At 48.8% G+C, this 127,371-nt stretch overlaps 2 protein-coding genes, 1 long non-coding RNA gene, 2 other non-coding genes and 1 pseudogene across 10 annotated transcripts; 2 read left to right on the top strand and 4 right to left on the bottom strand.

Annotated features, from left to right (window-relative positions):
• Positions 1–6,001: 6,001 nt before the first annotated feature.
• RNF212 (ring finger protein 212) lies at positions 6,002–63,927 on the bottom strand. 3 transcript variants are annotated; one of them, XM_030925672.1, is made up of 12 exons: positions 63,692–63,915; positions 58,808–58,869; positions 47,444–47,518; positions 42,048–42,104; positions 37,457–37,515; positions 32,827–32,879; positions 32,679–32,727; positions 30,888–30,933; positions 24,626–24,689; positions 7,997–8,069; positions 6,584–6,750; positions 6,002–6,253 (listed from the first exon to the last, which is right to left on the bottom strand). In XM_030925672.1, the coding sequence occupies exons 1-12, from the start codon at positions 63,798–63,800 to the stop codon at positions 6,249–6,251; spliced, it is 819 nt and encodes a 272-aa protein (XP_030781532.1). In that variant the 5' UTR covers positions 63,801–63,915; the 3' UTR covers positions 6,002–6,248. The 3 variants fall into 3 exon arrangements, with proteins under 3 accessions (XP_030781532.1, XP_030781538.1, XP_030781543.1); XM_030925678.1 differs by lacking the exons at positions 32,679–32,727; positions 32,827–32,879; XM_030925683.1 differs by lacking the exons at positions 6,002–6,253; positions 6,584–6,750; positions 7,997–8,069 and adding an exon at positions 23,467–23,849 and having other exon boundaries at positions 63,692–63,927.
• LOC115894763 lies at positions 51,102–56,125 on the bottom strand (annotated as a pseudogene).
• Positions 63,928–63,963: 36 nt separating the features above from the next.
• LOC115895317 lies at positions 63,964–83,199 on the top strand. The gene is made up of 3 exons (XR_004055530.1): positions 63,964–64,077; positions 82,556–82,668; positions 82,933–83,199. It is a non-coding gene; the product is annotated as an uncharacterized LOC115895317 (long non-coding RNA).
• Positions 65,830–101,454, bottom strand: LOC104671728. Of its 4 annotated transcripts, none has more exons than XR_004055525.1 (5): positions 101,279–101,454; positions 74,083–74,183; positions 67,790–67,915; positions 66,898–67,044; positions 65,830–66,042 (listed from the first exon to the last, which is right to left on the bottom strand). It is a non-coding gene; the product is annotated as an uncharacterized LOC104671728 (transcript). The 4 variants fall into 4 exon arrangements; XR_004055528.1 differs by having other exon boundaries at positions 74,088–74,183; XR_004055526.1 differs by lacking the exon at positions 101,279–101,454 and adding an exon at positions 86,557–86,693.
• LOC115896261 lies at positions 69,876–70,010 on the top strand. The gene has a single exon (XR_004056163.1). It is a non-coding gene; the product is annotated as a small nucleolar RNA SNORA48 (small nucleolar RNA).
• Positions 101,455–115,194: 13,740 nt separating the features above from the next.
• Positions 115,195–121,601, bottom strand: SPON2 (spondin 2). Its single transcript, XM_010375332.2, has 6 exons — positions 121,254–121,601; positions 120,559–120,781; positions 119,966–120,189; positions 119,702–119,893; positions 119,102–119,276; positions 115,195–115,931 (listed from the first exon to the last, which is right to left on the bottom strand). Exons 2-6 carry the CDS (start codon positions 120,776–120,778, stop codon positions 115,747–115,749), a joined length of 996 nt encoding a protein of 331 aa, XP_010373634.2. The 5' UTR covers positions 120,779–120,781; positions 121,254–121,601; the 3' UTR covers positions 115,195–115,746.
• Positions 121,602–127,371: the final 5,770 nt, after the last annotated feature.

Raw genomic sequence — 127,371 nt, 5'->3', positions numbered from 1 at the left:
GAGCATGGCTGAGGAGGCCTCAGGAAACTTACAATCACGGTGGAAGGCAAAGGAGAAGCAGGCACCTTCTTCACAGGGCGGCAGGACGGACTGAGTGCGAGCAGGGGAAGTGCCAGACGCTGATAAAACCATCAGATCTCATGAGACTCACTCAGTACCGCAAGAACAGCACGGAGAAGCCACTCCCATGATCCAGTCACCTCCATCTGATCCCGCCCTTGATGCGTGGGGACTATGGGGAGTACAATTCGAGGTGAGATTTGTGTGGGGACACAGCCAAACCCTGTCACTCAGCTTCCCTCAGGTGTCCTGCCCTCCTCTCCAGCATGGCCCCCGAGTGCAGCCAGCAGCTCCTGCCCAGGGTCCTGGGGCCCTGGCCTCCCCTGTGGCCACAGAACCTGGCTCTCTGTCCCACCACTCAGGCAGGCGATGCTCAAATCCATCTCCTCACTGACGCCCTCCTATGTGGCAGCTCTGAGCCCTGCTCCCCAGCCCTGTTCTATCAGGGCTATCAGAACTCATCAGGGGAATTGTTGGAACCCTAGTCACCCTTGCCCCTCCAGACCTCCCAACCTCTCCCCACCCCTCCAGCCCCAGCACCCCCTCACCACAGGCTGCCTGGGTCTTACCCAGTCCCCAGAACTGAGGCCAGCCTTTTGTTCCCCTCCCTCAGCCTTGCTCACCTCCTGGCTGTCCTGGGACAGGGTCTTTAGGGTGCTGCCTGCTCATGACTTGCTCAGGGTCTCAGCCCCCTGCCTCCCACTGCGCCCATGTCCTCGGTCACATGTTCCATCAGGGTGCTGGGCATGGCACCGACATGGAAGCCCTGCCTGTCTGCTCCTCAGTGTGTCCCTTGCAGCTTGGCTGGCGAGTGCCAAAGGGGTGGAGGAGCCTGGTGCCCAGCAGGAGATGCAGCCCAGGAAGACCCCTGGGCTTGGCTCGTTGCTGAGGACAATGAAGTGGTGCTCACAGCTGCGCTGTCTGTGACAGGGAAGAGGGGAAGCCATGGTGCCTCTCAGAGCGGAACATGCAGTCGTGGTTCACTTCTGTGATTGAGCTACAAGAGCTCACACTAAACAAAGGGGCCAGTCCATGGAACAACCTCAAGTGTGACTCCAATTTTTTTTTTTTTTTTTTGAGACAGAGTCTCACTCTGTTACCCAGGCTGGAGTGCAGTGGTGCAGTCTTGGCTCACTGCAACCTCCGTCTCTCAGGTTCAAGTGATTCTCCCACCTCAGCCTCTCAAGTAGCTGGGATTCCAGGTGTGTGCCACCCACGCCTGGCTAAATTTTGTATTTTCAGTAGAGACGGGGTTTTGCCATGTTGGTCAGGCTAAGTGTGACCCCATTTTTATTAAAATCAAAACAGAGGACTTCAGTCCAACAAAACAGGAATTCTGAAAGACCAGAAACAGGTCTAGAAGGTGCTATGAGTGGGGGAGCCTACAAAGGTGGAAGCTGGGCCCAGCATCTGGGGAGAGGCCTGGGGACGCCCCTCAGCCACTCCATCTCCAGTTGTCTGCCACAGTTGGGGCCATGAGGAATCGGGAGCCATGATGGTGGAGAAATAGTCAAATATTGATTTAGTACCTACTGGAGTAAAATGCTGATTACACATCAATGGATTAGGTAGAAGAAGGTGCAAATCACATCACTGGGCACATTTGAATAGAATGCATTGTAAGACACAGCCCAGGCTGTGAAGCCGCCCTGAGAAGTTCATAGTTGGTCTCATCGTTTTATGTACATGCTGTGCATTTCCTTCTGAAGGACCACTGTGGGGTCTGCACTACTTGTAAAAGCAAGAATCCAGTCTGAAGACTTACCCTGTGGCTACGTGTGATCTCTAAATACGGCCGTTTTTTTTTTTTTTTTTTTTTTTTTTTTTTTTTTTTTGAGACAGAGTCTCACTTTGTCGCCCAGGCTGGAGTGCAGTGGCGGGATCTCAGCTCACTGCAAGCTCTGCCTCCCGGGTTCCCGCCATTCTCCTGCCTCAGCCTCCCGAGTAGCTGGGACTACAGGCGCCGGCCACCTCGCCCGGCTAGTTTTTTGTATTTTTAGTAGACACGGGGTTTCACCAGGTTAGCCAGGATGGTCTCGATCTCCTGATCTCGTGATCCGCCCGTCTCGGTCTCCCAAAGTGCTGGGATTACAGGCGTGAGCCACCGTGCCCGGCCTACATATGGCAGTTTCTGAGGGCCACGGCCTGCGCTTCTACGTTCTTTCCTCGAATGCTGAGTGCCTAACCTCGGCTGCTGGGTTTGCTGCTGCTGTTTCACAGACAGCACCCCACACAGAGCAGCCTGAGGATGCCCCGCTGCTTCCCTGGCCGTAGACAAGCCGGGCAGCTGTCCGGATGGCACAGCAAAAGCGCTGGTTGTGCCTGCTGGGCACTGCCTTCACGCACAGCAAATGGAGCCTCCGAATCCTGCCTCATCAGCCCAGGTCGTTGCTTTGCTGAGGTGCTCAAGGCTTTTACACTCGGCGGGCGGCACTACCCAGACGCTTTCCTGGGGAACAAACCCAGCCAGGCGCCGGCGCTGCTCAGGCTGCCTTGGTCTAGTGCCCTCTAGTGGTGCCGGCCAGCACTGCCGCAGAGGCCGCGCGTCGCTCGGATGGGAACGGATGGAAACGTGGCTGAGGCCACTGTTAACCCGGAAGTATTCTGCCTCTGTTTCTTAGGAACTAGCTATGAAACTAAACATTCTCACGCTGCCAGCAAAATGACCGTTTTTCACTTAATTTGCAGACAACAGCATTATCAATGACAAACTAAGTGTGGTCAAGTTGAGCAAATGAGAAACTAAGTGTGGTCAAGTTGAGCAAATGAGAAACTAAGTGTGGTCAAGTTGAGCAAACATCACATTATTTTCCCGAAGAATGCTGCGTGAACTCATGGAGTCCGTCTGCAGTAATTCATACAGTGAACGGCTTCCTTCTTCCTGGCCGAGTTCCTTCTCCAGCATTTCCTCCAAATCCCACCCAGCATTAGTGACATCTTTCTATAAACATTTGTTTTAGTTTCAATTTTTTTTCCCTCAAAACTCAGAAGCTTAGCAAGAAAATAAAAATCACAACAAGAAATGTGTCCACTCCCCTGGCACTTTTGGACTTCCCGTAACACATAGAGAGCTCGAACCACATGCTCTTGTTGGCAACTGCCTCCCTATGCCGTCACCGCGAGGGCCTTGCTGTGCTGGTTGATGAGATGGACGTGGTGCTCAGATGGGCAGGTGATGTGGTTTGGTTGTGTCCCCACCCAATCTCATCTCGAACTGTGGCTCCCATAATTCCCACGTTGTGGGAGGGACCCCGTGGGAGGTAACTGAATCATGTGGGTGGGTCTTTCCCATGCTGGTCTCATGATCTCATGAGAGTGAATAAGTCTCGTGAGATCTGATGATTTTATAGGAGCAGTTCCCTGCACACACTCTGTGCCTGCCGCCATGTAAGATGTGCCTTTGCTCCTTCTTCACCTTCTGCCATGACTGTGAGGCCTCCCCAGCCATGTGGGGCTGTGAGTCCATTCGACCCTTTTCCTTTATAAACTATCCTGTCTCGGTTGGGTATGTCTTTAATATAATAGCAGTGTGAGAACAGACTAATACAGCAGGGAACCATCTTTTTTCACCAAAAAAGAAAAAATTTAGTAAAACATCCGGACAGTGGCACAAAGCTATTCTGTGGATAGACCCGATGGATTGCACTGCCGAGGCAGAACTCCCACCTGTCCTTGCAGCAGCACGGGGCCTGAGGGATGATGTGTGAGGCTGCACAGCAGTGGGGGACTCAGCCCAAGGTTAAGTCTTGGCCCTGAATCACAGCTGCACCATGAGTGGTGGACGCAGCCCCCCTACTGCCTGCAGCCCAGCCCACGAGACACCACTGGGCAGGACAACTCACTGAGGGCGGTGGGGGGTGGGGGGAAAGGCTTGGCTGCTGTACACCCACACGTGGGTGTGGCGGAGCCCGCAGAAAAGGTGCTGCCCACTTCTAGCCCAGGACGCATGAAGAGCTGACGGCACTGCCCCTCCGTGTTCCTGCCCCCCTGCCAGCCTCTGCTGCTCCATCACGACCCCATGGCTCGCCCTGGGCTTTCACAGTCTTGTTTCACACAGCTGGTGCCTTCACACATCATCCCTCAGGCCCTGTGCTACTGTTCCTGGGCTGAACGTGGGCTTTCACACACTGCGTGAGGATAGACGGCAGTTCCGCCTTGACAGTACTGTCTGTCGCCCCCATCCACGGAGTAGGCTTGTGCCACTGTCTGGATGTTTTACTAAATTGTGCCTTTTCCAGTGACAACCACTGGAAAGGGAAGAAAGGTGTGCCGACGTGGGCCAGTGGCAAATCAAGGCACAAGGGCTGCCCCTGGCAAACGTCTGTACAGAACCAGGTGCTGCGGGGTGGACCCTGGCCAAAAGCAGGCTCAACTGTGAAAAACAACAACAATAAAGAACAGGAAATTCTATAAGTGTGGCCTCAAGTTTATGTCTAGAAAGGTGAAGTGATGGAAGAAACTAAGATTTTAAAATCAGAGACGAGTCATCAGCCCCCAGACAGAAGGGCCTGGCGCTGCCTGGAGAGTGGCTGAGGCAGCACTGCAGCCCCGGGGGAATATTTCTTGGCAAAGTTTTCAAAGAAGTCCCTTAAGGAACACTGCAGGCATGAGGACGGCCCCCGCCACGTTCCTTTGCAGGATCAGCTCCAGCAAGTCCACCTGCCAGAACCAAGGCGGCCGCTGCAGACTGAGCGGAGCCTTGCAAGGTAAACCGTGAGAACGGCAGCTGCAGGAAGAGAAGCGATTCCTTGCGCTTGTATTTCTCATGTAGCCTGCAGCTGGACGTGTGAAGCCCTCATGCACATAGCACACAGCACACACAGGGAAGGAAACATCAGCGCCATCATTCGATTCATGATTTTACGTTTTGAAATTTCTGGGAATAAAACCGACTTAGAACATGCACATTTCTAAAGGATTTCTGCATATCTGATTTTAGCATGAGTTTTTGGAGCACAGTAAGCTCCCGGAGGGGACAGTCAGCTCCCAGAAGAGAGAGTCAGCTCCTGGAGGGGACAGTCAGCTCCCAGAGGGGACAGTCAGTTCCCGGCAGAGGGGTCAGCCAGCTCCCGGAGGGGACAGTCAGCTCCCAGCAGAGGGGACAGTCAGTTCCTGGAGGGGACAGTCAGCTCCTAGAGAGGACAGTCAGCTCCCGGAGGGGACAGTCAAGTCACAGAGGGGACAGTCAGCCCCCAGAGGGGACAGCCATGAATGCCATGACTTCCAGAAGGACGTGGGCACTCTCTGTCCAGTGGCCCAGGCATTCTGGCATCTGGAGGGCCTAGAGCAGGCGGCTGGGACGCCTCACCTGAAATAAAGTCTCTGTGTGCAGCCTGGCAGTGCCTCAGCTCCACCTGCAGTGAAGGTGAGGATTCTCCTGCCTCACGTGGTGCTTGGCTGCTGTTAACTCGGTTAACTTGAGTGAGATAAAGCTGACACTTTTTAGGTAAATGCAAACTAAAAGATTAGAACTAACCCCATAAGCCTCTTTTCCAACCCTGTGTGGTCCCAGGTGGTGGGAGAGACGTGGGGTCTGAGCCTCTCTGGGAGCCCCGTGCACAGGGGTGTCCCCTGCAGGAGACCCCACCCTCCTGACGGAGGAGGAGGCTCCACGCACACAGGCCGCACCTGCAGGGTGAGCTCAGGCCTAGAATTCATCTCCGGACCTGACAGAGAATCATCCGCTGAAGCCGGCATCACAGGCCAGCTGTGAGTACTGTGTGAACAGAACGCGTGGTCATCACCTAACACAGGATGCGGCTGAGCGGACGCACGCGGCGTGCGCACCCCACAGCAGACCTGTCTCCCCCAGGAGCTGCAGCCAGAACCTTCTCACAGTAAATCAACAGGCAGGTGTTCATTTTGCCTCCAGCATCAACATTTTAAGGAAGTTTCAAGTTGTTAAGAGTGAAGTTTCAAACGTATCACATATACGCTACCCTTGATAATCAGAAAAATACTTTATTCGACTGCGTTACTTATTTCATCAAGTGAGAAAGTGTAGTCGCATTGGCTGTCTAATGTACACATGCTAGTGGGCAGAAGGCTGGAGGACTGGAAGGGGCAGCGCGGGTGGCTGGGTGTTCATCTTTCACGTGTCACTGCCCCAAGGTGAGCAGGTCCCGCAGGAAGCATCGAGAGTCGCAATAAAAACACATCAACTTTGTCTTTGAAATGACTTCAAAACTTCACACTGTTGAGGAAAATGAGGGTGCACATGTTACACACAAAAAATAAGGTGGTGAGAAGAGTTTATTCACTAAAATGTGTACTTTTAAAAATTCAGATGTCATCTTAGTATTTTCAGATTATTATCAATATGTTTTAAGTTGTAATTTTGGAAATTCACAATGAATATAAAAGTGAACATTGCTGCGTTTCTAACGACTAAGGCAAAGCTCAGAAACACAACTCTTAGGAACGTTTAGAGCTCCGTGTCTGTCCTTGGCGCATGCTTCAAGAGCTTCTTTACATATGCACTTTCCCAAGAGCGTTTTCCTTCTGAGGCTGGCTGAGTACTTGCCTAAACACTGTCTCTGCAGCAGGCTGGCGATGCTGATGGGCGGCCTGGGGGGCGGCCCGGCCGGGGAGCTCCCGAAGCTTGGAGAGTCCCCTCTTCCTGCTCTCCCTGGTAACTGTGGTGTTGGCGTTAGCGGTGGTCCCTTGTGGGGGAGTTGCAGAGGCGGAATCCTAATAAATTCAAGAAACACAAAATTATTAATGCTCCAAGCATCTCTGGTGACATGACAGTTAGAGCACTGACGGTTTTGTGGTTTTAAAGGCCTGGATTCACAAGCATCTCTGAGTACCTCGGACCAGCACGCACACCCCGCCAGGTAGTCAGCAGAAGACGTGGACAGACGCTGCAGGGCCCGTGGGCACCCAGGAGGGTCAACAGCCCAGGCCAGTGGGGATGGGAGGTGGGGGCGTGAGAGAACACTGAGGCCTGCAGGCAGCCAGGGGTGGACTGGACCACAGGCATCAAAAGCCATTCAGGGACTCTGGGGGGCTGACATGGGAGGGTCTGCCTTTTAGAGAGAGCACCAGACCTTTGAACACTTGAGTTCAGTTGACAGAGACATCGGTGTGTACTTAAATATGCAGCAGACAGAGTGGGAGGCCACCCAGAGGTCTGAGAAGAAGAGCATGGGGAGGTGAACTGTGGTCTGTTCTGGGGCTGGGGCCGAGTCCAGCCTGCCACCTGCTTTTGTAAATAAAGTTTTACTGGAACCCAGCCACACCCATTAATTTACACACTGTCTGCCCCAGCCTTCTCAATACAGAGGCAGAGCTGAGCAGCTGCCCAAAAAGTCAAACATATTTACTACCTGACCTTTACAGAAGACGCCTGCTGACCCACGGCCTATTCTTGTGGTAAAATAGCATGCAGTCATCACGTGGTTCTTTTGAAGATTTTAGCAACAGGGCAAATGCCTACGTTATATCTTAGCTTCAAAAAAGCAAACTCCTGGCTGGGCACGGTGGCTCATGCCTGTAATCCCAGCATTTCGGGAGGCCGAGGTGGGCAGATCACCTGAGGTCGGGAGTTCGAGACCAGCCTGACCAACATGGAGAAACCCCATCTCCACTAAAAATACAAAATTAGCCGGGCTTGGTGGCGCATGCCTGTAATCCCAGCTACTCGGGAGGCTGAGGCAGGAGAATCACTTGAACCCGGGAGGTGGAGGTTGCGGTGAGCCAAGATCGTGCCATTACACTCCAGTCTGGGCAACAAAGAGTGAAACTCTGGCTTAAAAAAAAAAGCAAACTCTAAAGTGGCATATGCAATAAAACCTCGCTCAAAGCATGTAAAAAAAGGGATGAAAAGCAACATATTAAACTTTTAGCAGTAATTCTGTGGGTGAGATGATGAGCAGTTTTATTTTGCTGACAATTTCCTTTAAAATGCTGTGAAGGTGCTTGCAGGGGACACTACCTGAGAGGCTTTCCCACGCTCCTCTGACTCGGCGTCAGGCCAGGATGCTCAGGGGCCCGGGAGGAGACACTGCCTGTGGTAGAACAAGAATAAAACACGAGTCGTTCGCGGTAACACATCACAGTGCTTTGAGGACGACGACCAGGCCAGCCTACTGCGCTTCTTGGTAGCTGTCACTGCCTCTCTGCCACGAGGGCAGAGGCAGGCAGAGCCACACAGGCGTGCGGGTTCCTCTTCGGTCACACGCAGCCCTGGTGCCAGCACATCCTGAGCAGCCCTGGGTCTTCCACATGAGGGCGTAAATATCCTACATTTTAATCTTTCTACCTTTATGCACCTCTGCAGCTTAGAGAATATGTAAGCCATATTCTGAATCATCAGCAGCTGGAAAGCGAGACCTGGAAATGAACTGGCCAGTCCCAGCTGAGCTTCAGCCTCACTCAGAGGCCCTCGGCCCGTGGGCTCTGCGAGGGGGCCTGCCCATCACGGGGGCAGCCGTGGGCATGCAGACTGTGCCTGGCATACACAGGTGCTCAATGAGCATCTGGAGCACAAGCTTCCTCCCCTGCCTCTCCCGAGCCTTGGCTCCTGCTCCCGAGAACTGCCGGAAGGGCAAAAGCACGTCCAGAAGTTCTTTCAGTACCCCACCCGTGTTTGCTTTCTCCAGGCGCCTTGTAACATGAAAGGGGAGATGTGATGACTGAGTTCTCAAGCAGCACCTGCTCGTGGACCCCAGGCTGGGAAAAGCCACCTGTGAGGGAGCCCGAGCATTAGGCTTCCCCAGCACAGTGACTGGTGACTGCCCAGTGCCTGCCTGCTGCAGCATGTCGGGGGGTCGCAGGCCTGTGGGGCACAAGGCAGTCTCCGTACCCGCAATGGGGGTCTTGTCTTTGCCCTGGGGCTGTGCGGACCTTGTGAGGATGCTGCCTGCAGGAGGTATCATAACTCCTGAGTCTGCAGGTGACCCTGAGAAGGCTCCAAAGAACAGCTAAGAGCAAGAAGGAAAGCTGTCCTACTAGGCTGTGTGAGTGCTGCCTTCACTTCTGTCTTTTATCATGGTTTGGCATCTGGCGGCTTGTGGACCCTGCAGAGACTGCCCTCCTAGGGACAGCCAGTTCCTAGAGGCAGGAGGCCATGGTGAGCACACTTCTGATATGAAAGCCAACAAATCCAGAGCCCATGTTCAGAGCCAACCCCAAGCCTGGGTGGCCTGTTCTGCTCACCCTGCCTGATCCTCCCATGAGAACCACAACCAAGGTGCTAGGTCTCCCCTCACTCCCTCCCTGGGGGTCTCTGGGGAACCATGAGTGGAAACTCCTTTCCTCACAGCCGTTGCCTCCTCATCCTTCGGCCTCACACCACCTGATTAAAACAAAACCCTGTACATTGAACACACAGAACCACAAATAATAACGATGGCAGGCATCTTTTGTTAAGTAACTTATGCTCAATACTATATGGTTAGTTGAAATTGTTGGCTGGGCGCGGTGGCTCATACCTGTAATCCCAGCACTTTGGGAGGTTGAGGCGGGCGGATCACCTGACGTCAGGAGTTCAATACCAGCCTGACCAACAGTGGAGAAACCCTGTCTCTACTAAAAATACAAAATTAGCTGGGTGTGGTGGTGCATGCCTGTAATCCCAGCTACTAGGGAGGCCAAGGCAGGAGAATCACTTGAACCTGGGAGGCTGAGGTTAGGGTGCAGTAAGCTGAGATCACGCCATTGCACTCCCGCCTGGGCAACAAGAGTGAAATTCTGTCTCAGAAAAAAAAAAAAAAAAGAAATTGTTTCCTATTTACTCAATGGAAATTTTTCGAGATAACTATTATCAACAGAGATGAAGAGACTGAGGACCCAAGAGGCCAACAACTCACCCAGGGTCTGGCAAGCAGTGCTCAGACAGCCAAGTGTGGGCCATGGGATCTCGGACCCAAAAGACCCCTGCTGCTCAGCCCCCTGCGTGTCCCACAGGGCTCAGGGAATCCTAAGGAGTCCTTTAGGTTCTGCTGGGAATCAAGTTACACCAGGAATCATCCTGAAGAGCAGTGACTTGGAGAAAGGGGTTGCCAGGGAGTGCTAGAGGAAGGCCCGAAAGCCACCCGGAGCCAGGCCAGCTCTCAACAGCACAGCAGCCCTGACGGGGGAGGAGCTCCTCAGGGTGCCAAGGGGGCCCCGTGTTTCAGCCTCACTAAGAAGCAGGTGACCAGAGGGATAACCCATTCCTAAGATACCTTCCAGCGCAGCGGTCTCTGTTCAGGGGAGTAATGCTGTTTAACGTGTTTCACAAAGATGTCCATTTGAAAAATTTAACGAAAACATGCTGACATTTGAAGAGGGTAAATTTCACCATCTGGATGCCCAACAGCCTGTTTCCTGTGGTGCCAGATCCACTGTGTTGTGTTCCGGAGGGGACCACATACTGCAGAGCGAGCGCCCTGCGCCCCTGCCGACAGCTCAGACAGCCCGACGCACTGCTCAGGGAGTCTGCAGGGCAGACAATGGACAGACTGCCCGCCTGCCACTCTGACATGAGAGGGTCCGGGACCTGCCATTCACCAACTCATTTAGTGAGTGCTTCTTGAGGAGGACCGCTGGCTACAGTTAAGTAGAAATCAGTGAATTATCTCTTCGAAGCCAAGTACGAAACTGGACAAAATGGTAGAAACAACGGTTCAGGTCTCTGAAAATCAACTTGAGGCAGACAACAAATCAGAACACACTGGCTCCTGAAATCAGAACACACTGATCCTGAAATCAGAACACACTGACTCCTGAAATCAGAACACACTTACTCCTGAAATCAGAACACACTGGCTCCTGAAATCCCGCTGCAGCTTTGGGAGGAGCGGGATGTGGCTTCCCGGCCTGAGGGTGAATACAGACACAAAATTCCTCAACAAAATACCGCAAACCAAATCCAGCAGTATATAAGCAGCTGCTCCACCTCCCGCTACCCCACTCTACCCAGTAACAGCACAGCTGCACCAGGGTAGGTGGCTGAGGACCAGCAGCTTTGCTTCCAGAGGGGGTGGGCTCAAGGTGGGAGGGGAACACTTTCATCAGCCACGGGGGGTCCATCTGCAGGACCTGGAGAGGCCCACAGCCCTGGCTGGGGAGGGGTCAGGAGAGCAGAGACCAGTCAGAAAAATAACGGGGAGATGCTGAGAACAAGACAGCCAGATGGAGCCGGCTTCCCCGGAACCCTGGCCGACAGAAGCAGCACGGGCATGTGCAGGGGATCCAGCGCACCCACAGAAGTGATGCCACAGGGGACCGGGAACCGACTGGACGTCGGCTCCCCATATGCGTGTATCGTTGGCCGTGGGGAGCCTCCGGGATGTGTGGTGTTGGAGCACAACCACAGACGGAGCAGCAGCCCACCGCTGAGCTGTAGAGACAGGCGGACACCCCGGGACAGCCTGGCTCAACAAGAAGAGCAGAAACCACAAGCGGACAGATCTGCGGCTGCCACGGACACAGGTTCTCCAGGTCCCGGTGAAATACCCAAGCAAACAAAAACCAATCAAACAACCTCCGATAGAAATACAAGAATCCAGACTTGCTCAAATACAGTACCCAGGTTGTCCAGATGGCAGCCCCCAGTCATGGGACAAGCAAAGAAACAGAAGTGTGACGACACTCAGGGAAAAGGGCAGATGGCAGAGGCCCGCGCTGCGTGGCCAGATCGCATTTCCTAAGGACTCCAGAGCGGCTACTGTAAATGAGCCAAATAATTAAAGGAAAATATGATCATAGTGACTCAACACACAGGGCTTCCAGCACAAAAACAGAAACGCTAAAAAAAAGAACCAAGGACGGAACCTTTTCTAACGCATTGTACAAGGACAGAATGAGGTCCTGACACCAAAAGCAGACAGAGACGTTACAAGGAAAGAAGTGTGCTGACCAGTATCTCTTATGAATAAAGACACAAAATTCCTCAACAAAATACCAGCAAACCAAATCCAGCAGCATGTAAGAAAGATCATACACCATGACCAACTGGGATTCGCCTCAGGAATGCATGGTTCCTTCAACACACAGAAATCAACACCATATTAATATATTCTATCAATAGAAGTAATTACATCTATGAACACATCACGGTAACAGAACAAAACCCAATGATCATCTCAAAATATAAAGAGAAAGCACTTGAAAAATTTAACCCTTCTTCATGACAAAGGACTAGAAGGGCACTTCTCAACCCTACAAAAGGCGCCTCCAGGAAACCCTTGGTGAACACCATCCTTCATGGTGAAAGGCTGAAAGCTTCCTCCTAAGATCAGGAACAGAACAAAGACAACGATGTCTGTTCTTGCCACTTGTATTCAACGCTGTATTGAAAGTTCTAGAGAGGGCAGTTAGGCGAGAAAAATAAATGAAAGTCCTGCAGTGGGATGGGAAGCGAAAAAATAAAAATAAAAGTAAAATATAAATAAAAGGCACCGTGGTTGAAAAGGAAAAAGAAAAACAACCTCTACTTGCAGATGACATGATTTGCCATATACAGAAAACCCTGGAGAATCCACAAAACATTCCCCAGAGCTCATAAATGAACTCAGTAGATTGCAGGATACAAGATCCATCTATAAAAATCAGTTGTATTTCTGTGTACTGGCAATGAAAATCTGAAAATAAAAGTTAGAAAACAATTCTATTTACAGTAGCACCAAAACAACAAAATACTTAGGATTAACTTTTACCAATGAAGTGCAAGATTTCTTCACTGAAAACTACAAAATACCGTTGAAAGAAATCAAAGACCTAAATAAAGGGAAAGCTATGTCCAATATTCATGGATTGGAAGACGCAGTGTTAGTATTAGATGGCAATACTCCCTACATTGATGTACGAGGTGAATTAAAACTCTACCAAGATTTCAACCTGCTTTGTCAGCAGAAATGGGAAAGTTGATCCTAAAATTCATATGGAAATGCAAGGAACTCAACATAGGCAAAACCACCTCAAAAAAGAACAAGGTTGGAAAACTCACACTTCATAATTTCAAAAGTTACTATAAAGCTAGAGTAAGTGAAAGACAAAAAGAAAAATACTTAAAGCAGCAAGAGAAGAGCAGCTCATCACCTACAGGACAATATAATTAACGGCTGACTTCTCCTCAGAAATAATGGAACTGGCTGGGTACGGTGGCTCATGCCTGGAATTCCAGCACTTTGGGAAGCCAAGGCTGGTGAATGGCTTGAGATCAGGAATGCCTAGCCTTAGGCAACATGACGAAACCCTGTCTCTACGAAAAATTGAAAAATTACGCCAGGTGTGGCAGTGGCTCATGCCTGTAATCCCAGCACTTTGGGAGGCCGAGGTGGGCAGATCACCTGAGGTCAGAAGTTCGAGACCAGCCTGGCCAACATGGTGAAACCCAGTCTCTACTAAAAATACAAAAATTAGCCAGGTGTGGTGGCAGGCACCTGTAATCCCAGCTATTCAGGAGGCTGAGGCAGGAGAATCACTTGAACCCAGAGGTGGAGGTTGCAGTGAGATCACGCCATTGTACTCCAGCTTGGGCAACAGAGTCTCAGGAAAAAAAAAAAAAAAAAATTAGCCAGGTGTGGTGGTGCATGCCTATAGTCCCAGATAATCAGGAGGCCGAGGTGGGAGGATTGATTGAGCCCAGGAGATCCAGGCTTCAGTGAGCTGTGTGGTCAAGCCACTGCACTCTAGCCTGGGTGTCAGTCAGACCCAGTCTCAAAAACAAACAAACAAAAAAAAACCCCAATAATAATAATAATAATGGAAGCCAGAAGACAGAGGAATGACATATATACCAAGTGCTAAAAAGTCAACTGAGAAAATGTATATTCAGTGAAATTATCCTTCAAAATGAAGACAAAGACATTCAAATATGGAAAAAAACCCAAAAAACAATGAAGAGAATTCACTTCTAGCCAATCTTCCCTGCAAGAAAAAACTGGAAATGGTTAATATGTTGTGAATGATGTAATAAAATTTTTTTTTATCTAAAGGACTTTAAGAAACATAAATTTAATTCAGGAAATAACACCATATTGTTCATTTATAACACATAGATCCCATACATATGTATATAAATAAATACGACAAAGTAGGTGGGAGGAAGTGGGGCTATATGGGGGCAATGTGGTTGCATTCCACTGGAATTCAGTCAGTGTTCACCTCAAGTATTCTGTGATGAGTTCAGGATGCATGTTGTAATCTCTAGAGGAATCACTAAGCAAATAATAAAGCACACAGATAAAGTATCAACAGAAGAACTAAAATGTGTATCAGTCTGCTTGGGCTTCTATAATAAAATACCACAGACTGGGTGGCTTACACAACAGAAATTTATATCTTGTAGTTCTGGAAACTGGCAAGTCCATCAAGATGCTGGCTGATGTGGGTCCTGGCTTGCAAACAGCAGCCTTCTCACTCTGTCTTCACACAGCCTCTTTTGTGTGTCTGTGCAGAGAGTTAGTGAGCAAGCTCCCTGGTGTCTCTTGGTTTTTGAAAATTTATTAGGATACAATTTCCGACCTTAACCATTTTCAGTGTACAGCTCACCGGTATTAAATACATTCCTAATGCTGTGCAACCATCACACCATCCATCTCTGTAACTGTTTTCATTTTGTGAAACTGAACCTCTGTTCCCATTAAACAAGAGCTTCCCACTCCTCCATCCTACAGCCCCTGGCAGCCACCATCCTCCTTTCCGTCTCTACGATTCTGACTACCTCACACGCGAGGACTCACACAGCTTTTGTCTTTCTGTGACTGGCTTATGCACTTAGCGTAACGTCCTCAACGTTCATCCACACGGTAGTGTGTGTTGGAGTTCCCTTCCATTTTAAGGCTGAATCACAGTCCATTGCACAGAGACACACATTTTATCTATCCATATTCATCTGGTGACACTTAGGCGGCTCCCATGTTTTAGCCACTGTGAAGAATACTGCTATGATCTTGGGTATACAAGCATCTGTTAGAAACCCTGCTTTCAATTCTTTTGAGCACCGAATTGAAATGCAGGATCATCTGGGAATTGCGTTTTTAATTTTTGGAGGAACGGCCACCCTGTTTTCCACAGCGGCCACACCGTTTCACATTCCCACCAACAGTGCACACGCTTCCAATTCCTCCGCATCCTTTTTTTTTTTTTTGAGACAGAGTCTCGCTCTGTCGCCCAGGCTGGAGTGCAGTGGCCAGATCTCAGCTCACTGCAAGCTCCGCCTCCCGGGCTCACGCCATTCTCCTGCCTCAGCCTCCCGAGTAGCTGGGACTACAGGCACCCGCCACCACGTCCGGCTAGTTTTTTTTGTATTTTTAGTAGAGACGGGGTTTCACCGTGTTCGCCAGGATGGTCTCGATCTCCTGACCTCGTGATCCGCCCGTCTCGGCCTCCCAAAGTGCTGGGATGACAGGCTTGAGCCACCGCGCCCGGCCCTCCTCCGCATCCTTAACAACACTTGTTATTTTGCGTTTTAAAAAATGATTACAATAAATATTTATTTAAAGAAAACATCTGCAGACCAAATAATTCTGAAGTTTGTTTCAGGTTTAACCATCTTCATGAGAATACTTGGAGGCAGCCGCATCCACAGACTTCAACTATGTGACTGCTTCTTTGTCCATTCTTCTCTCTCGTTTCTCTTTATTTTTTTTGAGACAGGGTCTCACTCTGTCACCCAGGCTGGGGTGCAGTGGTGTGATCACTGCTCACTGCAGCCTTGACCTGCCAGGCTCAGGCAATTCTCCCACCTCAGCCTCCCAAGAAGCTGGGACCACAGGTCCCACCAGCCTGGATCATTTTTTGTAGAGGGGATAATTTTTTGCTCAGGCTGGTCTAGAACTCCTGGGCTCAAGCTCCACCTCAGCCTCTCAAGCCTCCCGAGTAGCTTGGACTACAGGTGTGTGCCACCACACCTGGCTGGTTTGGGTATTTTTAGTAGAAACAGGTTTCACCATGTTGCCCAGGCTGGTCTTGAACTCCTGACCTCAGGTGATCTATCCGCTTCGGCTTCCCAAAGTGCTCAGATTACAGGCGTCCGTGCCAGGCCTGTTTTTGTTTTAAGAGACAGGATCTTCCTCTGTCGTCCAGGCTGGAGTGTGGTGATACAGTCATAGTTCACTGCAGCCTTGACCTCCTGAGCTCAAGCAATCCTCCCTCAGTGTCCTAAGTAGCTAGGACGGCAGGTGCGATTTTTAAAACATATAGTAGCCATCCTAATGGGTGTGAGATAGTATCTTGCTGTTTTTCTTTTTTTTCTCTTGGAGATGAGGTCTTGCTGTGTTGCCCAGGCTGGACTCCATCTCCTTGGCTTGAGCAATCCTCCCACCTCAGCCTCCTGAATAGCTGGGACTACAGGCATGAGCCACCATACCCAGCTCTTGCTATAGTTTTGATTTGCATTTCTCTAATGATGAATGATGAGCATCTTTTCATGGCTTATTGACCATTTGTGTACTTTGCCCATTCAAGTCATTTGCCGCCCCACCCCCCAACTTTTCTTTTTTCTGAGACAGAGTCTCACTCTCACCCAGGCTGGAGTGCAGTGGCGCAATCTTGACTTATGCAACCTTTGCCCTCCAGGCTCAAGCAATCCGCCCACCTCAGCTTCCCGAGTAGCCGGGACTACAGGTGTGTGCCACTATGCCTAACTAATTTTTAAGTTTTTTGTAGAGATGGTGGTTTCACCATGTTGTCCAGGCTGGTCTCGAACTCCTGAGCTCAAGCGATCCTCTTGCCTCGATCTCTCAAAGTGATGGGATGACAAGTGTGTGCCACTGCGCCCGGCCTTTGCCCATTTTTCAATCAGGTTGCTTGTTGTTAAGTTTTAGTTCTTTATGTATTCTGGATTGTGATCCCTTATTAGATACGTATGATTTGCAAATATTTTCTCTGATTTTGCAAGTTGCCTTTTTACTCTATTGACAGTATCTTCTGATGTGGAAAAATTTAAAATTTTCTGAGGTCAATTTGTTTAATTTTTTTGTTGTTGTTGCGTGTGCTTTGGTATCATATCCAGGAAATCACTGCCAAATCCAACATTGGGAAGCTTTTGCTCTATGCTTTCTTCAGAGTTTCATATTTTATAGTTTTAGGTCCTTGATCCATTTTGAATTAATTTTTGTACATAGTGTTAGGTAGAAGTCCAAATTCATTATTCTGGAGGTGGATATACAGTTTTCCCAACACCATTTCTCGAAAAAACTGTCCTTTCCCCCACTGAATAGCGTCTCTCTCCACTGACTAGTGTCTCTCCCCACTGAATAGTCTCTCCCCCTGAATAGTGTCTCTCCCCACTGATTGGTATCTCTCCCCACTGACTAGTTTCTCTCTCCACTGAGTAGCGTCTCTCCCTACTGACTAGTTTCTCTCTCCACTGAGTAGCGTCTCTCCCCACTGACTAGTTTCTCTCTCCACTGAATACTCTCCCTCCCCACTGACTAGTGTCTCTCCTCACTGAACAGCGTCTCTTCCCACTGAACAGCGTCTCTTCCCACTGACTAGTGTCTCTCCCCACTGAAAAGCATCTCTCTCCACTGACTAGTCTCTCCCCACTGACTAGTCTCTCCCCACTGACTAGTGTCTCTCTCTACCGAGTAGCGTCTCTCCCCACTGAGTAGTGTCTCTCTCCACTGGAGTGTCTCTCCCCACTTAGTGTCTTTCCCCACTGAGTAGCGTCTCTTTCCACTGAGTAGCATCTCTTTCCACTGAGTAGCGTCTCTCCCCACTGAGTAGCGTCTCTCCCCACTGAGTAGTGTCTCTCCCGAGTAGTGTCTCTCTCCACTGACTAATGTCTCTCCCCGCTGAGTAGTGTCTCTCTCCACTGAATAGTGTCTCTCCCTACTGGAGTGTCTCTCCCCTGAAGAATGTCTCTCCCCACTGAAGAGTGTCTCTCCACTGAAGTGTCTCTCCCCGCTGAGTAGCGGCTCTCTCCACTGACTAGTGTCTCTCCCCACTGAAGGGTGTCTCTCCACTGAAGAGTGTCTCTCCCCAGTTAGTGTCTCTCCCCACTGAATAGCGTCTCTCCCCACTGAGTAGCGTCTCTCCCCACTAAGTAGCGTCTCTCTCCACTGAAGAGTGTCTCTCCCCACTGAGTAGCGCCTCTCCCCACTGACTAGCGTCTCTCCCCAATGAGTAGCGTCTCTCCCCACTGAGTAGCATCTCTCCCCACTGACTAGTGTCTCTCCCCACTGAGTAGCGTCTCTCCCCACTGAGTAGCGTCTCTCCCCACTGAGTAGCGTCTCTCCCCACTGAGTAGTGTCTGTCCCCACTGAGTAGTGTCTCTCCCCACTGACTAGTGTCTCTATCCACTGAGTAGTGTCTCTCCCCACTGAGTAGTGTCTCTATCCACTGGGTAGTGTCTGTCCCCACTGAATAGTGTCTGTTTCTCCACTGAATGGTGTCTTTTGTTTTCAGGACATGAATCTTACTGGATTAGGGATCCATGCTTATGACCTAATTTAACTTTACCTCCTAAAGGTTCTAACTCAAAATATAGTGACATTGGGGGTCAGGGCTTCAACATACGAATTTTGGGGGAACTCAAATCAGTCTATAGCAAAATGGTACGATAAAAATATTTATTGTAAACAAAGGCAGTTAAGGAGATACCAATAAATTAAGAATCCTGTCATACATAAAACAAAACCCAGCAAGACAGCAAACACAAATCCAACCACAAAAATTAATAATTACATTAAATATCAATGGACTAAACAATCAAATCAGAAGGTATAGATTATAACAGATCAAAAAACAAGATCTAACCATATGTTGTCTATCAGAGGCACATCATGGATTGAAAGACACAGACAGGCTGAAAACCAAAGGATGGGAAAAGATACACCATATGAATGATAACCAATATAAAAATCGAATGAAGAAAATCCCACCATAAAAAATAATGAAATACCTAGGGCCGGGCGTGATGGCTCGTCCCTGTAATCCCAGCACTTTGGAAGGCTGAGGTGGATGGATGGCTCGAGGCCAGGAGATCGAGACCAGCCTGGTCAACATGGTGAACCCCGTCTCTACTAAAATTACACAAATTAGCCGGGTGTGGTGGTGCACCCCTGTAATTAATCCCAGCTACTCGGGAGGCTGAAGCACAAGAACTGTTTGAACCCAGGAGGCAGAGATTGCAGTGAGCTTAGATGGCACCACTGCACTCCAGCCTGGGTCAGAGTAAGACTCTGTCTCAAAAAAAAAAAAAAAAACCAAAAACAACCTACATGTAAGTTTATCAAGAAAGTACAAGTCCTGCAGAGTGAAAATTACTGAGGATTCTTGAGAGAAACTAAGGAAACTCTAATCAATGGAGAGACACAGCACATCTATGGACTGAGACTGTTAAAACTGTGAAGATGGCAGTTCTCCCCACACTGATGTAGAGATTCAATCAAAATCAAAATCCCGGCAGACTTTCTTTGTAGAATTTGACATTATCCTAAAATTTATATGGAAATGAAGAGAACCTGGAATAGGCAAAATTATGTTGAAAAATTAAGAAAAAGGTTAGAGGGCTATGCCATCTAATTCCAAAACTTACTGTACAGTAAAAGTAACCAAGATACTGTGGTATTTGTGAAAGGAGATAAGATACTGATCGACAGGGTCCAGAAGAAAGCCCTCACCGGCCATTCTGCTATTTATTCTCCAGTGTCTCTGTCTCCTTTGTCCTTCTATTGTCTTGATTGTCTTTGTGTTTAACACATGCTTTACAACGTCATTTAACAATCCCTCTTGATTTTTCAGCTGTGTTTTTTAGAGTTATGTATGCTGTGGCTCCATCTCCTCGCTCTTCCTTTGTGCTTATTATCCTCTATGTTACATCTATTTTTTGTAACTCCAACAATACAACGGTACAATTGTTGCTTCAATTTTATGTTTTGTAAAGTAATGAGAAGATAAAAGAAATTAACAATGCAGCCTCTTATTCTCATCCCATAATCACCATTCCCCATGCTCTTCATTCCTTCTAACAGACTGAAGTTACTGTGTGGCATCAGCCTAAATGCCTTCTAGGGCAGGTCTGTTAGCAATGAATTCTGCTTCTGTTACTCCGTGAATGTATTTAGTCTTCATTTTAAAATGTTAATTTCACTGGGTACAGAATTCCTGGTTGACGTTTTAAAAATGCATTTTGAACATGACCATATCTGGGAGGAGTTTAGCAGAAAATACAAACCTCTGAACAAAATAGAAATCTATGAATCTGGCTGGACGCAGTGGCTCACGCCTGTAATCTTAGCACTTTGGGAGGCCGAGGCAGGTGGATTGCCTAAGCTCAGGAATTTGAGACCATCCTGGGCAACATGGCAAAACTACATCTCTAGTAAAAATACAAAAAAAAAAAAAAAAAAAAAATTAGCTGGGTATGGTGGCACACGCCTATAGTCCCAGCTACTTGGGACGCTGAGGCACAAGAATGGCTTGCACCCAGGAGACGGAGGTTGCAGTGAGCTGAGATTGCACCATTGCACACCACCCTAGGCGACAAAGCAAGACTCTGTCTCAAAAAAAAAAAAAAAAAAAAAAAAAAAAACAAAGGAATCTATCAATTCATATTGTTATAAATTAGTGAATACATAGATACCTGAATTGGGTAAAATAAAAAGCTCTTCTTTATAGTAGAATGACAATTAATACATATAGAAGGAACTGTGGAAATGGAAAAATTGCTATGAGGCAGTCATCAGAGTGGTGGCTGATTGGGGGGCGGGGGGCGTGAGGCCGGATGAGGAAAAAGGTATCAGTGTCATTTGGACTATCTCTCCACAAGACACTCATCCATATGGGGGACATAATGACTGCAGTAAGAAAGCCTGATAGATGCCTGTGTGGTCAGGCGACCAAGGTGAACACCCTCCTGGAGGAATCAGGCAACCAAGGTGAACATCCTCCTGGAGGAATCAGGCAACCACTGTTAACATCCTCCTGGAGGGATCAGGCGACCAAAGTGAACATCCTCCTGGAGGGCTCGGGAAACCAAGATGAACATCCTCCTGGAGGAATCGGGAGACCAAGGTGAACATCCTCCTGGAGGAATCGGGAGACCAAGGTGAACGTCCTCTTGGAGGAATCAATCTGGTGACTAAGGTTAATGTCCCTGTGGCAGAATGGGTCAACTCTGTGCTCTGATGTGCGAAGCAGAGCAGTAGCATTTCTGGGGCATTCCTGCCAATAGAGGATGGTCTGGATTCCTGAGGAAATACCAGACAACCCAGGTTATGGGTCACCCTTCAGAATGTGAGGCCTAATTATTCTTCAAAACTATTGAGGACAAGAAACAGAACTATGAGGAAATGTTCCAGTCCAGAGGAGACAGAAGAGATGTTATAGCTGGATGTAGCTCATCTTTCCATGAGATTCTTGACCAGAGGAGAAGAGAAACTCTTGGCAACAGCTGATGGGATGGTAGAGCTGTGTCAGCGTGGACGCCTGGCCTTTGTTAGGACTGTGCTTGTCAGTGTGGACACCTGGCCTGAGCTGCGGGCGGTTTTGTAGGACTGTGCTGTGTCAGTATGAACATGTGGGTTGAGTTGCGGGTGGTTTTGTAGGACTGTGTTCTTGGTTTTTAGCAGTGCTAGGGCACCACATTGGTAACATGCTCAGTGGTTCAGAGAAATACCAATGATGACAGGGAGCAAATTAAGAAAATGTTAACATTTGGGGAAATCTGGGAGGGGAGATATTGGAGTTTTTTTTTTTTTTTTAATACTGTTCTTACAATTTTTTCTGTGTGCTTAAATTATCTTCAAAATAAATTATTTAAAAAACTCATCTTACAACATACCTCAAGATAAACTTCAAAGAATTTGGAAGAAGGTAAACATTAAAAACTACAAGAATTCTATTCTGTGAAAGATAATGTCAAGAGAACAAAAGGACAAGCCACAAAATGGAAGAAAATATTTTCAAGATACTTATTTATCTGATAAAGAAACGTCATCAAAAAAAAGACACACAGAAAAGAACTGTTGGCCGGGCGCGGTGGCTCAAGCCTATAATCCCAGCACTTTGGGAGGCCGAGGCAGGCAGATCACGAGGTCAGGAGATCGAGACCATTCTGGCTAACATGGTGAAACCCCGACTCTACTAAAAAATATAAAAAACTAGCCAGGTGAGGTGGTGGGCGCCTGTAGTCCCAGCTACTCAGGAGGCTGAGGCAGGAGAATGGCGTAAACCCGGGAGGTGGAGCTTGCAGTGAGCTGAGATTCGGCCACTGCACTTCAGCCTGGGCGACAGAGCGAGACTCCGTCTCAAAAAAATAAAAAAATAAAAAAATAAAAGAACTGTCATCCAAAGTATACACAAGACTCTTAAAACTCAACAATAAGAAAACAATCCAATTAAAAAATGGGCCAAAAGCCTAACAGACACTTCAGCAAAGAAGATATGCAGATGAAAAATCAGCATAAGATGCTCCTAGTTATGTTATCAAAAAACGTAAAATAAAACAGCAAGATACCACTACATACCTATCAGCTGGCTGAAATCCGGAACACTGACATCATTGAATGTGAGGACATGGAGCAACAGGAACTCTCATTCGTTGCTGGTGGGAATGCGAAAAGCTGTTGCCACTTTGGAAGGTAGTTTGGCAATTTCTTTCAAAACTAAACACCCTCTCACCATCTGATCCAGCATTCACATTCCTTAGTATTTACCCAAAGGAGCTGAAAACATGTCCACACAAAACTCTGGCACATGGACATCTATAGCAGCTTAACTCCTAATTGCCAAAACCTGGAAGCAACCAAGATGCCCTTCAGTAGGTGAATGATAAACTGTGATACATCCAGATAATGGAATATTATTCAGTGACTAAAGAAAATGAGCTAGCAAACCATGAGAAGAGATGGAGGAACCGTAAGTGTGTGTTGCTAAGTGAAAGGAGTCAATCTGAGGAGCCACATACTGTATAATTCCAACTCTAAGATAGTCTGAAAAAGGGACCATAGAAAGATCAGTGGCTTTCAAGGGTTGGTGGGAGGTGGGGGAGGGATGAACAGGTGGCGCACAGAGGATTTTTAGGGCAGTGGCACCATTCCATATGCCGCTACGATGGTGGATACACATCACTGTGTATTTGTTCAAACCCATAGAACATACAACGCCTAGAGTGAACCTTGATGTAAACCATGGACTCCGGGTGATAATGGTGTGTCCATGCAGCATCATCAGTTTTAACACATCGGCTGGTCTGGTGGAGGATGTGGATGGGGGAGCTGTGTATGTGTGGAGTCATGGGATATATGGGAAATCTGTACCTTCCTTTCAATTTTTCTGTGAACCTAAAACTGCTCTAAGAAGAAGTTTAAAAATCCATCCAATTAGAAGAAAATGATTTAGGTATCTGAAAAAAACTCCCCAAGCATGAGACCCTATGAATAGATTTGAGTACAGAAAAATATTAAGTCTCTCAAATTCAAAGGTCAAATATAAAATTACAAAGCAAATTGAGTAAAAGGTTAATATCCTGCACACTGAGGGGTCTACATAAACGACAAAGGAATAAAGCAGATAATTCATAGAAAAAACACAGAGGAATAAATTTAAAACACTCAGAATCATTAATAGTCACATAAATGCAAATCAAAATTACTATTTCCTTTCAGTCTGGCAAAGAGGAAACACAACAGACACAGTGAGTGTTCTGAGCGTGTCCAGGGTGCCTTCAGCCTGCTGGGACAGAAACGCGGCGGCCCTTTGTACCTCAGCATATACTGGAAGCGCTTAGAGAGTTGGTGTTCCCTGTGCCTTCCAGAACTGAATGCTAGGAGGAGCAGCCAGTGAGGACGGACGTCTATGCAGAAACATGGTGAACCTCTGCAAACGACACACACTCTGGGAACAGGGGGCTTAGACAAGGTCAACCATGGGATGAAACAGAAAGAAGCTGTTAGATGTGGCCCCGTGGAGATGCAGGAGACAGTGTGCGGGGAGATGGCCTGTGTGGGCTGAGGCCGATGTGCGCTGAGGGTTGAGGGAAGGATTCACTTTGAAAACGGACCAGCAATTCAAAGCCAATTCCCAGGAAGCAAACACAGTGACACTACTTTTGTTAAAAACCAGAAGGACATAGAATGCAAAGGAGCCAGTTTTCTCCTGTGACTTGTTACACGGTCATCAGGAGCTTCTCCCTGGGACTCAAAAGCTGCACCATTTTGGTAAATACGTAGCCTCCTACACTGGGTGGAAGGACAACACCCCCTTGGGTAGGTTCTGACAACTTTGATTAAACATGACCTTTCAGGAATATTTATATATAGTTTGTTTGTTTGTTTTTTGAGACGGAGTCTTGTTCTGTCGCCCAGGCTGGAGTACAGCGGCACAATCTCGGCTCATTGCAAGCTCCGCCTCTCAGGTTCATGCCATTCTCCTGCCTCAGCCCCCTGAGTAGCTGGGACTACAGGTGCCCGCCACCACATCTGGCTAATTTTTCGTATTTTTAGTAGAGACAGGGTTTCACGGAATTAGCCAGGATGGTCTAGATCTCCTGACCTCGTGATCTGCCTGCCTCTGCCTCCCAAAGTGCTGGGATTACAGGCGTGAGCCACCGCACCCGGCCTCAGGGAATATATTTTAATTGACATGTGTATCGATTTGAGGCAAGGTTACAGGAAATTTTACTTACCCATGCGTCCATCTTGAGGTGGACTAATCACGGAGATTCTCGCAGGTCCGGCTGCTATCTCCGACTAAGAATGCAACAAGAAAACAATGGATAAAATTCCAATATTGCCACTTACGAGATGTGGACTCCCAGTGGTTGTTAGGAACCCATTTCCTGGAACCCCATCTCCCTCATCTTTATCACCCTCTGACAAGTTCCTGTCTAACTTGATTCTGTGTCCATCTCCCGACTCTGCCTGCTGGTGGTAGAAGGGGTGTGGGTGGGTCTTATCGATTTGATCCCCTCTGTTCCACCAGGGCCTATGATGGTGAATAGATAAAAGGCTCTACTAGCAATTTTAGGTGAAAAAAACAAAGTCTGCAGCTGATGTTAGAGAATGTGAAGTCCTGAGTAAATCATTCTTGGGTGCATAATTTTGTCACCTTGAAGTCCAGATGCTGACGGACAGGGTGGAGCTAACACTGCTCGGAGCTGTGCGTGCTGGGCCCTGCTCTGTGCCCACCCTTCACCCTACCCAGCAACCACGAGGCCGCTGCTGCCACCCTCCCTCCTCAACCCACAGGAACCTGTGAACCCAGAGCTGCCAGCCCAGGTTCTGAGACTGGTGAGGGAGGCTGCTCCGCTCTGAGCCCCTCCTGCCTCTTAGTGCGACCTGCGGCATGGCAAAGTGCTATTTCTAGTCGCTGCCCCTTCCTGGGCTCGTTCCTCTGGCTCCCTACTCACTGCTGGCATCTCCTGTTCCCAGGCTCCTTGTCTCACCCCCGCTGGTCCTCAGGTTCTGCCGTCATCAACTGTGCCCCACCAAGACCTCTGCTGCCCACCTTCCTGGCTTGTGCCCCTGGCACAGCCATCCCACAGATCCTTTAATCCACAGGCCCTTCCAGTACTCCATGGAAGCCCCTCTGTGTCCTCGTGGCCTCTCGAGCAGCACAGGAGCGCCCTGCTCCGGGGACACTCTCTGCCATACCCTTGGCCCTACTCTGCCAGTCCTCTGCTCCTGCTTGCTGGCAAGACTGTAACCTTGGAAGGATGGAACCCCCCACTTGGCATGGCCCTCTGAGCTGCCTGCAGGCCAGCGGTCTCATGGAGCTATCCACTGGGTGCATTCCCCATCCACCCAAAGCTCATGACCTCACTCCCACCCCCAACAAGGCAGAATCTTGTGAAACCGGGAGCTTTTGTCTCTGTACCTTCAGCCTCTGCCTGCCATCCTGTGGACACCAGACGTATTCCTGCCTCATCAGGACAGGCTCCAGGTATTTCCTCTCACCTGCCTGGAGTGCTGCTATGCCATCATTTCTGATCCTTCTCATCCGCTAGGATGTCTTCAGTATCAAGTTCATCCTAAGAATCCCCTTGACATCACCGCCCCTTTGAACTACGTTCCATTTGCTGCTTCGTTCAAAGAAAATCTCCATAGAGATTCGAGTGCTCGTGTCTTTCCCCGTCCTGGTGCTGTCTGATAGCTGTGAGTTACAGAAGAGAGTGGTGCAAATCTTTCTTGTCCATGGGCCATGGCAGACTTGGCTGGGCAAGACACTGGTTCCTGCCATGTGGGAGGGGCTGTGTACCCATTGGTGTGTTCACATCTGCATTCCTGGCTGCCTACACACATATTTGCTCTTTGGATTCTCCTTTAAACCAGTTTTCACATTTAACTGGTGGTGTATTAGGCCATCCTTGCACTGCGATAAATACCAGAAATTGTGTAATTCATAAAGAAAAGATGTTTAACTGGCTCATGGTTCTGAGGGCTGTACAGGAAGTATGGCAGCAGCCGCTTCTGGGGAGGCCTTGGGAGGCTACAATCAGGACGGGAGGCCAAAGGGGAGCAGGCGCATTGCAGGGCAAGCGGGCAAGAGACTGGGGGACAGTGCCACGTGCTTTTAACCAGCCAGATCTCATGAGAATTCGCCCACCACAGCAAAGACAGTACCAGCCATCAGGGATCTGCCCCCATGACCCAAACATCTGCTACCAGGCCCCACCTCCAGCACTGAGGATTATAATTCAACATGAGATGCCGGCAGGGACGAATACCTAAACTATATCAGCTGGTTTCCCTCATTAACTCAAAACTTCTTTTTTTTTTTTGAGACAGGGTTTCACTCTGTCGTCCAGGCTGGAGTGCACTGGGGCTGTAGTCACAGCTCACTGCAGCCTCAGCCTCCTAGTGGTGATCCTCCCACCTCAGCTTCTCAGTAGCTGGGACTACAGGTGTGCACCACCATGCCCAGCTAATTTTTTTGTAGAGATGGGCTCTTGTCATGTTACCCAGGCTGGTCTCAAACTCTTGGGCTCAAGGGATCTGCCTGACTCAGTTCCCAAAGTGTTAGGATTACAGGCGTGAGCTACTGTGACTGGCCAATTCGTAAGTTGAAGGAAGTATGTGAATGGCATTCATTTTGTATTTGTGAGTCATTATTTTACCTTTTCAAAAAGATACGTTAACCCTGGTTAATTTTACATAATAGAAAATTCCATGCTCATTTAAGGTGAACAGACTTATCTTAGAAATTATCCAGCCAAGCCCCACACCGTAGTCAACACTTCCATCTCCGTGTGAAAGCAGACTCTCCCTCGCCTTCTCAGGTACCTTGTCCAGGAGGGTGGGGGCCTTAGGCTCTGCTTCTCCTCCTCACCAGTGCCAGCAGCCTGAGGTCCCCAGGCCTGGAGCGGCAAGGGTGGAGGAGGAAGGAAAAGAACCAAGGCCCTCTGGGCAGGCCCAGCTGTGTCCCAGGCGCTCTCACGGGATGGCACTGGCTTTGCTTCTCCAGGTCCACCTAATGACAGACACTTGCACTGTGGCCCTCCCTCTGACGAGCCTTTGGGGCAGGAACCCCAGCAAGAGCACCCCCGATAATGCTCTTTCCTATGCAGCCCTGAAGAGTGTGGGAGGTTCACCTCGAGAGGCCTGCACACTGCTCTCTGCAGGCCAGAGAAGACCTCAGTCTGCACAGGCAACAGGTGGTGTCCCCAGAACCTCTGCTCGGGCTGAGGGTTACCAGGAGCACCTCTCACTCTACGCAATCATGTGGGGCAGGGAGGATGCGAGCTCTTTCCAAAGGAACTGCTACACACATCCACTCCAAGGTGACAAGGCGTTTCAGGAGGTGAAAAACTGGTTTTAGACACTTTCCTTGAAATTTGCATTCTGGTGTGGCACAGGGGTTGGCAAACTATGGCCCGCAGCCTGTTTTTGTTAATGTTTTATTAGAACAGTCATGGTCATGCCATTAGCTTCTGTACTTTCTATGGTTGCTTTTGCAATTCCACGACAGAGTTGAGTAGTTGTGATAGATTGTCTGGTCTGCAAAGTCCAGATGTTTTACTATCTGGCCCTTTACAGAATATGTGTGCCGGTCGGGCGCGGTGGCTCATGCCTGTAATCCCAGCACTTTGGGAGGCTGAGGTGGGCGGATCACGAAGTCAGGAGTTTGAGACCAGCCTGACCAATATGGTGAAACCCTGTATCTACTAAAAATACAAAACTTAGCTGGGCATGGTGGTGCGCACCTGTAGTCCCGGCTACTCAGGAGGCTGAGGCAGGATAATTACTTAAACCCGGGAGGCGGAGGTTGTAGTGAGCCGAGATCTCACCACTGCACTCCAGCCTAGGTGATAGAGTGAGACTCTGTCTCAAAAACAAACAAACAAACAAACAAAAACCACAAAAACCCGCCCCCCCCCCCCAAAAAAAAAAAAAAAAAAGAAAATGTGTGCCCCTGTCTGGTCTTTGCCCCTCACTTAGGAACTTTGATTCATTACATTCTGGTTCCTCAGCAATAATTTCCAACAGTAGCACCCAGTGAAATGTCAATCAATTTAGCCTGCCAGTCTTTTCTTTCTTTTAGAGATAGGGTCTCACTATGTTGCCCAGGTTGGTCTTAAACTCCTGGGCTCAAGTGATCCACCTGTCTTGGCCTCCCAAAGTGCTGAGCTTACAGGCGTGAGCCCGACATGCCTGCTGCCTGCCAGTCTTGAGTATTCTCTATTCTCGTCAATTACTCAGATCCTAAGGAAAGGTAGAAAGCTGACCTGACAGAACCAAGTTCTTCCCCCTTAAGCTGTGGGGACTTGGAGGCTGTGAGTTCATCCATGAAACAAGGTCCTAGTGCACCAAAGGACAGCTGGAAGCAGGTGTCCAGCCTTGGGGGAGCCAAGGCAGGTGGTAGGGACCTACAGGGACCCGGGGGAGGGTTCCCTAAGAGCTTCCAGCAGGGCCTGAGGGGGCAGGTGGGGTGCTCGGTGTGGGCCAGTTGCCTCGGGACACGGGCACCCACGAGGCAGTGTGTCCCTCTGGAAGCAGGCTCCAGTGTTGCCAGTGGGTATGGGTGTGGCCATGAGGACAGAGGAGGTGAGCTGGGCAGGGAGAGGACGTGTGTGCCTGACCCAACTGCCAAGGAACTGGCGTTTCTCTTTCACCAAAGCTGTGGCGGCTCTTCATTCCCTACGGAATCCAGTTCCGCCTTCTTATCCTGACTCCAGGTTCCTCCATCATCTGGCTCTGGGTGGGATTACTCATGTCACAGGGCTGCCAGGATGACAGAGTTCGTATCTATAAAGGCTCGGAACAGTGCTTGCCAACGAGCCACACTGTGTCGCACAACACGAAGCAACACCTAAATCCAATAAGCCAATCACTGGCACCATGGAACACAGGCATTCACCGCTGCCAGAACCCACTCAGTTTTCTGCCTTTGCTCCTTGGCGCCCTCCTGCCCCACATGCTTCTTAAGTCCTGATCCCTCCCATGGGGTGCAGTTCACTCTGTACTGAGTCCTTCCCAAACTGCCTCCTCTCTCCTGTTTCCGAGCCACCTGGTGTGTGGCCGCTGTGCACCTGGCACTGAGCTCTGCCGACCCAGGCAGACGACGGGAGAGCGGGGCCTGGAGTCTCCCTGAGTTCCGGGCAGGTTTCCTCTGGTCTTGCTTCTCTCCAGCTTGAAATTGGTGCTTCCTGTTTCCCAGAATCCTTAGCTTTTCTGACCCATTTCTTTTCCTGGGCTGACAAAGTTTACTGTTGTCTTCTTTGGCACTGTTTGGCACTTCATGAGACAGCAACTGAAGGCAGGTAAAGCACAGGGCCACCAGCTTTGCTGCCATTTCTCTTTGACACCAACAGGGACCAAGAGGGACCAGCACGGGACCAACATGGGAACAGCAGAGGATCAACGCAGGATCAACCCAGAACCAACATGGGACCAACACAGGGTCAACACAAGACCAACATGGGACCAACACAATGTCAACACAGGACCTACACAGGACCAACACAGGGTCAACACAGGACCAACACAGGATCAACACAGGACCAACATGGGACCAACACAAGACCAACACGGGACCAACACAAGACCAACACGGGACCAACACAGGCTCAACACAGGACCAACACAGGATCAACACAAGACCAACACGGGACCAACACAAGGTCAACACGGGATCAACACAAGACCAATACGGGACCAACACAGGGTCAACACGGGACCAACACAGGATCAACACAAGACCAACACGAGACCAACACAAGGTCAACACGGGACCAACACAGGGTCAACACAAGACCAACACGGGACCAACACAAGGTCAACACGGGACCAACACAGGGTCAACACAGGACCAACACGGGATCAACACAAGACCAACACGGGACCAACACAGGGTCAACGCAGGACCAACACAGGATCAACACAAGGTCAACACGGGACCAACACAAGGTCAACACGGGACCAACACAATGTCAACACGGGACCAACATAGGACCAACACAGGGTCAACGCAGGACCAACATGGGACCTGCATGGGAACAACACAGGACCAACACAGGGTTAACACAGGATCAACACAAGATCAACACAGGACCAACACAGGACAAACAAAAGATCAACACAGGACCAACATAGGACCAACACAGGGTCAACACAGGACCAACATGGGACTGGCACGGGAACAACACAGGACCTGCGTGGGACCCTGCCACACTCCGTCTGCATTTGCTTTTGTTTCTCCAGATGCAACTGCAGTCCCGGCCATTCAGGCAGAACAGGAGTGTTCTCATGACCCAGGTTACAGCCACAGCCACCCCTCTCACCCATGGGGCCAGCACATGATGCAGGAGCCAGCACATTGACGCAGGGGCGCTGTGCAAAGTCTGTCTACTGTTGCATGAGCAGTTATATTTTTCAGTACGGAGGAAAATGGGAAATGCCACATGTCTGGTATATGGGAAATGAGGAACTCGGCAGGAGAGATGCACTTACTTTTCTAATCGGAGAAGGAGAGATATCAACTTCCATTGACTCCAGTCTGTTAAACACACAGTGAAAGGCTTTGAGTGAGCCCAGGACTTACCCATAACGTCAGTTGAAATACACACAAGACGAGACCATGCATAAATGTCTAAATCTTCCTCTAGCTTTGTGCTGCAGCCAGAGTTTAGCCACTTAGGCATCTGATCACTGCCATTTCCCTCCCTCTTTAGGGCCACCCGCCGTCTGTACCGGGATGTAGCCTCTCCAGGACACAGAGGTCGCTGGCCGACCCGCCCTGGCTGGGCTCTCCCTGACATGCCTCTCTTGCCTCTCTTGCACACTTGGCTTCTCCCTCCAGACCACCCCTTCTCTTCTCTCTGCCAACGCCTGCCTGGAGCCTGCTAGACTAGGACGTCCTGAGAGTGGGATCCCGAACTGACTTCTGTTATCAATCGCTGCCTGGCCACACATACCACACCGTGCATGCTCACTACACACTAGTTCCTTCATTTGTCAAAGGGAGACAGGAAAACATTGCATTCTTTTTGCATTGGCCCCCTCCTAGCCCTGCCATCCTTATGGCTCGTGATCTCTGCAGAAAGAGGCTCATTCTTTTCCAACAGCTCCAGCAAGAGTCCCATGGATGACTCCCATTAGTCCAGCCTGGCTGGAGTGAATTTTTCTAATTTTAGGTGGCCTCAGCAACCATTTTGAAGACAGGTTTAACTTTCTCATACCAGAGGCAGGGCTCAGTCACCTTGAACAGTTTCCAGTTCTCCACCAGCTCCCACTGCCTCAGTGTGGTCCATCCGGACACTTGCCTCCCAGTGGCCGCCTCCCTGTGGGAGGGTGGACAAAACCCACTTGGCTGGCCCCGCTGACCCCTCACCCTGCATGGACCGTGCAGATGTGCCACAGTGATGCCCTCAGTCACAGTGGGACCCGTGGAGCTCGTGCCTGCCTGCTCTAAACCCACCAATTAAAACTCCCCACGAGAAACTTGCCTGGATGATGCCCTGAGCCTCAATAAAGGTGCTGGCCCACGGGGCCCCCCTCTCTGCCTGACCCTTCTTTCCTGCCTCTTGCTACCTGTGGACAGAGCACTGTCCTCCCCACGCATGGCACTCTCCCCATCCAGGACCTATAAGTAATAAATCTGAATGTGTTTCCTTTCACAGGAGTGGACTGAATTTGTGCCTTGCATCTGAAGAGCCAGGAGCTACCCCAGGCCGGGTTTTCTCTGGGATGCTGGAGGGAATATGAGGTTGGGCTCCCTTTGCCAGAGTGATGGCCCAGCAGGCATAGCCTGGAGACGGGGCAGATACAAGCCACAGGGCATCTGCCAGTACGAACGTTTCCTGTGTGAGGGACCCCCAGCCATGGGTTGGGTAATGGGTTCAGGCCATCCACCAGGTGAAAGAAGGATTCCATGAAAGGCACCAGGTCAGCCCCTTAATTTCCTGTTAGGGCAGGGCTGTCAGCTGCCGGGCACTGGATCCCCAGTTTAGTGGGTGGGGGGCGGGGGACACGCAGAACACTGGGTCACATGATGATTCCCAGACCAATCACTGTGGCTGCAGGGATGGAGTGCTCTGATTGGCCAGCCTGGATCACACACTTAGTTTGGGACCTGAGCCTCACAGGGATATGAAGTAAGTACCAAAATGAATTGATGTCCAGTCAATTGTCTGGACTAGCAAAACCTGGGGGCTTGGAGAGGGGATGGGGTTGGGATTGGGAGGGAGGTGCGGAAGCGGAAAGACCTGCGGGCCCTGTGATTTCTGTGAGCGACCCACACACCTGTCGGGGGTTGATGAGTGAGGTGGCAGTAGGCATCCGTATGGCTTTGCTGGAAGAGCGATGATAAAAATGCCAACGTCAGTGCACACAGTGTGATTCAGCAACATGCATCTCTATTTTGTTCTCTTTCTGGCATGATTTTACTTACTTGAAACTGAACTTTTTATTGTGCTGAAAGCTGTTTGTTGTGATGATCTCATACTAAATAGATGGAGAAAAGGTACTGAATTAAACCATAAAAACTGATGTTCCCCCAGGTCATTCCAACTGAAAGTGTAAGAAGGCTCTGAATCAGTGAAATGTTCTTACTGGGTTTGCAAAGGGCATTTCACAGGAATTCAGCGGTTCCTAAAGTGTCCTGTGAGTCCCACGGCCCTGCTCCTCCCTAGCGCGGAAACCAAGTGAACTCAACACTCACTGCCATTTACATCACTGGCTCTTGCAACTACAACTGTCACTCAGCACACGGCCACCGCTGGTGTTAAAGCTGTGAAATGAACACCTGGCAACAGCAGCCACTAACGCACCAGCTTTGAAGGGCCACCAAGAGGCCAGCCATGGTGCCTCCTGTCCGTCATCCCCACACTCTGGGAGGCAGGGGTGCAAGGACTGCTTGAGCCCAGGAGTTGGAGGCTGCAGTGAGCTGTGATTGTACTACTGCACTCCTGCTTAGGCGACAGAGCAAGAACTCATCTCAAAAAAGGAAAAGAAAGGGGAAAGGAAAGGGAAAGAAAAAAGACAAGAAAGAAAAACAGGCCAGCAAGAGAAATATGGACAAGTTACTTGGTCACGTTTTCCAGTCTAGCAACCCTGGACTGATCTCCATGACGGCCAGCAGCAGAGACCGCCTGCTGTGTCCCACGACTCCCGGCCACAGAAGGCTGCTGCACCTGGGTCCTCTCTGCCTCACGGGGCCTGGTGGACTGCTGAGACGCACGTGTAAGACTGGGGGAGTGTGTCTGTTTCCACAAACACACAGTTTCTGTGGACACACTGAGGTGCATGACTGCAGATGAGGGTGGGGCTGTCTCCTGGCACCGAGTGCCCGTCTATGCTGGCAGGGGTTTTGAGATGCGAACAGTCTGCCCTCAGCAATTTCAGTTTGGGACCAAGCTAGCTAGGAACAGGCAGTTGTGCAACAGCTCAACCACTCGGACCTCCACTGTGCAGTCACCTGCTAGAGCCCACCCTGGCACTGCCCCTCAACCTCCTCACCCAGAGTCACTTATCCTGACAGCCTGTGTCCCAGCCTGACATACAAATTCACTTTCTGCCTCTTCTCCCCCAACACAGAAGCTCCCAGAGGACAGGCACTTGGCTCGCTTGGCTTACTCCGAATTGCCAGACCCCAGAACAGCGCTGAGAATGCACCTGGTGCTCAGTAAACACTGGCTGTTGCGTGGCTGACTGTAGTGGGTGGAAGTACCTGACCTTCTGTGTCTGGCAGGGCTGTGGCCTGGCTCCTCTGCAGGGCACTTGCTCCTGCTTCCAAACCACTCTAAAACGCACTTTGTTTCATGGGAGCAAGAGGACGATGACAAAAACAACGACGACAACAAAAGTGGGTAGCATGAACGCCACCACAGTGAGGCTGGGCAAGACGGGGTCAGGGGCAGTGGTCTGGGCGGGTCAGCTGGGCTTGCAGAGCACACGGGAATCCTCTCTGGAGGAAAATGCAGGCGATACCAGGTATGTAGGGAGTGGGACCGACCTATGCAACCTCACCAGAGATCAGCAGAAACACACCTCCTCCAGCAAGAGTGGAAGAAAAGAAGGTAGATTTGGATTCCTGAGGGTATCAGGTAAGGAAAACAAAAAGGCTGCCTGTGAGATGACGACATAAAAGACGAAGATGCAACAATGAGCAAAGATTATTTTCCAAATGGTGAAATGAGCAGGGATGTTCTAGAAATGTTAACTGTAATGGACAGAACAAAAACTCAATGGGGCCGGGGGCGGTGGCTCACTCCTGTAATCCCAGCACTTTGGGAGGCCCAGGTGGGCGCATCACCTGAGGTCAGGAGTTCAAGACCAGCCTGGTCAACATGGTGAAGCCCCGTCTCTACTAAAAATACAAAAATTAGCCAAGCATGGTGGTGGGCACCTGTAGTCCCAGCTACTCCAGAGGCTGAGGCAGGAGAATTGCTTGGACCGGGAGGTGGAGCTTGCAGTGAGCTGAGACTGTGCCACTGCACTCCAGCCTAGGTGACAGAGTGAGACTCTGTCTCAAAAACAAACTCTCAGTGGGGTTCACTGGCTTAACTTAAAAATCAGGGAGCTGGAAGAAGCAACCAGCATGTGACCAGGTGGCCTAAGACGACGGAGATCACAGCAGAGGCTGATGTGGAGGGCGGGGAGCTGCAGGCCGTGGCCGGGGATGCAGAGGGTACTACTTGAAAAGATAATGGGCAGGAATTTTACAGAATTGATGCAAAACACGAATCCACGGAATGAAAGAAAATTATACACCAAGAAGGAAAAAAATGAAAATAATTCCACACTTTGATGCATTTTTTTTTTTTTTTTTGAGAGACAGAGTTTTGCTCTTGTTACCCAGGCTGGAGTGCAATGGCATGATCTTGGCTCACTGCAACCTCTGCCTCCCGAGTTCAAGAGATTCTCCTGCCTCAGCCTCCTGAGTAGCTGGGATTACAGATATGCACCACCACACTTGGCTAATTGTGTATTTTTTTAGTAGAGATGGGGTTTCTCCATGTTGGTCAGGCTGGTCTCGAACTCCCGACCTCAGATGATCCACCCACCTTGGCCTCCCAAAGTGCTGGGATTACCAGCGTGAGCCACTGCGCCCGGCCCCTTTGGTGCATTTTAAGTATCTGCCTTTCCTCTTGTGATGCTTTAAAGGAGGAATTTGCAAATGGGGCTAGCTAGTAAATGTAGGAGGCTTTGCTGTCCACATAAAGTCTCTGTTGCAATGCATTTACTATCTTCTAAAAATGTAAAAGCCATGCTCAGTTTGGAGGCTACATGAAAATACGCTGTGGCCAGGTGCAGTGGCTCACGTCGGCCATTGCAGCACTTTGGGATGCTGAGGTGGGAGGATCACTTGAGCTCAGGAGTCCAAGAATAGCCTGGGTAACATAGTGAGACCCCATCTCCCCAAAGCATAAAAAAATTAGCTGGGTGTGGTGGTGCATGCCTGTGGTCCCAGCTACTTGGGAGGCAGAGGCAGCAGAATCACCTGAGCCTTGGGAGGTTGAGGCGTGAGCTGAGATCACACCACTGCACTCCAGCCTGGGTGACAAAGGAAGACCCTGTCTCAAAAAAAAAAAAAAAAAAAAAAAAAAAGAAGCGAAGGAAAGGAAGGAGGAGAGAATACACTGCAAGCTGGATTTGGCCTGGAGTTTCCTTGCTGACACCTGGAACACACCCTTCACAAGACAAGCCTGTGGTAACTCTTAGAACCCAAAACAATGACAGGGGAAAGAAGCCCTTTTCACCAGAGGCCATCAGAACCTCGTGTCAGGAGCAGGGCCACCAGCCAGTGTGACTGGCATCCCCAGCTTCCCTCAGGCCCCACGGCCCCAGTGAGGCCATGCCATGCTCAGCTGCCTGACACAGCAGGGAGGCGGGCACCTACACACACGCTGGAGGCTCACCCACTCCTACACACACGGCCAATGGGAGGCAGACAGGGCTCCTGACTCCTCGACCTTCACGTTAGTGTGCAGCCACCAAACAGGGACTTGTGACTATTCAACATATCGCATAAAATGTAAGGCATCGGCCGGGCGCGGTGGCTCAAGCCTGTAATCCCAGCACTTTGGGAGGCCGAGGCGGGCGGATCACAAGGTCAGGAGATCGAGACCATCCTGGCTGACACGGTGAAACCCAGTCTCTACTAAAAAATACAAAAAACTAGCCGGGCGAGGTGGCGGGCGCCTGTAGTCCCAGCTACTCGGGAGGCTGAGGCAGGAGAATGGCGTAAACACAGGAAGCAGAGCTTGCAGTGAGCCGAGATCGTGCCACTGCACTCCAGCCTGGGCGACAGAGCGAGACTCCGTCTCAAAAAAAAAAAAAAAAAAAAAAAAAAAAAAAAAAAATGTAAGGCATCGCCGAGTGTAAAATGCGCAGCATCTGTGTATCACTGTGGTAACTGAACTCTGGCTGGTATTGATTCCAAATTCCAGAAACACTGACTGCAGTAAAAGTGCATTCAGCGCAGAGGCAATATGGCAAAGTCACAGGTGAGCTAAAATGTACAAGAAAGGAGGCTTTCAAATGGCTAGATTTTCCAGATACTGAAACGTAATGCTTCAAGTCCCCATTTTGGTTAATCCTAGCAACTCTGGACGTTTCTCCCTAAGATGCATCACCCATTCACAGCAATGCCTTTAGACACAGAACTTGCCACATATATGCACCTTCCGCAAACGGCTACAACTCCTGGCAGAAAGCAGGCCGCCAGGCTGCAGGTGGAGTCACGCAGTCCCTGGCTGCAGGGCCACCCTGCCTGTGCTGGGTCACTCTGGAGAGGCCAAGGGCGCCTGCTGTTCTCCCAGACCCTCCCACACTCAGGAATCACTGGGGCAGCTGCCCCAAGGAGAACCATTCATCTCTTTTTCACTTTTTCTTTTTCGTCTCCCTTCTTCCCTTCGGTTTTCCCACAGCATTTTTGCTCTGACAAAAGTTTCTGGTAAATCAACGAGCTCTTCCCTCTGCATCTGAGGTCATCTTTCTTTCTTCATCTTGGAGAGCCAGACCAATGCACGTGGCGGTGGCTGCCTCCACTGCACTCACGGGGGTCGAGGGGGGCTTACCTTTGCAGCTGTTCTATCTGCAGCACTAACTTCCTAAGGGATTCTTCCAACCTAGAAATCTAAACATAATTGCACAACCTCTGTTATTAGACAGGCTATGCTGAGTGACACTGTGACCCTCTAAATTTCTTAAACCATGAATCAGAATGTGGGTTACTCTGCATGGAGTTGCCCTCATGCTGCTCATGAGTAAATCTGCCTGGAGTCCGGTCCATCAGATACTTAGGAAATTGGCCTTGGGGGCCATGCAGAGCTAAGTCAAACCGAAGCCCCAGGAGACAAATTTCAGCGCAGCACCCTCCACAAGCCAACATGATGTGAATTCAGTGTCAGCCCTTCCAGGGCAGCACCCAGCCTCAAAGTCAGACACAAGCACCTTTTCCACACACGGTCACTGCCAGGTCATCTCACAGCACAGCCTCTGCTGTCAGGCTGGAACCCCGCCCTGTGTGTGGGAGCTGCCAGACCCTGAGGGAGTGACTAGAGTCTAGGATCCCACTGTCCAGTCTGTAATCATGGCTCATGCCCATCCTCGAGGTTTGCTGGGAGGATGTGGAGACAACAGACACAAAATAGAACAAAAGCTAAGCCCAGCCTGGCTCCTGCAAGAAGCTTCCAGGCAGGGTTTTGGGTGGTGGGCCTGGGAGGGGTAGGGGAAAGAGGATGGCATGGGGGTGGCAGGACAGGGGTGGGGGTGAGAGGATGGTGTGGGGGAGAAAGCATGGGGTAGGGGTGAGAGGATTGTGTGGGGGTGAGAGGATGGGGTGGGGGTGACAGGAAGGGGTGGGGTGAGAGAGGATGGGGTGGGGCTGGAAGGACGAGGTGGGGGTGAGAGGATGGAGTGGGGTGACAGGATGGGGTCGGAGAGAAAGGATGGGATGGGGTGAGAGGATGGCATGGGGTGGAAGGACAGGGGTGGGGTAAGAGGATGGGGTGGGGGTGAGAATGGCATGGGGGAGAGAGGAGAGGATGGGGTGGGGGAGAGAGAATGGGGTGGGGGTGAGAGGAAGGGGTGGGGGAGAGAGGATGGGATGGGGCAGAGAGGATGGGGTGGGGGAGGAGAGAGGATAGGGTCAGGAAGAGACAATGGCATGGGGGTGGCAGGACAGGAGTTGGGAGAGTGGATGGGGTGAGGGAGAGAGAATGGGGTGGGGTGAGAGGATGGGTGGGGGTGAGAGGATAGGGTGGGGGAGAGACAATGGCATTGGGGGTGGCAAGAGATAAGTGGGGGTGAGAGGATGGGGTGGGGGTGACAGGATAGGTGGGGGTGCCAGAATGGGGTGAGGGTGATAGGGTGGGGTGACAGGGTGGGTGAGGGAGACAGGATGGGGTGAGGGTGACAGAACCAAGGTGGGGAGTGACAGGATGAGGTGTGGGTGACACGACAGGGGAGAGGCTGACAGGATGGGTGTGGCAGAAGCAGGAGGGAGTAATAGGATGGGGTAAGGGGGTGACAGAATGGGGCTGAGAGGTGACAGAATGTGGTGGGGGTATGATATGGTTTGGCTGTGTCCCCACCCAAGTCTCATCTCAAATTGTAATCCCATGTGTCAAGGGAAGAATCTGGGGGAGGTGATTGGCTCATGGGGGTGGCTTCCCCCATGCTGTCCTTATGACATTGAGTTCTCACGAGATCTGAAGATTTAAAAGTGTTTGGCAGCTCCCCTCCACTCCCTCTCCTGCCGCTAAGTAAGATGTGCCTTGCTTCCCCTTTGCCTTCTGCCATGATTCTAAGTTTCCTGAGGGCTTCCCAGCCACGCAGAATTGTGAGTCAATTAAATCCCCTTCCTTTATAAATCAAGCAGTCTCAGGTAGTTCTTTATAGCAGTGTGACAATGGACTAATATAGAAAATTGGTACCGGTAGAGTGGGGCACTACTATAAATATATCTAAAAATGTGGAAGTAACTTTGGGACTGGGTAATGGACAGAAGTTGGGACAATCTGGAGGGCTCAGAAGAAGACAGAAAGGTGTGAGAAAGTTTGGAACTTCCTAGAGATTTGTTGAATGGTTTTGACCAAATGCTGACAGTGATATGGATGGTGAAGTTCTGGCTGAGGAGGTCTCAGGTGGAGATGAGGAATTTACTGGGAACTGGAGCAAAGGCCACTCTTGCTTTAGCAAAGAGACTGGAGGCATTTTGCTCCTGCCCTCGAGATCCGTGGAACTTTGAACTTGAAAGAGATGACTTAGGGTATCTGGCAAAAGAAATTTCTAAGCAGCAAAGCGTTCAAGATGTGACCTGGCTTCTTCTGAAAGCATACAGTCATGTAAGTGTTCACAAAGAAATGATATGAAATTGACACTTATGTTTAAAAGACAAGCAGAACACAGAAGTCCAAAAAAATTGCAGCATGACCATGCAGTAGAAAAGAAAAACCCATTTTCTGGGGAGAAATTCAAGCTGGCTGCAGAAATGTGCTTGTAAGTAACGAGGAGCCAAGATGGTGGAGAATATGCCTCCAGGGCATGTGAGAGATCTTCACAGCAGCCCCTCTCATCATAGGCCCAGAGAGAAAAAAGTAGTTTGATGGGCCAGGCCATGGTCCCCTGCCCAACTCTTGTGCAGCCTCAGGACATGGCGCCCTGCATCCCAGTCACTCTAGCTCCAGCCATGACTAAAAGGGTCCAAGGTACAATTTGGGCTGCTGCTTCAGACGGTGCAAACCCCAAGCAATGGCGGCTTCCATATGGTGTTGGACCTGCATGTGTGCAGAAGACAAGAGTTGAGATTTGGGAACCTCCACCTAGATTTCAGAAGATGTATGGAAATGTCTGGATATCCAGGCAGAAGTCTGCTGCAGAGGCAGAGCCCTCACAGAGAATCTCTGCTAGGGCAGTGCAAAAGGGAAATGTGGGGTGGTTGCTCCCACACAGAGTCCCAACTGGGGCGCTGCCTAGTGAAGCCGTGAGGGCCACTGTCCTCCAGACCCCAGAATGGTAGATCCACTGACAGCTTGCACTGTATACCCAGAAAAGCTACAGGCACTCAACCCCAGCCCAGAAAGTAGCCACTGGGGCTGTACCCAGCAGAGCCAGAGCAGTGGAGCTGCCCAAGGCCTTGGGAGCTCCCTGACCCTTACATCACCATGTCCTGGATGTGAGACATCAGATAAGAGGAGAAATTTAAGATTTAATGGCTGCCCTGCTGGGTTTTGGACTTGCATGGGGCCTGCAGCCCCTTTGTTTTGGTCAATTTCTCCCACTTGGAATGGGAACATTTACCCAATGCCTGTACCCCCATGGTATCTTGGAAGTAACTAACTTGTTTTTGATTCTACAGGCTCACAGGTGAAAGGAACTTGCTTTGTCTCAGATAAGACTTTGGGCTTGGACTTCTGAGTTTATGCTGGAATGAGTTAAAACTTTGGGGGACTGCTGGGAAGGTATGATTGTGTTTTGAAATGCGAGAAGGATATGAGATTTGGGAGGGGCCAGGGGTGGAACGATGTGGTTTGGCTCTGTGTCCCCACCCAAATCTCACTTTGAATTGCAATCTCCATGTGTCAAGGGAGGGACCTGGTGGGAAGTGACTGGATCATAGGGGCTGTTTTTGTGATAGTGAGTTCTCATGAGATCTGATGGTTTAAAAGTGTTTGGCAGTTCCCCCTGCCCTCTCTCTTGCTGGTATGTAAGACGTGCCTTGCTTCTCCTTTGCTTTCTGCTATGACTGTAAGTTTCCTGAGGCCTTCCCAGCCATGTGGAACTGTGAATCAATACAACCTCTTTCCTTTATAAATTACTGAATCTCAGGTAGTTCTTTATAGCAGTGTGAAGACAGACTGATACGGGGTGACAGGACAGGGCAGGCGTGAGGGGTGACAGGATGGGATGAGGGGTGACAGGATGGGATGGGGTGACGGGACAGGGTGGGGGTAGCAACATGGTGTGAATGGTGACAGGATGGCGTAAGGGATTAGAGGTGACAGGACAGGGATGGGGTAACAGGATGAGGTGACAGGATGGGGTGGGGGTGAGATGGGGGTGACAGGACAGGGCAAGGTGACAAGACAGGGTGGGGGTAACAGGATAGAAGGGGTAAGGAGGGGGTGACTGGCTGGCAAGCAGGGCCAAAGGTGATCTGTCTGCTCCAGGTCTGGATGTACATAAAATGTTCATGCACAGACAGGAGGCAGCAGGGTCACACACTGGCTTCCGTACTCAGGGAATGGCCCCAGGGTCCCTTGTCTTTAAAGCTGGGTTCCTGACTTTACCGACTACATAACCTTCAAAGTTTTTCAAAAAGGACTTGTTTTTTAAAATGGGATGGTTGAGCAGAGAAGCCTTCAAGCTGCCTCCAAGCTCCCAAGACCCTGATGTTGACCCCAGTGGCTGAGGGGATAAACGTGGCTGGGCAGGGAGGCCCATGTGGCGCTGCACCCAATGGGCTACTTAGTAACTACAGACAAGGGTTGGGCCAATAGGCTAGTCAGAAGGGGACAGTGACAATGTCCCCATAGCTGGAAACACGCAGAGAAACAGATATTGCATCTAGCAGCCTGTCCCCTTTGAGAATAAGGTGTTAACAAGTCTGACATTTAAAACTAAAGGTCAAAATAATTCAAGTGACAAAGAATCTATTCGACTTACCTTTTCTCTATAGAAGGCTAACAATCTCTTCCTGTGTTTTTCTTGAAATTCTGAAACCTGAAAAGATCATACGTTTCAGCTGCTGACACGGGTACATGATCTCTGTGGCTGGAAGTTTTGTTGGGGGAGGAGGAGGCTGGAGGGACTCTCAGAACAGCTCACAGTGCTTGTCTTATGTGTGTCCTGCCCCCACAGATGCCCATGGCCAGTGCTTGCCAGGGCAGACAACCCCCACGGGTGGGCAGAGAAAGTGAGTGCCAGCAGGCAGGGCCAAAGGCAAACACAGGGGAGGCTTAACAGGCACGACAGGAAAGTCTCCCCAGCAACCTGCTCCATTCATTATTAGAGGGACAGCACCCTGTGGTTGGCCCAGCGGTGCTGTCCCTCTGACAATGGCCACTGGTTTGAGGAAGGGCCTCCTGACCAAACAGTGTTGTACCAATGGCAGGGGCAGAGGGAAAGAGAGCTGGCACACTGAATGAGGCTAAGCGAGACCCACCGAGTTGGCAGACGCCTAGTGGGCCTGTCTGCACTCCCAGAGCCAGCCATGCCTGACACCAGCACCCTCCCATTTACAGGAGCCCCAGATTCCATGTATGCTGTCTAGACAGCTTGAACTGGGTTTCTGAGAGTACCACCATAAGCAGGAAAGAGAGGCCTGTGATTTCCTCAGAGGAAGAAAGAGCTATTTCATATGAGTCAAGTGTTCAGACAATGGTGCCTACCCTCTGGAAAGACCAGGCTGGAAAGGCCGACAAACAACAGGGCTAACGGTGGCTCCATTGCTACTGAAAGTCAGCATCCTCTAGCTCCATCCCCCACTTCATTCCACCCCGCCATCTGCGGTGATAACACAAGCAAAAGGGAGCGGCTTGCGTCTGCCCATGGCTCACTGGCCCAGTGCAAACACAGGGCAGGCTTCTTCCCTTCTGTGGAAAGGCAGGCCCAGCACAGGCCAGGCCTTTGTTCCCAACCTCCTCCATGACAGGCCATCTCCAGAGGACGGGGCTGCACAGGGGCCCTCCTACAGGACAGCAGGGATGACAGCCTCGTGGTCTCCTGGCTGCTCTGTCCTCGGAATGACTCGGAGCTCTAGGGTTCTCCCCTACTCGACAAGGGGACTGTGTCTCCACCAAGGAGGGAAGACAGTCTTGGGTACTACGCCATGGGCTATGAAGAGGAGTGGACAGGACTCCGCAGGCTGCCCTGACTCCAGTTCTCGGACACATCGCAGGTCACAGCCAGGGCATCTTTCCAACCTTTTCCGACACGTCTCAAGTCCTGCTGCCTGTCGGGGACACCTGCACGCACCCCTCAAGCCCCGCTCAATTGTGCCTGTGTGGGAAACTTCTCCAAAGCACCCTCAGCAGGAACATTCCACCCGGCAGGCAAGGGCCTCTGCTCCTCAGCTTCACATGCTCGCGGAGGAACCTACCAGCAGACGTGCCTGATCCCGACGGTGGGGGTGCCCAGTCTGGCTGTTCTCAGAGAAAGGCCTTGGTGAGATGAGGTCAGTCTGTGGCTGGCTCTGATTTGGCAGGGCAGGTGTGGCTGCAGCAAGGACTGGGCTGCAGGGCAAGTCTCCAAGGGGACCTGAGCAGCAGATGGGGTGAGTTCAACTGAGCATGGAGCTGGGGAGCCTCACATGAGCTTGGGGGGCAGCCAAGACCCACTTGTCTGGGTGTTGAGGGGTCTATACCAGCCTCCAGGGCTCCACTAGGGGGAGCCACACAGGCCTGCAGCATCATGCCACCTCCGCGGTTTGTCTGGTCTGGACTCCGACCAACGTTGGGGCCCAGAGACTTGAGACACTGGGTGTGGCCTCAGAAGAGGGTAGATTTTAATACTAAAACAAAGTTTAAAAGGGATGGTGAGTGTTTATCTTGCAGAGAATATGCCTCTTGAACTGAGCCAGAGAAACAGGTCAATGAAATCACTGCAAAACTCCAGGGCTGCGACGGTCACAGAGGCTGTGCTGGGCCAGGTCAGACCAGGGCCCCAAGGAGGAGCTGCCCGGTGCTCATGGGTGCTTTGCCCACATCCTGCGAACCAGGAGGCTGTGAAGGCCTGAGAGTGAAGGTAGTTGGGGGACAGTGCAGGTCACTCACGCGGACTCTCACCAAGAGGCCAGGAGAGGCGGCTGCCTCGTCCAAAGCACACTTCTGACTCTTCAGTTCACTACCAGTTCCCCTCCACGGAGTGGACTGTGCCTGCATTCGTCAACATGAGCTCCTGACCACACCAGGACCAGTGTCTGCATGCTCAGTGCTGACGAAGCCTGAGGTAGGGCAGAGGCTGGGTGGATGGAACGGATCTTAGAGGGTTATTGGGAAGAGGAAGATGTTTGTTACCAACTAGACTAGGAAGGGGGACTGGGGCAGGCAGAGGCTGAGGTGGTTTGTTGATGCTGTCCCAGGGCAGGTCCCAAGGCCTGAGCCGTGGTGCTCACAGTTTTGGTCTTGGGCCGGTTTTGCACTCTTAAAAGTTACTGAGGGCCCCAAAGAGCTTTGCTTATGTGGGTTTTATCTGTCGATATTTACCCTATTAGAAATTAAGACTGAGACAAATTTAAAAGTATTAATTCATTTAAAAATAACAATAAATCCATTATGTGTTAATATATGTAACAAATATTCCAATATTTATGTTATGTTGATATTAGAGTGTAAATATTACAATACCACATCATGTAGCTGCGGGAAAATTCCACCCTGTGCTTGTGGCGCTCACCTCCGTAGTGTAACTGACAGATGGTGGGGCTGTGAGGTCACTGGGCAGAGCCTGTGCTGCCCAGGCTGGAGCCAGCCGTCTCCACGGTCCATGCCTAAAGCCTGAGAGGCCTGAGAGGCAGAGCAGACAGGTGGCTGGAAGGGCTGGTCGGGTCTGCTGGGTCTTCTCTCCTGAGACGGCACCTGGCCTCTGCAGCACTTGGCAAAACTACCCTGCAGCGTGCAGCCTGTGGCTCCGAGGTCTGTGACAACATACGTGTTTTATGAACTCCAGTGACTTCTGGCCCCAAGCGGACTTGGCTCGAATGAGGGTCCTGCTGGATGGAGCAGGGTGGGGGGGTGAGGTGCGTCCTGGATGGTGTTTCCATGGGACTCTGGCTGGCTCTGGGACCGCCGGCATCCTGGTCTGGGTGCCCATGTGGTGCTGAGCCAGTACTCGTGGGGATATCCGGGTGCTGCTTGGCTTCCATGGGTTGAGCCTCTGGGCACCTCCTTGGAGGATGTGGCTGAGCATAACTTGAGATGGGAACAGCCTCAGGACAGCCCAAGACACTGTGGCTGATTCAGGTTGTTTCAGAACCAAGGAAGCTTGCTGCAGTGCGACAACCTCCCAGAGAGAGGACAGTCTTGGTGACCTGGCTGACCACAGCCTGAAGGCACAAGCCCACCAAGGAGAGTGACATGCGGGGGTCCATCTTCAGTCTCTTGCCTCAGATCCTGGCTGCCCCTACTAGGCCTCTTTCCCTGCAAGGCAGGTGGGGTGGCCAACGGTGGGTGCTGCACTCTTGACAGAAGAGGGAAAGGAAGTGCAGGATGGGGGCCAGGGGAAGGACCCCTTCCTCTCCAGGCAGCTTTCCCCCAGACTGGTGGACTGCAGCTGTCCAGTGACATCCAAGGAGGCCAGAAGTGCCACTCAGCATGCGGGGGTGGGCACAGAGGACAATGACCTGTGTCAGAAGCTGGGGGTGGGGGAGGCTTGGCATGGAGGTGCGTGCTAACTGGGAGGAGGGTCAAGAAGAAACAGGTAGAGAATGGACAAGCTGCAACTGAGAGGACTGGCATAGCAGCTGGCAAAAGCTGGCAGGGGAGGGGACCACGGAGCCAACACTTCCACAGCAGGGGCTCAGCTGCCAGGAGGGGGGACCATGGAACATTACCATGGCAAGGGCTCAGCTTTCAGGAGGGGGCCCACGGAGCCAACATTGCCACGGCAGGGATCAGTGGGGATCGGAAGCCTGGCAGGCAGAAGGGCCCCAGGCGACTGTCAGAGAAGGACAGTGTCAAGAAGAAACCTGCTGCCCTGAACCCAGAGAGCCCTGACCTGGTGGGGAGGGTTCCCAAACCTGAGATTCTAAGGTGTGAATATGGGGAGGGGGCATCTTGCCCAAAAGGACTCCAGAGCTGACTGAGACCACTTTGTCTCAATGTGACACCAAAAGCAAAAACAACAATAAAATAGACCAAATGGACGTTGTCAAAATCAGAACCTTTTGTATGTAAATGTTTCACCATTAAGAAAGTAAAAATTCAACCCACAGAAATATTCTGGCAGAAAATATTTGCTGATCAAATATCTTCAAAGGAACTTGCCTCCAAAACACAGAAAACACATGATCTCAGGAGAGTGCACTTGGCTCATCACGGAACCAAGCGCACCCCCGACAGCTCCACGGTCTCAGGATAGTGCACCTGCTCATCACGGAACCAAGCGCACCCCTAATAGCTCCACAGTCTCGGGATAGTGCACTTGGCTCATCACGGAACCAAGCTGCACCCCTGACAGCTCCACGGTCTCAGGATAGTGCACCTGCTCATCACAGAACCAAGCGCACCCCCGACAGCTCCACAGTCTCGGGATAGTGCACCTGGCTCACCACGGAACCAAGCGCACCCCCCACAGCTCCACGGTCTCAGGATAGTGCACCTGCTCATCACGGAACCAAGCGCACCCCCCACAGCTCCACGGTCTCAGGATAGTGCACCTGCTCATCACGGAACCAAGCGCACCCCCCACAGCTCCACGGTCTCAGGATAGTGCACCTGCTCATCACGGAACCAAGCGCACCCCTAATAGCTCCACAGTCTCAGGATAGTGCACTTGGCTCATCACGGAACCAAGCTGCACCCCTGACAGCTCCACGGTCTCAGGATAGTGCACCTGCTCATCACAGAACCAAGCGCACCCCCGACAGCTCCACAGTCTCGGGATAGTGCACCTGGCTCACCACGGAACCAAGCGCACCCCCCACAGCTCCACGGTCTCAGGAGAGTGTAACTGCTCACCACGGAACCAAGCGCACCCCCGACAGCTCCACGGTCTCGGGATAGTGCACCTGCTCATCACGGAACCAAGCGCACCCCTAATAGCTCCACAGTCTCGGGATAGTGCACTTGGCTCATCACGGAACCAAGCTGCACCCCTGACAGCTCCACAGTCTCAGGATAGTGCACCTGCTCATCACAGAACCAAGCGCACCCCCGACAGCTCCACAGTCTCGGGATAGTGCACCTGGCTCACCACGGAACCAAGCGCACCCCCCACAGCTCCACGGTCTCAGGAGAGTGTAACTGCTCACCACGGAACCAAGCGCACCCCCGACAGCTCCACGGTCTCGGGATAGTGCACCTGCTCATCACGGAACCAAGCTGCGCCCCCCTACAGCTCACCTGGGAGGTTTCCCTGGAGTACTTCTTACACAGACTGCCTATGCTCATGAAGAATGCCTGGATATCTGCATCAGTCTGAAAGAGAAAGAAACAACTCTACATTTATTGCGTCTAATAAATGCTTCTGGCCACCAGTTAAAAACTGTGCTTCAAGACCTAGAATTAGCTGTAGATGACTCAAATGGCCAGTACATTGTGAATGGCCTCTCAGGGGCCCTGCCAGGCACAGCTTCGATCAGCAGGACAGTCCCTCGTCCTGGCCGCTTCCTTCTGAGGGCGGTGCCGGGCAGTGGTGAGGGCTGGGAGGCAGAGCCTGGTAGGCGCTGAGCCCCTCTGGGCTACGGCAAAGACACGCCCCCTCCTCAAAAGGGTCTTAGTGAGGGCAGAAGGTCGCCATGAATGAAGGCCTCCAGCCCAGCCTCCTGCACAGTGGAGCTATACTAAAATCAGAAGGATGAAATAAGCTGACAAGCATTAAGTCACCACTATGTAGTCACAAGTACATGCCGAGTTATTTAAAAAGCAAGTGTAAGGACCTTAAGAAAGGATGCAGGTTTAAGAAACAGCATCTGGTAGGCCGGGCGTGGTGGCTCACATTTGTCATCTCAGCATTTCAGGAGGCCGAGGCAGGCGGATCACGAGGTCAGGAGATGAGACCATCCTGGCTAACACGGTGAAACCCCATCACTATTAAAAATACAAAAAAGTAGGCCGGGCGCGGTGGCTCAAGCCTGTAATCCCAGCACTTTGGGAGGCTGAGACGGGTGGATCACAAGGTCAGGAGATCGAGACCATCCTGGCTAACATGGTGAAACCCCGTCTCTACTAAAAATACAAAAACTAGCCGGGCGAGGTGGCGGGCGCCTGTATTCCCAGCTACTCGGGAGGCTGAGGCAGGAGAATGGCGTAAACCCGGGAGGCGGAGCTTGCAGTGAGCTGAGATCCGGCCACTGCACTCCAGCCCGGGCGACAGAGCGAGACTCCGCCTCAAAAAAAAAAAAAAAAAAACAAAAACAAAAAAGTAGCTGGCGTGGTGGCAGGCGCTTGTAGTCCCAGCTACTCGGGAGGCAGGAGAACGGTGTGATCCCGGGAAGGTGGAGGTTGCAGTGAGCCGAGATCACGCCACTGTACTCCAGCCTGGACAAGAGAGCGAGACTCTGTTTAAAAAAAAAAAAACAGCGTCTGGTTACAAGCCCTCATGCAGACGCTGCCAACTTCCTTCTTAAGTGCCTCCAGGGTGCCCTGCCTCACCTCCCCACACCCCTGGCCTTCCCTCACTTTGCCCACCAAGGACCATGCTAGCACAAAATACCAGGTGACAGCTGTGCTAGGCATGGAGCTGCCGTGAACCAGAATCGCCTGAGCAGTTCAAAGAAAAGGGGCTCCTGCTTGTAATCCCAGTACTTTGGGAGATTAAGGTGGGCGGATCGCTTGAGGTCAGGAGTTCAAGACCAGCCTGGCCAACATGGTGAAACCCCATCTCTATCAAAAATACAAAAGTTACCTGGGCGTGATGGCAAGCGCCTGTAACCCCCGCTACTTGGGAGGCTGAGGCAGAAGAATTGCTTGAACCCGGGAGGCGGAGGTTGCAATGAGCCAAGATCACACCATTGTACTCCAGCCTGGGCGACAGAGCGAGACTCCATCTCAAAACAAACAAACAAACAAACCCCTCAAACACCAAAATCCAAAACCAAAAACAAAGAAAGGGGCAAACACCAGAATGACAAGATGTAAGAAGAACCTTGTGCCTCCTCCCATTCTGTGGTTCAGGACGGTGAGCATGTAGAAGGTCAAGACAGTCATCTGAGCCCATCCACCTACCTACCACTAGCTCCCCAAATCCCACTGAAATGATAGTAAAATTTAGGAAAAAATACTCTATTTGTGGTAGAAAACAGGAAATGATACCTTGAATCAATCAGACTGAAGAATTCTAGAAGACAGTGTAGACTGGCTTAGATCAGGATGAAGGCATCAGCTCCAACACCCAGGGCAGGTGCAGATGAAGAGGTCCTGGAACCCACTCCAGAATCCACTCCCAGGTCCCCAGATGCAGAGGCCAGAGCGTCCTAGAGGTGAGCTCCTCTGTAACGCGGGGACTCAAACCCAGCAGAGGGGAGACCTGGCTCTGGCTCGGATGGGGTAGGAGCTCCTGTGTAACACCCTCCCATACATACCAAACGGCAAAGGCACAAGCAGGGTGTCCAATGGGACAGGGGTCAGGAGCTCAGAGTCTGGCCTAAATCCAGCTCTGCACACCCTTGACTTGCAACCCTGCTTCTTCACCTAATTCCTCCGTGCCTTGGTCTCCCCATGTATAAAAAAGAAGCAGAAACAGCACCCCCTCAGCCCTGGCCATGGCAAGCAGCAGGTGACACAATACAGGAAAAGTGCCCCCAGCGGAACATGGCCCATGTGAGTGCACAGGGAACAGGGACTGTCACTATTATCTAAAGTATATTATAAATACACAGATGACTCAAAGACAAGACCAACAGCCATGGACCAGAAATGGGAGCAATTGAAGAAGCTGTCACAGATCGATCTGGCTCCATGACCTTCTGGGTAAGGGGGACTGAGTCATTCTACACATGACAGACACCCCAGAATGTCCAGAAGATGAGCTTAGAGACAGAAGATCCAAGAAGTCTACAAAACTAACAAATGGCATCACAACACAGATGCACAGACCTCAGTGAGGCCTGAGCAGAACGCAGGCAGCCATTCCTCCACCCCTGGCACCCTTGCAGAGAGCCGGCGATGAGCCAGGGGCTGGAATTTTCAAAGTGCTAAGGTGCATTCATTTTCAACAAAGAATTCTGAAGTCTGTGAAAATGTACTTCAAGAAAAAGAGGCATTTTTTAAAAACAGAAACTGAAAATTTGTCACTAACAGTGCAGCACTAAAATAATGAAGGAATTCCCTGTAGGTAGGAAAAATAATTCCTGACAGAAGCACAGAGATTCGGGAGGCAGAGAGGAACAGAGAGGAGGGGGAAACGGGGGGAAATCTAAATGAGTATTAGCTGTCCATGGCTGCACTGTATGGTGGGGCCTAGTGCAGTGAGAGCCGGTGTGGCTGGAGGAGCGGTGCGGGGAAGGCCAGGAGAAGGGGGATTGGGTGAGAGCTGAGGCCCTCGCATCATCAGGAAAATTGAATTTACGTTAGACTTTTAAAAGTCAAGATTGTTCGCACAATTCCTAGGAAAATCATAAACTAATGTTTTCTTTTTGTATTTAATTTTTAAAAGGTGGGTGTGTGCTCCACAATGGTACAGGAATGAGGATACACAGTTAAATCTCACAGTGTGACTGAAGGCCTTTGCTGTGTCTGACATTACCACAGCAGAGGGCGTTAAGGACTGGAGGAAACCAACGCCAGTGCAGAGCAATCGAGTCCACGAGGCCCAAAGGCACAAGCGGACAGGGAGGCACCACTGTGCGCGATCCACGGAGCTCTCCTCACGCAGCTGTAAAGGCGTGCTGTTGGTGACTCGCTGTCAGACACAGGAAAGGGGCACTGCAAAAGAGTGCTCTTATCATCACGAAGGCTGATTCACCCACTGCAACTAGGCAGGAAGGGGGTTCTCTGGCTAGGAATGCCAGCCCTAATTTACCGTCTTGAAACACACACAGATTGTACTGGCTGCAGCCCGCTACTTTCCTTGGGGTGCCAGGCTCACACGGGATTTCCTTGCTGGAGTCACTGATTTCATCTTCTTTTGCTTGCTGTCTGCACGGACTTTGCATGGCTTCAGAATTGTACCAGGCTTACTGCTTTCCTGTGATACCTCTAGGGTTAGGTCTTGTTTTGTGTTCCTGTCAAACATTCTGAAATTACTATAAGACCCAGTCACAACACTGTCAGATCCATTCCAACAACAATTGAATTAGTCAGACACATGGTCCTTTTCACACAGTGCACAGTTTATTTCCAAGCTACTCGTGCACCTGTTACATTTCCACAGGTATTTTTTTTTTTTTTTTTTTGAGATGGAGTCTCACCCTGTGGCCCAGGCTGGAGTGCAGGGGCGCAATCTTGGCTCACCACAACGCTACTGAGCCTGGCTAATTTTTGTTATTTTCAGTAGAGATGGGGTTTCTCCATGTTAGCCAGGCTGGTCTCAAACTCCTGACCTCAGGTGATCTGCCTGCCTCGGCTTTCCAAAGTGCTGGGATTACAGGTGTGAGCCACCGCGCCCGGCCATGTTTTCCATATTGAAGTTCTAATTTTTCACTAACAAATGGTCTCTATCATCATATTTGACCACTATGGCTGAATTTTACATCAGAAATAAAGGAGATGATTTCAGACAAAAATGACCCGTTGCTGGAATCATCAGGTTCTTCAGCGTAGAATGCCTATCACAGAGGGCAGACACTCTCATGTCACATGAGCAAATAGTTCCTTTACTGCTGCTAGATACAGATGTGTTACAGCTGTTGGGATGGAATTCTGCAGCTGAAATCACCTGCTAGCTCTTCCACATTGTCAGGCGTGATATCCACAATATTAAAACTCCCGTCTATAATTTCCAGATGCCAAAGACTTGATTTGTTTTTTTTTTTTTGTTTTTTTTTTTTTTTTTGAGACGGAGTCTCACTCTGTCGCCCAGGCTGGAGTGCAGTGGCATGATCTCAGCTCACTGCAAGCTATGCCTCCCAGGTTCACGCCATTCTCCTGCCTCAGCCTCCCGAATAGCTGGGTCTACAGGTGCCCACCATCATGCCCGGCTAATTTTTTGTATTTTTTTAGTAAAGACGGGGTTTCACTGTGTTAGCCAGGATGGTCTCGATCTCCTGACCTCATGGTCCACCCGCCTTGGCCTCCCAAAGTGCAGGGGATTACAGGCATAAGCCACCGCGCCCGGTCAAAGACCTGATTTTAATCTGCAAATCGCCTGCAGATAAATATGTTTCAAAATCACTATTAACAGGAATTGAGTTGATGTGACAAGTATGAGCATTGGCAGATGCTCTTTGTGGAGCAAAAGACTGGCACTCACAGTGCAGTAGCCGTGGTGGCATCTCTACACACTCCACCTTCCTCTTCAAGTTATATCCTTCTAGTCTTTTGTCCCTTTCACTGATTTTCCATAATTGTATTGTTTTATTATTGGTAGACAATACTGAGCAGAATTTTTCTTGGGTTACCACCTAGTTTTGTGGAACTTTTCTTCTCTTTCTGAACTTTTCAAGTGGTCAAACTCTGGCTCATGGTTCTGAAAGGTCCTGTAAACATGGTATTCCCTTCTGCTTAGAAGATGAGATTTTGTTCATCTGCTCCTGTTGAAGGATTATGACTCTGCCACCTGTATCTCCAGTTCTGACTAATTCTCCAGAATGAATAAATCCTACTATGGAAGAAAAAAGCTAATGAAATAGTTATGGTCAATAGTTAGAGAAAAATTAATAAAATTCCACACCACTTGTGACATCATCTGCTACATCATCATCTATTGCTACTTTCACCTGAGAAACTTCTACTGAGTGTCATCCCTCCTCCAGCTCCTACCGTGGGGAAACAAAAATACACATGTGGCCCCATTAGCTTTCACCTTGTGAAGGGCTCTTCCTTCTCCGTGCAAAAATATCTGTACATACACCTAAGAAAGCTTGCAGCAGCAGGTAAACTACTTTCCTTGGCCTAAATGTTGGTTACATTCTGAGTGTGAAAAATTTACTGAGGTATACACTCATAATGTGTGTACTTGGCTATGTGTTATACTTCAATAAAAGTTCATAGAAATTGTTAACTAAAAACTTGGAAATATTTAAAAATGAATATACTTCTAGGTAACACATGGGTCACAGGAGAAACTGAGCAGAAATCTCAAAATTCAAAGATAAAAATGTAATATAATCAAATATGTATACTGCAGGCAAAAGTGAACACAGAGGGAAAGTTATGACCCTACCGTGTAAATATTATAGAGGAAAGGTTGAAAATTAATCCTGAGCAACCACCTTAAAGAACAAATTAAATCCAGACAAAAAGGAAACGATAAAGATAATTAACAAAACAGGAAACAAATATAAAATGGACACAATCAAAAGAGCTAAAAATTAGTTTTTGAAAATACAGTCATCCTTCAGTACATGAGGGGAAACTGGTTCCAGGACCCCATGTGTGCCAAAATCCAAGCATACTAAAGTTCCACAGTTGGCCTTGTAGAACCTGCGTACAGGAAAGGTCAGCCCTCCATCTGAGCAGGTTTTGCATCCCATGAATATTTTTGATCTGCATCTGACTGGAAAAATATCTACGTATACATGGACACACATAATTCAAACCTGTTGTTCAAGAGTCCACAGTACTAATAAAAATCACTAACATTTGGCACAACTGGTCAAGAGAAAAGAGAATTCATAATACCCACTATTAAACAAGGGGCATCATTAATGGAACTTACAGACGTGAAAAATATGAGTGGATTACAAGCACACTGATGACAAGAAATTTGAAAATTCCAATGAAATGCACTAATTCCTAGAAAAATACAATTTACTTAAACTGACTCAGGGAGAATCAGGAACTTTAAATAGTTCCATGTCTAATAAAGATATTAAATCCCTAGTTTAAAATCTTTGCACAAAAAACTTACTGGACCTAAATAGTGTCACTCCTGAATTCTACCAAACATTTAAAGCAATAACCCCAATCTTACAAAAAAATTTTCCAGAGAGGAGAAAAATAAAAATAATTTATAACTTGTTTTATGAAACTAGAATAGACCTGATTTACCAAAATGTGAAAGGGGCATTACAAGAAAAAAAATTTACAGGTCCAGCTCTCATATGAACACAGGTGCAAAAAACCCCATGCAAAATAGTAGCAAACTGAATTTACTTACAGATACAAGCTCTCTTATATCACTACAAAGTTGAATTTGTTCCTAGAATCTAATGTGGGTTTCAAATTGGAAAAACAAATGCAACTCACCACATTAACAAAATAAATGAGAATAATTAAATGATAATCTCGACAGCTATAGAATAAGCTAATAGTTACAGTCAATAATTATAAAAAAATTAACAAAATTCAATACCATTCATGATGATTAAAAAAACACCTTAGCAAAAACTTAATGCACATATGATACTTGATGAAATACTGAAAGTTTGACCTTGAAATCAGGAAAACGTCGAGGGCGCCAGCTAATGCCACTACTTCTACTCAGCACTGTACTGGACGTCCCAGCCAATGCCGTAAAAAAAAAAAGGAAGTGCATAAGCATTACAAAGAGAAATCTAAAGCAGTCCTTATTCAAAGATAACGTGTTTGCATATGTAAATGTTCTAGCAGAATCTACACATAAACCAACAGAGTTATCAAGTAAATTCTGCAAGGTCACTAGTGAAAGTTAAGAAAATCGACTGGATTTTTATATACTAGCAATAAGCACTTAAGAGATAAATTTTTTTAAAACTGTAACAGCAGTCCAAACCATGAAATACCTAAGAAAAATACTAACGCTGATGCACAAAGCCTCTCTAAAGAACAGTAAGTGCACAATAAAAATCCCAACAGGATTCTGTGTGTGTGGAAATTGCCGAGTTGCCTCCAAAATATATGTGGACATGTAAAGATGAATGTAGGCCAACTGGTGTATCAGACAACCCCCAAATCTCAATGGCTTATTGTGGGGACACTTGTTTCTTGCCCACACAATAGTTCAAGACCAGGCTCAGTGGGTGGCCTTCCACACAGGCCCTGGGCCCAGGTCACCCTTACCCCAGCAGCTCTGCTCTGTTTTCCTGAGCTTCTATGGTGAGGGAAGGGCGGTGGAGGGCTGTCCAGGAGGCTGTTTTTATGGGTCAGGCCTGGAAGTGGCCTTCATTGCTCCTGCTTGCATTTCAGCATGGGAAGGTAGATGGGGAGAATGAGTACAGCCAGGTGCCCAGGAACAGAGGGAGCAGGTGTGGGGATGACTGCCCAGCCTGGCCCGGTCTGCCATCTGGTCACTGGTATCCAGGTCACTCCTCCCCTACTCAGAAAGTCACTCCCCCAGAGTGGAGCACCCCCAACACCACTGTCACTGCCCAGCTCAGATGCTGGGGCAACTGGGTCCCGATTTGGCCTGCAATCTACGAGCTAGAAAGACAATGAACGTGTCTGCATCCTTGCTGTGACCTGACATCTAATGGGGGCACCGGGCAGGACAACTAAGAAACACTCCCCACCGCACCAAGGGAGAAGGAAGAACACAGGTGCATGTCATGAGGTATTTGAGGATGGGTGCTGGGGGCTCCTTCCCCAGGGAGAGCCTGGGCTAGACTGCAGCTCTGCCTTCTGGGGGAGCTCTCTTGTCTGCTGTCTCCAAGCCCTGCTTCTGCCTGCTGGGGTTCCCATCAAGTGAAGTGAGGCAGAAGTGCTGCCTCAACTTTCAAGGCCTTCACCCTCGAGACTTATCTCTTACCACTTGGAGTTCAAAAGCAACTGGTGTGTCCATGACTGTGGGGCATCCTCATCCTTCATCTCCTTACTATAGCTACTCCTTTCCACGTGTGTGTAAAAACCGGCACAGTCTAGCTTACACTCTCCCTCCTCAAGGAGGCAGATGCGGGGGGAGCACAGCCCCTGCTCTGTTCCGGGCTCACCGGAGTCTCCCTTCCCGGCGGCCCGGCCACCCACCACATCCCCCGACACATCCTTCAGTCTGCCCTGCTCCCTGGCCATCCATCACCCAACCAATACGGTGGTGCCCTATTTTGTGCGTTCAGTCGTAATGGAGCATTTTAATGACAAACAAATCAATATATAAAGATATCTCAGGTGGTGACACACACTGCGAAGCAGAATAATCCAGGTCGAGGAACACAGCGTCAGAGGCTCACTTTTACACAGTGGTGTCTGTCACAATCAGGTCTGGGGAAGTTCACTTATAAAACTGTTTTGTTTTAAAGACAAAACAACATGAGAATAGAAACGATCAGAGGGTACTGCACTAAGCGAGGGTAAGAACTGCTTCGTGAAATTGATTTCACGGAAGTACTCACGCACGGATGCACCCACGTGCAAAGGCACACGCTGCCATAATATAAAGCGTCCCTTCTATTGCAGGTCAGGGTCAAAGAAGCCAGCATGACCCAGAGCTACTGGTGATGTCTCCTGACATTCCACAGACACCTTAAGGCTGCGGGGGATGGAGCCTGTGGCCATCTGAGAGGACATTCCAGTCAGAGGGAATAGGAAAGCCAGGCACTGAGGTGGAAGACCCTGGCTCCTGGAGAGGCTGTAGGCCAGAGTTGCTGCCTGGGGACCACGAGGCTGCCAGAGGCCAGGCCACAGGGCCTACAGGCGTGGGGGACTTTGGCATTGACTCCTGGAAAGTTGGGATGCATTTACGCAGATCCCTCTGGCTGCAGGGTGAAGAGGCTCTAGGAAGCCAGAGTGAGAGGAGGAGGAACCAGAAGCTCCTATGGCGGGTGGAGCAACAGGGAAAGGAAGACCAGCATTCGGAAGAGACTACGGAAGAAAGAGCCCACACAGTCTGTGATGGTTTAGAGAAAGAGAAGCAGGAACAACTTCCACATTCTAAACAATTTTACTTACACACACACACACACACACACACACACACTCAGACACACAGAAAGGAACACATGCCTTTTTAAACGCCCATCAAATATGAACAATTACCATGTATTAAACCACAGTGAAAATCCTGATAATTAAAAAACCCACATAGCCATATTCTCTCATCAGAATGCCACAGGACTAAAAATTAACGACGAAAATGACAGGGAGCTAAAATCTAACCACGTGGAAACTAACGCATATCCTTTCAAATAATTCTTGAGTTAAAAAAATAAAAAGACAGATTAGAGCTTATTTAGAAAAGAGAGAAAAGCGGTAGTCAAAATGATATAGAATAGCAGTGCACAGAAAGACACGGATGGTCTCAAATATATTTACTAGAAAACAAGAAAGTAAGTAAACGACCTGAACATTCCACCCAAGCTAGAGAAAGGCTAAGGGCTCACCAGCCTCCAGTCTGACCATGTGACAGGGCTTAGTGCGGGATCACTACGTGAGGAGCAGAAGCAGGCAGTCACTGAGCCCCTAAGCTGCCACACGTGTGGAGGAAAATAAAGTATTTTCTGTTAAAAGTGTAAACATTTACATCTTTTGCCCTTGCTTTTCATCACTTCGGGAATTTATGTCACAGAAATATTCTTAGAAGTGTGGAGAGATATTGGTTAAAAATGTTCACTGGAAGGTTGTTTGAAACAGTGAAAAACCGAAAAAATCCAAAGGCTCACTGATAGGAAAATACTAAAATATAATGCAGTCATTTTAAGAGTGAGTGTGCCCAAAATATAATGTCAACTGAGAAGACACCACTTTTTTTTTTTTTTTTGAGACAGAGTCTTGCTCTGTCACCCAGGCTGGAGTGCAGTGGCGTGATCTTGGCTTACCTGCAGCCTCGGTCTGCCGGGTTCACGCCATTCTCCTGCCTCAGTTCACACCATTCTCCTGCCTCAGCCTCTCGAGTAGCTGGGACTAGAGGCGCCCGCCACCACACCTGGCTAATCTTTTGTACTTTTAGTAGAGATGGGGTGTCATCGTGTTAGCCAGGATGGTCTCAATCTCCTGACCTCATGATCCGCCCGCCTTGGCCTCCCAAAGTGCTGGGATTACAGACGTGACCTACCGTGCCTGGCCGAGAAGACACCATTTTTATGAAACGGTAAATCACAGTAACACACATAGAACAGGTGCCAAACTGCTGATCACTGTCCATCTCTGGGAAACAGGATCTGGGGACTTACACATTTGCCATTATAATTTCCTGTACTGTATGAATGTTGCGTAACTTTGTATTATGTTTGTAATCAGAGAAAAACAACTATTATATTTAAATCATCATACCAAATGCACATTTTGGAGATCAGGCAGAGAAAAGACCAATCATTTGTTTATAACAATAACACGTTAAACTGAGTATTTTATAGAGAGAACAAAAGGCATTGTTTTAAGTCTTCAGCAGTAATTAATTTTAAACTTACTTTACGAACAACACTCTTAATTATATATGACCCCTATACAAATCCAAACTCTATCACCTGCTTCAGGTGCTTGTATTGTGCTAAAGAAATCTATTTAATCCACTTTCATTTCCAGGAACACAGCACGATTCAACAACCTAGGAATAAGGTCAATCTACAGCTAAGAAAGTTTTAAAAACGTAAGTTTTAAAAACTAAATCCTAACTGCATTTTGATCACTCAGATATCTTTGTTTACGTAGCAGAGTGACTGAAAATTTTAGACACCACAAATGACTAAAAATTAAATAACAAATTTAAAAGGAAATATGACTGTGATTAAGATGCAGATACTACAGATTTCAACTTACATGTTTTGAAAGTAAAACTGTACGACAAGGAGCTTTACAAATCAAGCATTCATTCTTTTCACCTGTAAGATAAAAATAGGCTTTATTATATTAGACTGACTACTGCTTTTAAGTATGTATACACGCAGACTTTACAATGTTTCTTCAAGAAATAAGCAGGATTATATCACAGGTTTTCATGTTCTGACAGGATGAGGCTGTGGGTTCTGGTACAGTTGGAAGGATTTATAGAACTAACATCCTTTTCCCCTCCTTTGCAAATATGCACAAAAACAGTGACCATAAAGATCAACAAAACTTAAGGCTAAGTCTATCCCAGGTATTTATTACAATTAGGCTTTTTTTTAATTAAAATTTAAAAAATTTTTTGAGACAAGGTCTTGCTCTGTTGGCCAGGCTGATCTGCAAGTGGCATGATCACAGCTCACTGCAGCCTTGACTCCCCGGTGCTCAACAGTCTTCCCCTCTCAGCCTCCCTGAGTAGCTAGGACCACAGACGTGTGCCACCACGGCCAGCTAATTTTTAATTTTTTTTTGTAGAGACAAGGTCTCACTATGTTGCCCAGGCTGGGCTCGAACTCCTGGGCTCAAACAATCCTCCCACCTCAGCCTCCCAAGGTGCTGGGATTCCAGGCATGAGCCACTGTGCCTGGCCATAATTAGCTTTTTCTTTTTTTTCTTTTTTTGAAACAGAGTTTCACTTTGTCACCCAGGCGGGAGTGTAATGACGCGATCTTGGCTCACTGCAACCTCCAACTCCTGGGTTCAAGCGATTCTCACACCTCAGTCTCCCAAGTGACTGGGAGAACAGGTGCCCACCACCACACTTGGCTAATTTTTGTATTTTTAGTAGAGACTGGGTTTTGCCATGTTGGCCAGGCTGGTCTTGAACTCCTGACCTCAGATGATCTGCCCACCTCGGTATCCTGAGATACTTTGAAGTGCTGGGATTGTAGGCATAAGCCACCACGCCCAGCCCATGATTAGGCTTTATAGTGATATCTTAATCTAAAATTTTCAACTATTCAAAATGAACCTCAAGCTTGATTTTCTCACGAGTCAGGTTGGAGCCCAGGCCTGACCAGGCACTTTGAGCCTTCATGCTCCTATCATTCCAGGGAGGACACCAGGCCCAAACCTGAACAAGCCTGGTGGATTTCTCCCCTCCTCTGGATCAGCGCAGCTAGAACTAGGAGAAAAACATCTCTTAAGTGAGAGGAGTGAGAGGTGGATTCACAGACTTGAGGATTCCAGCGCTGCTGAGTCAGCAACACTGCTGGGCAATCCTGCTTCTCCTGGGTGTTTTCTGCCCCATTCCCCATGGGGCTGTTCAAACCAGGGCCCTCCTATCATCTACTGAGAAGAAGCCCTGGCTCATTACCTACCTCAAGTTTCTCTGCCCTCTCCTCTAGACTGACCCACCACAGAACAACCCACTTCACTCTACCTCCTTCCTTTCTGCCTTGGAGGGAGCATCTCTTCCAGTCCAAGCCCAGGCTTTCCCTTGTGTATCCACACTCACCTCAGGGTCCGCAGCTCCCAGCACACAGAACGGTGTCCTACTGTGGAATGAGGGGTCCCCTTCTAACAGCCTCCAGAATTGTCTCCTTTCCTCTCTTCTTCAAGTTGCCCTCATGCTAAAAACATCTACCCTTGACAGTAGGTCCCTTCCCTTCCAGCTCTTTAACTGCGAATTCTGGAGCAAGAAAATTCCTCTTCTGCACCATCACAGCCAGGAGTCATGCAGTAAAAGATTAACAGAGCTGACTCATAAAAATCTAAAAGCTCTTACAAGGGAGGAGGATTAACAGACAAGACAGAGAGGAAATCACGTGCAGCCAATAGACAAAGGGGTTGATGCCTGATCTATAAAGAGTGCTCACAAGTCAATTAAAAGGAAACACCTCAATAAAAGGCTATGAGGAGACCTGAACAGACAGGAAAAAAATGCAAACAGCTGACAAACACACAAAATGAAGGTCAAGGTCACTAGTAAGAGACACCAAAGAGAAGAGAACAACAGGTGCTCACGTGTCACTACAAGGAACAGCAACAGGCACATCCTTTGTGCCTGTTTGGGTCACATTTGGGTCAGTTTTCATGCGCACACCCGCAGCCTAGCCACTCCACCCCTAAGAATATATTCCAAGGAAAAAAAGTAAGAGAACAAGTGGTATCTTCTAGCAAAATAGCAGAAAATATGTTATGGTATGATAACCGAAAGATATATCATGCAACCTTAAGAATGACGATACAGACTTATTTTAACATGGAAGGAGGTCCATGTTTGAGTAATAAAAGCAGATAACTGAGTGATAGACACACGGTATTGCTTTTAAAAATCTGCATCTACAGGAAAAGCTTGGAAGGATAAATGCCAGAGCTAAACAAGGGCTTCCCTCTGAGTGACACACCACTGGACAGCTACGGAGCTACAGTAAGGGCTCTGCCCAGAGCCTCCATCCCTTTTCACCATTTTTTGTGCGTCCTCGGATTTGGTGTGGTCCCAACATGCAGCATCGGTCACTTTTTGGAGGAATGCACTCAGACTACTGGCTTTAAGAGCTAGACAAACTTGTCAATCTATACCTGCACCAGGCCCTTAACCAGTCACTTGCTTACACAGGGTATGCTGACCTTGAAAGCTATGACACTCTGAGCCCTGTCTTCACACTTCCCAACACCACGAAGGCACGCGTGTTTCCATCATTCCTAACAACGTTATCTTCGGGGAACATTATCTTGGGTCACCAGTGCCGTCCTCACTGGTCCAATGGACACTTTCCAACACCAATTCCTTGACTTCACTGGGATGTCCAGTTCATCAACATCTCTCTTCTTTACCTGACATCTTTCTTACCTCCTTCAACAAATGCTCTTTCCAACAAGATAGTCTCTTCCAGTTTCCTTCGCCTTTGGGGCTCTCCACACTCCAGTATCTAGGATTATCATCTCGTGTTAATCACTCCCCAAATGTATTTCTGGCTGTCTTAGTTCTGGACCCACAGGGGCAACTGCCTCTTGTCTTCCCCTGGATGGCTCTCACAGGACACAGGTCGTGTCCAAACATGAGCTCAGGGGCCCTGCATCCCACCCTGCTAGGTTCCCTCCCGCTGGGCTCCTCTCCAGTGTTTTGTCTAGCAGGGAAACCCTGTCCAGTTCTCTAGCCCTTGTCTCCGACTCAAGTCTGCTGAATCTACATAACTTCTGAACCCATCACTTCTCCCCATCACCTCTCGTGCTCAGCTGCAGTCTCTCCCACAGTTTCTATCTCCCTCCAATCTACTTTTCACCTGGCTGCCAGAGAGACTTTTGTTTTTAAATACACACCTGAAATCAACTCCTCCACTCCTAGGTTACACACCCAACAGAAATGTGTACATAAGATCACCAAACACAGGAGCAAGAAAATTCACAGTGGCACCACTTCTGCAGCCAAATCTGCAAACAACCCGGATGGCCATGGACAGTGGAAATGATAAATAACTTAGGGTGTATCCATACAATGGAATACCACACAACAATGAAAGTAGATGAACTACAGTTACATACAAATACAAAGATAACACTTCGGGAGGCCAAGGGAGGTGATCGTTGGAGGACAGGAATTGGAGACCATCCTGGGCAACAAACGGAGCCCCATCTCTGTGAAACACTTAAAAATCAGGGGTGCATGGCTGCACATGCTTGTAGCCCCTGCTTACCCCGGAGGCTGAGGCAGGAGGATCACTTGAGCCTGGGAGGCTGAGGCTGCAGTAAGCCAAGATCCTGCACTGAACTCCAGCCTAGGCGACAGAGCAGAGCTCTGCCTTGAAAGAGAGAAAGTAAGGGAGAAAAAGGAAGAAAGAGGGGGAGCCATGGAAAGCGGCTTTGCTGTAGGGCTGGTTGTAGGGCCACATTCACCAAGGTCCCATGGGTCTAAGGCCAACTCCGAAGATGGAGGTTAGCATAGGGGGCGTCCCCTGGGCTGGCTGTGAGCCACCGGCACCCAGCTGGTTGCTTTCACGGGTAAGTTCACTTGGTAAAAGCTCATTATGCTCTTGCTTTTGTTCTTGCATAAACATCACTTCAACACAAAATTTTCATAGAAAGAAAAACGCCTCCCTGACGATGCGATGTCCGCTTGACACCAGGGCCCAGCGCTGCCCATGGAACAGGGCCAGAGTTCTCCACCAGCATTAAGGTTGCCGTCCACCCGCCTTCTCCCCCAGGTCCTCCAGGCGGGACCCGCACCCCGCAAGCCAGAGCCCCTGGATGACAGGACTCGCGGACCGACCCCCGCGTCACCCTCATCTGCTCCCGATGGCGGCCCCCCCTCCCCCGTCCCCGTGGCCCCTTCCTGCCTGCGGCCCCTCACCCGCGCCCTCCTCCCCTGGTGTCTCCCTTCGCCACATCTCCCCGGTAGCCCCCTTCACCCCCTTGACCTCTCACATCACCCCCGCCCCCTCCCCTAGCGTCCCCTTCCTCCCTGCAGCCCCCCACCACCTCCGGGGTCCCCTCTCCCCCCACCCTCTCCCCCACCCGCTGGGTCTCCCCAGCGGCCCCTCATCACACCAGGGGAGCCCTCTCCCCTGCGGCCCCTCCTCTGAATCCCCCTATCTCCACAGCCCCTCACCCCCCATGCCCCCTCCTTCTCCACGCACCCTCTCTCCCCCGAGGCCCCTGCCCTCGAGTCCCCCTCCCCTCAGAATTCCCCTGGCATCTCCCCTGGCAGCCCCCTCCCCCCACGGCCCCGCCCCCTCCCCTTCTCCACCCGCCCTTTCTCCTCCGCGGCCCCCCACGTGCCCCCATGGCCTTCCCACCCAAGTCCCCCACCCCCCGGAGTTCCCTGCCCCCGCCCGCCGCTCCCCTCCCCTCTCCAGCCTGCGTTCCGGACGCCCTGACCTTTGCCGAGGCAGGCATCGCAGTACACGTGCCCGCAGTTGGTGAGGCTGAAGCACGACGTCCTCTGGGGTGGCTGGAAGCAGCGATTACAGAACACCCAGTTGGCCATGCCAGGCAGGCGACCGCAGCAGCGAGGCCGGGCCCACGCAAGGCTGGGAACAGCCTCCCCGCGCTGGCCCAGAGGGCGGGCAGCTCTGCGCCTGCGCAAATTCGACGGCAGCGCTGCGCCCGCGCACCGGAGCTCACGCACTCCCGCCAACCCCGCGGGTGGCCCTGCAGCACTCGGGAGGGCGCGTCTGACTCCTCTCCCGGGTCGTTTCGGCTGGAGTAGGCGGAGGAACGCACCGCGAGCACCGACGTCCCGCCCTTGTCTTTGCGTTCCTCAGGTGTTTTGTGGAAGCCCGGCCCGGGTGGCGGGCGCTGGGAATGGCGGCTGCGCCGAGGAGGCGTCGGGCGCTGGGAATGGCGGCTGCGCGGAGGAGGCGTCGGGCGCGACCGCAATGGGGGAGGGGCGGGGGAGCGCGGAGAGGGTGGGGGGATGCGGGCCAGGCCCACCACGAAGGCCGGGAGCTGGGCCTGAGGCCAGGGCGGCCAGGGTAGTGTGCGGGACAGGCCGGGGAGGACTCGGGGGAGTGGGTGTGGGGGCCCTGGGAGCGGGATGGGAGGGAGGGAGGGAGGGAGAAGTGGGTGTGAGAGTTGGGATGGGAGCTGGAGCGGGAGTGGGGATGTGGGAGTTGGGGTGGGTGTGGGGCCGTGAGGCGGTGGGGTTGGACCGTGGGGGGGTGGGATGAGGCCGTGGGGTTGGGGGGGTGGGGGGGTGGGGGGGTGGGGTTGGGGGGTGGGGTTCGGGCGGTGGGGGGGTGTGGGGGGGTGGGGTTGGGGGGGTGGGGTTGGGGGGGTGGGGTTCGGGCGGTGGGGGGGTGGGGTTGGGGCGGTGGGGTTGGGGCGGTGGGGTTGGGGCGGTGGGGGGGTGGGGTGGGGATGGGGGCTAGGTCGCACTCTGCGCTTTGGGGCTAGTGCCCAGGTGGCTGCGGGCGCAGCGACCTCACCACGGGAGGCCTGAGCCTGCTTTCTCTGAAACAGAAGGCGAAGCCTGGAAAGGACCTTTGCTGCTTCCAGCTTCCAGCATGGGGAAGTGAGTTTTTATAAAATTGTCCTCCGCGTGGTTCATTGAGTTTCCGCCCTCGGGGACGCTGCAGAGCCCGGATCGAGAGGCTCAGGCTGGTGTTTGTGCCAGGAGAGCACAGGGTGAGCGCTCTCGGTAGCTGCGGGCCAAGTGGCCCCTGTGCCCATACAGCTGTTTCCAGGCCTCGTATGAAAAACGTCTTAGTAATTTTATGTTGATCACATGCTAAAGTGATATTTTTGATATATTAGGTTAAATATATCACTAGCATTGATTTTACGCTTTCAAAAAATCCTTTGAAATGTGGAGACTAGGAAACTTAGAATTAAGTATGGGCTGGGTGCGGTGGCTCACACCTGTAATCCCAGCACTTTGGGAGGCCGAGGTGGGCGAATCACCTGAGGTCAGGAGTTCGAGACTAGCCTGGCCAACATGGTAAAACCCCCTCTCTACTAAAAATAGAAAAATTAGCAGGCATGGTGGCAGGCGCCTGTAATCCCAGCTACTCAGGAGGCTGAGGCAGGAGAATCCCTTGAACCCAGGAGGCGGAGGTTGCAGTGAGCCGAAGTCACACCACTGCACTGCAGCCTGGTCAACAGAGTGAGACTTTATCTCAACAACAACAACAAATAAGAATTATATATGTAGCCCACTTTTATTTCTGTTACACAGTGCTGATCTCTGCCAAGTTTAAAATAGCAAGACCAGCAACATGGCAAAACCACGTCTCTACAAAAATTAGGTGGGTGTGGTGGTGGGCGCCTGGGGTCCCAGCTACTCAGGGAGACTGAGGTGGGAGGATCACTTGGGCCCTGGAGGTCGAGGCTGCAGTGAGCCTGACGGCACCTGTGCAGCAGAGCGAGGCTCTGTCTCAAAAATAAGAACAGGATGAGGTGCCTGATCTGTCATATTCAGAAGCTGTATTATAAAAAGCATTCTATCAATATTATATTATGATAATGTTAATTTCAATCTGTGGTATCTTTGAAATCATAAAAGTAATACACATTTGTGCAGGTATTTTGATTTATTAACTCAAACATTATGCAAATTATTTGTCCTTATTGATAATATTTTAAACAAGCTTCTTAGCTATAAAGAAGTTTTTCAGGTATTTCATCTGGAAAATTCCGACTGAGATAAGGATTAGTATTTGTGCAAAAGCCCACCATAAAACATTGCTATTTGTATCTTCACTGGTCATCCGAAACTTTTCTTCACGGTCCTATGCGAAAAAGAAATAGACAGGTTTAGTGTCATAAAGTACTTAACTCATGATTTTGAGGGGAGGGTTGTTGTGGGCATTCAAGGTATTTAATATTACCCAATTAATATCTTACACCAATGTATCTGTGCAGTCTGCTTTTCTAAAACAGAATCTATTGCTTAGCCAAGTATAAGAGAGTAAAAATCAACCTTAGATGTTTTTGTATTTTGGTGTAAAATACCAGGAATTTGACCTATTTATATATTTTATTTGCTACCATCAGGCAAAGTGAACATTACCCAATAGTGGTAGATTTCATCGTTTGAGTCCAGCCTTTATGCCAGGCATTAGGCCAGGCACTTGCATGCCTTATTTGCTTATCACACCTGTCCTTATCTACCTGGTAAGGAAACTGAAGCTTAGAGATGACACAGATTACTGACGTGTAGATGAGATTTAAGCCCATATCCGACCAACATCCGCTTAGTGTAGTCACTCAAAAAGCACCTAATGTCATAAGAATAAAATTGTGATTTGGAAAGTGAGCATACACGAGTCTCTACAAATATATAGGATGCATTTGGAAGCATTTATTCATTCTGCAAGCTCACACCCTGTGCTGCTGGGGACTTTGTTAGGCACAGGGCATAAAAAGATGAATGAACTGAAATTCTCTTTCCTAGAGGAGCTCATGGTCCAGCAGACAAAGTGAAGAAAAATTGCTCTCTCCAGTCCCTGTGAGTCCACACAGTTCCACCTCAGAGAGAAAGAGTGAGGAACAGGCAGTTCATTCTTTCCTTGGTCCAGGAGCTTTGCGTTGAGAAATGAGTTGCTGGTAACAAGAGATAAAATAAGCTGAGTAGGCAGACTGACCCTTTGATAGTTTTGTTCTTTGACTATTTGCCCAATTTGTTCAATTAGATATTCAAGCTTGAAGGTAAGTTCATTAACTTTGTCCTTTGCTTGAGCAATGGCCGCATCAAGGTCGTGTTCTCCAACTCGAATATCTAAGTGGATCCTCTGTACAAACAGTAAAAAGGAAAAAATGGCATGTTTTTAAAAACAGCTCCACTCTTTTTCCTTACTTTCTCACTCTTGTATCCTCCCATTCCTCCGTCCTTCCTTTTTCTCTCTTCCCCCTTTTCAAAAGCAGGGCGCTACTTCACTCTTCAGCTCCCTTTTTTCCCTCACTGCCACTCTTCCTTGTTCTACTTGGTAGTCTTTCTTGTAATAATAATGCATTAAATGGTAAATTACTGACCTTACGTATATTTATACCTTCCTGAACATCAAATTAACTATTAGGTAAATGACTTTGGTCTGGAGAAAATTTGATTAACGTTCTGAGAGAAATTTTCTTTACATATGACTAAATTTCTTATGCTAAAGTACAAATCGTTTTCATCAGTTCTGAACACATTTAGAAAATAGCCAATCACCATCTACCGTGTAAGAGTTTTATTTATTAGAATTCCATTATTAATTCACCCTTCAGCCTTCACTTGTTTTCAAGCCTGAATAATCACAGTTCTTTTAACCTTCCCTCACGGCTCTTATTTTTCAACCCTTTAATCAACTTCATGGCTCTCCTTTGAACCCCTTCCAAGCTCTCCAGCTCCCTCTTTGGTTGCTGCGATGAGATCTGGGCATAGGACTTTAATAAGTTTCTAGCCAGTTTGAGTGTAATGGATCTGCATACCAGTGTCATGCTTGAATAGTGCTGACACTGTGTTCATCAACAAGGACATGGGAAGCATGTACTTACCAGCCTATTCCCTCCAAATGACACAAGCCTCGTAGAATTAGATTCTAAGCAAATGATATGTTCACCAGGTGAATATGAAGTAAAATAGAATGTCCCTTGCGGGCCATATAGCTTCGACAATATTACCTAGGATTAAGGATTTCCATAGATTGAGTTATTATTTCCTAGTTTCCATTCTTAAAAATAAATCTATATATTATCTAGTAAAAAATTGTGCCATTCCTAAACAAGAAATCAAATGGCTAATAAACATGAAAAATATTCAGCCTTGCTAGTAATTAAAAAATTCAAACTACAGTAAGATAGCCCTTGTTCATTGTCAGATTGACAAAGATTTAAAACTATCCAGGGATAGTATGGAGAAAACACTCTCCCACTACTGTTGTCCCACAGAATATCCAAGAACTGTGGAACAACTACAAAAGGTGTAACTTGACATATAATGGGAGTACCGGATGGAGGAGAAACAGAGAAAAGAAAAGAAATATTTGAAGCAATAATGACTGAGAATTTTTCCCCCAAATTAATATACCAAGCCATAGATTCAGGAAGCTCAGAGTATACCAAACAGGATTAATCCCCTCACCCCCTCATGAAATCCCCTCAACCCCAAAATGAAACCAAAAAGCTACACCTAGGAATATCATTAAAACTGCAGAGAAGCAAACACGAATAAGAAAATCTTGAGCAGCCAGAGAGGGGAAGAACCTTACTTACAGAGCAGCAAATGTAAAAATTGCATCTGACCTCTCCTCAGAAGCTATGCAAACAAGAAGAGAGTAGAGTGAAATATTTAATGTATTGGGGATAAAAAATGACCAACCTAGACTTTGGTGTCCTGCAAAATCATCCTGCAAGACATAAGAGGGAGTAAAGCGTTTCTCAAACAAATAAAAACTGAAGGATTTTTTGCTGGTAGATCTGCCTTGTAAGAAATGTTAAAAGAATTCTTTAGAAAGAAGGAAAATTATATAGGTCAGAAACTCAAATCTGCATAAAGGATGAACATTAGAAAAGTGGAGGTAAAATTAAAACTTTCTATTTTCTTATTCTTTTTTTTTTTTTTTTTTTGACGGAGTCTCGCTCTGTTGCCCAGCCTGGAGTGCAGTGGGGCAATCTTGGCTCACTGCAAGCTCCGCCTCCCAGATTCACGCCATTCTCCTGCCTCAGCCTCCGGAGTAGCTGGGACTACAGGCGCTCACCACCACGCCCGGCTAATTTTTTAGTAGAGACAGGGTTTCACCATGTTGGCCTGGATGGTCTCGATCTCTTGACCTCGTGATCCACCTGTCTCGGCCTCCCAAAGTGCTGGGATTACAGGCGTGAGCCACTGCGCTCAGCCTCTATTTTCTTGTTCTTAACTGACCTAAGAAATACCACTTTATTCAAGATAATGGCAACAATGTATTGAATGATCATAGTTTACATGTAAGTGAAATTAATGATAGCCATGATAAAATTAGGGACAACAAGGAAGAATTAGGAATACTTTGTTAATAAAAGGCACTTGAGGCTAGGCATGGTGGCTCATGCCTGTAATCCCAGCACTTTGAGAGGCTGAGGCAGGCGGATCACCTGAGGTCAGAAGTTCAAGACCAGCCTGGCCAACATGGTGAAACCCTGTCTCTACTAAAAAATACAAAAAGAAAAATTAGCCAGGTGTGGTGGCGGGTGCCTGTAATTCCAGCTACTCAGAAGGCTGAGGCAGGGAGAATTGCTTGAACCTGGGAGGAGGAAGTTACAGTGAGCTGAGTTCACACCAGGCTGGGTGACAGAGTGAGACTTCATCTCAAAAAAAAAAAAAAAAAAAAAAAGGCATTACCTGTGAAGTGGTAGTGTATAGTGTTATTTGAAATTAGACTTGGACTAGTTGTGAATGTGAATGTATATGGCAAACTCTAGGGCAACTTCATATGCTAACAGAGAGAATGGAATCACAGAAAATGCTCAATTAAAACCCCAAAAGGCTTGAAAAAGAGGAGAAGAAAAAAATAGAACAAAGAATGAGGGCAACAAATAGAAAATGGTAACAAATATGGCAGATAATCCAGCTATATAAATCATCACCTTAAATGTTAATGATCTGTGTCTTTGACCTCAGTAGAGTGGCACCTGGTTGGTGGTGCCCATCTTATATCAGCCAGGGACAAAGCAACCCCTTGTTCATCCCAGCTTGGCCTTTGATCTGTACCCATACCTGGTTCATGCCTTGGACACATGGAAAAAAAATATCAATGGTCTAAATACACCAGTTAAAAAAGAGTGGATCAAAAAATGAGACCCAACTATATGTTGTCTATAAGAAAATCATTTGAAATGTAAAGACACATAGATTAAAAATGAAGGGCTAGAGAAAGATAACACCATGCTAACCTTAATCAAAAGAAGGCTGGAGTAGCTGTATTAATTTCAGGCAGAGTAGACTTCAAAAGCAATGAAAATTATCAGGGATAATTATATAATGGAGCAGTACATAATGATACAGGGGTTAATTCTCTAAGAAGACAACAATCCTCAACATGTATGCACCTGACAATAGAGCATGAAAATATGTGAAGTAAAGCCTGATAGAACTGCAAGGAAAAAATAGATGAACACTTTATTATAGTTGGAGTTTTCAACCCCTTCTGTCAAAAATGGACAGATCCTGCAGGCCAAAATCAGTAAGGACATCATTGAACTCAGTAGCACCATCAGTTGGCTGGACATAATTGACACCTATGATTACTTTATCTAATGATAGCAGAGGACACATTTTTCTCAAGTTCATATGGAACATTCACCAAGGTAGACCACATTCTGGGCCATATATCACACCTTAACGAATTTAAAATAATAGAAATCATACAATATATGTTCTCAGGCCACAGTGGAATTAAACTGGAAATCAGTAACAGAGAGATAGCTGGAAAATCGCAAAATACTTGGAGATTAAACAACACACTTCTAATTAACATGGATCAAAGAAGAAAAGACAAAAACTACAACGTATCAAAATTTGTGGGATGCGACAAGAGCAGTGACTACAGGGAAATTGAAAGCATTGAATCCATATATAGTTGGCTCTCTGTAATACCAGTTTTCACTCCTGGATTGAACCAGCCATGTATTGAAAATACTTGAAATATGTATATATAACAAAAATAATATAAGTGAAAAACTACAGTGTAACAACTCTGCAGCATTTACATTGTATTAGATATAAGTAATCTAGATGTGATTTAAATTAATGCAAGGATGTGCACTAGTTACCTGCAAACTACACCATTTCATATAAGGGACTTGAGCATCTTCAGAGTTTTATAGCTTTGGAGAATCCTGGAACCAATACCCCGCAAATACCAAGGGATGACTGTATTCAAAAGCAAGATCTAAAATTAATAATCTAAGCTGCTACCTAAGGAAAGTAGAAAAAGAAGAGAAAATTAAGTGCAAAGTGAGCAGCAGAAGAAAAATAAAAACAGCAGAAATCAATTAAAAACAAGAAATAGAAAAAAATCAACAAAACCAAAAGCTGATTCTTAGAAAAGGTTAAAAGCTTCTAGCCAAGCTAAGAAAAAAATGAAGATGACACAAATTACAAATATCAGAAACAAAATAAGGGGCATCATTACAAATCCCATGGACATGAAAAGAATAATAAAGAAATACTGTGAACAACGCCATGCCCACAAATTTGATAACCTAGGTGAAACTGACCAATTCCTTGAAATACACAATCTAATAAAATACAAGAAGTAGACAATCTGAATAGGCCTATATCTAGTAAGAGGTTGAATCAATAGAAACTTCCCAAAGCAGAAAGCACCAGGCCCAGATGGGTTCATTGGTGAATTCCACCAAACATTTAAGGAAGAAATTGTGCCAATTCTCTACAATCTCTTCCAGAAGATAGACACAGAAGGAATACTTCCTAATTCATTTTATGAGGCCAGCATTACCCTAATACCAAAACCAGACAAAGACATTATAAGAAAACTACATATCATTATATCTCATGAATATAGATGCAAAAACCCTTAACAAAATATTAGCAAATGAAAATCCAGCAATATATAAAAAGAATTATATACCACAACCAAGTGGGTCTTATTACAGATATGCAAGGCTGGTTTAACATTAGGAAATCAATTAGTGTAATTCATCACATCAGTAGGTGAAAGAAGAAAAATCATACCATCATATCAATAGATGCAGAAAAAGCATTTAACAACAGCCAACACCCATTTATGATAAAAATGCATCAAACTAGGAACACAGGGGAACTTAATTTGATGAAGAACATCTACAAAAAAAACCTATAGCTATTAGTACTTATTGGTCAGAAACTAGAAGCCTTTTGTTGGTGGACTGGAAGTCCTGGCTAATGCAGTAGAAGGAAATAAGGAGTTTGGGAAGGATGAAATAAACTTTGTTCACAGGTGACATGACTGTTTATGTGTAAAACCGAAAAGAATTGACAAACTGCCAGAACTAGTAAGTGATTATTGTAAAGTTGCAGGGTACAAGATGAATATAAGAAAGTGAATCAGTTTCCTGTATACTAACAATGAACAAGTGGAATGTGAAATAAAAAGCACAGTATCATTTACATCAGCACCCTCCCTCAAATTACTTATTTATAAATCTAACAATATGTGCAAGACCTATATGAAGAAAACAAAACTGGAGAAAGAAATGGAGAGAAGTCCATATTCATAGATAAGAAGACTTCTTATTGTCAAAATCTCAGTTCTTCCCAACTTGATCTATAAATTCAACAGAATCCCAGTAAAATCCTAAAACTATTTTGTGAATATTGACAAGCTGATTCTAATATTTATATGGAGAAACAAAAGACCCATAATAGCCAACACAATATTGAGGGAGAAGAATAAAAGAGGACTAAGACTACCCAACTTTAAGATTTACTATGAAGCTGCAGTAGTCAAGACAGTGTGGTATTGGTGAAAGAATAGACAAACAGATCAATGGAACAGAATAGAGAGTTCAGATGTTGTTTCAGGCAATTTCAATTTTCAAAGAATGAGTCTTCTATGTCTTTTAAAAAAACAGTGAATGGGTTTTAATGTGATAGTTTTTGGCTCAACTAAAATTTGTCTCTGGGTTTAATGTGCTTTGGAGACATTTTCAGATTGGTCATTAAGGATTATTGGGAAAGTACAAAAGATAATTGGGGTTTGATACAACGGAACAGGAAGTGGGCTAGAAGCATAGATGTGGGTGTGTAGAGAAGAGAGGGTAGCTGTCTTGACAAGTGCTGGAGCTAGGAAAACAGTCCCAGGGGAATTATTGTCAGTGAGGTGCCAGATGTGCCAAGAGAAAACTATTGAACAGGTAAAAATCAAGTGTCCAAAAATCCAACTGGATTGGAGTTTTCAGCACAGCTGTCTGTCTCCACATAAGTGGGGGTGTCATAGTGTCTTCCTGAGCTTGGGTCAACCAGTTATCCAGTTTTATGAGAGTGGGAGTCCTGTCCTGCCTACTTCAAGCACCCTTTTCTTGCCAGCCTGTTCTGTTCTCCAAGTCTTTGGTCCACAACCATTCTGCTACCCCATGAGCACAGCTCCAGAACAACTAGGTTTGAGTTAGTGGAATGAGGAATTCATTGTCTTGAGCTTACATAGTGGGAGATGGATATCTCTGTTATATCCATTGTATATATGAGAAAACAGCATCAAAGCAGTCAAATAACCCTTCCAAGATTTTAGCTTATATGTGACAATCTATGCTTGAGTTTGATTCTGACTCCAAAATCCATATTCTTTCCACATTACCTGGTGACTTTTGTACTCCTTTGCTAACTCCTAGTAAGAGGTATATAAGACCAGATAGTCGCTGAGGCTGCTGCATTGCTAGAGAACGCCCATGCCAAAATGGGAGGAGGGAGGAGTTGGCTTATCTGAGCCTTGTGCTTGGGTGGGGCTGCAGCACCAGCAAAGCAGATGGGGCCTGGGTGGTGCAAAACCACAGGGGTGCTTTGGCCCTAAGGTCCCTTTTGCCTAGCAAGATCAGCAGACTTCAAGATGGCAAATCTGGGGCTCCTCATTTTATTTTTTAAAAGCTTTTTATGTTACGAAGCCTGTCTCTGCTTCTCAACTAAACTATAGGCTCATTGAGGGCAGGCACTTGCTATGTTTTTATGTCATGCTATCATTCAGTGCTATATGCATTAAAAATTGTTAATGCCGGTGTGTAAGTGCTTCTGTAGAGATTTTAAAACTGGGCTACATGATACCTGAATTTCTGGCAAATGAAAAATTTTAGTAACAAAGTATAAAAGAATGTTTTACCTCACCATTGTAAGTTGTAATAGTCACAAACATTCCCAAACCAGGAGCAGATTCAAGGAACATATGTCTGCCTGTGTCCCATTGCTGTATCTTGAAAGTCCCTGTTTCAAAAATATAAGACATTACAAAATGTAAGAAACAGTAATAATGTTTATTAGATGTTACTGCTAAATTAAATGAATTTATCTTTCTCAGTTTACCTAAATCATAAAACACTCTTAGTCTGCAGAGCTATAACTTGGTGATTAGGTATCTAACAGAGTAGAGGACTCTGGAATATAGAGGAAGACTTGAGTTCTTCATTTCTCACGCTTGTTGACTAGGTAACTTGACAAATTATTTCACCACTCTAAGCCTCCATTTTCTATTCAGAAAAATAGGGATAATATATATCCCTCTCAAATCTCAGTTGTGAGAACTGCCGAAAATAAGCGTATGAAAGGTTTCCACCTAGAATGTAAACTCCATGTGAGCTGCCATTAAGAGATGGAACTCTTGGACCTTTTCCAATACTTCCCCGGTAGTTCTCCCTGCTTTAACTTCTTCCTCCCATAACTTGGTCCCATACACTTCCAGCAGAATTCCTTGCTAAAACATCAGTGTAGTCATGTCAAATCTTTCATTTCATTGTCTTCAGAGGTTTCTGCTGAAGATTGGATCTGAAGGAGTCTCTGACTTTCTCCCATTAGTATGTGGTAGCTATCATATAGCTTAAATTCCCACATGTGCCCTTGAAAGGTACAATGGGAATGAAAACCCAGCTAACATTTGTTGGAACCATATTTTGTGCCAGGCACTGTGCTAAGCACTTAACTTGCATCACTCATGTATAGATTTATATAAGTATAATATATGCTTATGAAGTACAAATATTATAAAATTTTATAAAGGTGAGGGAAAAGGCACTACACTGGGTTTGAATCCTGACTACTGCTTGCTAGCTATGTGGACAAATTAATTTTTCTATACTTTAGTTTCATTATATCTAAAATCATTATAAAAGTAGTATTTACCAGCCGAGCGTGGTGGCTCATGCCTGTAATCCCAGCACTTGGGGAGGCTGAGGCAGGCAGGTCACTTGAGGCCAGGAGTTCGAGACCAGCTTGGCCAGCGTGGTGAAACCCCATCTCTACTAAAAGTACAAAAACTAGCCGGTTGTGGTGGTGCATGCCTGTAATCTCAGCTACTCAGGAGGATGAGGCAGGAGAATTGCTTGAACCTGGGAGGCAGAGGCTGCAGTGAGCTAAGATTGTGCCACTGCATTCCAGCCTGGGCGACAGAGCAAGACTCTGTCTCAAAAAAAAAAAAAAAAAAAAAAAAAAAAAGTAGTAGTATTTACCTATGTTGGGTTATTGTCATGAAGATTCAGATGTTTGTAAATTGGTCCATTAGAATGGTGCTTGACACAGCACTGAATAAATGTATTTTATATATATATATATATATATACACACACACACACACATATATAAATTATACATATATACAATTGTGCCTCAGTATCCCTGAGGGATTGGTTCCAGAATGTCCTCAGGACACCAAAATCCACAGATATGCAAGTTCCTTATACAAAATGGCATCATATTTGCATATAACCTACGCACATCCTCTCATATACTTTAATCGCTTGATTACTTATAATGCCTAGTATGTAAATGCTGTGTAAATAGTTGTTATACTGTGTTGGGTTTTTATTTGCATTTTTATTGTTATGTTGTTATTTCTTGTTATTTTTTCTCAAATATTTTCCATCTGCTTTTGGCTGAATTTGCCAATGCAGAATTTGTGGATATGGAGGGCCCACTGTATACACTCACACACTTTTTAGTAACCAAAGTGATTTTTCCCTTACCACCACATTATGCTGTCTCCATCTGGAGAAAGGAAATTCCGTGCAGAGACATATGCAAAAGTCCTGAGGGCGGGAGGATGCTTGGAATTTTCAAGGAGCAGCAGAATAGCTGGAGTGAGGTTAGCAGGGAAAGAATGGTAGGAAGTGGGGCTTGAAAAGGTAGCAGGGGCCAGATCATAGAGAGTCGCTATGTCCATTGTAAGGATTTGGAGAAGCAGTTGGGCAGAGGAGTGACATGATGTGACTTTCCTTTTTAAGTTTCTTATGTTGCTGTTATGTAGAGAAAAGGATGAAGAAGGGTCAAGGGTGGAAGCAGTGACACTATTGTAATCTAAGTAGCTTAGACTATGTGATCATAGTAGAGGTTGTAAGAAGTATTAGTTTCTGTATTATTGTCCCCATCTTACAGGTTGGAAACTGGTTCTCAGATAAAGTCACATAACCAAGAAGTTACAGAGGCAGAATTAGAACTAAGGCAGTCTGATTCCAAAGCCTGAAGCTGCTAGCTCCATTATCACAGTGCCTCCCTGAAAGGCAAGAGAGAGACAGTTCCCTGACAGGGGCTTGAGAAGGGAATGTGAGGCTGGAGATTGGCCACAGAGGGCATCCCATGGAGTATGTACTCTCTGGGAGACAAGTAGAGGGAACACTTCCAGGAATAAAAAAGCTGCAGCTAACTTTCAAGCTCTGCCTGCACTTTAGAGTGACCTCAGTCTTAAGGCATCTCTCAAATAGTTCTGGCCCATCTCCCCTGCTCCCCGCATCCCAAAGTTTGTTAACTATATGTGTAATGTGTATTTAGTACTTTTTAGTGTGATCCATTTTAAGAAGGTTTTAAAAAAGGTATCATTGATGGTTCTGGACAAAATGGGATAGGTCCTGCTCCACCCTATTTCTCCTGCTGATTACAACGAAAAATCCTGGGCCAAATGTATAAAGCAACTACCAGAAGACTCTGAAAGGTGGAGGAAAGAAGATAGAGTGGCCAAAGGACCTCAGGACTCATAGCACAACTCAGCAGTGGGTTATCTGTTTGTTTTCTTCCTCCTGTATATCCTGGTCTCGGTGCTGTGGCAGTCTACCACCTACAATTACAGACCAAAATTTTAAAAAGAACCTAATGTCTCTAGCCAAAAGATCTGGAATAGGATGCCCTGCAAGATGAAGCTGCTTTGAGTATACCTCCCTGTATTATGCTGTTCTTGCATTACTATAAATAAATATCTGAGACTGGGTAATTTACAGAGAAAAAAGGTTTATTTGGCTCATGGTTCTGCAGGCTTTACAAGAAGCATGGTGCTGGCATCTGCTTGGCTTCTAGGGAAGCCTCAGGAAGCTGACAAGCATGGTGGAAGGTGAAGGAGGAGCAGACACGTTACATGACAAAAGGAGGAGCATCAAGACCAATGAAAGTATCAATAAAAAAATAAAAGAAAAAGAGCAAGCACGAGAGAGAGTGGGGGGAGGTGCCACATACTTTTTTAATTAAGTCATCGGATCTTTTGTGAACTCAGAGTGAGAGCTCACTTATCACCAAGGAGATGGCCCAAACCATTCATGAGGAATCCACCATCATGATCCAAAGACCTTTCACTAGGCTCCATCTCCAGCACTGGGGATTAAAATTCAGCATGAGATTTGGATGGGGACAAATATTCAAACTATATTACTCCCCTCCTCCAGATGAACACCTTAAAGAAATTGCACCCCTCCCACTGGATGCTTCAGCATGGAGACTCTGGAGGGGAGCCCTGTCAACATGCCCAGCCAGCACTAAGTGAAGGACAATAAAGAGTCAGTGTCTCTACACTAGAGAATTGGGGAGGATTTCAGAGAAGAGAGAACTGGAGAGAAAGATCTTTAATTCTGTGTATGAAGTCCTGAGCACACCTCTGAGCAGCTCATGCTTGAAACTGACCAGAATCAATAAAGCAAAAACTGAGAATTCAACTATGGTGTGGAATACTGCCTAAGTTTCAGATTAGTTTCTAGGTAGCACACAAACGGCAGATGGAATACTACTCGGCCATAAAAGGAATGAATTAATGGCATTTGCAGCAACCTGGATGAGATTGAAGACTTAGAATAAGATTCTGAGTGAAGTAACTCAAGAATGGAAAACCAAACACTATGTTCTTACTCATAAGTGGAAGCCAAGCTATGAGGATGCAAAGGCATAAGAATGACACAATGGACTTTGGGAACTCGGGGAAAGGGTGGGAAGGGGGTGAGGAATAAAAGACCACAAATTGAGTACAGGTGTATACTGCTCAGGTGATGGGTGCACCAAAATCTCACAAATCACCACTAAAGAACCTACTCATGTAACCAAACATCACCTGTTCCCCAATAACCTATGGAAAAAATTTTTTAAAGAAATTATAACAATGCCTGGTATGCTTTTCAGGGTATGCAGAGGTGATATTTAAGACAACTATGTTACAAAGAATGGGAGAGCAAAGAGACTTAAATGGTGTTAAGGTTTCTGTATTTTTCTTGAAATGGTAAAATATTGATATTACTAGACTGATAAATATGTGTACGATAATCTCAAGAGTAACCACGAATAAAAGTTACAGAAAAAGATAAAGTGAACAACACTATAGGTAAAGCAAAATGGAGTAGTACAAAATGTTCAAGTAGCCCACAGGAAGGCAGGACATGGAAAACGGGAATAAAAAACAGGTAGATAATAAAGATAAATATAGACCTAAATCTTGACATCTGTAATTACATTACATGTAAGTGGTCTAAACAGATTAGACAAAGATTATCAAAATAGATTTTTAAATGACCCAATTATAATGCAGTATACAAGAAAATCACTTTGAATATAGTGCTATAGGCAGGTTAAAAGTAAAAATGTGAAAAAAGATGTACCACTTTGACATGGTTTTTAAAACTCTTGAGTCTCTATATAAATATCAGCCAAAGTAGGCTTCAGAGGGCTGGGTGTGGTGGCTCATACCTATAATCTCAGTGCTTTGCGAGGCTGAGGCAGGAGCATTACTTGAGGCTAGGGGTTTAAGACCAGCCTGGGCAACATAGCAAAACCCTGTCTCTACAAAAAAAAATTAAAAGTTGGCCAGGTGTGGTGGCATGCACCAGTAGTTCTAGCTACTCAGGAGGCTGAAGTGGGACGAGCCCTTGAGCCTAGGAGTTCAAGGTTAACAGTAAGCTATTATTGAACCACTGTACTCCAGGCTGGGCAACAGAGTGAGGCTCTACCTTAAAAAAAGAAAAAAAAAAAAAAAAGGACACTTCAGAGCAAAGGCAATTACTAGGAATAAGGAGAGACATTACACAAATAAGAAAGGCATCAGGCCGGGCGCAGTGGCTCAAGCCTGTAATCCCAGCACTTTGGGAGGCTGAGACGGGCGGATCACAAGGTCGAGATCGAGACCATCCTGGCTAACCTGGTGAAACCCCGTCTCTACTAAAAAATACAAAAAACTAGCCGGGTGAGGTGGCAGGCGCCTGTAGTCCCAGCTACTCGGGAGGCTGAGGCAGGAGAATGGCGTAAACCCGGGAGGCGGAGCTTGCAGTGAGCTGAGATCTGGCCACTGCACTGCCAGCCTGGGCGACAGAGTGAGACTCCGTCTCAAAAAAACAAACAAAAAAAAGGCATCAATTCACCAAGACATAACCACCCTAAATGCACCAAACAAGAGAGCTTCAGAACATGTGGAGTAAAACTGACAACTGAAAGGAGAAGTAGACACGTCCCTGTTTATAGTTGGTACTTCTGTACTCCTCTCTTGGTGCTTGATAGAACTAGACAGAAAATCAGCAAGGATGCAGAAGAACTGATCAGCATCATCGACCAACAGGACCTACTTGCCATTTATAGAACATTCTCCTGCACAGTAGAATACACATTTCTTTTAAAGTGCATTTGAAGCATTAAACAACACAGGCAACAAAGCCCTAAAGGTGATTAGGCACCTTTGCTGAAGCAGCTGAATGTTCCTGGAGAAAAGCACACAGCCAGGCTTTTCAAGTCACTTTCCAAATGTATTGCCACCTAAAAATCAACGGTTATGTGTGCTCACTATTCTCTAAAACAAGTGGTTCATGTGTGTCTTTTCTCCTTAGCCTCTTCCAGTACCTTCCTGCCCCCACTCCCACTTCTCAGATGGTTACCCTGCGTCTTATGGAAATGGTAAGAGTCTCCACCTGCTGTTGCTTGATTGGCTCCCCCGGAGCACGTGTTGCTATTTAATTGCCATTTTACCAGTATTTGGGGTGGAGTCTTCAAGAAGTGATTGAGTCATGAAGCCTCCACTCTCATGAAGGGATTAAAGCCATTGTGGGAGTAGGGTTCTCATAAAAGATACGTTTGACCTACTTCTCTCTGTCTCATGCACTGACTTGACTTTCCACCATGGGCTGACCCTTGTCAGATGCTGGTGTCATGCTCTTGGACTCTCCAGCCTCCAGAACTGTCAACCAAATAAACTTTATAAATTGCCACATCTGTGGTATTCTGTCAGAGCAGCAGAAAACAGAATAAGACACCATCTTTTCACCACCAAATGTCCTAACCCCACCACATTTACCCTTTCTGGCTCCCTCTTGTTGGGATGGGTGGGGGTTCCCTATTCTGTCAGTGGCCACCCCCTCTTATTTTCTGGGACTTTGCTCTTGTTGCTGCCCCCACTTGCCCATATGGAGCTAATCTTGTCAGCATACCCACATGGTCTGGTGCCCCCCTTGTCTGTATTCCGTAAGGTACTAGAGGGCAGATGTATTTTATTCCTGTTTCTTTGGCTGTCTAGAGCCTGACAGTAAGCCTAGGGTGCTGTTTGGCTCACCTTAGTAGGGGCTCAATACATCTTTGTGGAATAAATGGAAGTGTGTCCTACAGTACATGCTCAGCAAATGATTTTGAATGAGTGCCAGTTGCCCCCTCCCCCCATTAAAATGCCAAGTATTCCTGGCATACTGCTTTGAGTTACCATAATGGAGGAGGAGAATTTCTGCTTGATTTTGCCAAGATCCTCCAGCCCTAAGCACACGCCCCCTCAGGTGTCATGCCCCATGGCTGCCACCAGATGGCAGAAGAGAAGCATTGCTCCTGGGCAGAGTAAGCCTGGGGGAGCACTCAGTGCAGTGTAGATGAGATAATCGTGTGACAGGATGTGTCTACAGATGAGATACTGTGTCATGTTTATTACTGCATGGCGAGAGAGCCTGCAGGGTTCACTGCTAGGAACTGGGATGGAGCTTACTAACTGTGCCGTCTTGGACAAGACACTGAGCTGCTCAGTGTTTCCCCACCAGTAAAGCAAGGATAATCATGGCATCTCTCTTAGGGTATGGAGAATATGTGGGTTAATATTTTTGTGCTATTTAACACAGATTAGCACCTTGCAAATGAGGTTCCATGTAAGTACTTGATACATAATTCTTTACATTATTATTAGGCTTTTAACTCACAGTTTTTCTAGCAACACTCCCATTTAACCCCACAACCCTGTAAAGTAGGCCTAACAATACCCAGTTTTGCAGAGGAGGGGCCTGAGGGCTGAAGAGGCTGAGATGACTTATCTAAAATCCAGATAATAAGTGGCAGCTCCAAGATTAAAATTTAGCAGGGCGGAGTCCCACATTCCGGGCATTGTCCACCAAAAACACCACCACCAGTCCCTATAGACTTGGATGTGGGGTGTGCGTGTGTGCTGTAAACCAACTCCACGTGTGGTTCTTGCAGAGCCTCCAGGTAGAGGCCTTACTCCTCTTCAGTAAACACTGGGCGCCTACTGGGTGCCAGGAGCATCTGGATCCTGTGGGAGGGGAGCTGCCCCAGGGACACAGATGCTGTCCACCAGGCTGCACCTCTCCTGGCCTCCCTGGTACCCTGTGCCCGTGCTTGATAAGGCAGCCAGCCTTTCCCTGTGATCCCTGGCATGGCTGCCCCGTTGGCTCCAGATGATGAGTCCTTGAGGCTGGCACTGTGGGTCATTTGGGTTGGTATTAGAAAAATAAAACATTCATTGTAGGGAGTTTAGAAAGTAAAATCTTTAGAAGTTTTGGTATTTCATATTATCCTTTTAGCCTTTTTCCTGTAAGTACATTTTTATATTCCATAAAAAATGAGATTATACAGCACATACTATATGTAGCTTGATTTTTCCACCTAATGTTTTGTGACTGTCTTTCTGTTTTAAATACTCTTCTGTAAGCTAAATTCAGGTATATTCAGAGAGCTGAAGAGAGACCCAACATTATCTTCCCAGTGCTGAGTATGGAGCTTGGCAGACACTGAGGGTCATTCTGTGTTTGAGGAAAGGATGAGGCAATGGGAGGTCCTGCGCATGGCGGTTAAAGGCAGAATTATCTGGTTGGCCCTGGGTCTGGCTCTACCACTCCCAAGCGGTGTGATCTTGGGTGACTTTACAAAACCTCTCAGAAGTAAGACAAGGATAGTAGCAGGCCCTATGTCAGGGTGGTCATGGAGATTAATCAGTGCATTCCCTGAGAACACTGCCTGCCCATGGTCATGCCTCAAAATGTGCTAACTACAATTAATTCATGTCTAACTAAGGCAGAATGGGGTATAAGTGACAGAAGAGGGATGATGTTTCCTTAATTTCTTCAGTGCCTCCTTATTGCTCTTAGAATGAAATCCAGATTCACTTAAAGTGCTCTTCAGGCTTCGAGGACCTGGCCCTTTTCTCTCATTGATCATACTGCCTGCTTCTATTCTGAGGGTAACAGGAACCTCAAGGAGGGTAAGTGACAGACTGAGACTCCAGGAGTGAGGGGAGACTTCCAGGCTGGGGGACAGGATCTGTTAATTCCCACTGTCAAGTGGTAGGAAAGATCGTCCAGTGGGTCCTGAAGTTGACTGCATGTTGGTGTCATCTGGGGACCTTTACATGCTGCTGATGCTCAGCTTCTGCCCCGTGTGTTCTGATTTAGTTGATGAGGTGGAGACCTGGGCATAGAAAGCAGTTGCTTTCGAGAGTAGCTATGAACATGGTGATCTCTTCTAGAATGTCCCCATTTCCCAGGAGGATCTTCTGTTTCCCTATAATGTTTCAAAGAGTCTTAGTAGAAGAAGCATGTTTTTGACAAAAAGATCATCAAGGTACAGCTCAGCACATTCTCACAGACGGAATCACCCTGGTCCAGACATCATCAGCATCCTGGAAGTTGCCATGCCACCTATCACCACCCCCACGAAGGGAGCCACTATGCTGACTTCTAAAGATAGATTATTTTTGTCTGTTTCTGTGCTTTACATAAAAATATATGCTCTGTCTGGCTTCTTTTAATCAACACTTTGTGAGTGCCGTCTGTGTTGCTGTATGCCCATGTAGATCACTGTCACTGCTGTTTAAGATTGTATTTTTGAACACACAACTATTCTTATACATTTGCCTATTGATGGGCATGTGGGCAGTGTCCAGTTTTTGGCTATTTCACATCGTGCTGCTGTAAAGATTCTTATGCATGTCTTGTGGTGAACCAATGCATGCATTTGTGTTGTACATTTCCTGTGTTTACCTGGTCATGGGATGTGCCCATGTTCAACTTCAGTAGATACAAAAATGGTGGTGCCTGTTCACGACCCACTGTGTGTGGGAGTTCCACATCTGATTGTATGCTTGTTATTTTCTGTCTTGTTCATTTTGGCATTTGGTGAGTATGTAGTAACACCCAAGTGGGCTTTGCTTTACGTTTTTCCTGACAACAAACTCAAGCACCTTCTCATCCACTTCCTGGCCATTCAAATCTTGTCTCCTCTCGTGTGAAGCATCTTAATCTCCTACCCATTTTTCTATCCTGTGAATACAGGGTAGCCGTCTGTGACTGGTTTGTTGTTTTCAGTGTAGACATTGTGTACATTTACCTTACATTTATTCTTAGATGTGTGTCATTTTTCATCACCAAAGAGAAACAATTGAAAGGGCCGACACTTTCCCCAAGTCAACATCTTTAGACACCATGAGTATTTGCAGAGGGCCTGTGGCAAGGCCAGGTATCAGCAACACTCCTGAAGTGAGAGCACTTTTCCTTGGCCACAGAGAAGACAGCTGCCATGACTCGGGCCCACAGGGCTGTAGTGGGCACTGCTGATGCCCCCCTGGCCTTTAAGGTCCCTTCCTGCTCTCTTAGCCACCCCTGGCTTTGGCGTGCTTAACTGCAGCTTGTGACCTTAGATGAGGCCTTGCGTGCTGGAGCCATACCCTGTACAGAGGACAGGGAGAGCCTGAGCTGAGGTCTGTGCCTCCCCAGACTGAGCCAGTGCCAACAAATGGGATGCAAGTACAAATGCCCAGCTCCTTTGCCTGGAGGTGGAACAAGCTGTGGTATATCTTGTCCAGATTTTATTTTATTATTATTATTATTATTATTATTATTTTTGAGATGGAGTCTTGCTCTGTCGCCCAGGCTGGAGTGCAGTGGCGCCATCTCGGCTCACTGCAAGCTCCGCCTCCTGGGTTCACGCCGTTCTCCTGCCTCAGCCTCCCGAGTAGCTGGGATTACAGGCGCCCGCCACCACACCTGGCTAATTTTTTGTATTTTTAGTAGAGACGGGGTTTCACCATGTTAGCCAGGATGGTCTCCATCTCCTGACCTTGTGATCCACCTGCCTCGGCCTCCCAAAGTGCTGGGATTACAGGCATGAGCCACTGCACCTGGCCTATTTTATTATTATTTTTTGAGACAGAGTATCACTCTGTCACCCAGGCTGGAGCTGCAGGTGGGACATCTCGGCTCACCTGCAAGCTCCGCCCTCCCTAGGTTCAACGCCATTTCTCCTGCCTCAGCCTCCTGAGTAAGCTGGGGACTACAGGCGCCCGCCACCACACCCAGCTAACTTTGTATGTTTAGAGACAGAGTTTCACCATGTTAACCAGGATGGTCTCGATTTCCTGACCTTGTGATTTGCGCGCCTCGGCCACCCAAAGTGCCAGGATTACAGGCGTGAGCCACTGCACCTGGCCCTTGTTCAGATTTTTAAAAAATGTTTTTAAAAAGTGTGGTACAATATACATAACGGAAAATTTACCAGTTTAACCATTTTAAGTATACAATTCGGTGACATTAAGTATAGCCATATTGTTGTGTGACCATCACTACCATCCATTTCCAGAATATTTTCATCTTCCCGAGCAGAAAGTCTACCCACTTAAGCAATAACTCCCATCCCCCTGACTCCCGAGAGTCTCCATCTATGGATTTGACTCCTCTAGGTGCCTTACACGTAGTATCACACAGTATTTCTCTTTTTGTGTCTGGCTTATTTCACTTACCATAATATCTCCAAGGTTCATCTGTGTTGTGGCATGTAACAGAATTTCCTTCGTTTTATGGCCAAATGATAATCCATTGAATGGATGGACCACATTTGTTTATCCGTGCATTTATTGATGCACACTTTTTGGCTGCTGTGAGCATTGATATACAAGTATCTCAGTCCTGACTTTTAGTTCTTCTTGGTGTGGATCTAGGAGCAGAATTGCTGGATCTGTAGTTATCTCATGCTCCTGGCCTCCTCCAGGGCTTAGGATGAGTCTGGGGTTAACCTGAAATAATGCCCTTGCTTGGCTTCTTCCCCTCCCTTCTTCTGGGAGCATTTCCTTAGCAAATCACTTGTACTTGAATCCTTGGCTCAAGGTCTGCTTTGTAGAACACCTAACCCAAGACAGTCCAGAGAGGCAGTGAGGTCTCCCATGAAGACAGGAGTGGGGTCTGTTTGCCCCAGTGGGATGATGAATGATGATACCCATTTAACTTGCTCTCCTGTTCCCCGTCTAGTCTCTAAAACTTGTACTTTGAAAAATAAAACTATGGGTATTTTGCAGAATGCTTGAGATAGATCAGGGGACCCTTTGAAAGGGCGCATCCAGGAGCAGATGCTTTTGCTTATTAGTTGTGAATTCTAAACATTTTATGAACGGTCTGCTGCATTATGATCACTATGCTTCATGGTGCTTCTCCCTTTTTAACAGTCCCTGCTTTTTATAAGGGACTAATGCTGTTTTTTTTTTTCTTCAAGTGCATCAAGGACTGGAAAGCAAGTGGCTTTAAGGGCTTTAAAACTAAAACTTGGCCAGATGTGGTGGCTCACGGCTGTAATCCCAACACTTCGGGAGGCCAACGTGGGCAGATCACCTGAGGTCAGGAGTTTGAGACCAGCCTGGCTAACATGATGAAACCCTGTCTCTAAAAAAATACAAAAATTAGCTGGGCGTGGTAGCACGTGCCTGTAATCCCAGCTACTAGGGAGGCTGAGGCAGAAGAATTGCTTGAACCTGGGAGGTGGAGGCTGCAGTGAGCAAAGATTGCACCACTGCACTCCAGCCTGGGTGACAGAGGGAGACTCCGTCTCAAAATAGTAAAAAAACAAAAAAAACTGAAACTCACTAGGCAGGTGGGAAGAACGTACACAGTTACCCACCACCAGCGTCTTCCCTCCCTGTTCTTCTCATCTCCACCCCTCAAACTTACCATCAAAGTTGCTTTATCTGTTTTTATTTTAATTCAAGATAATCGAATTTATTGTTAAGGGACATTAATAAGAAGGACTAAGAGAAACAAGATAAAAAATACAGAATATATTTGGCTTAGGAATTTCCAAATAAGTTTACAGGGCAAGGATTTCTTACCCCAGGTTTGTCAGCTGGCACTGTTGGCAGGTGCGCAAGCCCCATATCATCCCCCTCTCAGTGTCCAGTTGGGGAATGCAGGCCTTTGTCTGCTTCTGGAGCACTTCTCTTTCTTTCAGAGAGAGCTTTGAGTGAGAGTCAGAGCTGCACCTGCGTCTCTAGTAGTCTTAGGCTACCCAGAGGCCAAGGTGAAGAGAGGGTGGGAACCCACACCGACAGAGCACCTGCAACATGTCAAGGGTGTGCCAAGTGCTCTGCTGCTCCAAGGCTGATGTTATCTTCAGTTTACAGAGAAGGAAACAGACTCACAGTCACCCGGCTATTAGGCATTAAGGTGGATGTCATGGCTTGTGTTTTTGTCTACAAAGCCTGTTTTCTATTCTATAGTGCTCTAGGCTACCTCCACTTGGGGAAGATGGAATACCAATCCCTTGCAGACTATTTTTAGTCCTAATGAGAAAAAAACAAACTTTTAGGTAGATTTTGATGACTGGCTCTACAGTCATCTCTCTTGGACTTTCTTTCTTTCTTCCTTTCTTCCTTCCTTCCTTCCTTCCTTCCTTCCTTCCTTCCTTCCTTCCTTCCTTCCTCTTTCTCTCTCTCTCTTTCTTTCTTTCTTATCTTTCTTTCTATCTTTCTTTCTATCTTTCTTTCTTTTCTCTCTCTCTCTCTCTCTCTCTCTCTCTCTCTCTCTCTCTCTCTCTCTTTGAGAGAGTCTCACTCTGTCACTCAGGCTGGAGTGCAGTGGCACCATCTCAGCTCACTGCAGCCTCTACCTCCTGGGTTCAAGCAATTCTCCCACCTCAGCCTCCCAAGTGGCTGGGATTACAGTCGCCCGCCACCATGCCTGGCTAATTTTTGCATTTTTAGTAGAGATGGAAGTTTCACCACGTTGGCCAGGCTGGTCTCAAACTCCTGACCTCAGGTGATCCATCCGCCTGGGCGTCCCAAAATGCTGGGATTATAGGCATGAGCCACTGCACCTGGCCTCAACATCCTTTTAAATAAAATTCATAACAGCTGAGTAAGAAACACCCCCTAAACCTCTTTCTGTTATTAAAACCAACATTGGTGATTTGTGTACCCCTGTAACTCCAGTAATATTTATGTTCTTAAAGTCTACACTATATTTTTGTTCTTAGTTGCATGGTATGTCTTTTTCTATTCTTTTACTTTCAGTCTTTCTGATATTTAAAGTTTTCTTTTGGAAACAGCATGTAGTTTTTTTATTTTTTGTTTTTTTAGTCTAGTCTGACAATCTTGGTCTTTTAATTGGAGTGTTTTGCCCATTTACACTTAATATAATGTAAAATTTATTTAAGTTTAAGTCTATGATATTGCTGTTTGTTTTTAATTTGTCTTATTTGTTCCTTGTTCCTTTATTCCTTTCTTGCCATTCTTTGGATTAATCAAGTTTTTTTTTTCCATTTTTCTCTATTAGCATATTAGTTATGCATTCTTTTAGTACAGTATTCTTTTATTGATTACCTTGGTAATAATATGCATCCTTGTTGCGCTACCTTCTTCTTAAATTAGCGTATTTACTACTTGCTGAACATTGCGAGAATCTTTCAGCTGTTTAACTCCGTTTACGTGCTTTCCTCCTTTGTGCTATTGTTGTCATATATTTTACTGCTAAATGTGTTATAAACTTCACAAGTCAATATATGTATACTTTCATTTCCCTTTGACTTGAAGAGCTCCCTTCTGTATTTCGTGTAGTATAGATCTGCTGGTGAAACAATCTCTGAGATTTTGGTTGTATGAAAACATTTTTATTTCATTTTCACTTTTGAAGGATATTTTCACTGAGTACAGAAATCTAGAAATCTAGCTTTGTATTTTTTCCTTTGTTTTTTAAACTTTTTTAGGTTTATTGTGACCAGAACACAACACGAGATCTACCTTCTTAACAAAATTTTAAGTGTATATTACAGTATTGTTGACTGTAGGTTCAATGTTGTGTAACAGATCTCTAGAACTTATTTATCTTGCTTAACTGGAACTTTACACTCATTAATTAGTAATTCCTCATTTCTCCCTCCCCCTAGCCCATGACAACCACCATTTCACTCTTTGATTCTACAAATTTCATTGTTTTAGGTACCATGTGTAAGTGGAATCTTGCAGTGTTTGTCCTTCTGTGACTGGCTGATATTACTTAGCATAGTATCCTCAAGGTTCATCCATGTTGCTTAAGATTGCACAATTTCCTTCTTTCTTTTTTTTTTTTTTGAGACGGGGTCTCGCTCTGTCGCCCAGGCTGGAGTGCAGTGGCCGGATCTCAGCTCACTGCAAGCTCCGCCTCCCGGGTTTACGCCATTCTCCTGCCTCAGCCTCCCAAGTAGCTGGGACTACAGGCGCCCGCCACCTTGCCTGACTAGTTTTTTGTATTTTTTAGTAGAGACGGGGTTTCACCATGTTAGCCAGGATGGTCTCGATCTCCTGACCTCGTGATCCGCCCGCCTCGGCCTCCCAAAGTGCTGGGATTACAGGCTTGAGCCACCGCGCCCAGCCAATTTCCTTATTTCTTAAGGCTAAATAATATTCCATTGTATGAATATACCATATGTTCTTTACTCATTTGTCCATCATAGACATATAGGTTATTTCTACATTTTGACTATTGTAAATAGTGCTGTTATGAACATGGGGTGCTAGTACCTCTTTGACATCTTGATTTAAATTATTTTGGGTAAATACCCAGAAGTGGGGTTGCTAGATCCTATGAGGTTCTAGTTTTAGTTTTAGTGGGTTTTTTTGTTTGTTTCTTTGTTTTTTGAGATGGAGTCTCGCTGTGTCGCCCAGGCTGGAGTGCAGTGGCGCAGTCTTAGCTTACTGCAACCTCTGCCTCCAGGGTTCAAGCAGTTCTCTGCCTCAGCCTCCCACCAGCATGCCCAGCTAACTTTTGTATTTTTTAATAGAGACAGGGTTTCACCATCTTGGCCAGGCTGGTCTTGAACTCCTGACTTCATGATCCACCCACCTCGGCTTCCCAAAGTGCTGGGATTACAGGCATGAGCCACTACACCCGGCCAGTTTTAGTGTTTTGAGGAACCTCCATTCTGTTTTCCACAGCAGCTGCACCCACTTTGCCTTCCCACCAGCAGTGCACAAGTGTTCCAGTGTCTCCACATTCTCACCAATACTTGGTTTTTTAAAAAAGCAATAGCCATCCTGACAGATACGAGGTGATATTTCATTGCGGTTTTGATTTGCATTACCCTCATGGCATTGAGCATTTTTTCATATGCTGGTCATTTGAATATCTTCTTTAGAGAAATGTCTATTTAAGTCCTTAGCCCACTTTCAAATTGGTTTGTTCGGTTTTTTGCTATTGAGTTGTAGGCATTCCTTATATATTTTAGAGCGTAGCCCCTTGTCAGGTGGACATATGGTTTGTGAATATTTTCTCCTATTGCGTGGGTTACCTTTTTACCATTTTGTTTCCTTTACCATGCAGAAGCTTTTGAGTCTGATGTAGTCTCATTTGTCAGTTTTTGCTTTTGTTGCCTGTGCTTTTGGTGTTATATCCATGAAATTATTGCCAAGACCAATGTCATGAAACTTTTCCCTCATGGTTTTTCGTAGGAGTTTAACAGTTTCAGGTATTACATTTAGGTCTTTAATCTATTTTTGGTTTATTTTTGTGTATAGTGTAAAATAAAGGTCCAATTTCATTATCTTGCATGTGGATATCCAGTCTTCCCAGCACCATTTATTAAAGAGACTCCTTCCTCCACTCTATTCTTGTCACCTTTGTCAAAGATCAGTTGACCATATATGTGTGGATTTATTTCTGGGCTCTTTATTCTGTTCCATTGGTCTGTCTTCACACTAATATTATACTGGGTTTTTTTGTTGTTGTTGTTTGTTTTTTGTTTTTCTGAGACAGAGTCTCACTCTGTCGCCCAGGCTGAAGTACAGTGGTGTGATCTTGGCTCACTGCAACCTCCACCTCCTGGGTTCAAGTGACTCTCCTGCCTCAGCTTCCCCAGTAATTGGGACTACAGGCATCCATGCTCAGCTAATTTTTGTATTTTTAATAGAAAAAGGGGTTTCACCGTGTTGGCCAGCTGGTCTTGAACTCCTGACCTCAAGTGATCTCCCCGCCTCAACCTCCCAAAATGCTGGAAATGCTGGTATTACAGGCGTGAGACACCACGCCCGGCCCATAGTGTTTTGATTACTATTGCTTTGTAGTGTATTTTGAAATCAAGTCTAGATTAAGAAAAAAAAAGAGACAATTCAAATAAAACCAGAGTGAAAGAGTAGACATTAAAACTGATGCCATAGATATAAAAATGATCATGAGACTAGTATGAATAATCATATGCCAACAAACGGAATAACCTAAAAGAAAAGATAAACTCCTAAAATCACACAACCTATCCAGACTGAATCGTGAAGAAACAGAAAGTCTGAATAGCTCCTTAACTAATACGGAGATTGAGTCCATAATCCTGCACCTTCCAATAAAGAAAAGCCCAGGACCAGATGGCTTCACTGGCAAATTCAGCCAACATTTAAGGAAGAATCAACACCAATCCTCAGATTCTTTTCAAAAGCTGAAGAGGAGGGAACCATTCCAAACTCATTTTATGAGACCAGCACTACCCTGATACCAAAGCTAGACAAAGACACTACAAGAAAAGAAAACTATAGGCCAGTATTCTTGATGAATATAGATGCAAAAGTCCTCAACAAAATACTGGTGAGTCAAATCAAAGGCACTTTAAAAGGATCATATCATACACCATAACCAAGTAGGGTTTATCCCTGGGGTGCAAAGATGGTTCCGCGCACAGAAATCACTTAATATGGTACATTGTATTAACAGAATAAAAGATAAAAATCACATGAGTATCTCAACAGGTGCAGAAGCAGCATTTAATGCAATTCAGCATCCTTTAATGATAAAAATTATCAACAAACTAGAAATAGTAGGAAAGTACCTCAGCATAATAAAGACATATGAAAAGTCAACAGCTAACATCATACTCAATGGGGAAAACAAAAACTTTTACTATCAGGAAAAAGGCAAGGATACCTGCTTTTATCACTTTTATTCAACATAGTACTGAAACTCCTAGCAAGAGCATTTAAGCAAGAAAAAGAAAAGACATCCAAATAGGAAAGGAAAATAATATTGTCTCTGTTTGCAGATGACGTGATCCTATACATAGAAAACCCTAAAGACTACGTAAAAAACTGTGAGAACTGGCCGGGCACGGTGGCTCACACCTGTAATCCCAGCACTTTGGGAGGCCAAAGCGGGCAGATCATGAGGTCAGGAGATCGAGACCATCCTGCCTAACACGGTGAAACCCCGCCTCTGCTAAAAAGAAATACAAAAAATTAGTTGGGCATGGTGGTGGGTGCCTGTAGTTCCAGCTACTTGGGAGGCTGAGGCAGGAGAATGGCGTGAACCCGGGAGGTGGAGGTTGCTGTGAGCCGAGATGGTGCCATTGCACTCCAGCCTGGGTGACAGAGCAAGACTCCGTCTCAAATAAATAAATAAATAAAAATAAATAAATAAAATAATTGTGAGAACTAATAAACGAATTCAGTAAAGTTGCAGGATACAAAATCAATGCAGAAAATGAGATGCGTTTCTATACACTAACAATGAACTATTTGAAAAGACAATTAGGAAAACAGTCCCATTTACAAGTGCACCAAAAAGTATAAAATACTTAGGAATAGACTCAACGAAGGATGTGATAGACTGGTATATGAAAATTATAGAACATTAATGAAAGAAAGAAGATGCAAATGAAAAGCCATCTCGGGTTGCAATACTTCATACTGTTAAAATGTCCATACTACCCAATGCAATCTATCAAATCCGTGCAATCCCTATCAAGATTTCAATGGACAGAAATAGAAAAACAATTCTAAAATTCATATGGAACCAAAAAAGACCACAAAGAGCCAAATTAATCTTGAGAGAGAACAAAGTTGGAGTCATCACACTTCCTGATTTCAAAATCTATCACAAAGTCGTTTTTTCCCTTTCCATTCAGCATCTTTGAAGATGCCATAACTTCTGTTGAAACATTAACAAAATTGCTTTTAAAACTGAAGAAACTGTGCCCTGGAACAATTGTGGTTTTCCCTTTGGTTATTTTTAATTTTTTTTCTCTTTGTATTTGGCTTTTGGCAGTGTGACAATGATGTACCTGGGTGTGGTTGTCCTTATCCTGATCCTCATTTGGGGTACTCTGAGCCCCTTGAATCTCTGGGTTGATGTCTTCCATCAGTTTTCAAAAATGTTTGGCCATCATGTCTTTAAATATTGCCTTTTCTCCATTCTCTCTCACCTTTGTCTTTGGGGCTGCAATTGCATGTATGTTAGACCATTTGTCTTCCTCAAATATCTTACACTCCCTTCTGGTCTTTTCATTCTTTTTTCTATTGAAATCTCTTCCAGTTCACTAATCTAATCCCCTTCACTAATCTTTCCTGGTCTTTTGTTGACTCTATTTAATAAGTTCTTCAGACATTGTATTTTTCAGTTCCAGAGTGTCCACTTGGGTTTTTAAAAAGAGATCCTAATTGTTGAAATTCTCCATCTTTTCATCTATCTTTGTCATCAATTTCCCTATTTTCTTTAACGTATTAATGGTAATTTTAAAGTCCCTCTCTGAATCATCTGTGTATCTCTTTCTATTGCCTGTTTAATATTTTGGCTTCAGGTCATTCAGGTTTTTGTTTGTTTGTTTTGCTTTTTTTTTTTTTGAGATGGAGTCTTGCTCTGTCACCCAGGCTGGAGTGCAGTGGTGCAATCTCCGCTCACCGCAAGCTCCACCGCCTCCCGGGTTCACGCCATTCTCCTGCCTCAGCCTCCCGAGAAGCTGGGACTACAGGCGCCCGCCACCTCGCCTGGCTAATTTTTTTGTATTTTTAGTAAAGACGGAGTTTCACCGTGTTTGCCAGGATGGTCTTGATCTCCTGACCTCGTGATCCGCCTGCCTCGGCCTCCCAAAGTGCTGGAATTACAGGCGTGAACCACCGCACCCAGCCCAGTTTTTTTTTTTAAAGCATGTCTCATAATTTGGGAGTGGATGCTGTATACCATAGAGGGTTTTTTTTTTTTTTTTGGTGGGGTGGATATATTGTAGAAGGTTTGAATAATGCTATCCTTCTCCAAGGAGGGTTATTTCCTGCTAGAAAACAGGGCTGATCTATTCCAGTTTTGTCCTTATTCCTAGAATGTAACCCATCCCTGGGATGTAGTCCTTATTTCTAGGGCCTGATCTTATGCCCAGAGTGTAGCCCTCGTCGGGTCCAGGGTGTTTTCTGAGATCCCTCCACCTTGTTGGGTCATGGTCCTTTCCCCCCAGGTCCATGTGGCTGACAAAACCTCTGCTTCATTCTTTAGCAGTTGCTGTTTCCTCCTGGTTGTTTTTGTTTGCCTGTTTTGAGTCTCTATTTTTATGTAACTTAGGCATCAGCCAGTTATTTGAGGAAGATTTTTATATCGATTATTAGGCTCCTTATTTTTGTTTCCTTCCTTTTCTGGATTTCCCTCCTCCCTTCCCAGCCACTTTGGCAGTCCTGAACTCTGACCTCTCTTTCCTTAGCCCTTTCTCTTGAGATGTATTACCCTAATACACAATTTGAAATTTTCCTGAGTGGAAAACACCAGGATGATTGTGGAGCTCCCCTCGTGTCTTTTCCCTCTCCAATGATCATGGCCTCTTAAGTCCTGTCTGTGTTGGTTGTACTCAGTGCCTTCAAATAGGTGCTTTAGATGCCCATTGCTTTTGGAATTCCCAGCCTTCAGAACTGTGAGAAATGATTTCTTTTCTTTATAAATTACACAGTCTGTGGCATTCTGATATAGCAACACAATATGGATTGTGACAGATGGCCAACAGGCATCTCAGATTTAATTCATCCAGAAAAAAAAAAATTCCTGACCCCCCCCACCCTCCCACCCTGACCCAAACCATGGTCTGCAGTCTTCTCCATCTCTATAAATTCCTCTTTACTTGTCTCTTTGTAAACCCCATTTTCATTGTCAGAATGTGTTATAGGTTCTGCCTTCCAAATGCATTTGGTATCTGACCATAACTCCCCTCGCTGTAGCTCCCTTGATCCCAGCCCCGTTCCTCTTTCCTGGATGATGGGAGGAGCTTCCCTGGATATCTCTGCTTCTGCAGCTGTGTGGCATTTAAAGTGTGAATTATACTAAAAGCCTTCTCACTCAGAGTCAAATTCAAAGTCTGTCTGTGACTGTTGACCAAAGCGCCATGATGCTGACCTTCCAGCCCCACCTTCTATCCTCCAGCCAGTCCAGCCTCACTGTCCTCTTCATCCCTATGCATCACAGCTTCAGGGTTACTATCCCAGTGAGTTCTTCTCCATCCATGCTGGGAGCTTCCTGTCCCCCTGTCTGAGATGTTTTATGGCTTGCTCATTTTCTGGGTTATTGTTTTTCTCTGTCCATGAAACCATAAACACCCTGAAGGCAAGATTCCATTATTTTGTTTCTTTCCAGTTTGAATCCACAGAATCAAGAACAATGACTCATAGGTAAGCAATAGATATTTGCTGAATATATAAAGGAAGATGGGAAGAAAAGGAACAAGAGAGAGAGGGAGATGATCTTTAAAAGGAAAAGAGTGGAATAAACATAAGTGAAAACACAGTCTTCAGTTGCCAAGAGAGCTTGAAATTAAGTCCTGGGCAACTGTCTGTTTCTGAGCATTGAGGAGGCCTGTGGCTTCACCAAGAAAAGGTTGTGCTGCACAAGTCTCATTCCTTTTTTTGTTAGGGAATACTGACGGAGAGCTCAGAACACTGTGGATATCATGGAAATAGCACTGACAGGGAGAGCTTAGGACACCATGAATATCATGGAAATGGCACCTTAGAACACGTGGATATCGTGGAAATGGCACCGACAGCGAGAGCTTAAAACACCCTGGATATCATGGAAATGGACTTCAGAAAGGCTTTTGTGTGTGATTTTTCAGCCAAGTCAAGAAGTGAGATGCATCCACATCTGGCTGCATGCTTGCAATTAGAATCTGACTTTCTTTTTTCTTTTTTCTTTTTTTTTGAGACGGAGTCTCGCTCTGTCGCCCAGGCTGGAGTGCAGTGGCCGGATCTCAGCTCACTGCAAGCTCCGCCTCCTGGGTTTACGCCATTCTCCTGCCTCAGCCTCCCGAGTAGCTGGGACTACAGGCGCCCGCCACCTTGCCCGGCTAGTTTTTTGTATTTTTTAGTAGAGACGGGGTTTCACCATGTTAGCCAGGATGGTCTCTATCTCCTGACCTCGTGATCCGCCCATCTCGGCCTCCCAAAGTGCTGGGATTACAAGCTTGAGCCACCGCGCCTGGCCTAGAATCTGACTTTCTAATTCATCTCAGTGTGCCTGGAAGTCTTAGAACCACAGTTCATCCTGCAGTTTGTTCAGTTCTGATGAAAAGCACTCACTCCACATGTGCCAGGCACCACACTAGGCTTTGGGGATACAAAAGTCAGTAGAAGAGTTCGTGCCCTCAAAGAGCTCACTCCGTCCTAATACACCTTCAAGTCAGAGGCGTCCCTGCTGACACAGAGCAAAGTGACCACTTTTATGAGTGACATGAAACTGGGAAGGGGACCCAGATGTCCTCTTGTCCCCATCCCCGTCCCCCTGGCACAGGGCCTGTGTCCCAGCGGTCTGCTGGTAGACCACAGCAGCCAAGGGAAAAGGCCAATCCCGACTCTTCCCCCGGCCAGCTTCGAACCACTCAGTCTGTGGGAAATTGTGGCCCATTTTGAGGGCATCATATTTGGACTGTGACTGACTTGTGGTTGTTTGTTTAATTGGTTTTGATGAGTTTGGTTTGCTTTTCTCTCATGGTACTATTTGCCCATTGTCTGTCCTCGGTTTTTCCATGTCTGAGTAATAATCCTCTGTTGTCTTATGCCCATCCCCCATTTTTGCCAGAGCCTTCCACCCTCCTGCCTTAGTCTCCACAGCCTGCTTCCTCAGCCTCCTCTGGGCTGGCTGTCCTGGGTCAGTGGTGAGTTCTTCCTTGGGTTACATGCTTTGCGGCTTCTTTTCTGAATGCAGCCAGGGGCAGGGGCAGGGGCAGGGCCAGGGAGCTCGCCTGTCCTGCCCTACAGAGTCTCCAGCTCTCAGCTCTTAGCTTGGCCCAAACGAGATGCTTTCACGCATGCATGCTACAAAGTGGAGTGAAACCACTCACTTGGCAACTAAGGAGAGTTAGCCTGCAAAGAGAAATCTGGGACGAGTGGAATCTCTGACTTCAGTTATGATGGACTTTCAGGTGAAAAAATGCATTTATTTTGAGTGGACCCAGATGGCAGAACGAGGATGATTGGATACAGTTGTGGAGATATAGTTCCTGCACTATGGACAGCTGTGGGCTGTGCTCCCCGGCAAGGAAAAGGTGAGCAGCCACCCTAGAGCGCCAGTGCAGAGGCTCCCTTGGCACTAGGGTGTGGGGCAGGCGTGGGCTCCTCCACCGCAGGGCAGTGGGTGCAGAAGCACCAGACCCACAGGATGGCTACCAGGACCAGAATCTGTAACTCTTGGACTTTAAGGTCATACTGTTCTCTTTTAAAGAAAAGTTAAAACTGAGGCTTGATTTTTTTTTTTTTTTTTTTGAGACAGTCTCGTTCTGTCACGCAGGCTGGAGTGCGGTGGTGTGATCTCGGCTCACTAAAACCTCTGCCTCCTGGGTTCAAGTGATTCTCCTGCCTCAGCCTCCCAAGTAGCCAGGACTACAGGTGCACACCACTACATCTGGCTAATTTTTTTTTTTTTTTTTTGCATTTTGAGTAGAGACGGGGTTTCACCATCTTGGTCAGGCTGGTCTTTAACCCCTGACCTCAAGTTATGACCTGCCTCGGCCTCCCAAACTGCTGGGATTACAGGGGTGAACCACCATGCCTGACCCTGATGCACTTTCAAAGTTTTCCATGACCGTGAGTTTTAAGTAGCTGAGCTCTAAATCTAAATAATTGCCCAAGGGTGATGGTTAAGGAGACCGCAGAGTGGGAAGAAGAGAGAGGAGGGAGGCTTGGGAAGACCAGGTGAGGAGGAGCAGTCAGAGTCAGGGAAGAGCCCTGGCAGGAACTGGAGGAGGAAGAGTGGACAGCAGCGTCCGAGGGAAGGAGGACTCCAGAGGCTCCTGACTTGGGCGAGGGAGCCAGCCACCGTGGGCCCTGGGCTTCCAGCCAGATGGGACTGCTGTCACAGGATCCTTGGGGTGTCACATTTCTAGCTGAAAACCTCTGTGGCTGGTGGTACCCTTGCCCGAGTTTTGCTTGGGCCCACTGGGCTTGTTCTGCCCACTCACTCAGCCTGGCATGCTGCACTCAACTGACGCTACTGGCCTGGATCCCACGCCTGGCCAGAGCAAGTCAGGCACAGAGCAGTGAGGGGTGTGTGAGTGACCATAGGGTCCAGCCATTGTGCAATCAGGCACGCCAGCAGCTGCAGCAGGGTGGGCAGCTCCAGGTGCTGGTGTGGGCACTGGCTCTCTGCAAGGCTGCAGCTGGACCAGGCACACTGCAAGCAGCTTCCACAGCTGGCACTGGAGAATGCAGTATGCCAGGAACCACAGGGCCCCAAAGAGAGAGTTCAACTCAGAAGGGGCGGGGCTCCTGCTTGTCCCTGGCCTGGGGGGCTGCAGCTCTTCTCTCCTTCTCTTCCCCCACAGCATGGCAAGCAAGGGGCATGTTTCAGCCCTGTTTGTGTTACACCAGCTCTTTTAGCCTTGCCAGATTCAACGGGTCCCAAGTTCTTGTCCTGTGACCAGGAAGAATGAGGTATGCAGACAAGTGGAGGGTGAGCAAGAGGAAGATGAGCTTTTTTGAGTGATACAACAGCTCAGAGGAGACCTGCAGGGGCAGCTCCTTTCCACAGCCAGGGTGTCCCAATGAGTGTTCAGCTCCTAGCACAGAGGAGACCATAGAGGTGGAAAGCTCCTCTTGGCAGGCAGGCCATCCTGTCATCTCTGCAGCTCTCAGCAGAGAGGAGGCCCTGGAGTGGGCTGTTGCTCTCTGCAGGCAGGTCCTCCTGTCATCTCCCCAGCTCTCAGCAGAGAGGAGGCCATGGAGTGGGTAGCTCGTCTGCATCTGGTTGCCCTGATGTCTGCTCAGCTCTGGTTGATCCTGGGGCTTTTATGGGCCTTATAGGGGAGGAAGTGCACTCCGATTGGTCCATTGGCAGTCATGGGTAAAGGCACCACAAGTTCCCACTCTGGTCTGCAGGACTGGCAGCCCAGCCCCGAGTCTTCAGGACCTCCCTGGCCCGAAGGTGGGGGCCTCACCAGGGACCTGCCCCCTTCCACCCAGGAACTTGTCTGCCTCCTGCTGCCATTCATGGTACCCAGGCTGTAGGTGCCGAGGCATGCCTGTAGGCCAGTGCCAAGCTACCCTTAGCACCCCCTTGGCTTCCCTCCTATTCTTGGTGCTCAAAGTCTGGAGGGGGCTGAGGCAGCAGGGGGCTGGTGTATCAGCACAGACCTGAGCATGTGCACACCTGGCCAGCCTGCGACAGTGCCCACACTCACCCCGACTTTACTCTGAGATCAGAGCGGACACTGACAGTAGGGAGAAGCCAGGCAGCAGGAGCAGGCCCTTCTGAACCTGTGAAGGCCGGGGATGGAGCTTCCTGGGCCCCCAAGAGTCCAGAGGTGCCTGGATCCGAAGCCATGGTTTGGGTGGCTGCAGCTGCGCCCAGGAGAGTGGGGCTTCTGTCTGCTCCCGGCTTCCCACAAGAGCACAGGGATGCTGGGTCTGCAGCCACGACTTGGGCAGCTGCATCTGTGCCCAGTAAGGTGGGGCTCCTGCCTGCTCCATGGAGCAGGAGGCCTGGATCTGCAGCTGGGACTTGGGTGGGGCTCCCGCCTGCTCTGTGGAGCGGGAGGTCTGGGTCTTCAGCTGTGACTTCAGTGGCTGCAGCTGTGCCCAGGAGAGGGGGGGCCCCATCTACTCCTGGCCCGAGAGCACAGGGATGCCTAAGTCTGCAGAGAGCTCCCACCCCAACTCGGAAGGGGCGGGGCTCCTGCTTGTCCCCGGCTCCTGCCAGTTCCATGGAACATGCAGCCCTGGCTGTGCCTCCCTGCTGCAGCTGGCATGATGGCACCAGCCACTCTAGATGGACCGTGGTGCCATCACTGAGACCCAGCCTTGACATAGCTGTCAGGACACTCTCTAGCCACACTTGCCTTCCTGCTGCCAATGCCTCCATGGCTCAGGTGGCTGCAGCTCCTTGAGATGTCCCAGTGGGTCCTGGGTGAGCCCATCCCAGCTGATGGGCCATGAGGCAACAGGCAAGTGGACAGGTCAGCACTGTCCCTCTTCCTCTTCCTCTGCCCCTTCAACTGCAGGCTGGAAAATTCACATGTTACCAGGAAAACAGCCAGCTACCCAGGACTATTTACCTCAGGGGCCAAACTTCCCCTGGGATGAGATTGCTGGGCTCAGAGAACATGTTGAGCAACACCGTACTTTCTGTGAGCTGGGTTAGGTTCTAAAAGCCTTGCAAAGAGTAACTTAATCATCAGCACAGCCAAAAGAAATAGATGTTTGTTTGTTTTTTATCATTGCATTTCACACATGAAACAGAGAGGGTAAGTCACTTGCCCAGTGGCACGCAGCTCTCAGGTGACAGAGCTGGGATTTGGATCCAGGCAGGCTCGTACAGACTCGACATCCCAAATTGGCTTCATCCACAGTGACAGAGCAGCAGTGAGGGCTCTAAGACCACCCAGCTCTCCTCCTGGGTATTTTTTCCATTCTACTCATCCCAAAACTTGATCTCACATTGCTCTGTCTCTTTCTCTGCCTGCATGCTTGATGCATTTACTTAATCTTTTGCAGGATGGGTCATTACTTTTTGCAATATCACACTTAAAGGTAATGACCAAGATAAATTGAAAAGAGAATTCAACAGTATTCGTTGTAAGATTGAATGGGATATAAAATATGTAATCAGCACTTACGAGGCTTATGAGGAATATCACTACATTCTCTTCCTCCTCCTCCCCGTCATTTTTTGTTTGTTTTGCGTTAAAACCAGGGAATTTGATGTTGATTCTGGCCTGAATGTTAAGCACATTCTGGATTTTCTACACAGTTCTGACACCACAGGTACTTGTTTCTTTCTCAGAAGGCAGGTGAAGCTCAGCTGTGTGGGGCTGTGCTTGGTGTCAGTGTGGGAAACGTGTGGAAGTCAGCATGGTGTTAGCAGGTTTTACCAGCAGTTTGCTTGGAAAACAGTCTCCTATCTGCACTTGCACGCCCACCACGATGCCTTCTCCCCATGGCTCTGCAGACACCAGGAGGCCAGGGCACAGAGGATGTGCAACTTGTGCTCCTGTCTTGCTGCACAGTCTAAAGAGCTCACATGCATTTTGAATGTTCAACCACTATTAGAGTGAGAAATGGCATCCAAGATGCTTTTACTAAGGAACATTGACAACTGGAAAAGCAAATCAAGCTTGGATTCCAGGGAACCATGTCTGTATTTCCTGTTTTATGAATTTTACCGTTCACTCTTAAGGCTATTTTTATGTTAGGTTTGAATAACTTGATAAACTGTCAAGAAAAAACCATGCAGCATTATGTTCACTGCCAAGTAATACGGACTTAGAGGATGGCATGATTCTGTGAAACCACTTCTGGAGTTCAGCATTTAACCGAGCACATTCTCTGGAGTTCAACATTTAACTGAGTGCATTTTACTTACCTGTCACCATCGTGTCGCTTGGAATGTCTTCTATTAGGCATTTCTCCTCACGTTCTGCTGCGTGGAAATAAAAGGCAGTTGAAAGTGGAAAACCAAAACATAAAAGAAATGTTAACATTTGCATTTCTGTTGCTCAAGCCACTTCTGGTAATACTTTCTTTGAAATGGATCCGTTGCTGGCGCCACTGGCTAATGAATGTTTGTATTTCATTGGCTAATATTGTAAAATTGATTTTTGTGAGAAGTGACACGTGGCGCTGACACTGGGCAGGTACTTGGAGCAAATCCCATGAACAAGATAAAAAGGCATAAGAATTTGGAGCCTTTCCTAGCTAATGACGCAGAGTTCCTTCTGATCTGCCACTTTGAAAAGATATTGAAGCGTCTGATGGAGTGAAGGAGAAGCTTCTAATGAAGATGGTGTCAGGAGGATGAGAAATGAGAGATGGGGAGGCAGGTGTAGGCAGGAGGGGAGGGAGGCTGGGTGCGGTGGAGAGGCTAGGTGTTGGGGGGTGAGGCTGGGTGTGTGTTGGGGAGAGGCTGGGTGTGTAGAGGGTAGTCGGTGTGGGGGAGGATGCTGGGTATGGAGGAGGTGGGTGTGGTGGGGGAGGCTGGATGTGTGGGGAGAGGCTGGGGGTGTGGGGAGAGGCTGGGTGTGTCGGGGAAGGCTGGGTGTAGAGGGGGATGCTGGGTATTGGGGAGGTGGTGTAGGGGGGAATGCTGGGTGTGTGAGGGGAGGCTGAATGTGTGGAAGTCTGGGTGTATGGGGGGAGTCGGTGTGTTGGGGGAGGCTGGGTGTCTAGGGAAAAGCTGGGTGTGTGGGGGGAGTCTGGGTGTGTTGGGGGAGGCTGAGTGTCTAGGGGAAAGCTGGGTGTGTGGGAGGGAGTCTGGGTGTGTGGGAGGGAGTCTGGGTGTGTGGGAGGGAGTCTGGGTGTGTGGGGGGAGGCTGGGTGTGTGGGAGGACGCTGGGTGTGGGGGGAGGCTGGGTGTCTAGGGGAAAGCTGGGTGTGTGGGAGGGAGTCTGGGTGTGTGGGGGGAGGCTGGGTGTGTGGGGGGAGGCTGGGTGTGAGGGGAGGCTGGGTGTATGGGGGGAGTCTGGGTGTGTGGGGGGAGGCTGGGTGTGTGGGAGGGAGGCTGGGTGTGTGTGGGGAGGCTGTGTGTGGGGGGAGGCTGGGTGTCTAGGGGAAAGCTGGGTGTGTGGGAGGGAGTCTGGGTGTGTGGGGGGAGGCTGGGTGTGTGGGGGGAGGCTGGGTGTGAGGGGAGGCTGGGTGTGTGGGGGGAGTCTGGGTGTGTGGGGGGAGTCTGGGTGTGGGGGGAGGCTGGATGTGTGGGGGGAGGCTGTGTGGGATGGGAGGCTGGGTGTGGGGGGAGGCTGGGTGTGTGAGAGAGAGTCTAGGTGTGTGGGGGGAGTCTAGGTGTCTGAGAGGAGTCTGGGTATGTGGGGGAAGGCTGAGTGTGTTGGGGAGAGAGTTGCAGGGGAGAGTCTGGGTATGTGGGGGGAGGCTGGGTGTCTGGGGAGAGGCTGGGTATGTGGGGGGAAGCTGAATGTGTGGGGGGAGGCCAGGTGCCAGGGGAGGCTCAGTTGGGGGGAGTCTGGGTGCGGGTGAGGTGGGTGTGGATTTGTGGGTAGGAGGAAGGGAAGCTGGCTAAAATGGAACCACCTAGACTAGGAAGAGCGAGTGCCCTGAAGAGACTAAGTCTGTTTCCTCATTTTAAAAAGGAGTGAAAATCATTTAGTGATCCATTAGGTCTTTTCAGCTGTGACATCCAGTGTTTTCTCTTTAAACCTTTTGTTTAAAAATATTTGTAGACTCACAAAAAGTTACAAAAATAGTGCAGAGAGGTCCTGTGACTCATCCCTCAGCGCCCCCGTGCAACATCTTATGTGACTAAGATCACTGCAGGACTACGTCACGGGGACTGGGCATTTGACGGTGGCAGAGAACAGCTAGCTTGGCTGCAAAGCTCACGTGGTGCTCACATTTTTGCACACACTTGTTTTTTGCATGTGAGTGCACCATCATGAGAATGCTTCAGCAAGCCCTAATGAGCACTCTGGAAAGAATGCATCGTGTGGTTTGGAGCAAGGGCTGGCAGCCGAGGGCCTGCGCTGTCTGACTACACTGCTTCTCAGGGACGTGAGTGTGGACAAGTCGACGGACCTCCAGGTCGTCACCCATAAGACAGGGACAGTGCTGCCCCACAGCATTGTCGCCAGGATTAGACGACACAGGCAGTGTGGGCTTCTCAGCCATGATCTGGTGCACAGCGGGCATTTGGTGAAGGGTGTAGCTGTTGCTTTTCTGGTGCCAGGTGGAGCTGTGGCTGGATTCCAAGCGTGGCAAGGGCGACCAGGTACACACTTGCAGCTGTCTTCATCCGCGACCTGCCCTTCCTCCTACCTGAACCCAGCTCTGGTTTCAGAGCCCACCTTTTGCTTCCTCCTCAGAGACCTCTCTCCCTTCCCACTGGTCTGTGCCCTCTGCCTCAGTCTCCCCAACAACCAGTGTTTTCCTTTAGAGACATTCTGTAGCATAATATTGACAAGCCTAGACTCTGGGACCACACTGTCTGGGTGTCCCTCCTCTGCCCCTTACCCTGTGCAATCTGGGCAAGTAAGTTCCTTAGTTGTTCTCTGCCTCAGTATCCTCGTCTATACGACTGAGAGAATAAAGAGCCCACTTTATACGGTGGTTGTAAAGACCAAATGATACTCTCTGTGTAAAGTGCTAAGAACAGTCCCTGACTCACAGTACACACTATGTAAATGTTTGCCAGTGTTATTTCATAGCCTGACATCTTGAAGGGGTCGCTAGATAGGCTAGCTCAATTTCTCCACTTCCACACACAGCTAAAAAAACCAAAACCGTCTATTCTAGAACATTTTAAGCACATGAAACTAGAGAATTGTGTGATGAACCCCGAACTAGTTTTATTTAACCAACACACACACACCACACACACACTTTTAAAGTATGTCAGATCAAAGGCTGTTTTCACCTATCAGCACTTCAGTATGCATCACTAACTAGTGAGGACCTTGTTAAATGAAACAGTCACCATGCCGTAACAAGGTTAATAAGAATCCCTTCCTGTCATCCGACACCCAGTTCACAGTCAAAGGTCTTTTTCACAGTTGATTTACTTTGATCAGCATCTAAACAGAATCCACACATGACACTTGGTTGCTATGTCTGTTAAAACTCTTATTTCATAGGGTCTGCCTTCCCCACACCAGTCTCTTTCTTAACCCGCTAATTTGTTGGAGGCCCTGGGGCCCTTGTTCCTGGCGGTCGGCATCCCAGGTGTGGGTGAAAGTGTCCTCAGGTGCCGTTGGACTCAGCACACCTTCGCTGTGACTGCAAATCTCCGGGGTTCTTGTTGAGCTCACGTCCTGACCTGGAGGCTAGGACGGGGCCTGGGCACTGACGCTGCTGCTCCAGAGACTGTGCTGGGGAGTGGTGAGGGGTCGGCTGGCTCTTCCTCCAGCTTCCCAGATACTGGCGTGTGCAGCTAGAGTTGATGAGACTCAGGCTTGGACTTTAAGCTAGAGTCGCTGGTGAGTGCCTCCTGGTGCCTCACAATGGAGGCCATGATGTCCAGTTGTCCTGGCTGGAGTGATCACCAGCCCGCCAGGGGCTCAGTGCTGTCCCTGCTTGCCCCTTGTCAGGTTCCCTCAGCGTCTGCCTGACAGTTTTGACATCCACTCTCTCTCGATTCCTCTTTCCTCAGTGGTTGCTACAGGAGAACTTCTCACCAGCTAGCTGCTTGCCTTGAAGCAGTTTGCACAGGAAAGGCTGGCCACGGACTTGGCTCTTGCCCTAGAATTAGCAGTTTTCAAAGGAGTATGTTTGTTCCCTAACAGCTGCCATGTAACCAATGGAGATTCTTTAAAGTATCATTATGAATTCATGAGTGGTTGGGTACTTAATGCTTTTCTGATATATTGGAGTCATTCTTCTTCTTAATACCTAAGTTGCCCAACCTTTGGCTAGTGGTGGCCCTTTAGTTTCACTCCTGTGTCCTTTAGACAGAATAACATTCACTCTTTAGTATAAAAAGCATTCATGTGAGGGGCATTTGCTTCTGCAGATTGTCATTGCCCTGAGCTTTCTCAGAGGACAGATCTTGGAAAGGTTTTATTGTGGGCTTATTTTTAAATTAAAAAATGAGCTCATACTCTCAGGTCCAATCGAAATGTGAGACTGAAGAGTTTTATGTAATTTCACTGAATATGTATTTGTATCTCTTGTATGCCAAAAATCTACTTACTGGCATTAATATAATTTATTTGCTTTATCCTTCAATATAGCTATACAGGCCATACCTTGGAGACACTGCGGGTTCAGATCCAGACCACCAATAAAGCAAACATTGCAGTAAACCAAGTCATATAAATGTTTTTGTTTCCCAGTGCATACAAAAGTTATATTTACACTACACTGTAGTCTATTAAGTGTGTAATAGGCACTGTGTCTACAAAAACAGTGTATATGCCTTAATTAACATACTTCATTGCTAAAAAATGCTAATGATCATCTGAGCCTTCATGGAGTGGTAACCTTTTTGCTGGTGGAGGGTCTTGCCTTGATGTGGACGCTGCTCACTGATCAGGGTGGTGGCTGCTGAAGGTTGTGGTGGCCGAGGCAATGTCTTAAAATAAGACAACAGTGAAGTTTGTCATGTCAATTGATGCTTCCACAAAAGATTCCTCTGTAGCATGTGACACTTTAATAGCATTTTACCCACAGTAGAAAGTCTTTCAAAATTGGAGCCAATCCTCTCAAATCCTGCTGCTGCTTTATCAACTAAGTTTATGGAATATTCTAAACCCTTGGTTTCATTTCAGTGTTCACAGCATCTTCACCAGGACTAGATTCCATCTCAGTAACCTGCTTTCTTTGCTCATCCATAAGAAGCAACCCCTCATCTGTTCAGCTTTCATCCCGAGATTGCAGTGATTCGGTCCCATCTGCAGGCCCCACTTCTAATTCTAGTTCTCTTGCTGTTTCCACCACATCTGCAGTGACTTCCTCCACTGAAGTCTTCAGCTCCTCAAAGTCATCCTTGAGGGTTGAGATCAGCTTCTCCCAAACTCCTGTTCATGTTGATATTTTTATGTCCTCCCATGAATCATTAGTGTTTTGAATGGCATCTGGAATAGTGAATCCTTTCCAGAAGGTTTTCAATTTACTTGTCCAGATTCATGAGAGGAATCCCTATCTGTGGCAGCTATAGCCTTACAAAATGTTATTTTTCAAATAGTAAGACTTGATAATTGAAATTACTCCTTGATCCATGGGCTGCAGAATGGATGTTGTGTTAGCAGGCATGAAAACAACAGTGATCCCCTTATACATCTTCATCAGAGCTCTTGGGTGACCAGCTGTATTGTCACTATGGTCAATGCATAGTAATACTTCGAAATAATCTTTTTTTTCTGAGCAGTAGGTCTCAAAAGTAGGCTTAAAATACTCAGTAAGCCACGCTGTAAACAGATGGCTGTCATCCAGGCCATGTTGGTCCATGTATAGAGCATAAGTGGAGTAGGTTTAGCATAATTATTAAGGGCCCTAAGATTTTTAGAATGGTCAATGAGGATTGGAGTCAACTTGAAGTCACCAGCTGCATTACCTCTAACGAGAGAGTTAGCTTGTCTTTTGAAGCTTTGAAGCCAGACACTGGCTTCTCTCTAGCTATGAAAGTTCTAGATGGCATCTTCTTCCAACAGAAGGCTGTTTTGTCTACACTGAAAATCCACTATTTGGTGTAGCCATGTTCATCAATTATCTTAGCTACATCTTCTGGGTAACTTGCTGCAGCTTCTCCATCAGCACCTGCTGCTTCACCTTGTTCTGTTTTTTTTTTTTTTTCCTTCAACTTCATGAACCAGCCTCTGCTAGTTCCAAACTTTTCTTCTGCAGCTTCCTTACCTCTCTCAGGCTTCACAGAACTGAAGAGAAAGGCTTGCTCTGGGTTAGGCTTTAGCTTAAGGGAATGTTGTGTCCGGTTTGATCTTCTATCTAGACCACTCAAACTTTCTCCATATCAGCAATAAGGTTGTTTCGCTTTATGATTTGTGTGTTTACTGGAGTGGCACTTTTCATGTCCTTCAAGAACTCTTCTTGGCTGGGCACAGTGGCTCATGCCTATAATCCCAACACTTTGAGAGACTGAGGGAGGAGGATTGCTTGAGGCCAGGAGTTTGAGACCAGACCGAGCAACATAGCAAAACCTTGTCTCAACAAATAATACATTAAAAAAAAAATTAACTGGGCGCATGCCTGTAGTCCTAGCTAGTTTGGAGGCTGAGGCAGGAAGATCCCTTGAGTCCAGGAGTTCAAGGTTACAGCAAGCTATGATCATGCCACTGCACTCCAGCCTGGGTGACAGAGCAAAACCCTGTCTCAAAAAATAACAATACTTTTTTCTTTGTATTCACAACTTGGCTGGCTGACTGGCACAAGAGGCCTAGCTTTCAGCCTATCTCAGCTTTATGTTAATAATTTCTAGCCTTTGATTTCAAGAGAGAGACAATGGCTCCTCCTTTCACTTGAACACTTAGAGGCCACTGTAGGGTTACTAGGTGGCCTAATTTCAATATTAGTTTTATTTCAGGAAATAGGGAGACTCAAGGAGAGAGAGGGAAATGAGGCAATGGACAGTCATTGGAGCAGTCAGACCACACACAACATTTGCCATCTTACGTAGGTATAGTTGGTGGCATCCTAAAACAGTTTCAACAGTAACTACAAAGATCGCTGATCACAGATCGTCATAACAGATATAATAATGATAAAATACATTGACATACTGTGGCAGTTACCAAAATGTGACACAGAGACATGACGTGAGCACGTGCTGTTGGAAAATGGCGGTGACAGACTTGCTCACTTCAAGGTTGCCTCAAACCTTCCATTTGTAAAAAACACAATATCTGCAAAGCACAATGAAGCAAAGTACAGTAAAGCAGGGGTGCCTGCAAGAATTTCAAAAGAGCCACACCACCATTTGCTATTATCAGAAAGACTACTAACTGCCATCTAAGATTTCTTTGCCATTCTCTTTAGTCTTTTCCCAGGGATATATGCACAAAAACACCATTTAAAGTTATTGAAGTAATTACTTTATTTTCATATAAAATATATTTCATTTATGTCAGTTTTCAATATTTATAGTTTAGTCATTTTGCCTTTTTAAATTTCACTTTATTTTTATTTTTAATTATGTAAAACATTTACATGGCTCAAAAATAAAATTATATGCAAGAAAACAGATAAAATAAAAATGAAATGGTAGATTTAAATCTGACGATATCAATTAAGTCCATTAGATATGAATGACATAAAGGCAGAGATTATCAGATCAGTAAAGAAGCAAGACCCAAATAAATATCGTCTACAAGAAATTGACTTTTAAAAAGATATTCCTTGCAAACTCTAATCCAAGAAGTTGGAGTGCCAATATTAGTGTCAGGCAAGGTAGACTTTTAAATAAAAGAAGATTACTGGAGATAAAGGAGCATTTCATAGTGATAAATGGGAACTACCTTAAATATATATGTACCTTAATAATAAAGCTTCCAAATTCATGAAACAAAAATTGCCAGAATTGAAGGAGAAAGAGCTACATCTACAATTATAGTTGGAGATGTCAACAATTCTCTTAATAATAGAACAAATAAGGGGAAATCAGTAGGGATAGTGAAGACCTGAACAATGCCGTCAACCAATGTGACCCAACTTGAGCAAACTAACATTAATGAAACACCACACTCGGGCATGACAGGATGCACAGGGAATATTTGCTAAGATAGGTCTGTCTTGGGGCTATAAAATAGTATTGATAAATTTACAAGGGTTGAAATCATACAGAATATATTCCTGATCATCATATTGAATTAGAAATCAGTAATAAAACATATGAGAAATTCCAAATATTTAGAAATTAAACATAGTTTTAAATCATGTATCAGAGAAGATGTCACAGGGAAGATAGGAAGTATTTTAACTGAATTGCAATGAAAATATATTTCATTTGTGGTATGCAGCTGAAACAATTTTTAAAGGGAAATTTCTACCTTTAAATACCTATATTGAGTTTGTGACCAGCCTGGGCAACATAGACACTATCTCTATTTTAAAAATTTAAAAATTAGCCAGGCATAGTGACATGTGCCTGTAGTCCCAGCTACTTGGGAGGCTGAGACAGGAAAATCGCTTGAACCCGGGAGGCAGAGGTTGCAGTGAGCCGAGATCACACCACCACACTCCAGCCTGGGCGACAGAGGGAGACTCTGTCTCAAAAAAAAAAAAAAGCTTATATTAGAAAAGAAGAAAAGTTTAAAATCCGTGACCTAAACTTCTACCTTAATAAACTACAAAAAGAAAAACAAATTAAACCCAAAGTAAGAAGGAAGGAAATATTAACGATTGATGGAAGAAAAAGTAAAAGTAAAGTGTGGAAGTCACTGAAACAAAATGAGCAAACACTGGAGAAAGCCAATGAAACCAAAACTGGTTCTTTGAAAGATCAATAAAATTGGTAAGTCTTTGATCAGGGGAGGAGAAAAACCACAAGTTACCAATATCAGAATGAAAGGGGATATCGTTATAAATTCTACAGATAATAAGAGGGTAATAAAGAAATGTTATGGGCCAGTGTAGCTCATGTCTGTAATCCCAGCATTTCGGGAGTCTAAGGAAGATGGATATCACTTGAGTTTAGGAGTTCGAGACCAGCCTGGACATCATAGTGAGACCTTGTTGCTACAAAACAATAAAAAATCAGCTGGGTGTGGTGGGGGGTACCTGTAGTCCCAGCTACTCAGGAGGCTAAGGTGGGAGGATGGCTTGAACCCAGGGGGCTGAAACTGCAGTAAGCAGTGACTGTGCCGCTGCACTCCAGCCTGACGACAGAGGGAGACCCTGTCTTAAAAGAATTTTGTGAGGCCGGGCGCGGTGGCTCAAGCCTGTAATCCCAGCACTTTGGGAGGCCGAGACGGGTGGATCACGAGGTCAGGAGATCGAGACCATCCTGGCTAACACGGTGAAACCCCATCTCTACTAAAAAAAAAATACAAAAAACTAGCCGGGCGATGTGGTGGGCGCCTGTAGTCCCAGCTACTCGGGAGGCTGAGGCAGGAGAATGGCGTGAACCCGGTAGGTGGAGCTTGCAGTGAGCTGAGATCCGGCCACTGCACTCCAGCCCGGGCGACAGGGCGAGACTCCGTCTCAAAAAAAAAAAAAAAAAAAAAGAATTTTGTGAATGAGTCATGCCAATACATTTGACAATGTAGATGAAATTGACAAATTCTTCAAAAGCACAAATTACAAAAACTTTCACAAGAAAAAATTTAATAGCCTAATAAATTCAATCTAATAAAGAATGGAATAAATTTTATTTATAATTAAAAACTCCTCCCACAAAGAAAATTCTAGGCCCAATGGCCTCACTAGTGAATTCTGTGAAATATTCTATAAAACGTTTATGAAAAAGTTAATATCCATTTTTCACAAAGTCAGAGAAGAGAGCATTTGGATTCATTTTATGAGGTCAGCATTATCCTGTACCAAAATTGTACTATGACATTATAGAATCTGGTAATAAATGTATTTGGAACTGACAATTCCCTGTGCTTTTAAAGATTCTGTGGTTACAAATTTGCCCGGTTATTTGAATTTGGGTGTATTTTTTTTTTTTTTTTTTTGAGATGGAGTCTCACTCTGTTGCCCAGGCTGGAGTGCAGTGGTGCAATCTCAGCTCACTGCAACCTCTGCTTCCTGGGTTCAAGCGATTCTCCTGCCTCAGCCTCCCGAGCAGCTGGGATCACAGGCACCTGCCACCACGTGCAACTGATTTTGTATTTTTAGTAGAGATGGGGTTTCACCATGTTGGCCAGGCTGGTCTCAAACTCCTGACCTCAAGTGATCCACCTGTCTCAGCCTCCCAAAGTGCTGGGATTACAGGTGTGAGCCACCGTGCCTGGCCAGTGATTTGAATTTGTGAACCTAAACTTCCAGCTTAGGATCTGTTTCCCTCAGCCCTGATGACCAGCTCTTACTTTACCGCTGCTTTTCAGCTTTTCTGATTTTGCTGTTATTTTTTTCTCCATCTTTGGGGAATTTATACTTTTGTTATTGGAGAGATTTAAAAATATTTGTATTACCATTCCTCCAATCTCAGACCATCCTTTTGGGATAATTTTCCTCCACCCTGAACGACATCCTTTGGAAATTTTCAGTGTCATTATCTTGGTCTTAAGATACTTCAGTTTCTGTTAATCTGAAAATGTCTGCATTTTGCCCTCATTCTTGAAAGATGTTGCTGAGTTCTCAGCCCTGGGTTGACAGTTAATTTCTCTCAACATTTCAAAAGGATTATCCAACTGCCTTCTGACTCCCTTTGGGCAGTTAGGAAGTAGCTGTCATTCAACAGATGTTCCTTCGTAAGCAATCTGTACATTCCTTTGGGTCCTTTGAAGGTTTTTTCTTTGTGTTTAGTGTTCACCAGTTTCAATATACTGTGCATGGGCAGGGACTGCTTTCGTTTCTCCTCTTTGGAATATATTGTGCTTTCTGTTTCTGGAGACAGCTTTTAATTTTAACCAGTGCTGTAAATTTGCACTATTTTCTCTTTAAATATTGTCTCTTCTCCACTCTCCCTATTATCTCCCTTAGAGTCTTTGATTTAAAACATTTTAGAACTTTCCATCTTCCCTTCCATATCTTTATGAAATTTCCCATCTCTCCGTGCTGCATTCTGCCTGATACCTTCAGCTAGATCTTCCAGTTCACTAATTCTTCGTTCGGCTATGCTAATTAGCTCTCCAACTCTCTGACTAAGGCTTCCTCATTTTATAATTTTTCCTTTCCAAATGTATCTGTTTGTTTCTAATTCCCCTTGTTGGTTGTTCATTTTTGTTCTATTTTATATTACATTCTGACAAGTTAATTATCTGAGAGCTTGGGTGTCTGAATGGGTTCCGTTTTTTGTTTTTTTTTCCCCCTGGCTTTCAATTATAGCGACTTGTTTTCTCGTTTATTTAATCTTCGTGTTGCGCTCGTTGCCTGATTTTGATGGTTGGGGCTCACACTAGGGACTGGGAAAGGTCCTGTGGAGAGAATCGCTCCTGTCCTTTCCTATATCACAGGGCATTGCTGGCCTCGAGGGTGCCTCTCTGTGTGGGATGCCGGGTTCACTTTTTCACTCTTCTGTTGGCCAAACTCCCAGCAGCCCTCAGGAACCCTATCTCTCCCAGCTGCTCATGAGCTTCTTTCTTTGGCCTGACACCACCTCCTTGCTCCAGCCTCAATGTGTGTGTTTGCTTATTTTTAGAAGTGGGGGTAGAAAGTAGAGTCCTCCCGGCATCTTATGAAAGGGGCAGTGTCTCAGAGCTGGCTCCATCCCATTTCGCCATTCTGTGGGTGGAGGGTGTCCCCTGAGAGTGCCAAGGCAGGCGTCTGGTTTGTGCCATCCACACACCCTCTTCTGCAGCTCCAGTGGAGTATGGCGGGACTTCTCCATGTTCTACCCTTTGTCTTCCTCCCCCAGTGCCACAGACCCCTCAGCCCCAGTCCCCGTGGCCCCTGTGTTGTTGCTGAGCACAGTGGGCCATTCCATGATCATCCTCCTGTGGCTTGGACACTGGACTCCCAACCACTTCTCCTCAGCATGCTGGGCTGGGCCAACCCCCACCCCGTAGGCTCAGCAGCCCCCTGGAGCCCAGCATAGCCATGTCCCACTAATATGAGTGGCATGCAGTCTCCTTCTGTCCCAGGTGCCCCCCGTCCACCTGTGGCAGCTCAGTGTACAGGGGGCTACAGACCACGAATGGGACCCTCAGGTGTGAACTTGCCCTCACTTGCTCACTGCCCCCTGGCTCCCCATGCTGACCCAGTTGGGTCAAGGCCTTCCTGAAACTGGGATGGGGTCAACTGCTTTGGTGTCTCTGGGAGGCATGTTAAACGCAGGTCTGTAAGTATTCATGTTGCCTTTTCATCAAAACAAACCCAGACTCATCCATTTCTTACCATTCCCATGGGTGTTTCTGAGGCCCACACCTCCCTCTTTCAGGATGATTGCAGGAGCTTCTCCTCTCCATTTTCCTGTCCATACCCACTACTCACTGCTTTCAAGATGGCGGCCACTGATGCGGTGCTGTTTCTGCACTCTGCGCCTTCTCGTGCTCCCCACCTCATTCAGGCGAGGGCAGCCACGTAGGTCCCGTCTGACCCACCCTCCGGCCAGGCGGCCCCCATGGGATTCCTCACACAGCATTCCATTACCGGATGGCGCTCCCCATTGGTCTCCTTCAAATCTCAGTGCCTCAGAACAACAGTGTCCATCCTGGTGGCATGGGGGCCCCAGAGACTTCTGTGATGGCACCTACGTCAACACATACCCTGGGGTCCCTGAGGCCAGGAGACAGCACAATAGCCTCTCACCTGGGCAGTGAATGTTCCGGTCCCGAAGTGACGCCTGTCCCACCCCAGGACCCCCCAGCTCCATGCTCCAGGAGGGAAAAGTGACTCCTGTCCCGTCCCAGGGCCCCCCAGCTCCATGCTCCAGGAGGGAGGGCAGGTGGATGTGGGTGTCTGCGGGGGTCTCCACCGCAATCCCTTCCCCAGCCTTTCAGTGTTCCTGCAGGACTTCACAGGCTCCACAGTAGTGCATGGTTCTGGGAGTCTGCTCTTGCACTCTCTGCCCTTCAACTGGAGTGTTGTGTCCATCTGTCAAGGCTTCGATGCACCACCCCTTTGTGCTGCTCTGGTGTCTCTGAGTTTAGAGCTGCTGTCGAGGTTAACTCGGTCAGCATCTTCTCCTGGTCACGCCAGCCCCAGTGGCCCGGCGGCTCTGACTGTGGCGTTTGCCACGTGCTCTGACTCAGGAGCATCAGGGCTGGTGTTCTGTGCGTTTTGTGGGTTCCGATTGTGGGTTCATGTTCCTGGAGACCCTCTGAGTTCCAAGTACACAGTGTGATCTCTATGCAGGATTTATGACCATTCCTTCAGGGGCCTCCTGGCATTATCAGTCCCGGGAACCTTAAGAACACTTTAAGTCCGGGGTTTTTCGGATCTCCACGTAACCTCAGAACTCACGCGCCCGTGAGCTTGGGTTTACGTTCATTGTTTTCAAGGATGGTGGGCGGGGATGGCGTGCAGGGTGGTGGGAGCTGGGCCTGGGATCTGGTTCTAGAAGCATCAGGGCTGGAGGGCCTTAGCTAGTTACGAGGAAGGGTCGTCTCCCAGGCCTCAGGGTGAGGGAAATGAGCCCCCACCTTCTAGTCACTGGGAGAGGACTGAAGGAGAAGCAGCCATCCCCCAAGCATCTCCATCCTCAAACCACACACAGCTTTGGCCCAGGTGCTAGGAGGGCCCTGGGGTTCCACCAGGAGAGTGGCACTGGTGGGGAGGGCCACTGCAGATCACATTGAGCCCCTGGGGACATCTTTGAGGTTGGGGCCTCTGAGCTCAGGTCACAGGAGGCATCTGCTGGTGGCCTGATGAACTGTGAGGGTCTTGGTGGTCAGTGGCCCCCCATGAGCAGCAGCAATGCAAGCTGCTCCCACAAAGGAGGGGCCAGAGTGACGGCTTCTGGGTCCTTGTCCGGATCTTGAGGTGTCCCTCCTCTGAGCTTCTGATCGTCCTGTGGGCAGGCGCCTGCCTTCTGGGTTTGTGGATGCATCTGACATGCCATCTGCTGTCTTCTGAAATCCTGTATGGGCCAGGGGTGGCCTCTGTTGTGGGGAGACCTTTGGGTCTCAAGCTTCCCTCCCACACACACACAGAGCATGTGCCTCATGGCCCAGACGGCGTCACCAAGCGCCTTCTGAACGTGTGTCCCCCATTAGTGCACACCAGGTGTCCCTGCACTGCACAGGGCCCAGAACAAGTGTGGGGACAGCCTGCACGACATTTGTTAGGAACAGAGATAGTCTTTATTCAAATGCAAAGAGATCCATAACATGAAAACACAGAAGTTCCCAAAACTGCCCCATTTATTCACTTCTCAAGTGTCCCCCACTTGGATGCGCCCTCGGGAGAGTGGGCTCAGCACAGCCTAGAGCACCAGGTCTGAGGTATCTGCAACCACGTGGGAGCCAGGCCCATGGACAATGAAGGACGATCTCCTGGAGCAGCAATAACTTATAAGGAGACATAATTTAGAGTAGACGGAGCCTTGGGGATGATTTTATGCAGAAGCAGGAGGCTGAGAGCAGACGGGACATGGGCAGAAGCAAGGACGGGACACGAGCAGAAGCAAGGATGGGAAAGGAGGAGGCTGTTTCCCAATGCCCCTGCCGGCCACCAGAGGGCCCTTCGGTGCAGAGGTGGTCGGCGCGGCCTCACCGCGGTCAGGAGCAGCGCAAACCCCCCTGTGCCCTCGGCCGCCTACAGCATGAGCCTGCACAGGAACCCCCGACACCCCACGGCTCCGGGGGCCCCAGGGGCTGCGGGGCTCTGGTCTCAGACGCAGTTATCAGGGACGCACTCAGCCTCTTCTTCGAGCTCGGGGCAGGGGCTCCCGTTGTTGGCGGGCTGGACCCGGACGTAGCGAGTCCTGCTCTTGGCCCCCAGCCTCCCACAAGGGCCTCCGCACAGTCCCCAGGACGACCACAGGGAGACCTCGCAGTCCAGCGGCGTTTCTGGAACTGGGGGAAGCACAGGAGAGACGGAGGTGAACGCTCGCGTGAAGAGGCGCTTCGTACAAACAGAAGCCCCTCCCACCAACATGTGCGTTCATCAGAGGCCACGCCCACACTTCAGGGGCACGTGCGTTTCTCGGCACAGTCGCAGGGTGAGCGGCAAGATGGATGGTGGATGGCACTATGGCAACCTCGGACACAACCCAAGGACTGGAGTTGCGCGTTTCTATGCAAGAGCCGGAGCTGCCGCTCAAGTCTCTGTGGTGTTGGAACTCCCACATCGTGGCAGAGTAAGAGGCGCCGGGGACCCCCGTAGGAACCCCAGGAGAGGGCGGACACCCCTGCTGTAGAAAGCTGCTCTGTCCCAGTCCCAGCTGCTACATTTACCGGAATAACAGACAGGGGCAGCGGATTCGCTGTCTATCTTGCGGGACCTGGACCCCCACGGGACTCAGACATTTCAGTATTCTCCTTTCCCTGTGTCCCATTTGGTTCCATAATTTTCATAAATTTAAAAATCATCATTTGGTGTTATGGTTAAGTCACTTGGTAATTTCCATTTTTCCAAATCAAAGTGAAAACACCTCTTTTGCACCTCACAGGCCAAGCTAGCCAGATGGACAGTGTTTCTCTGGCTGTGTGGCCCAGAGCGGGCAGCCCTGAAGGAGGCCAGGAGCCCCACCTCACTCTGCCCTGCTCTGGAGGACAGTCAGCAAGGGCTTGGCTCTCCTCACAAATCTGCGAGCACCCTGCTGCCAGCTTTGTGGCTACTGAGGGATGAAAGAGAGTGGAGAAGAGGGTTGGTGTACAGGTGCAGTGCCTGGAATGGTCGGGCAGCCCTGGCCAGGACCACACCTGGAGCAGCCCTCTGGAGAGAGGCAGGAACAGGGCTTGCAAAGACCTCAGGCGCTGAGGCTTCGCAAGGGCATTGGTGTAGACGCCAGAGAGCCAGGGCAGCCCACCTGGGGAGCACACAGAGCTGCTGGGAGATCCCAGCACTCCCCGGCTTCCTGAGTGAAACCAGGATGGTGGCAGCACCCCTGCCCTTGCTGCGATGAGGAGTCAGTGAGCACTTGCAGTGCCTGTTCTGCAGCGAGGGCCGCACCGCAAGCGTCCTGTGAGGAGGAGGCCTGGGGACAGGCGTCCAGTGTGTGAGCAGGAAGCCAGAGCGGAGCCAGGCTGGCCTGGCATGGACCTGGCGGAGCCTCCTCAGTGCCAGCCACCACATGCCAGTCCCAGCCTCTGCCCTTGGGAAGCCAAAAGTCACAGGAGAGACCCTTGTGGGGGTGGTCTGTGCTCCATCCCCACAGGGCCAGCACGGCGGGTGCTGGGGAGAGAGCCGCGAAGGCACGAGGGAACAGAGAAGTAGGCCAGCATGAGGCAGGTGGGTGAGGAGGCACCAGAGGGGGCTGGTGGGAGTGGCTGTCCTTCTCAAAGCCACGATGCCTGCAGCGCCCTGGGATGGGGTGCCATGCCTCACAGTGCGCTTCCCAGGAACACTGGGGAGGGAAGGTGTTCGGCTTGATCCTGCTCAGGCGCTTTTGGGTGGAACTCTCTAGACGGGTCTCCCTATCACCAGCTCCCCACTGTGGTCCCCCAGGTGGCACAGCTGGCTCTGTCCCCTTTCCACCCTCCTCTCCATGTTCTGCCTCCTGCTCAGAGCTCACAGCACACTCTCTCCCCACACTCTTTCCCCTGCAATGCTGCTTTATCCTTCTCCTGGCTGCTGACTTTATCCCTCTCCTGGCCCAGGGCACTGGCCATGTGCTCCCCTGCCCGCTGAGGCCCAGTGCCCCCAAAGGTGGGTCAAACCGCACCTCTCTGGACCTTCTGCCCACGGAGTCTCTTCCCGCCAGACTAGCTGCACAGCACAGACAGTGCTGGCATGTTGCCTGTTGGGTAAGTGGCTTGGGCACGTCTGCTTGGAATGCAGCATCCGCTTGGACAAATGAGTGAGGACCCCAAGCTGGAACTGGGGAGGGGCAGCACTGAGGCTGGCGCAGGGAAGCCCAGTTCATCCCAAACGAGGAGGGACCGAGGACTGGGCACAGCCTCTGTCTGGGTAGTGGTTCCCACCAGCCGTGGGGAGCTCACCACCTCCTGTCTGACCTGACCTGACCTGGCCCTTGCCTCCAGGGACGGCTGACAGTAAGCTTGTAATTACTGCTGCTCCTCAAGACGACATCTGTCCCTACCACACGGCTTGGGAGGCAGGGGTGTGGGAGGTGGCTCCGTACCTGCCTCAACTCCAGCCAGCAAGGTGTAGGACGATGGGGCCCATGGCCAGGTTGGTGGTCTCAGTTCCTCCTCAGTAAAGTCTGAAGTCCACTCTTGTCTGGGGCCTACCCTGACTCTCCCACACCCACATCAGGGGAGACCCAGAGACCCAGAGCCAACGGGCCCCAACCCATGACCCAGCCAGGCGCTCCATGGGGCCAGTGGCCGCCACCCAGCTGGGCGGGGAGGGAACTGCCACTCAGCCCCAGCGTTCCCAGCCTGCCCTGTCCAGCAGGTGCCTGGAAGAGCTAGGGGAACGCTCATCAGCACCTGTCCCGTCCCACACCAAGGCGCCTGTGAGTAGAGCCCTGAGCTGTGTGGTGGCTGGGTCCCGAGACCCCCACAGGTGCCCTGCAGCACAGCTGTCACCCGGTGGCCACACAGACAGGGCCATCCTAGCAAGCTTCCTTGTCAGCTGTGACACACAGGTCACCTGTGGTGCATGTCTGACAGGACAGAGTCTCTCATGTACTGTCTGGAGCCTCCTTTCATTCTTTCCCCTAAGCTGTGGCCCTGTAAGATGCTTTCAACTGCAAATAATGTGGAAGAGTCACATCTTCAGTGTTGGAACGAACAGAATCCTGAATCTTCTAAGTTAGCACCATCTTGCAGCACAGGCTAGGAATCCCTACTTGGAATTTCTCAGAGCCTTAGATTCAGGTTTGGCGGTGGCCCTGACGCAGGGTTCAGGGCTGCTGTACGTCCCGTGTGACCCATATGTCCTGTGGGGTGTGAGCCGCGGCTTCTCCGTCACAGGACGAGGCCGTGGCAGACACTGAGTTTCCCTCTGAACCTCAGCGCCTCTGCCCGCTGGAATGACGAGGTCCCTGGGCTCTGCCGTGGGCACTTTCCACGCCAGCTCCCCCCTGCCACCTGCAGAATGGGATGGAGGCCATTACCTGAGGCGCTGTCTACAATCTCATTGTCTCTGCTGGGCGGGACTGGGGCGGGAGGGACGAAGGCCCTGGGGCTCTGTCGCAGCCGCACCAGCGTCACCCTGGCGATGGGAGGCAGGGCCTTCAGCCGCGGGTAGTAGAACGAATTGGCCGGGTGGCTGGGAGAGGAGGACGTTATCTGGGGAAAAGGAAGAGGAGGTTGGCCTGGGGTCCAAGAAGCTGACCTTGTGTTATGCGTATGGCCTTACTGGGGCCACTGCCCAGCGTCCAGCACACCCTCTGCGCCACTGTGGGGGACAGGGTCCCATGTGCTCGTCTCAGCCGTCCCATGGAACAGGGGCTGGAAACCGAGGCCAGGAAGGGGCGGCCTCCTCAGTCAGGAGGCGCGTCCTGCTCTCCTCCCTGCGGTGCGGCGACTCCGGGTTGGGGGAGTATGGGAGGAGCTGCACCCCCTTGCTCACCGCTGGCGCTAGAAACAGCCTCTTCCACACAAAAGCCGCAAGCAGCTGTCCTGGGCTGGGAGGCGAGGGCGCAGCCAGGCCCCAGCCCCGTCCCCACCGCGGGGGCCACAGTGGCCCTTGCGCTCGCGGGGCGCCCACTTACCTCGGTCACTGTGTCCTGCGGGATGGTGGCGAAGTTGGGGGAGGAGAAGGTGAAGCCGCTGTCCGTCCCGGCGTCGTAAGGGTACAGGTCCAGCGCCGCCTGTTCCCGCCAGCGGTCCCCGTCGCACAGGTCCAGGCTGTCCACGCCCACGAACCAGTCGGGGCTGGGCACGATGCGCACCACGAACGAGACCTGCGGCGACGGCGGCTCAGCGCGCCCGGCCCCGGGCCTGTGGCCCCCGCCCCCGGCTGGCCCCGAGCTCACCAGCGAGTGCCTGCGCTGCACCTCCAGCTCCGCCGACGTCTGCCCGGTGCCGCTGGGGACTGCGGGCGCTGAGAACACCGCGTGCACGCTCTGCAGCGCCTCCCCCGCCGCCTCGATCTCCTTCATCAGCGCCCAGGCCTCGCCACGCTCCGCAAAGTCGCGCAGTCCGTTGCTCACGTACTGGTTCTTCCTCCACATGCTGTAGTCCGAGCTATGCGCGGCCCCTGCGGGACCACCCGGCCGCGCCGCAGGCCATGGTCAGAGATGGCGGTCGGGCTTGGATCCCAGCGGGTGCCCCAAAAATCCCTCCCCGCCGCCCTCAGGGAATCATGGTCCCCGCCCCGTCACGTCGGACCTTGACACCCTGTGGCTGCCCCTTCCCCGACCCACCTGCAGCCCACTGTCCCCGTGACCGCCCCCTGCCCCCACTGCACCCCCGGAGCCGCACACCGCAGGCGCTCGGCAATCACTCTTGCATTAGAGTCTCCCAGACATGAGCGCGCCCCAAATTGGGAAGCGCCGTGCAGCTGTTGGGGGCTCCGTTGCCGCAGCCCTCCTGGTGGAGCAGAAGGCGAGGAGCGGGCTGCACTTACCCAGCAGCGAAGACCACTGCGCGGGGGGGCGGAACATGGGGTACTGCTTGGGGAAGGCCGTCTGGCTCCACTTGCCCGTGAAGGTGATGCTGTATTTGGCCGGTGCTCTGGCGGAACAGACGGACTCTCCCCCACGAGGCAGGCCGGCGGCGCCCAGCGTGGCCAGGAGGAGAGCCCAGAGGGCCCTGCCCAGGGCGGCGGCCGGGCTGGGGTTTTCCATCACCTGGAAGCACAGAGAGGAGCAGCTGCGCGCTGGCACCGTCGTGGCAGCCTCGGGGTGGACAGCCGAGAGGGCTGCGGCACTTTGGGCTCCGAGGACGGCCCCCAGTGCCCGCGCCCCCCTCCCTGCCCCGTGAAGCTCTCCTGCGGCGCTTCTGAGACCCTCATCCACGGAGGGGGCGGCGCGGGGTTAGATCGCCCGTGCGCCTGCGAGCGACCAGGGGTAACGGGCAGGTTTTCAGTCCGAGTCCCTGCAGCTTGCCGGGCCGGTCTCGGTGCGGCCTCCGGGAGGTGCCCTCGCCGTCGCAGGGAGCCGGGGCCTTGGCCGACTGGCTGCCCCCGGGACTAGACCCGCAATGCTCGGTAGCAGCCAGTCCTGGGGGTCCCTCTGGAGGTCCCACAAGGTTCTGGGCCGCGAGGGAAAGTGCAGGAGGCCCGGGACCTCTCTGGGTGTCCTGGTGGCACGCAGTACTCACCCGGCAGGAGCGGCGGGAGCGCGGCGGGCAGCGGTCGGGTCCCAGCCAGAGCTCGGAGCTCCTATTTAAGCCCGAGACCGGCGGTCCGGGCCGGCCAATGAGGCTCCAGTTGCTCCTGTCCTTGATGCTGCACGGCCTGGCCTCCAGCGAGGGGCAGATAGGACGTGGGAGAAAGGACGAGAAGGGGCTCCGGGGTCTGCGGGGGCTGCCGCTTTCCCAACTCGCCCTGCCCAGCGACCTTCCCCGGGCCTGGATCCTCCTCCTCCCCTGGCCGTGCTGCCGCACCCCTTTGTCTGTCTGTCCTGTCCCTCCCCTCCCCTCCCATCCCGTTCGCTCCCCTCCCCCTCCTCCCCTCCCCTCCCACACTCCTCCCCCTCTCCTCTCTCCTCTCCCTCCCCGTTTCTCTCCCGTTCCATCAAGCGCCTTCCTAGTGCCTCCCTAGGTGCCACTGAGGGGAGTTCGGTGCCCCAAGCCGGGAAAGCCCAGGGCGTGGGGGCAGAGGGGCTCTTGTTTTCGCCTTCTCGAAATTAAAGCAAGCGTGCTACACCTTCCCGCGCAGGGTGTGACCTGGGAGCCCTGTGCGTGGCCTGACTTCAGTCTACATGCTGGAGGTGGCTGGGGAAGCTCCTGGATCCCGGCGCGGGCATCCCTGGCCTTTGGGGCCCCGGCTTTAAGTCTCTTTCCTGGCATGGCCTAAAGTGGCACAGAGCAGCCTAGCTGTCTACACTGTGGCCAGAGGGCATTTGCAAGCCATCCCTCCTGGAGGGAGGTCAGAGTGGGCTGAGGTTCTGGGGTGGAACGCACAGGGAGTCAGGAAGAAGCCACACAAAGGGGGCCCCCCTCCCCAGGGCCGCGCACAGGGCTGGGGCTGCAGGCAGGCAGTGTGTGCGGTGCAGAGCCCTCCCAGGGGCTCTAGGCTTCCCTGCTTTGGGACAAAGCTAACAGATGCTGAAGTTGATCCTGCTCCATGTCAGGAAAATATTTATAGGTCCCCAGTCATGAGATTTGGAAACCAGAGCGGAGGAAGGAGCCTGGGGATGGTCTTGCTCAATCCTTCCTGGCCTCTGCTCATCGGAATCACCCAGAGGGCTTTTAATCTTAGACAAAACACTCTGATGTTTGGAACCCTGTTAATGTTTCACATATTCAAAAAGAGAGAAAAAATAAATAGAAGCAACTAGGACAGAATGCAAACAGAAACAAATGATCTAACCTGTATTTTAAGTGAAAACCACAGATAAGCCACTCAATGCAGTATTTAGACTCCAGGCCCCCAGGACAAAGACAAACTCCACCTCCTTGCTTCTCAAATGTTTTGATCTGAGGGCTCCTTCACACTCTTAAAAGTCACTGAGGGCCAGGTGCAGTGGCTCATGCCTGTAATTCCAGCACTTTGGGAGGCCCAGGCGGGAGGATCACTTGAGCCCAGAGTTCGATACCGGCCTGGGCAACATAGGGAGACCTCATCTCTATAAAAAATACAAAAACTAGCTGGGTGTGGTGGAGTGCGCCTGTGGTCCCAGCTACTCAGCAGACTGAGGTGGGAGGATCACCTGAGCCAGGGGAGGTCAAGCCTGCAATGAACTGTGTGTGCCACTGCCCTCCAGCCTGGTGACAGAGTGAGACTCATGCCTTTAATCCCAACACTTTGGGATCTGCCAAGGCGGGTGAATCACTTGAAGTCAGGAGCTCGAGACCAGCCTGGCCAACATGGTGAAGCCCCATCTGTACTAAAAATACAAAAACTAGTTGGGCGTGGTGGTACACACCAATAATCCTGTCTACTCGGGAGGCTGAGGCAGGAGAATTTCTTGAACCTAGGAGGCAGGGGTTGTAGTGAGCCAAGATCGTACCACTGCAGTCCAGCCTGGGCAATAGAGTGAGACTCTATCTCAAAAAGAAACAAAAAACCAAAAAACTCATTGAGGACACTGAAGAACTTTCGTTTGTGTGGGTTTTACCTATGGATACTTATCATTTTCTAAATCATAACAGAAATGTTCAGAATACTTGTCAATTCACTTAAAAATAAGAAAATACGGCTATTACACATGAACATAAATAACATTATGTGTCATGAAAAGCAATCATACTTTTAAAAATGAAAAACCTAGGCCGGGCGCGGTGGCTCAAGCCTGTAATCCCAGCACTTTGGGAGGCCGAGACGGGCGGATCACGAGGTCAGGAGATCGAGACCATCCTGGCTAACACGGTGAAACCCCGTCTCTACTAAAAATACAAAAAACTAGCCGGGCGAGGTGGCAGGCGCCTGTAGTCCCAGCTACTCGGGAGGCTGAGGCAGGAGAATGGCGTAAACCCGGGAGGCGGAGCTTGCAGTGAGCTGAGATCTGGCCACTGCACTCCAGACCGGGCGACAGAGCGAGACTCCGCCTCAAAAAAAAAAAAAAAAAAAAAAAAAAAAAAAAGAAAAACCTGACTGAGAAAAGGCGTGGTTCTATGTTTGTGCAAATCTTTGTACTGTCTGGCTTAGTGGAAGCTGGATTCCCATATCCGCTCCAGCACTTCATCTGCTGAGATGTGCTGTTAGTTGAAGTCTATGAAGAAAATCTAGCCTTGGCTGCATTATGTTACCAGCCTTGTCAGATGCCTGCTCTGGCCTGTAGCCCTCGAAAGCCACTGTGTGCCCATCAGAGCATGGGAGCAAAAGGTGCCCTCATGCAATGGGCTTCGATTTCATCCACCGCCTGGAAGGATCTCAGACCCTCCACGGGTCCCCACAGCAGGCCTGGTAACTGCTGCTCAGGGGCTGGACTTGAATCCACAGGCCTTTTTCCCAGAGCGGTGTGAGGCAGTGGTACTGCAGCTACTCTGCATCCCTGGACTAATCCCTCGCTTTCTGGGCAGCTTCCTTGGCTGAAAGGAGCTCAGGCTCCTCGGCGAAGCCGCTGGCTCCCGGTCTGAGGAGAGGAAGGAGGCACCAGGACTGGGGCATGTTCTTGTGTGGGAAGCCAGGGTGCTGCTCCAGAGACTCACTGAGGCACAGTCCCCGTCTCAGTCCAGCTGTGGCCATGGCAGCAGCTTCCAGGCTCACCCAGTCTCACAGGAGGCCTAGGAGGCTGTGGAACAGCCCAGGGGCAGCAGGAGCTGTTCTCCCAGCCCGGCCCTCATGCCGTCTCAGTGAGCTCTGCAACCTGGGGCCTCCACTTGGTGGTGGGCCCAGGCCGGGGGTCTCCATCTAAGATGTAGGGTGGTGGTGGGCTCAGGCCTGGGGGGCTTTGGCTAGGGGGAAGGGTGGTGGTGGGCCCTGGCCTGGAGGTCTACAGCTAGAATGTGGGGTGGTGTGGGCCCAGGCCTGGGTGGGGTGGTCTCCAGCTAGGATGTGGGTGGTGGTGGGCCCAGCCCTGAGTGGAGGTTCTCCAGCTAAGATGTGGGGTGGAGGTAGGCCCAGGCCTCGGGGGCTTCAGCTAGGATGTAGGGCAGTGGTGGGCCTAGGCCTGGGGGTCTCCAGCTAGGACGTGGAGTGGTGGTGGGCCAAGGCCTTGCGGAGGCTCCAGCTAGGATGTGGTGTGGTGGTGGACTGAGGCCTTGGGGTGCTCCAGGCAGGGCCACAGCTGATTTGTCTGGGAAGAGACGGGGCTGGTTTGGAGGGCTGGAGTAGACGGCAGCCAGGAGGAACTTGCTTTTGTAGTGGGAGGGCCCTCTAAAAGCACGCCTGCGAAGGCCCTGGGACACCATAGGACATGGTAGTGTTCTTTACTGTGCTCAGAGAGGGGGACATGGGAGAACTGGGGTCAGGTGGGCTTCATTTTCCGGATCCTGTGGCCCCTTGGGTTGGATCGGCTGAGGTCTCAGGCAGAGCTGTTTCTGCACTGAGGCAGGGACCACAGGCCAGTGACGGAGTGAGTTTGTATGACTCCATGCTCTCAGTCTTGCTGGAAATCCCTCTGACTCTCAAACCTCTTCTGTGAACCAGAAGTCTCTATCCTGCCTTCTGCTGAGGGTCACAGGATGAGTATCCATAGGTGTAACTCACACACCAGGACTTTGCAAGGTGTCCCCCAACCCACACAGAAGAGTTCCTCTGTGCTGGCAGGCATGAGCAGCCCCCCACATACACACACAGTACATTCATTCATTCACACAGTACATTCATTCATTCACACAGTACATTCATTCATTCACACAGTACATTCATTCATTCATTCACAGTATATTCATTCATTCATTCACACAGTTCATTCATTCATTCATTAACCACATGGTGAGTATTCCTTGCATCTCAGAGATAGGGACGAAGAAGTGACCCCACTAGGCCCAAGGTTGCAGGGGGCTGGGGTGGAGTGGATACATTTTGTAGACCGGATTCTTTTATTCAGTAAAGTATTTAGCAAATGGGTTGACAGCAATGCTAGGGTCCTCTGAGGACAGGGCCTTCCTGGAGGTCACTTGAGCCACTTGCCCCAAGGTGGTTTTCAGGGGAGTGTGGCTCAAGGCTGTGGCTGGAGCCAATGGCTGCTGCCTGTCTGTAGCTCGGCAGGGCACCCTCTCTGTCTGCATCTAGCTCCACCTGGCTGCCCTGCCACTGCCCCAGCAGCAACCCCCTTGTCCTTGACGCCCCCTTGGTGCCTGCTGTGGTTGGGTAAGTGTAGACTGCAGTGTGACTAATCGGCGGCCCACACTCCCAGGGTGTTAGCAATGTTTAAAAGTTGTCTGTTAACCAAAATGTGTTGCTAAGGTTGGACTTTTGGACAACCGCAGGTGCTGTGAGGCTCCCTTCCCAGTCGGGCATGGGGGGGGTGGAGTCTGTGCTGCTTAAATTGGATCTGAGCAGACGGGTGTGGGGTTTCCATGGGTTTGTTTGTGAGCCGCGTGCAGCAGACGGCATACATGAATGCCTGGCGAGCCTCCCCTAACTGCCAGCCCTGCTCTGTTTCACCTCAGGCTGTGGCCCTGCCCCAGGCCCCAGAACCCAAGATCCCTGCAGGGGTGCTGGAGGCCCAGCTGAGAAGGGAGAGGCCTTCTTTACCTTTCTGCAAGTGTTCTGGCCCAGGGGCCCTCGGGGTCTGGCATGTCAACGGCTCTTTCAGGGCTTGCCCACAGCCCCTCCCTGGGGCGTGGCATAGGCACCCAGGCCTGGCCCAGCAGCGTGGAGCTCCCGGCCACATACGCTGACACCACACCAGCTGACTCAGACGCGAACTCCCCACCCACGGGAGGGGCCGTCTCCTCCAGAGCACCCAGACTCCAGGATCAGTTTCTGGCTCCCTCAAGGGACCCTGCTGTGCATTTGAAAACTCTCCTGGAAAGTCCTGTGCTTGCAGGCGACACAGGCACACCAACACTTGCCTCTCTGTTCACTCACGGACATGTACCAAGGGCCTCACTCCAGCCAGGCACCACAGGCTCTGCACACACCGAGGGCCTCCTTCCAGCCAGGCACCAGGGGCTCTGCACACACCGAGGGCCTCCTTCCAGCCAGGCACCAGGGGTTCTGCACACACCGAGGGCCTCCTTCCAGCCAGGCACCACGGGCTCTGCGCACACCGAGGGCCTCGTCCCAGCCAGGCACCACAGGCTCTGCATACACCTGCTCTCTAAAGGCTGCTTCAGACTCACAGGGATGAGGCCACATGGTCCAGTGGCTCTCCCTGCCCCACTCTCCTCTCTCCCTCCTCTTTAGCACCCGCTGACCTCCTCCCTGGCCGAGACACCCTGGCTGCTCACACCCCAGGGCCTTTGCACATGCAGCTCTCCCCACCTAAAAGATTGTTCCCGTGCTGCCTTCTTCCTGCCATACAGGCCTCAGGGAGAACAGCTGCAGGCCCCATCCCCCACCCCCAGAGGAGTGCCTGGTCACATCCTGTCACGCTAGGGTTTTATTTTCAATCAGAGCTCCTACACAGAACTAAGCCTATCGTAACCAGTGTGAGCTGACAGGGATTTACTATGGGGGCTAAGTGGCTTATAGAATTGTGCGGAGGGTTGAAGAGAGACTGTGGACTGAGTGCCCAAGGGTGACCTCCCACATTGCACAGCAGGACGGGGCTGTGGAGTGGGCAGCTGGTGCCCCCCTGCACAGGAACCCGCCACCCCAGCAGCAGATGGCCACACGCTCCTGCATCCCTCTTGCCCACATGCCTCCACTCTGCATACAGCT

This window comes from Rhinopithecus roxellana, chromosome 2, assembly GCF_007565055.1.
Source record: "Rhinopithecus roxellana isolate Shanxi Qingling chromosome 2, ASM756505v1, whole genome shotgun sequence".
Classification (NCBI taxonomy): Eukaryota; Metazoa; Chordata; class Mammalia; order Primates; family Cercopithecidae; genus Rhinopithecus; species Rhinopithecus roxellana.
The sequence above is the reverse complement of the archived record's forward strand: the minus strand, read 5'-3'. Positions and strand labels throughout refer to the sequence as shown.

What these genes read in the sequence shown, in the direction of transcription:
- RNF212 (XM_030925672.1), bottom strand. Translation starts at nt 63,800, where the DNA reads ATGGCCAACTGGGTGTTCTGTAATCGCTGCTTCCAGCCACCCCAGAGG. An exon ending in ACCTCAAGATGGACGCATGG is followed by an intron (nt 8,070 to 24,625) that starts GTAAGTAAAATT and finishes GTTCTACCACAG; the next exon opens with GCAGTGTCTCCTCCCGGGCC. An exon ending in AGCGTGGGAAAGCCTCTCAG is followed by an intron (nt 6,751 to 7,996) that starts GTAGTGTCCCCT and finishes TGAATTTATTAG; the next exon opens with GATTCCGCCTCTGCAACTCC.
- SPON2 (XM_010375332.2), bottom strand. Translation starts at nt 120,778, where the DNA reads ATGGAAAACCCCAGCCCGGCCGCCGCCCTGGGCAGGGCCCTCTGGGCT. An exon ending in CGCAGGACACAGTGACCGAG is followed by an intron (nt 119,277 to 119,701) that starts GTAAGTGGGCGC and finishes CCTTTTCCCCAG; the next exon opens with ATAACGTCCTCCTCTCCCAG. An exon ending in GATTGTAGACAGCGCCTCAG is followed by an intron (nt 115,932 to 119,101) that starts GTAATGGCCTCC and finishes TGCTTCCCCCAG; the next exon opens with TTCCAGAAACGCCGCTGGAC.